We start from the raw sequence: 112,501 nt of genomic DNA, 5'->3' as shown, positions 1-112,501 counted from the left end.
CCTCTTAAGATGTATTAAATATAAGGAAACATGAATTACGTTTTTATACCCGTTACTCGTAGAGTAAAAGGGTATACTAGATTCGTTGAAAAGTATGTAACAGGCAGAAGGAAGCGTTTCCGACCATATAAAGTATATATATTCTTGATCAGGACCAATAGCCGAGTCGATCTGGACATGTCCGTCTGTCCGTCCGTATGAACGCTGAGATCTCAGCAACTACAAAAGCTAGAAAGTTGAGATTAAGCAAACAGACTCCAGAGACATAGAAGCAGCGCAAGTTTGTCGATTCATGTTGCCACGCCCACTCTAATGCCCACAAATCGCCCAAAATTGCCACTGAAAAATGTTTTGATATTTTTTCATTTTTGTATTGGTCTTATAAATTTCTATCAATTTGCCAAAAAACTTTTTGCCACGCCCACTCTAACGCCCACAAACCGCCAAAAACTGTCATCGCACATCCACTAGCTGAGTAGCGGGTATCAGATAGTCGGGGAACTCGACTATAGCGTTCTCTCTTGTTTAGTTACAAAATTTGATTTCCTTTGGTAAATTGTCGGGAGTGAAATTTCGAATTCCTTTCAGGGGACGGTCATTGCCCAGTGTAATGTTCACTACTCAATAATATTTTTGCTTTAAAATTATAGCTTGACAATTGGAAAAAAGTGTCCCTGTAGATCGAATAAATTCTGCCATAAAACTGGCAATAAAACTTATGTTTAAGAAGTTATGCTCTCGGTCGATTCGATAAGCTTCAAAAATGTAATCTGATTTTTATTGTACTGAATGCAACAATGAGCGAGAGCGAAAGAAATATTTCAGAAGAATTTGATTTAAAATGAATGGGAAAATAACTTCAATCTGTTCAGGAAATTGTTTAGGAAGATTGAACGTAAGCCGTTTCAGCTAATCCGAAAAAAATACATTTACAAATGTCCTTCGTGATGCTCAACGCTCTGCACATTTAACAAACAATTTTCAGTCAATTGTGTCGAAACATTCCCTATTTCGATTCAATACTTACTGTAGTTCAGAGTTCCACTTGGTTCTGCTGGGCTCCGCTCATCCTGGTCCTCATCCTCAACCTCAAGCTCATCCTCCTGCATCTTGTTCTTGTTGTGGTTTAATGGATTTGCAGTTTGCAGTTCCTTAACAATTCCATGTTATTTTCGCTTTTTTGCGTTTCCTTTCTCGCGCTTGCCCTTTTCGTGTTGGAGTTGAATTTTCGCCATCGCCCCTTTTTATTTTTTGTATTTGGTTCGGTTTTTTCTGCTCTCATTTTGTAGTTTTTTTTTTTTTTGTATTTTGGTAATTGCTTGCCATTGTTGGTAGTGCTGCAACGATTGCAGGGCGAACTTTCCCCAATGGAGTTCGCAATTGTTGAGCATTGTGCGACTAAAGTAAACTCTTTAAATATCCCCGGTTGATATCCCTTTCCTCATGTCCACGCCCCTCAGTTATCAATCGAAGAGAAATCAAGGAAAAGTTTTTTTGTTCTGGGATGAGGGCAAATCTGTGCCTTCAAATTAACTCGTACCCAACACGTATCTAATTTCATTTTCACTACATGTGTGGCACATAAAAAACTAATTCAAAGCGCTCAATATAATTTATATCCTATCTGGACAACAAACAAACAAAAGGACACCAGGAGCACAAGCAGGAAAGGACGAAACGAAACTCCAGGGAACCTGGGACCTGGGACCTGAGACCAGAACCAACGATGCTCAATCGCACACAGCAATCAGCCCAAAAAGGCGAGCGAATTTTTTTTTGTAATTTTTATGACCCCAAAAGACGCATCAATTCCAAAGGGCAGATCTCCAAACAAAGGACCCCAATACACACCCAATAAGAGAGGGCGGACAAAGCAAACTTATTTAAAGATGTAAACGCAATAAAATAAAATAATAAAAATACAACTTTTCACCCATCCTCAGAGCTCACCCATGCGTCCAAGCGTCCTCGACATTTGTGTAGCCTCCAGAGCGAGGGAAAGTGGGTCTTCGTCTCCGACTATAAACTGTTCCAAGTTATCTAAAGTGTTAAATCACCTGATGCCGTCAGCATGAAATTTACGCACATAAATCTTTCGGGACCAACCCAAGTCTGAAACTGAGAATGGGCCGCAAAAAAACATAAACCAAACATAAGCAGGCCCCTTTAACCAACGAAAAAACACGGCACGAGCAACAACTCAAAAAGCTAGAAAAGCGAGAGTTGATCGGTGGGTTGTAAAAACCGGAGATAGAATGTTTAATAAACCTATGATTCTCGTCTTTGGCTTGTTATTTGTTGATGAATGAACTTGGAACTTCAAAGGAAGGCTTAATTTATGAAACCTGATGCCTATGATATAGTTAATTGAAAACAAGAGAACAGGAGCATTATTTAGAAAGTAACCTTAGGGTCTTTAACGAAATTTAATCTAAAATGATTTCTTATTATATTATTCTTATATAATCTTGAAACTAAAATCTCTCAAACACTTCTCTGTATTCTACTGGCATCAAAAGGTTGCCCAAGCAGGCTGTTGACAGTAGACCATCCCTTCCCACATTTAAGCCCCCAATCGTTGGGGCCATTTTCCCCCTTGGCGAAAAACCATGCATGTGAGAGTGCGTGGAGACCGACCTTTGAGTTAGTTTGTGTATATTGTATGGCTTTATAAAAACGCTCTGACCTGTCGAAGTTGAGCGGGGTCAGCGATGAGATGCACAGGGTCGAAATGTCTGGATTTATTTTTTCGAGACTATCATATGCTGATTGATTGATGCGGGTGATTGGACTTTAACAGGGGATTTCGAATTGCGCTCAGTTAAATCGGAAGTTGTGATCGGAGAGGACGCTGTTCAATTGCCTGTTTTCTGTTCTCGCTAGTGCTAGTGCCTCCGCGATTCTACCCAAAATCTACTTGGCATGTTTTAACAACAAAAGCGTGAAACTTTTGCTCCTTTCACCCGGCCAGGTGGGTGGATTAGCGGGCTCACAAGGGGGTTTGTCGCTTCAGTGGCAGCATCAGCAACTGGAAAATCAACAAACAGCGCAGTAAAACTGCTTCAAAGGCAGCGAAAAATAAAAATAATAGCACTAACTGGCGCAATAATACAAGCAAACAAAAAACCAGGTAAACGATGCGCATTGTGGTGGGTGGTGTAAAAAACAATTGGGAGTTGGGAGTTGGCAAGTTGAAACGGTTAATGTTATGAAAATGGTAGCGGCAATAAAAAAGCGTTCACTGTGTGCACAGGACACAGTTTCTTTTTTCCACAATCGATACAAGTTGTTTTCCGTTCATACCTTTCAAATCTAAAGGCTTGACAGCTCACACAATTGTTATGACATTTGTCGTATAAAGCTTCAGATTGCGCACAGCATACACACCTGCTTACTGTTATCGAAATAACTTACATTTGAGTATATTTTCAAACATAAAAGTCTGACCTCACCAGACCTTACAGTTGCAACGGATTTAAAATATTAAAAAAAAAACAAAATGAGTCAACGGTGTGGCAATAGCTCCAGTTATCAATTGGATAAATGGTCCACAGTTTAACTTTTTATTACAGTTTACTATTTATTTAAAGCTTACAGTTAATTAAAATGTCTCTATAAGAAGGTTAAATATTACGATAAATTAAGGAACAACTTATTTTGAGAGTTTATTTACTCTTTATTATTGTTTGTGCTTATGTAATTATACCCGTTACTCGTAGAGTAAAAGGGTATACTAGATTCGTTGAAAAGTATGTAACAGGCAGAAGGAAGCGTTTCCGACCATATAAAGTATATATATTCTTGATCAGGATCAGTAGCCGTGTCGATCTGGCCATGTCCGTCTGTCCGTCCGTCTGTCTGTCCGTCTGTCCGTCTGTCCGTATGAACGTCGAGATCTCAGGAACTACAAAAGCTAGAAAGTTGAGATCAAGTATACAGACTCCAGGGACATAGACGCAGCGCAAGTTTGTCGATTCAGGTTGCCACGCCCACTCTAACGCCCACAAACCGCCCAAAACTGCCACGCCCACATTTTTGAAAAATGTTTTAATATTTTTTCATTTTTGTATTGGTCTTGTAAATTTCTATCGATTTGCAAAAAAACTTTTTGCCACGCCCACTCCAACGCCCACAAACCGCCCAAAGCTGCCACGCCCACACTTCTGAAAAATGTTTCGATATTTTTTCATATTTGTATTAGTCTTTTAAATTTCTATCTATTTGCTAAAAAACTTTTGGCCACGCCCACTCTAACGCCCACAAACCGCCCAAAGCTGCCACGCCCACACTTTTGAAAAATGTTTTGATATTTTTTCATTTTTGTATTAGTCTTGTAAATTTCTATCTATTTGCCAAAAAACTTTTGGCCACGCCCACTCTAACGCCCACAAACCGCCAAAAACTGTCCTTCGGACTTACACTAGCTGAGTAACGGGTATCAGATAGTCGGGGAACTCGACTATAGCGTTCTCTCTTGTTTTATATATAATGCTTAAGAAATAGTTTCAAAATATATTGAGCGAAATCTGCCGTAGTTTAAACGCATTTATATATCAATAGAAGTGATCGTAACAAGTCTTGTTCTTTACAGCGGAATCAGTGCACATTTTAAGGCCTCAGTTCGGCTGTCTGGTTCAGCTATCTTGCTTGAAATGTTTCCCCAGAGGCCTTCAAACAAACTGAAATTGAACAGAAAGGAAGTGCAGGGGATAAATAAAAGAAGCAGAGCTTAGTTACCTGTAAATTACCTTGGAAAACTTGCCGACAACTTTGTGCACTTGCCCCCTGGAGTCCCCCTGGTGAACCTAATTATCCCCCCGACTGTGTGCAACAAGGTAGAGCCAATAACGAAAAACTAATTCAACATGCAATAAAGCAAAGTGGCAGGTTTTTTGAAAGCAGCATACGAATAATAATGAATTAATTGATTACAGATAAATGGGAGATGGTGGCTACCAGCTAAAGGTTGTTCCGCAAATGGCCCGGGGTTGCAAGTAACCAAATACCTCAGCACATTGAAATCGCTTGCGAGTGCGAAACAAACAGTCGATGAAATCAAATTAAAGTGCACACATCAAGGGTATAATAGCACAAAATCCCCAAAACGAACTTTCTCTAATTAAAGGTATTTTGATATATAACCAGAAACATACATGGCCACTATTCTCGAAAGCTCTTCCCCAAATTCCCCTCTTGGCGCAGATGCGTGGATGGAAATGAAAGAGGCAGGCTAATTAAAATTTAATTGCATATCTAAATGAAATTTACAACAAACAAGTGAGGAAGGTTCACCCATTCAGACAGACCAGCAAGAGCGCTCATTGAGTGAGCGGGGAAAAGATAGACAGTTAAATATCACGCATACGCAACGTTGTCCACAAATAGTCTACTGCGGGAACGGAAACAACAGTAGTTCAAATAAATCTACAAATAAAACTAAGCTGGTTCAGAGAACTCTGTGCTGAATTGGCTAATTACATAACATTTTTTATGATTTTGTGACCTTAGGTTAATACATCTTATATAAGTATGAGAACTATAGTAGTTTAACCATTGGCTTGAGATCAAAAATCAAAAAACGAACCATATTTTCATTTCCTGAAACTTAACAAGAAGAATTAGAAGTATGAGAACTATTTAACCATTGGCTTAAGATCTAAAATAAAAAACGAAACATATTTTCATTTCCTGAAACTTAACAAGAAGAATTAGATCATCCAGAAAAACAATGAAACAGGTGTATAAGCCGATGCAGCTGGCCCAACTACTGAAATCGCTCAACATATTATTAGATTTTAAATTCAATTGCATAATGCAGGAACCGACTGGCTGCCGAATGGCAAACAATTCCGTGCCACGCCCACAAATATGTACACATTGGGCGGACGGACGAGCAAATGAACAAACCATTTGGCTAAAATATTTTTCAAACGCAAAATCTAACCAACAACATACAGACGCAGTCGTAGTTCATAGAAAACTGTAAAACTGTGTGCCAAAAACTATTCTTTACATAATTTATACGAAATTTCGCACTAATTGCAATAGTTAATGCAGATTTCAACCGCATTTGAATTTGTACGTGCCTCGTCGCCCACCCACGCTCCCAGACCGCAAAATATCTCATTTACATACAACGCAGAAGGACATGCAGGAATCGCACTTCATCCCGCTATCCATCCTTTCAAAAGTCCTGACCGAAGGCGAACAGCTGTGGACCGCTCATGTGAATTGCATGAAGTGCCGCCACGTGCTCCTCTCCTCCGGCGACTCTCCTGCGCTCGTCCAACAACACTCCACCTTTTCACACTCCACCCACCGTGACCCATCCACCTATCCACCCACCCTGCTCCATCATCAAAGTGTGGTGACCAGTGAACCAAATAGTTACACGAACAACCGCAATTGATTTTCGAGGGCTGCGGGACCAGGAGCGTGGAGTATCATGTTTGCCGAATAACTGCACTCTTACCACTTTATTCACTTTATTAAATTACATGTTTTGCACCGAAAAACAATGAAATTAAAACTTCGCACAGCGAAAATGGAAGACATGTGTAATAAATTTAGATTCGTATCTGAACGGGTTAAGTGTCATGAAACAACCTTGCAGATATCAGTGACAGTTTAGATTATCTTGCGTTTTCGTTTAGAAATACCTCCATTGTTTAATATTATGTATAAAATTAGAGTTTGCTATTACACTGCATCCATTGTAAAAATGTTTTTTATAACAATCGCTTGACTTTCTTCTCAATACTTACACGTCGGTTACCAAATACAAATAATAAACTGCCGGTTTTTAAAAGCTGTATTGTACTATGCTTCAGAAATGCAAATCTCAATTCATTTATGTAAAAAATACTTGTTTCGCACACCTTTTGATACAGGCAGTAAAATGTAATTTCCCCATGGCTGCCGAATGTGTTCGTTAGAATTTACAACTATGTGTCGAGCCATAAATAAATAATAAATACACTTTTGAACCGAAATCTTTGAGATAATTGGCTGAGAAAGTGAAAAGCACTCTATTATAATTTGGCAATCGATTTGAGTTTAAATATGCCAGACAAATCAGATGCGCTCACGTGGACAGACACACAACCGATAAGTGTATTAAGTGCTTTATTAAATGCATGCGATAATCTTAATTGAAATTGCACACTCGTTTTTGGGCACAGACACTTGGCAGTCAGCTTGGACAGTTGAGCTGCTGCCTCTGTAGCTGTTAAGCAGCCAATTAGTTGGACAACAAAACGGAACCGGAAGTTGGCCAGTGGGAATGGGGATGTGGGGAAGTAAGGAAGCGGCCTGTAACGCTGTCGAAACGGAATACAGGCCGCTACAGCAAAAACTCTTGAGCGGGGCACAGATACTCCGGAACTGGGAGCTGGGAGTGGTGTGGCGGGCATATAGACACTCTTTGGCAGGGAAATGGATTGCGATTGCAAGGGACGGGCAAATCACTTGGCTAAATAGACAGCCAAAAGGACGGCCAACGTTTTTGGTCAGTTACAGTTACATCAATTGGCAAACAGATGCACTGGCACACCAACCTACCAACCTACCAGCCAACCAAACAAACAACCAACCAACCGACCAACAGACAGACAGACAACAATTGTCCGGAGACATGTTGCTCTTGTTGGAATAAACAGCCGGCAGCCAGACAGATATGAGCTTGGAGTATGGAGGGCGGTCCAGAAGGGGCAATCAAGATTATTATTGTTTGGGGGCAGCACCAGAAGCACCAGCAGCAGCACCACCAAGTGCTTGGAACACCAGCTTCGCACACTTTGACTTCAACTCATTCACATTTATGTCACTCCATCCGAACCCTGGCCACTCATGCCCCCAAAAACAAATAGAACGGGCGGGCGGATTTCTGGGCGTGGACCATTGCTTTGAGGACCATTCAAATGCATTGTTGATGCTTGTGCTGATATTCAAATAAAACAAAAAAAATAACAAGCCAAAAGCAGTTTTTCATGTTTGCATTAACAATTAAAAACTGTGTGGTAGGAAAGCAAAAATAGCTTATTCAATTGAAACACCAGCAAATATACCCATTAGCTATTTCATGGCATCATATGCAAATAGGTCGCTCTACAACTCCTGATACGAACAATGAGCATACGCTTCAAAATCACAAATAATGCACTTTCATAGTACGCACCGAAGTTATGGAATATCATTTAAGTTCTATTAATATTGTATTTGTTTCAAATTATATAATTCCGGTTCTCGCACAGCAATTCGCTTTTTTTAAGTGGCATTTATGGCACTTAGATATTTCCCTATCGAAATGCTTACATCCGAACAATTGGTAGAGAGAATACAAATACTTTTAATAATTACTAGCAAACATGACAAAGACCTCGTTTTGGTCTATCATGCCACACAGCATTTTACAATGTTTTCGGGCTTTCCAGCTACGGTTACCAGTGTATTGTGGGTAATTTTAGCTTCTGCATGCAATACTTGTGTTTGGTCACCGCCCACACAAAGTGATGTGACAAGCAACGTCAAACATACATTTTTATCCTCCTTTTCGGCGTATATTGGTGTATGTGCCAGCCTTTGTGTGCAGGACACTCTCGAATAATGCAGTTGAACTGAAAATATGGAGTACATACTTGTGTCCAACATGGTATTCCATTTGAAGCCTTTGAATAATTAATACCACTCAAAATGTTTGTTTCCCCATTGATGTATGTGATCCAGCATAATAGTGGCCCATCTACTCTGTATGCACGAACGTTTGGAAAGTTAAGCCATTGCGGAAAGAAGGCAATTCTGGTAGTTTTTAATAAACAAAATATTAAAAGGTAGACCGAATTTGGTCCCTTTTTTGCTTTCACTTATCTGATTGATATTTTAACAAACTGACTGTAAAAGTGAAAGATTAAATCCTTTTAAAAAATGTATTTTATATGCCTTGGTGTAAGTCAAGTTCGTTATGAGCTGATGACTGTAGCAACCTAATTTTCAAATATATATACACATTATTTTGTCACTTAAAAATATATAAAAACGTCTTTATTACCTTTGATTGGCCATTTGCTTAGTTTATTCAGTCCTTGATCATTGCAATTATCAGCAAGGCAATTCAATTTATGCGAGATACTTACATTTTATGAAGTTGTCGATAGCCGACAATGGATCTCATAAACAGAAAGAAGGCACAAAAAATGTTAGGTAAACTAGCTTGTAATAGCAAAATAAAGAATATGCAGCCGAATCTCTGGTCGTTGTTCTCTCGGTTCCATGACAAATAGTCCTTATCACTGGTCTTATAAGCATACAAAACCAGGGGAGCCATTCACACGCACCAGCAACAAAAGCTGATAAAGATGTTTTTCTGGATGCTTGTTTTTGTAGCCGCTTCTGGTGTTGTCTTTGCTTTTTTATGACTTCAATTAACTCCGACTCGAGCTGTGGATGAGAGGACCTGCGTTCATAATTTTTTATCTGCCCAGCTTAAGTTGTCCGCGTTGTTGTTCTCCACATTGTTGGCCCTTCGTGTGATTGTTGTTCTGAATGTTGCTGTTGTTGTCTTTGGCATGCATCATTAGTTAGCCTAATGTACTGTGTGGATATCGCAGTAGCAGACCACGCCCAATCCGGACCAGGTGCCCACCGGACAGAAGTCCGTGCGAAGTGGATGGTCGAGTCGAGGATGGTGCTGGTGCCTGATGTCGCTGGTGGTGCTGGTTGGTCATCAGCAAGAACAATAACGCCGTTGTAACCATGGATATAGATAGCAATCACGATTTGCACACACTCCCAGCACACTTATATACGGCTATACACAAGAGAGAAATTTCCCGTTGAAGAAGAACGGCAATCAATTGCCAAAATAGAACCGTCTTAACGTTTCGCTGCTTCCGAGCCCGTTATGCACAGTGGGCACTCGCTTTAAATGTCTGTAATATTTAAAAAATACTTTTGATCAGAGGACTTAGATAAATAATATATTTGTATCCCATACCATTCCCGTTTCAATATTATTAGAAAGTTATTCTTAAAATATTTTCAAATTTCTAAAAAAAAAGGATTAAAGTGGTTGCTCAGCTATAACTACATATGTACATCTTCGGTCTAAAATCTATACATTCGGCTAACCCGCTTTAAGGTATTTCCTCTGATTGGTTGTCGTTTCTAACGAGTACGGCCTGTACTTATCCGAGATAGATAATCGCAACTAGAACGGCCATTTAGACGGCAGCTCCCTGCTTACGACTTTTCCAGAGCCTAGTAGTTCCGTGGCTGCACTCCACCTCGCTTACCTATACTCCGCTCCACGCCCTTCCCCACCCCTCACCATATCGCGGATGGCCTTTGTGTGTTTGACGTTTATGTTAACATGTGTGTTGGTGTGTTGTCTGCCGGCGCGTGTCTCTGCGGTGGGTTGTGCCATTGTGTGGGTGCGAGAGGTCGTTGTGTGCGTAAACGGCCATGTGTGTGGGTGGCTGAGCATCTGCGGCGTGCCCGGAACCCAAAGTCTGGGATCTCGAGCCCGGCCCGGAGCCGGGAGCCGGAGCGGAAGAATCTCTAACTCCTCCCACTCGCACCATGGGCTCCACCAGCCATCCGGCTTATGCTGCGACTCTCGCGCGGCTGAATCGCTTTAGTGTGCGTCGAACAGTGGAGCAAATTGCGCGGAAAATCGCGTGATTCAAATGTGTGTGTCTTTCAAAATTTAATCGATATACATGACCTTTATTAAATTAAAAAAATAAGCTTTTAACCATCTTGAATTTTGTGAAACGAAGCAAAAGATACTTTTCAATGCAGATTTGAGAATATTTTTATTTCAATTTAAATAAAAATTATTTATTAAATATTTAATAATATCAGGTTTATATGAACGGTTGCATATATAAATATTTACTAACTCTTTAATCGTCCTTTTTGGTCCAAGTTGATTTGACGAATACCTCTGCTTGGCCTCGTTCACTGTGCCTTTTGGCCGTTGTTTAACTTTGCTCCTTACTGCTGCTTGTTGCTGTCTTTTGTTGTTGTTTTGTTTTGGTTAGCAGTTGGAAAAGCAGAAAGATACCAGTAGGCAGGAGTGAGGGGTGAGGGGTGAGGGGTGGAGACAGACCCTGATATAAGGTTGGACCAGGGGAGGGGAGGTGGCCATAAAAAAGCGCTCGAGGTTGTTAAATTGACAACGTTAAACACTTTGTTTGGCATTTTCTGCATTATTAGGCCAACTGCCGCCGCTTGTCGGTGTAATTGATGCCAGAAAGATCCCTTTCCCTTCGATCCCCATTGAAACAGAGATTTAAATGGCTCAAAAGTTAAGTTTTCGTAATGCGTAAGCGGCTTAGAGAGGTCCTCATATACTCACTCGTATGAACGATTGGGCAAAAGCCTTTCTGACGTTAAAAGGGTGGCTCAGAAAGCTGTGCGAACAAACATTTCAGTGTTCCAGCTTCGTCAGTTGATTTCACTGTCAATTTAAAATGACATTATTATATTGAAAAGTTTTTAATCCCTTTAAGTGGCTGCCACCGAGCGGAAGCAAGGATGAAATGAGATGAGAGTGGTTGAGTGGATCAAAGCAATGAAGCGCGGTGCGGAAAGAGGAATTGCTATTTTATGCATAAAATTCGATTAAATGCCAGAAAGGTTAAGAACAAAAATCTCTGACTCTGACATCCTGCGCATCCTGATGCGCTGCTTTATCCTTAAATTAGGCACGAGCGCACGTAAATCTGTTGAATGTCATGTCAAAAGGGCAAAAGCCAAAGCTCGTAAAGTCAGCCACTTCCTTTTCCCTTCCCCCCTTTCTTTTTTTTTTGGTTTTATGACAGAAGGCAAAAAGGATTATACACCAACCGGTTCCACAAAACGTCTTCCAAGCAAATCGCATAAAATGCAAAAACGTATTAAAATTGACAATAAAGCGAATTTTTTATGTTTACGCGCAGGAGAGACTGACAGCGAATAAACGATGCTGGATAAGAGGAATCATTTAAATTTTTTCAAATGGCGAACCACTTTAAAGCTCGTTATGCATTTTTTATGCGGCCTCAAAGGGCCGAGCAAGCGGAAAAATAAGCGTGAGCACAAGCGCAACCACAGGAATAAGGCAAGTAAGGTTCTGTTTATTTGCCACTTAATTTGCCTCCGTCTGTTTGCAGCTTTGTTCCGCTAACAACCCATCCACACACCAGCCAGCCATCCTGCACCTTCTGCAACTCCACTCGAGTACAAAATATCAGCTCAGCTGCAACTTATGAGGCAACTGCTCCAATCCCCTCGTCCCCACTTTCCATATGCACAAGCACCCCTGCCCCCTTACCACTGCCAGTTCAAGGTTTGCCTTTTCGTTACTCTATTTTCCAGACTTACATTTTCCAAACCACATCTACATAACCTTCTTAATTCATATTTATTTAAACTTTTTTTCAATACTTTCATTAGCTTTCAATCCGACCACATGCCTCAAATGCAAACTTTATAATTCATAAATATTGTGATACATTTTCCTGTAATTGTGAACTCATTATTTTTTCACTACCTGTAATCAAATTAAAACACTAAATTGCATCTGAATGCATACGAAGGGATGATCAAAATGTAAATATACTGCCATTACCATGATAATTTTTTTACATTCCGTATTCACAGGCTGTTTTGAAAAAATTTACATTTTGTAAATACGCCGCGCACTTAAATATGCATTTATAATTTATTCATTGCAACACTTGTTTAAATTTAATTTTTTTGTTTCTCCTCTAGGGCATTTATGCATCGGTGTCGCTTTTGCGGCTTTCTGCAATGCTGTGCGCACTTTTTCTTGTGTTGTAGTTATTACAGAAAGTTTGGAAGCATAAAAATTTCTTACTACTTGTCTGCAACGAACCGTTAAAACTTATGACTTGTCTGTTGGACGCACACAGACATATAGGTGGGTGCAGTGGGTGGTGGTAGTGGGGAATTGGGAGGATGAGGTTGAAGGTGGTCGGAAACTGACCTGGGAGACGCGGTGCGGAGATCTATATCCGCTTTGTCTGCTTGGTTTAGACCTGGATGTTGTTGTTACTACTTCGCTGGCGCTGCCGTTGCCGCTGCACTTTGTTTGTTTGTTTGTGCCGGTAATATTTCCTTAAATCGAGTAAACAAGTGGAGTTCAACAAAGCGGAAACGGAAGCACAATGCGTAGCTTCGCAGCACACACACACACACAAGCACACTCGACTTCGTTTGAGTATGAGTGTTGCTTCCTTCATGTAAGGAGCTTCCCAAATGCGAAGGATATTGTCTCAAAATATGGCGGCAAATATATTTTCGCTCAGCTGCAACAACATCCAACTGGAAAAGGAGCGCTCCTTGCTTAGTCATCTTTTTGTTTTTCTTGGAAATTGCTGTTAAAAATAACAAGAGCTCGACCTGAGTCTCTCCCACTTGCTTGCTTGCCAAGTTACATCCTTCCTTTTCGCTCGTCTGCTGTTTATCTTTAGTTCCACCTACTCCGCCGAGTCCTCCAAGTCCTTCGCCCATCGCCCTCATTTGCCCACTCAATTGAAATCGAGACACAAACGGCCAACGAAGCGGCAATTGTATTTATTTGCACTGCTAAATGGCATAATCGAAGGCAACCCGGGTCAAGGGCTGCCAAATGCTCCTGGAGCCAATTCCCCACGGATTCCGGAAACGACAGGCTTTGTTGTCGTGTTGTCTCAATTGCATTCGATACGGGCCTAAGTTTAGCTTCGCATTTCAGGCATTTCAGTTTGACACGCTCCTGGGCTTGTGTAAGCAAATCAGGGCATCTCAATTAGAATCTTGCACGAAAGGAAGGACAAAGTCACTCTGAAGAGTAGGGACCGAAAAGACAATATAGATTTACTCTTAAAATATTGTCAGATTATCCCAAATACGAATGATATATTCATATCTAGAAAAACTCTTATTTCAAATAAATTTCCTTACAAATAACTTTGACCGTCTAGTTTCAAACACTATTTACTTTCCGTAATGAGTGGTAATCAATGACCGAATGACTGCTTAGATGGGTTTGGCCCTAATTTTGTGGACAGATTTTCCAGCTCACATTTTAGGGTGCTGCTTCTGCTCTTGCTCTTGATGTTGACGAAGTAAACCAAGAAATAACTTCAAAGTAATGTTAAGTAAAGTTAAAAAGGGAACATTTATTAAATTCCACTTACCTTCCTGCCGGTCTATCTAGTCACTCTCCACTATACGCAGTACGGGGGAAAATTCCTGGGAAGAAGGGAAAAGCTTGAAATGCTAACTAAGAAGTTTGAAGCTGCTGTTGATGTTTTCGCAGGAATATTTCCCATGCCTTTTAGTCCCTTTAAAGCTGTCAGCATAGCTGGTCGGCTTCCAAAGTTCAAGAGCTTTCCGGCCATAACTTTAAATAGACGAGACTCAAATGACACCCAAATGGTTTGTCATCAAATTATGTATATTGTTGATTGTTTCTTTTCCGTCTTTTTATTTTGGTTCGAATTTGGTGCGGCCGAAACCACGACGACTGGGTGGAAAACAAGAAACGGGCATCATTAAAATACTGTTACCGGCCCCTGGTCTTTGGACTCTGGACTTTGGGCAATGCCAGGGCTCGACCCCGAAAACTCTTCTGTGTCGACAGAGGGCAACCGCAACCAAGATTGTTCAGGCATATACCCTTTTTTAATTTGCAACATGTCATTGGCAGAAAGACAAGTAAAAAGGATGCAGTAGCGTGGTAGAGGGGGGGCTCCCCACTGCCCGCCACGCCTCCGTCAGCTCACGCTTTGTTGCGCCTTTTGTAGCTGGGCCTTCTCTTGGTTTTTCCCAACGCTCCTTTTTTGCGCTTTGGCCAAATAACGCAAGCAAAAACAGAATTAGCAGCAACGCCGACGACAGCGATGGGAAAAACAGAAGATGAAGCGCAGGCAAAACAGGACACGGCCGAAATTCACAGCGAGGGGCGGCCTAAAAGTTATCAAATGAGAATCAAAAGGCTGCAACAAAACCAATTTGCGTTCATTAAGCCAACTATCTATCAAAAAGCTTAAAAACTCGCTATTTAAGAAGTCTTTACCATTGTAAACTGTAATTAAATATATATTATTTTTAAAGTTTTGAAAACATATTTTCCTTTTATTATACTACTATTACAGAGTTTCATTTTCATAAGCATATTTTTATAAGCAAATGTACATACTTATGTACATATATACAATTCGCTCAAATTCGGTAGTTGCTATACGCAAGGTCGATATGTCGGTTCTTATGATTTATTTTTATGACATTCTAGTTTGCAATCAATTTTTGGAAACAAATACTTTAATCGACCTACGACGGTCACCGCAAAAACATATACAGTGTGATGGACGATGGGAAATGACCAAAAAAAGTGGCAAGAGAAAAAGGTAGCTGGTTTAGGGAAAAAGGGAATCCAAGAGCAGGGAGTGAAGTTGAAGATTTGGGGAGCAAGCGGGATGGCAGATACAATGTCATACAAATGACCCATATTAAATTTATTACGGCACCGGGAACAGCACAATGAAATTCAATAGCCAGGAGAAGGGAAAACCTAATGGCAAGCACAAACAAATCAGCAACGCCTAAGCCGACAGACTTTTGTATGTACTCGTACATATCGGATTGGTTATATATGTATATATGGCTATATATAGGAAGTAAGTGCCGGCGCGAGGCTGAAGAATGAAAACCAGATTTAAGTCAGTTATTTGGGTAAACTTTTTCACTCACTTTTCTTTTTTCGATTATGTTTTGCTTCCGTTACTTTTTTGGTTGCTCCTGTTGGGCTTCCACAAATTGATTTATAATCCTGTCTCGAATTTCCCCTTTCACTTCAGTGTTGCGGCGAATTTTTGAAGAAAGTTTTGTCTTTCAGCGACACGCTCAGGTTTTAATGAAATATTTCAATTATTTTGCGATTAATTGGGAAAACATTTCCACTGCATATTCGAGGTGACGCGTCGCTGCGATTCGTGCTCAGTGGAACCGAATTTTCTTTTTGTTTACCTGCGATATGTGCACGAAGACCATTATCCTGCAGCTAATTAAGAAACGTGAGACAAATGACAAGCGCCGGAAAATTGTGTGGTTCCATATGCGACAACCTCAAAAGAGACATATAAAAGCGAGAGACACCAATTCCTTGCAAAGCATTGTAGAAACGTTGTTGCGCGATTATATATAGCCTTCAGAAACATATTCTCCAGAATCACTAAAAACAATTTCAACTGAAAAAAAAAATATTTTGTATTCCTCGAAATTTGTATGGAATTTTTTTTATGCTGCAATGATAAAAGCTTATGGGTTATTCTAGGACCTTTTATTGTGATTTTTAATATATTGAGGAAAAAATGTTCAGAAAATGTACGAATAAGCGCCTTATCATACGATCAACTCCCTTTGAACTTAAGTGTCCGCAAAATAAAACACATAAGCCCAGAAACACATACGGGCAAAATACATACATACGAGTTTATGTATACATTTGTAAGTACACACTGCCAAGGAGTGCTGGGCTTAAGACCGAAGCAAGAAATTTATTAATTATCAACTGGCCGAGGTCGAGATTGTAGATGTTCTGGCGCTTTGGCCCCACTCCTTCGCCACAAACATTTCCCCCCACACAGACAATCTCGACAAAGTCCTGATTGGCATTTAAAGCTCTTTAGGATAGCTCGCCATGCCATCCATCGCATGGAAGGACCTGCAGAGGGGCGCAAGTCAAGGAGGCTGACAGCAAAAATCGAAGTGGAGTGACTACATTGAGCCTCAGCTGAGCTGCTTAACTCTGTCAGAGTTCTGACATAATCCATGCAATTGTAAATTTAATAAGGCCAGAATAAGGCAGAAAAGGGGCAACAAGCGGGGACTTTGGATTTGTTATTGTGGTGTTCTGGTGTTATAGCTTGAGACAGCGAATAATCAACCCAATTAAAGGATACACAGCTGTGCTCGTGAGCTCTACGAAAGTAGCCAGGAAGACCTTCATGTGCCCAAGTCTACAGGTACTGCAGGCCAAGAGGTTGGAAACCAAAACAAATTCCTTTTGGGGGGATTCCCTTGGTACTGGAACAAGCCAATTCTATCAAAACTGTAGATTAGGTAAAACGAGCCGATTGAAGTTTACGCTTGCAATTATCACATGTGGTTTTGCTATTTCAATTAAAACAAAACATTTATTTGAAATTACAACATTTTTAAGAATTACAACATTTTTTAAGAATTTCTAAGAAAGCCAAAACGATTATGTAAATCGAATTAGCCAAATAGCCTTAGTAGACTACGTAACGTATTTTCGTGACAATAATAAAAAGAATACAAAATCTTTGGAGATCAAATAAATTTAAGGCTTTTAAGCCAATGTGGAATAAAATAAGAAGAATGCTAATTATACCCGTTACTCGTAGAGTAAAAGGGTATACTAGATTCGTTGAAAAGTATGTAACAGGCTGAAAGAAGCGTTTCCGACCATATAAAGTATAATTATACTTAATTAGGACCAATAGCCGAGTCGATCTGGCCATGTCTGTCTGTCCTTCCGTCTGTCCGTCCGTATGAACGTCGAGATCTCAGGAACTACGGCCAGATCGACTCGGCTATTGATCCTGATTAAGAATATAGTATATACTTTATATGGTCGGAAACGCTTCCTTCTGCTTGTTACATACTTTTCAACGAATCTAGTATACCCTTTTACTCTACGAGTAACGGGTATAAAAATGTCAGTGTTGAAGACTCTCCTCCGCACTTCCACTAGCTGAGTAACGGGTATCAGATAGTCGGGAAGCTCGACTATAGCGTTCTCTCTTGTTTTAAATTCAAGAAAAAACAATGAGTGCGGTGTGTTTAAAATTACTGGATTTCAATACGATCGGCAACTCAGAGAAACTGCCTCAAGGAATTTGCAGAAGATTTGCAATATGGAGCTTTTCTGGCGCAGTTAGCTAGTTGATAGTTCTCTGGTATATTTGGAAAGACCCTAATTTTTAGACGATCCTCGTCAGTGTCCAAAGTCTTGAGGATCCTACTAAATACGAGGGTCGTTTGATAAGTCCGTGACTTTTTGTATTTGCCGCGCACCTGCTCTAAATACAACACTGCTCCTGTCAGCAGTTATCGATTAACAGCTGACTGTAAAATTTTGAGAAAGCTGCGTTTTTTGGTTTGCGTTTTATAGGCATTGAAAGCAGACGATCTCGTGAATTTTAACGAAAATGGAAAAAAGTGAATTTCGTGTGCTAATTAAGCATTATTTTTTGCGTAAAAAATCCATCACCGAAACCAAGGAAAGACTTGATAAATATTATGGGGACTCTGCACCATCAATTTCAATGGTTAAGAAATGGTTTACTGAGTTCCGTTGTGGTCGTACCAGTACAAGTGATGCCGAACGTTCAGGTCGCCCAAAAGAGGTCGTCATGCCAGAAATCGTCGACAAAATCCATGGAATGATATTGGATGATCGGAGAATGAAAGTGCGTGAGGTAGCTGAGGCTGTAGGCATCTCAACTGAACGGGTACATCACATTTTACATGAATATTTGGACATGAAAAAGCTTTCCGCGCGATGGGTGCCGCGATTGCTCACACACGACCATAAGCGCAACCGTGTGACCATTTCAAAGGAGTGTTTGGCGATGTTCAACCGCAATCCAAACGAATTTTTGCGCCGTTTCGTTACCGTAGACGAAACATGGATCCACCACACCACACCAGAGACCAAAGAACAATCAAGACAGTGGGTTTCTCCGGGTGAACGTGCACCAAAGAAGGCCAAGGTGGGTCTGTCGGCCAACAAGGTCATGGCCACAGTTTTTTGGGATGCACAAGGTATCATTCACATCGATTACCTTGAAAAGGGTAAAACGATCACCGGCGAATATTATTCAGAGCTTTTGGACAGATTCGATATTGATTTGAAGCAGAAACGACCGCATTTGGCGGAAAAAAAAGTGCTGTTCCATCAGGACAATGCACGGGTGCACACGTGTGTAGTCAGCATGGCAAAATTTCATAAATTGGGCTACGAACTGCTACCCCATCCAGCATATTCTCCAGATTTAGCCCCCTGTGACTATTTTTTGTTTCCAAACATGAAGAAATGGCTCGGCGGTAAGAGATTCGGGTCAAATGAAGAGGTCATCACAGAAACAAACGACTATTTTGAGGGCCTTGAGAAAACCTATTATTTGGAAGGAATAAAAAAATTGGAAAAACGCTGGACTAAATGTATAGAGCTAAAAGGAGATTATGTTGAGAAATAAAACGCTTCTTTGACGAAAAAAATATATTTTATTCAAAAAGTCACGGACTTATCAAACGACCCTCGTATGCAATGTGCTTTCAACAATTCTGGCCATAAGCACGAATAAACTCTATTTTCTGAGTGACATCCTGAAGACCCCAAAAACACGAGAACTTTGTATGCGAATATCATTCGGATTATTTGGTCATGTTACCCACATTGATTAAGTCGTTCTTCATAGACCTCGCAACCCTTTCAAATTCAGTTCTTTGCAAGAGAAGCTTACCTAATTAATTTCGAACTAGCAGATTTCCCTTCAGTCAATTTCCCTTCATTAAAAATGTTTTATTCGTGCTTAAATAAAACCTGACTTTAGGAAAAATATAACGTGACAAATGCATAAGAGATTAAGGGAATTTTATTCTGGTAAAAGACCTTTTGACATAATCTTAAGTGAGGTTAATAAATCAATTAAATTAAAATAATTAAGGCTATAACTAAAGGTGGTGGTTATAGCAGGATAAATACGATAATATTTTAATTATATGGAATATTTGTTCGGCATACAATGTTTTCGATGAAATATTAAATGAATTTATTAAGTTTTTAAAATAAAACCGACGAAGTTTTGTTAAGGTTTTAGAAGCTTTTATTTGTCACATGGCCAACAATAAGCCTCATTAAAAGGTTTACGTACTTTTTGTCAGACATGGCGCATATGTTCAGTTTATTCGAGGTTGGGAAACTATTCAATTATTATTACACACGCTAATTGAATGGCTACCGATCTATGCTAATACATGCATATATTATTTATGCATTTTTCCAAAAATTTGTTTTCCTTCGCATTCTTGTTGGTGTTGGTGCACAGTTGCGACGAGAAAATCATAAAAGTTTCTACTCTGATGCCGCTTTACCATTTCAATTTGTTTGTTGATTTCATTTTTTTATTTTGTGTGTGTGTTACAGCTTTTTTCCGTTGCGGTTGTTCAGCTATGTGTGTGTGTGTGTGTATGGGGTGAATTTACATTTTCGTTTTTGCGCAAAAATGTCACAAACTAATTGTATGTAAATATGTCAAATGTATGTCGTCAACACCTGCATATTTGTGTGCGTGCGGCATTGGGGTGTGTTTGTATTGCATATTGACAATTTCATAAATGCGGTAACATTTTCAATTAAATATGCGCGCAGCTCCGGCAAACACAGTAGCACAAATTGCCATATATACACACTTACTCAGGCAGTCGCACGTGTGTAAATTTTTCTGCCACGCCCACACATAAAACTCCCATGCCATCAATCCTGGGAAAGTCGATTGATATGTACAGTGCACACATACATATGTGCAGGTGTGCAGCATTTTGGTCGGTTACAAATTGCAAATCAATCAATAAATAATTGAAATGAAAATCATTTTGCTGGTTTCAACTTATCTTCTGCAGACTCCCACTCCCCACAGTGCGTTTCGCTTTGGTTCGACTACACTCGCTCGTATGTATGCAAATGGGCAAAATTGTGTACATCTATCACTGGGATCGCATCAGAGCCCAAATCGAAATGGCCCAGACGCCACTGGGCGGAAAGGTGACAGACGACAGACAGACTGGTCTGCCAGTCAGGAAGAGAGAGCCGAGGATGAATTGCGAGTCCTTCGCCAGGTGTGTGCGATTAGTGAACTAAACTGTGGGTATATTTCTTATTTCCACACACGAACCGATCAAAAAAAATACATATTTCCAATTCCAGTTTCGAACGAATCGGATTCTAGATAATGGCAATATTTAAACAATCTTAAGCGCATATACTTGATTGTTTGGGTTAAGAAGGATTTTCTATTTCGATTCACTGTTTTTAGAAATCACAATTTACATTCATAAGAAAGTAATTGTAAAAGGGGAACAAAGTCTAACTGATCATTCTTAAAAATGTAGTTTTTCTTAATTAACAAGGATGGTAACAGGGATGTTAATCCCTAATACGTTTAAAATCCTTTTCAATTCCGATTGCCCCATGTTGCACATTTCTCTGTTTATTGCACAGTAGAAATAGTTATATATTTTGCTTGTGAACCAATTTTATTAAATGAATTTCTTTTATTTTATTGGAAATAATGCTGATAACCGATTTGGCGCCTGCCCCAGCCAAAATGTTTGTCATTTTCAATTTGAAATTCTGTCAAAATTTCGCCACGCGCGTTGTGGAAGAGAAGGGAAGCGGAGGGGATGGGAGGGGTTAAGTGCAGGGGAGGCGCCACCAGGCTCAACTTGTGTGCGCCGGAAAATTCGCTTAGCCAGCCACTCCAGTGAGCTGCAGCATCTACGGGCCAAATTTAATTTCCAAAAAGTTCCACTTCTCCTTCTCCTGCTCCTTCTTGTTTCTATTTTTTATGTGTTTTTTGTTTGCAGCTAGCTGGTTTTTTTGTTATTCGCAGCGCTTCGTTTTTGTCGTTATGCCAAAATCCTGCACAAATCCTTTGAGCCAGAACACGAACAGCTGCTTTTGGCCAGAGTCATACCCGTATTGTTGTTGCCACGCCGCTTTTGTTGTTTTAAGCGTTGCTGCTTTGGTTGCAGATTTACGCACCAACAAATCGTGGAATTTTATTTCCACCACTATAGTAGAAAATGGTTGTAAAACGGGCGCGGCAGCCGAAGGGGCGCGACATTTTCAATTTCGCTGGTGCTAAATCCTACATATGTACAGTCATACATTCATACTATGATGCCAATCGATCCGATCTTGATTGCATTTTGTAAATACAAACAGCAGTAGGCTAGACAAAAAGCACACATACAGGCACGCGTACTACACAATGTCCCCCAGTTGCGGCGACTTTTCAAACAATTTGGACACCTGCCAGTTGAGCTCAGGTGACAATTCTCAGCAGGTATCCTCACCCGTCCATTTGCCTGTAACCAACTTAAATAGATTGCCTCTTAAGCTGGGCTATTCTGCAAGGATGTGTTTGGCCAGTGTCTAATTATTTGCATTATCAACTACTGAGGCTTTGTCCAGCCTTACAATAATGTAAGCAAGATAAAGAGATGAAGTGTTGGCAAATGGATTTTGTCGTAAATATTGACCAACATGACCCTAAAGCATACATGACCGAAAATAAATAGAGCACAGAAATTAAAATAGAATTAATATAGAAATTAACATGTATTTTGCTTTTCGTATCCTTTGATTGTTATCCCCGCCTGAGATATATTTTATTGAGAATAATTTAACTACAAGATTAAACCGATGATTGTTATCAGAAATGTATTTCAAGAAGTAAGTTTAACGTTTCCTATTTATAAAGTAACACTTGCTTTAAGTATTCTGATATTAGTACTTTATTGAATTTGGTAAGTGTGAATACTCTTGTTTATTCAGCTTATTATTCGAATAGCCTTAGTTCATATTTCTCTATTCACACCATATCTGTGTGTAGGTATTTAGCAAGTAATTTATTCTATAGTAACCGCAATTTTAAGGACCTTCCACGAAGGCTCCAAACAATTTTAATTTTTAAATAAACTTTGCGGCTGGGCGAATGAGGCCGTGCTGGCGATGGCGATGGCGCGTCAAGAGCAGGTTTCTGCCACCAGGAGCAGGATCTGCAGGAGGAGCAGGAGCAGGAGGAGGAGCAGCCTCCATCACCCAGTTCCTTGCAATCTAAATAAAGCTGATGCCGAAAAATAACCCCAAAAACCCTTGAAGCGAACTTTTCCCACTTGCAGCGGCGCAAATGAAGTGCCACATGAGCCAATGTGTGTGAATGTGAATGTGAGTGCAAGTGCATTTGAGCGACTGCGAGGGCGAGTGTGATTGTGTAAGTGTTTTTATTAAAACCGAATGACAAAGTTTTCCCTCGAACAGAAGCTGCCGTTTCCACAGCCGGAGAGCCCAAAACCCAACAACGTCAACAACAGCCAAAAGCTAATTTACACTTTTGTTGTTTCGGCTACTTTATAGAAGCCATGCAGCGTACATATATGTGTGTGTGAGTGGTGTGTGTGTGTGTGTGTGTGTGTGTGTAACGCCATAATGGAAAAACTATTTTGCGAGGAACAAATGTTGTCAAAAAATTTGTGAATGCTAAAAAACAGTCAAGTGACTGTGAATAAAGCAGGCGGGTCTGCGCTTCAAGGGGGCAGCGTAAAGCGAATAAAATACAAATATATACAAAAGCAAAAAAAATTAAAAAGAAAAGCAAAACGAAAGCGGCAGCGGAAAAAAAACAAATCAAATGTGTGTGAACTTTAACACTATTTACCGCCCAAAGAGTGTGCAGCGGAAAAAGTTTATTCATTTAGCTCAACGAGCGATGAAGGCAGTCGCATCCAACCACCGATCCAGAGCCACGCCCACATCCATCCGCCCCCTCCACTCGATGAGCAGAGCATTTCGAGCTCATTTTGCACACAAGTGGACTCAATTTGAATTACATGTGCCGTGTGCAAGCTCATTAGACTTGATACTGATACCAGCAACCAGCACAGAATCAGTGGGAATTTTTTCCCATTTTCAGCCGGCTCTTTGGCCCTTTGGCAACTGTCTGGCTCCAAAAACGGATACGTCTCAATTAAAATGTATTTTTACAACCTCCGCTCCATACTGGAATTTATCCCTAATTTGCACGGCAAAGCCTGAATGTTTCTGTGAATCGATATGGGCTTTGTTAGGAGAAACCGAAAAGCATTCCATTAAAGTGTTCCATTTTCTAGCCAACGATTCGATTAAGTTTGTTTAGGAACACGTTTATTTTATAACCTTCAAAATATAAAATGCTATATAAATTATTATTTTCTTACCCAACAGAATTTTCATGCAGGAAATCCGATCAGTTATGATTATATTGATTTATGTTTTCATTCTGGACCCTGATCTACCTTGAAAATATCTAAACTTAGCGACGTAACTGATGCATTCATCACATATCTTCACCTTTTGGCATAAGTACAACTCTGTGACCCTGGTCTTGTTTCTCTCCTGTCAGCGGTAAGATATTTATGTGGATGTGAGTGAGAAAGAAAACTAGCCACCCACCGCGAAACTAAAACAAGGAAAACGCTGCATCGCTGCAAAAAGAGGCTGCTGTCCAGGGAAATGTTTAAAAAAAAGCGTGAAAATCTGTGGCGAGTCAATGTGGGTGACCAACTCTTTGCCGTTTTTTCGCCAGCAGTCTAAATTGGCTAAGGTGTGGGTGTTGGTGGTGTTGCTGGTGGTCGTAGTTATTCTGGTGGTTCTAGTTGTCCTGATTCCTGATTCAACTCGCTTGGGTTAATTGTTTTTATTTCGCTAACTCGCCGCGAGAAGCGTGAAAAACTTCAACGAAACGAAAACCAAGCCACCGCAGAGCTTTGAATAACTTTTAGCTGCCGCAAAATATTGGCTTAACGTGCCGGGCGTTATATTTTCGGTTTGCATGCCAAAAAAAGGAAAAAAAAAGGAAAGAAGGAGGTGTCAAACAAAGGGAATATAAGTAAGGAAGAAAGAGACCCATGGCTAAGCCGGAAAATGCGGTGTGGCCAAAAGAGCAGGTCTGCTAAAAAAAACCTCCTACCACCCTCGGGGCCTAGTTCATTTGCAGTTTTTCTCAGCCTGAGCCCAGTACAACACAAATAAAGTGTTTAGGCTTCTGGGAGACTCGAAAACATGGAGGCGGATCGGTCCAAAGTTAGCAAAAAGTTATGAATATGGGGTGAATGAGCATGTGAATGATGAATGACGTGGGACTCCGACTGATGCAAAGCCAATAGCTTCCGTGAATGATAAATGTAAAAAGTGTGACAAAAAAGTGTCTTTTGGCTATTTTAAAAGCCATGACTTTGGTCGAAAAAAGGCCATGCCAAATTCTAAAAAACGTAAGCCTCAGAATTAAGTTATTTACCTTTATTCAATACATAAAGCTTTCAAAACACCCACAGTTAAAAACAAGAGAGAACGCTATAGTCGAGTTCCCCGACTATCTGATACCCGTTACTCAGCTAGTAGAAGTGCAGGTTTGTGGGCGTTAGAGTGGGCGTGGCAAAAAGTTTTTTGGCAAATCGATAGAAATTTAGACGACTAATACAAAAATGAAAAAATATCTAAACATTTTTCAAAAGTGTGGGCGTGGCAGCTTTGGGCGGTTTGTGGGCGTTAGAGTGGGCGTGGCAAAATTTTTTTTGACAAATCGATAGAAATTTACAACACCAATACAAAAATGAAAAAATATCAAAACATTTTTCAAAAGTGTGGGCGTGGCAGTTTTGGGCGGTTTGTGGGCGTTAGAGTGGGCGTGGCAGCATGATTCGACAAACTTGCGCTGCGTCTATGTCCCTGGAGTCTGTATGCTTAATCTCAACTTTCTAGCTTTTGTAGTTCCTGAGATCTCGACGTTCATACGGACAGACAGACGGACAGACGGACAGACGGACAGACGGACGGACAGACGGACATGGCCAAATCGACTCGGCTATTGATCCTGATCAAGAATATATATACTTTATATGGTCGGAAACGCTTCCTTCTGCCTGTTACATACTTTTCAACGAATCTAGTATACCCTTTTACTCTACGAGTAACGGGTATAACAACGAAAACGGGAAATGTTTCTAATGGCATTCACCGCATCGGCTCAGGTTACTAATTTAATGTTATAGTTGTTTTAAACAAATTCGATGGCTATGAAAGCCGATATCAGTTAAGTGGTCTTTTTAATCTTTTCAACAACTTTGCCCTTTATTGACTCAAATGTATTTATTTTCAGGTATTTTATTTGCCCGACTGTTGTTTTTGGTTGTTGGGCGCAATTACACAGTCGCCTATGTAGTTAAACCCTTTTTTACCATTTTTTGTTTGGTTATTTGGTTTTTGCTTGCATTTCTCGTTTTTCAACTTCTCCATTGCAATGGCAACAATTGCTGTTTGCTCCGCCTGTGGTTGTTGTCCATTTCTTCCCTGGAGCACATGTATTCCCTATAAATTTTTTACGATTTTATGCAATTGTATAGTTTGCGAAAAGTTTGTTGCAGCCCTTTTTCGTTGCCGTCGTCCGCCGTCGTGGCATTGTTTTTAACAAAAACAACAATAGGCTCCACAATGCACCAGTCGACCCAGAGCGCCACGCCCACTGACCGCCCTCCCGTCCTGCCCAGCCACCCCCTTTAACATCCTTTTAACCATGGGCCGCCACAAACGCGCCGAACAAATGAACTCGAATGTCCTTTATATGCGTTCAGTGTTTATTGTGTCATTTTCTATGCTCCTGTGTTTGGCTCTGCGCTAGAAAACTTGCCAACAATTTGTTGTAGCTTCTGCTTGGGCTGTTTTGCAGGCAAAAACAAAAAATAAAAGAAAAGTGCATCTTCAAGGCCCCACTGCGGGCACAGCGAGCAACATCGATCCGTTTCGGGAAAGCTTTTGGATTAAATTCTACATAATTCATGGCTATTTTTGCATTAGAAAACACAATGTATTGGACTTTAATGCGGCGAAGTCCTAAATAAGTTTACCAAGCCTTAAAAGTTGGCGGAAAACTTTTTGACACATTGTATTTCTGCCTGTTTGCTGACAAAAAGAGATGTTCGGACTGTAACAGGTTTTGCTTGATGGTTTTATACCGAGTAGTTTTGGTTAAATAATAATTTACTTTTGAAGAAGTATGCATATATTGTCTTAACATATTTTCATACAACACAGCACCCCAAAATTCCCTCTGGCTTACATTTTTATTAAAGAACACACACCTTTTATTTGGCACTAAAGCATCAAGAATTCCCTCCCATTCATCAATTAAATATTTCGCTTGTTCGGCTATGGCATTCGGCATTTTTTAAAGCTTTATTAAGCAACTGCAATGCACCCGATGTGGAATTATATTGGCACCCACCACCGCCCAACCCCCACCTCCCCGCCTTCCATCCAGCCGCCGCGGCTTCCTTTCATAGACAAATATTGCACTGGCAGATGCCCAGCGGCGGACCTTCTGCACTTTCCTCGTCAACAGGCACGTACTTCTATACGCTTTCCAAGTATATTCTCGACTTTTCCAGATTTTCTGTCATGCATAGGCATTAACACAGCATGTACTTTGCATATTTGACGGCTGCATATATAATTATCGTATGTAGAAGGAAATTTCAGTTGTCAATAACTATTCAAAATAGTATAATAAGCATGCTAATAAGCATTATCTTTTGAAATCAAAAAAATTTGATAGCGCTGAATTGAATGATTGTTGGAGTAATCAGTTAATATATTTAAAGGTTTCAGCCCTGCCCAAATCCCCAGATCAGAAGCTGACAGGTACAACTTTTAAACACAAGGGTATTAAATCTTTGCCTTTTCGAAGTAAGCCTCATTCTCGTTTTTTTTAATGTCGCTTTCAACGATCTGCGGAACCTCACACGCCACCCGGCTCAGTCTCCATTTTCCATTTTCCGGGGACTCACCTCCCTTTTACACAGCATGGAAATGTCGCGGCTTTTGCTTGCCACTGCTTTTATTTCAGCTGATTTTTTTATTACGGCTCTTTTTGTTTGGCCGTGTGTATTGCCCCTGTTGTATTGCCGTTGTGTTGTGTTCCAGGCGGCGGTCAGTTACGGCCACGATGGCCGCGGAGAACGTTCGGTTTATATTGAAAAATTTGAATGCTAGTAAAAAGTTTTAATTGTCGCCGCCACGGCTGTCACATGTTGGCCTGTACGGTGGGGTCATTTAAAAAATGCAGCCGCCCCGATGCCACCAATGCCAACGATGTCGCTGCCACTGCCACCGCTGCTGCCTGTTATTGTTAACAATATTTTTCAATACAATTTTCCCTTGATTAAAATACGCAATGCACTTGTTTTCCGCCGGGGCGTTCGGCCAATCTATGTCGGCTTAAAGTCACTCCCCCACACACTTTTCTTATTTAATAGTTGTTTACTTGGCTGGATCATGAACCGAAAGCGAGCTGCATTTAAATTGCCATATTTATGCACCAGCAAATCGCTTTGGCCCAAAATGTTGTATCATGCCCCAGTTTTCATGTAAAACATAAAACAAAATAAATTCGCGCCCTTTTTGTATACTTTGTGCATTTATAATTTGCACTCTTCCCCTTGCCTTGCTTGTTGTTTATCTCCCGGCTCGAAAAGTTCGAACTGGCTAAAAGTTTTTAATGAGCAACGACGTTGGACGTCATCGTCTTAGCCCCCAAAACCCCTCAGCCAAAACCCCCCTCAGTTTTGTTGTGCATTTTCGTGAAATGTTGAAGTGAAATCGTGACCGAAAGATGGGTGGCTTGAAGGTGGTGATTCGTCCGGACAGGACAAACAATTATCAAAAGCTTTAAGTTTTCCCAGAAATGTTATATTTTAATCAAATCTTATGCAATTACCTTTTAAGCCAGGAACTTGACCAATCTGTTCTCTAATAATGCAACAATCGGCCATAGAAACTAGTCGACTTACGTACAGATTTAACGAATAAACAGCAATTCAGCAGCTTTGTCGTACAGTAATTATCCGGTTTTCCTACAAATTATGCAAGTGAGATTGCCCACAGCTTCGAATAAAAATGTCTCAAATTGCTTTCAAGGATTTACTGAGCGAGGTGGCTGATGAAAATCGATACAAAGCCTATTACAAGGTAATTTTATATTAATGTCTTATGCCTGTAACGCGGTAACCTAATCTCTTTACCGCCCTGGACTCACTTAAGTTTTTACAACCCCTTGGCAACTGATAAACTTGGACAATGCCTAAATACGTTTAAATTTAAACCGACTAAAATACTTTTTGGTGGGTATAATACATAATTTTTGTTGAGATTAACATTAACCTTCGATGCTGATGAGTACGTTCAAGATTATTTCCTGCGTTCATCCTTTTGACTTCACATTTAATCATTCAGCTTTCACGCGGCCACCGCCGCATGTTAATCTCTTAAAGAGTGCGTCCGCATCCTTGATGGCGGTGGGCGAAGTGCATTCGATTCCAAGTGCAGGTCAAGTGGCCGCCAAAGGAAAAGCCGCAACGCTGGCACACGGAGCCCGAACACATCCATCTCTCGTTTGCCGCGCGGCAGGCTGCTCTTTTTAGTCCTTTTTTAGTACGGTGCCAGCTGCGCATGCGCAAGGAGTGGAATATCTGAGTGGGTTGTTGTGCGTTTTTGGCCAATTTTTGTGGGACTACCACTCCAACCGCTCCTGTCTTGGCGGCTTCTCCATCCGCACAACTGAGCCACAGTCTGGGGTCTTCGCTTTGGCGGAAATTTGCGGCATTTGTTCAAGGTGACGGCATCGGTGGGATGCAAATCTGTCAGCAAATTGGCGGCGATTAGGCGCCAACTGTTGGATGGCGATAGAGAGAGATGACTCCCGCAAGTCCAAAGCTCCACAGCTCCACAACTCCCAGTTTGCCGGCCGACAATTTAGACATAATTTAAAAGCGTCGCTTCGTTCCACACGCAATGTCGCTTACGCAATGGCCACACATCAAAATTATGCATAATGACATTGGCAGGGGGCAGTGGGCCAGGTAAGCCGCCAGGTGTGATGGCTGGCGAATCCACCGCAGTGACCTGCTGCCACCCACACCCACACCCACACCCACACCCACGTCTCCACCACCTGCCACCCAAAAATTGGCATTAGTTTCAGGACGCGGTGGGCATTTTTGTGTGCAACGTAGCCGTACGTAGCCGAAGCCATCGGCAGCTTAATAACTTTTATGCGTGTTTGCACATCGCTCATGCATCGAATTTGATGGAAAATACGCCCGAGTATCCCGTTTTGCGAAAATGCACCACTGGGAATCATGAACAATTTGCGAGACAAAAAAAGAATTATTGGTTCAAAGAGATGACGATTGTAGAATTCGATTTAAAATGTAACCAACGAATTTCGATGGAGTTGATTGGGAACCTGAACCAGTTACGTTTTTTTCCAACTCTCGACACTAAAGCTATTTTAAAGCAATGAAAGTCAGCTCAAGAGCCATTCTGAAGTGAGTTTGAAAAATGCGGTGTATTACGTATTATTCAGATTAACATGAGTGTGATATTTATCACCAGCTTGCACCACACTGTCACCAGCTCATGATGAAGTGAACGCCATATGAGCGTTATACATTATACATACATATATATATGTAATGCGGAATATGTTAAACCACTCCAGCTGTTTGACACTTTATGATGGGTACATGTAATGCAGCATATATTAATAGGCACTCAGGTGTTGGTGATAAACTGATAAGCAAACGAGCGTTAATATACGAGTATGTGGGCAATCAACGCGAGTTTTATCATATTGTATTTTGTAGTTGATTTGTTTTCCGGACCTAGCCGAAATCAGGGTTTGTTTGCTGAATATATGGATAGACAGGGTGTCACTCTTATCGCGCGTACAGCAGAATAAATATTGAATACACATCGAATTATATTATCAAATTTGGTTGTTTGTGGTACAAAAACTGGCAAGAACTACTGCTCGGGCACATTGCACTGCTGGCAGCTCTCCATTTGGGCGGTATAGTCCTCGATCTGGATGGTGGTCTCAAAGAAGTTGTAGCGCAAGTGCACCGCCGACGTGGCAGCGTCCAGGATCTTCTTCGGATTGGCATTTTCAGCTGTTCGGAGGAGAGGAGGGAAGAAAAGGCTAACGATTAGACGATTAGGTATCAGAAAGATAACACTAATGGGGGACCACTCCACTGCTCTCGCACTCGCAATCGCACTCGCACTCGCTGGCTCTATCAAAATTGTCCACGCTTAAAAAGCCATTTCAAAAATAATTAAGCTAATTGCTCACTGTCAGCCCATGGACATGGTCATGAAAGTGTGCCAGCGGGGGGCACAGCTTAAAACAACAACAAATCCATTGGGATAATTACCCTCGATGCCCGAAAGCGCGACCCCATCCCCCATCCCCCATACCCCATTGCCCATCGCCAACGAACCGCTCCAAACCACTCCAAGCCCCAACAAACTCCCACCCACTCGGACAAACACATGCATCAGGGCAAAAGACCACCCAACGACCTTTCTGGTCTGATTCGGTTTGGTCTGGTCTGGTCTGTTTTGTGCTGGCTGTTTTGGGCGGTAGAGGCCGACGGCCGGGATCCGGGATCCGGGGGCAGCTACTTACCAATGGCCAAATGTGCAGATAGCGCCACTTTATTAATGCTCAGCGCCCAGATGCGCAAATTGTGCACCCGCTCAACGCCCTCGATGCCTTGGAAAATCTGCAGCACCTCGGCATAGTGCATATAGTTGGGTGTCCCCTCCATGAGCACCTGCGGGAAAGTGGCAACAGGGAGCAGTGTTTACAAGCCATCTGATAAATCCGTTCAAGCCACGGAACATTTATGAGATATTAATATCGTAAAAGGAGTGCAAAAGTCTGTACGACTGTCTTACTCATCTTACGTTTATACGTTACATTACTTAAAATCTTATATCTTCAATTATAAAAACCATTTGAGAAATCAGAGAAGGGAGAAACGCAGTTAAGGCCAGACTCACCAGCAGCGCATCCTTCATGATCGTGAACGTGGTGAAGAGCACAATGATGGAGAACACAAAAGTGCAAATGGGATCAACGATGGAGTACTCGGGCCAGAAGTAAATCACGCCGGCGGCGACAAACACTCCGACGCTCTGGATGACGTCGCCAATCACATGGATGAGGGCTGCCCGGACATTCATGTTGACGGCCTCGCGTCCAACCGGTCCGCCGTGGTGATGTGCTCCGGGTGCCGTTTCGGCCAGAACGGCTGCAATTTCCAAATCCAGTGTGGGATCGACCAACTTGGTGTTTTGGTAGGAGAACGTCGGCAGCCCGCCGCCAGGCAATTCGGCATCCTCCGGCGCGAAGGCCACACCGCCCTCAATGCGTTGGCTGGGTGAATCGGAACAGGGTGTGGATGTGGCCTGCACATGGGACGGGATGGCAGTTGCTGCGGGGCTCTTCTTCTTTGGTTTCTTGGAGCCGCCATGGCTGTGACCATGCCCACCGCCCAGGCCATGGGAATGGCCATGCTGCAGTTGAACGCCCATGCTAACCGAGTTGGAGAGAGAAATTGGAAACGTTATCACAAATATTTAATATGCTTGAAAATGTTGCAAGCTATTCTGTGCCAGTTCTGTGCCCGTTCTGTGCTGGTCCCCACGTTCCTCCGAAAAATCATCTCAGTCGGGGGCCCGTTGGCCAGGCCACAGTATGAAAACAAGAGAGAACGCTATAGTCGAGTTCCCCGACTATCTGATACCCGTTACTCAGCTAGTAGAAGTGCAGGTTTGTGGGCGTTAGAGTGGGCGTGGCAAAAAGTTTTTTGGCAAATCGATAGAAATTTAGACGACTAATACAAAAATGAAAAAATATCTAAACATTTTTCAAAAGTGTGGGCGTGGCAGCTTTGGGCGGTTTGTGGGCGTTAGAGTGGGCGTGGCAAAACGGTTTTTGGCAAATTGATAGAAATTTACAAGACCAATACAAAAATGAAAAAATATCAAAACATTTTTCAAAAGTGTGGGCGTGGCAGTATTGGGCGGTTTGTGGGCGTTAGAGTGGGCGTGGCAACATGAATCGACAAACTTGCGCTGCGTCTATGTCTCTGGAGTCTGTATGCCCAATCTAAACTTTCTAGCTTTTGTAGTTCCTGAGATCTCAGCGTTCATACGGACGGACAGACAGACAGACGGACAGACAGACGGACGGACAGACGGACATGGCCAGATCGACTCGACTATTGATCCTGATCAAGAATATATATACTTTATATGGTCGGAAACGCTTCCTTCTGCCTGTTACATACTTTTCAACGAATCTAGTATACCCTTTTACTCTACGAGTAACGGGTATAACAAAAACGCACCCAAAATGTTCGTTTTTTTTTTGTTTTGGTTGTGTGTGTTTTCTGGCTAACAAAAGGGGGTGGGGCTTAGCAAACGGTATGCGGGAAACGCTTTTGCATTGTTTGGCATTTTATTTCAGCATTTTAATGCACCAACAACAGTCGCACCGCACCGCACCGCACACCCAAACAAACACACTCAGGTCATGGACAGTGGAGCCAAATGGCCGAATTAAACAGCAGGAAGCCAATTCTTTTTTATGAAATTTAAAGCGGGAGTTGTCAGTGGTTGCACAGGAATTTGTGCAGAATTTGACAGCATTTTTCGGTTTCGATTCATAGTATTTTTGATAATCCCTTCAATTTTAAAAGATTCAAATACAAGTACATATAGAGAAGAAGATGCGTAAGTTTAAATTGTGTATTTCGGTGCACTGCAAAGTTATTTAAACACTCTTAACGGCATTAACAAGGAACATAAAGCTAAAATATTTTTAAAAACGCATATTTCTATGTTTCCTCAACCAATTTGCATTGAAATAGTAATTGCTTATGAAAGTACACATAACACTATATGGCACGTCTTTTTAGTTTTTCTATTTTATCGCCCATATATTTTCGAACCCTTTAACTAGACTTTATAGGTTGCGCAGTCATTTCCATAAATCAATTACACTTTTCTTTTCAAAATAAATAATTTTAAGCACTGTACGGTGTGCACTCCAGCGCAGCAGCAGTACCGTGCAGTACGGTGCCCTCTCCCTTTGGCGGATGCATTATCTTGCACTTTGAATCCTGCTTTCAGGGTTCATCGTCCACCGTTCACTGTTGAATGTGGACTGTTTTGCCACTTTGTGTACCGGAAGGTGTGTGCGAGTCCTGTGCGAGGGATCCTCAGAGTCGACCAGCCAAACTAACCGCTCCTGTCCGACGATTCCGACCCCGACCCCCCGACCCCCCAACTCCTCGAACCCCCTACCCCGACCACCAGCCGGGCCCATCTGGGCTGCTCCAGTTCAGTATGTCCGGACACATTGCCGCATGCAAATACAAATGTATTGTCGAAAATGGCAAGCGGCTGACCAGGACACTCCCCAATCCCCAAACTCCACTTTTTTTGCAAACACTCCCCCTTCTGCGCCGCTGAGCTCACGGTACGGATCGGCAGTTAATAGCTCGGCACATTGACTTTTTATTCATTTTAAATGCTCCGACATTGCAGATTTATGGCTTTTCTATTTGGGGAAAAAGGCCATGGTCGACCAACGGACCGGGCTCTTTGGCTCTTTCTGTCCGTCGCCGCCGGCTGCACTTAGCCGGCTTTTTGGGGAAACAATGCAGTGCCGGGCATCAATAAATAAACTGGCATAAATTACGCACAACCATTGGCAGTAGCAAACACAACAAAGCACAAAGTGAGCAGCCACGTAGCGGAACCATCTACCGCCATCTATAGATCTAGCCATTCCTATAGACCAGGCCAAGTACCCATCCCATGGGAAGTTCGGCAGGGAAATCGATTTGCCGCTAATTGACGTACACTCAATTGACGACTCAAAGACATTTTGTTGGCCTTATAAGGACTTTACGACGAGCCATAAAATGTTACTGCCACTGAATGAAAAGGTTATATTTACGTTAAACAATAAATATATTTAATGTAATTTATAGTGACTGTCTTAAAAACACCACCAGTCCAATAAATCATAGGAACTCGCTGTAAAGTGCGATGAGCGAAATAAACGTGTTCCGTTGTCGTTCCATCCTGATCCTGGTTCCTTGGTTCCTTGGTTCCTTAGACCGACAGCTTAACGAGCTGCTCATCCGGGTGACAGACCAGACTGAGATCAGGGTCAGGACAGACTAGGACCAGAGCACACCACATGCCCCGAGACATCCTTAGACATCCTAGTGGCTGCAAAATCCTGGCAACAGTCACATACGCGACCAACGCCAAAGCCCTAGCCGAGCCAAGAGGCGAGCTGAGTCAAGATATGCGCTAATATTTATGTTCCTGTCAATTAAATCAGGACGTGGCATATACGCCACACAGGCGGACCTGCCTCCCCTTGGTCCTTGGGCACACTCTCGGTCGCAGGACCCAGCATCCAGCTTCCAGCTTCCAGCTCCCAGCGCCTGATTCCCAGACTTATCCGAGTCTTGGTGTTGTCATGGCTGCTGCTGTCGTTTGTTGGCCACTAACGAGGCGAGTAAAGATGCCGCAAAATCAAGGGGAAATGCTTCATTGCGCGCTACAAATTACAGCGCCACAGTTGGAACAACAATGCTGGGTTGACGGCGGAGGGGCAATGGCAACCGTGGAGGGAGAACATGGCGCCAGGCGCCTGGTGCCTTTCCTGATGGCCGGGGAATGTCGCTCGCATTGGCATTTTTTGCGCTCGAGGACACACTACGCAGGAGGGGATCGGTGAAGGAGGAGCGAGAGGCGGAGTGGCGTAGTGGCCGGGGTAATGCCTCGGCAATCGGATGTTCAAAGTCGAAAAGCGTATGTGCTCCGCATGGAATCCCTGGCGCCACCGTGGACCGCCATCACTGACCGCGTGGCCACGCTGGCTAGGACCGACATAGTAGGAGTTAGGGTCCTAACAATGTGTGCTTTTTTCGGGGACTACAGAGTGGTGTTCGACTTAACTTTGAAAAAAAGAGCTTTGATACCTTCTGCTTTCCACAAATTCATTTTTTACTTCTTCTAATACTTCCCTTGCACATTTCTAAATAATAATTTCGGGTTTTCTGAGAGGAAAGTTATGCAGGTTATAAATTTTTGCGCAAGCATGGAATTAATTGGATAAATGTTCCACTATTTTAGGCGAACTAAATCTAAGGATTAATAAAATACTGGATTGCATGTAATCATAAAAACTGAATTATTTATAGTATGCCACGAAGTGGCTCACTATGAAATATGGAACATTAAAATATTTATAGCTACTTTTAGGGGTTATGAACTAGGTGTTTCCACCGACTACTCATTTTACTTATCAGGTTACGGAATAAGCTGATTTGCCACCACTGATACCTGAATCTGGAGCTAGCTGTGGTTCTCTGAACAATTTATTTAGTGCCCATCAACGCGACGCCCCACATGAAACAGCAGAGAAAGTGTTTTCTGCTTCTTCATCACCGTTTATATTTATTTTCTCCTTGTGTTTCTTCTGGCGTCTCCTATATTTTTTCCGTTTTTGTTTCTCTGCTGTTTGACAAATTATGGCCACATTTGGCCTGGTAACTTCTTCGAACCGAGCTGGCTGGACCATCTCAGCGTGGTCTTAGGAAATTGAAAATGAAATTGAGTTGTCAGGCTAACAAGCTTTTGGCCAGCTTCGGTCTCAAGTGGCTGCCCGGAATAGGAAAGCGGAGGACCGATGACCAGGCTCAGTGCTCACATAGTGAACACTAAACATAAGCAAGGAGCAAAAGTATATCAAGTGGAAGAAGCGAATTCATAAGAGAAATTATACGGCGAATTGGAGCTGAAACAAAAGCTGAAGCATTTTAAGGTATTTAAAACTATAGAATCCATTGCAAGGTAAAAATTATCAACCATCGCCAATTTATAATAAAATGAAAAATGTACTAAATTGCAGTTTCCACGTTCCTTTGCCCCAAAAACGGACTCTGCTCCGTATCAAATTTATTTGATTGCTTTAAAGAAATTTAGCTGTGCATTCATCCATCTGTCCTAACTGCCATTGCCACAGCTAAACGCCTTCAGCTCCACACGCTGGTTGTAATTGCTTTAGCACCTCGCTGCCCCACAACTTGCCACCTCTTTTCCAGAATTCCACCAGAATAAACCTCTCATATTTCACTGGCATTTGCTCTCGCTAATATCCCACTTGCATTTTGAGGTCGGGCTTTGCGGAGGTACAGTGGAACCTCGTCATAAGGACTTTTCTCAAGGACTCGGTCTCGATTAATGAATTAATCTATTAATGAATTCACTTGCTGGATGCTAAGTCGTCAGTTTTAAGTTTTATTTATGTAGAGGTGTATGCATTTAGGTAACTTGTTTAATTATTGTAATCATTTGTTCCAAAACTAAAAGAATTATCTCAAGTACAAAAGTCGTTTCCGGTTAATCTTGGTCATCCAATGCTATGTTTTCCCAAATACCTGATAATCGCAACTAACACGCTTTTTAAATTACCAACTATCATTTTGTATTACCTCTGAATATGATCATAGCACATTATTGAGGATGGAGCCTGAGTTTCAGTGTATTCTGTCGATTTCACTCTCTCTTCCACCATTTCTCCATTTCCCCGCTTTTGGCCCTAATGGGCGTTTTAACGATGTGAAGTCGACGGACGTCGTTGCCGCCACTCAAAACTTAGCCCAACAACAACACACAAAGCGAATCCGGAAAATTCAGTGCGTATATGTATGTACATATGTAGGTATGTATGTATGTGTACGGATGTGGGTGTGTGTGAGGCGTTTTCCAGCTATTTTCGGCATTGTGCTAATTGAACTAAAAACTGGCAAAAATAAAATCCAGAGAGCTCTCAACAACTAAATGAAACTAAGTAAAAAGCCTTCAATAACAACGAGAGCAAACGGGACTGAAAATAGTTAAAACTTGCAGCTAACTCGTTTGCCCGAACGCATAACGGTAAAAGGCGGCCATTTAATTTCGTTGTTCGAACACAGTTCAAAGGTACACAGAAAGAAATGCGTACCACCTCAAAGAATTTTTAAAACTATTTGGTTCCTTTCCCGGAAAATTCCGTTACTACATATAGAAGTGAAATAAGAAAACTGAAATATTTTTTCGATGTACACGAATAAGAAGTAAGCTTCAGCATTGACTCGACTTAACTTCCTGCTTTTATGGCAGCTTCCAAAGATGGCCTTCGCCACGCCCCTCGCCCCACGAACCTCGCCCACCGCCCATCTCCACAAAGTCCGGCCATCTTCTTCTTCTCTATGGACAAATCCGTAAGCCAGGAGAGTTGCTTCTGCTGCACGTTTTTCACAATCAATTCACGTAATCAAACAATTCAAGTGGCAAACACTGAAAATGCCAACGTCAACTGGAAAATTTTTGCGCTACCGCCCAACTAGCGGCAACAAAAACAAAAGCAACAACAGCTGCAGCAACACTCGTGCCGGAAAATAGGTGAGCGGAGGTGGGCGTGGCATGGGGGGCGCTCAGTGGGCGGTGGGTGGAGAATAGCAAGTGGCAAGGGGGCCACACACACACACACGTTAGTGTGAGCTCGGCATTGAACGTAGCGATTTATGCGCCAAAAACTATGCTTCGACAGCCACATGAATGAGCATCAATGGGGAAAGAAGGTGGCACAGGAAGGGGGCGGGGCAGACAAGGGGAACGGAGGACGCAGAGCCTTGCAGGTTTGCACTCGGCGAAATCAAAACAAGCGGAGCGATTAATTTCCATTAGACGAACCTAGAATGCCCTTCAAGCACCCAATCTTACATTTAATTACACGTTATACCTTTTATATAGTGAATATTGTTAGGCAAAAAATATATATATTTTGAAAGAGATTACAACTAGGATTTTATCTGGCTTTTAAGGATTTACATATATATTCTCTCCTACTTTACAAATATTACATATAATTACTTCTCAAACTCTGTCAAGCCCAATATATTTTTAAAGCTTTCCAAGAACCACAAATCCAATCTTCAATTACTTTGGCTTAAATGATCCTGCGAGCGTTTAGCAAAAAAATCAATTGAAAAATCACAATTAAATTAAGTAAAGCGTTAAACTTTGCGAGCCTCGATTTATTTTTAGCTGGCCAAAGTGAAAAAAACTCCACTGGCCTAGGGCCTCCCCATTGGCCGCCGTTTGGAGCATTATCGAAACCATCTTCGATGGCACGTTACCCCGGCCCGCCTAGAGAATTTTCCACCTTTGAGACTGGCCAACACAAACACAAGCAAACTCCTCGTCGACACCGCCTTTTGGCTTTTGTTGACGCAGAAAGAAAAGTAAAAAAATAAGCGAAAAAAATGCCGTAAAAATAGAACGGGAAGAAATTCTAAACTTGCGGAAAAAGTTGTCGCTAAAATGTGGAGAAAGTTGCCGCAACAACTGCTGGATACGTAAGGGAATGCCATCCAGGAATCGCGCAGTTGGCCTGGGATCGGGAGGCACTTGGAGTGTGCACCATGTTGACCCATTTGATGCCTCATGCCCGGACAAGTTGATTGCGGCAATTGCAATTGGAAAACTGCCCAGGGGAAAACAGGGAAAACTTTGCCGCCGCACGGATGGGCCAAACCGGCGCAGCGGTCGTCCAGCAATCAAAGATCTGCATATCAGGGTGAATCATTCCACGGTAAGTACTTACATGACATTCACCAAAATGGCCAGCCCGGAGGTGATCAGCATGATCTTCGCATTCACCTCGTAGTCGCCGCTGATGAGTCGTCCGATGGCCAGCCAGACGAGGATGCCCGTGATGACCCAGATCATGAAGACGGATGCCATGGCGCCAATAACCTCGGCCCGATACCAGCCGAAGGACATCCTGTCAAAGATAAGAGCGAGTGGAGCTTAATTAATGTGGGGCAGGTGAAGATAATGAGGCTGCGATAGAGACGAGCAAAAAATGTCCACTTGCCACCCGATAAGGATGGCAAAACTTTGTTACTTTGGCCATGGGGACAACTTTGCCAACTAACAAACTATTATATGCAAACAATAATTGCACTTTATATATTCTGAATGGCTTCAATTACTAGTTGTGCCACTTTATAGTATCTTCTTTTAATCAATTTTTTTAGTTTTAAACTTTTAGTTTCACATACACAGTTTCATATTTTTTAGAACCAAGCTAAGTGGCCACTTTTTACCAAAGCACCGCTTAAGTACAGATATTATTCTGAAGAGCTGTTTATATTTAATTTCCATATTAACAACGCCTCAAATGCATTGCTGCAATTGACATGCTCTTAAAATAAAGATTCATGAAATAAACCCCCCTCAGTGAAGTAATATCTTTTCATAAGCCCCAAGGAAGTGGGGGGAAGTAGAAAGACAAACTGTTTGGTCACAAACGAAACATAAATGGCTGATGGCATAGAGAGCGGTCACTGTGGGCAAGTTGAAAATTAACACGAGTTGATAAATATGACCAAAATTCGTCAAATGCCATTTTAATTTCAGTTCGTTTAGGGGCGCGGCTTCTCCCCAAATGATAACATTTCGACGGGCAGGAGTTTGTTCCAGGATTTCCCTAATGTAATGAGCGTTTTGCATGTGCGCCCCTCTGCTTATTTCGCATGTAGTTTTTTACCCATATTTTCCTTTTTTTGGTTGGGTCAAAGTCAACACCTGAACGGCGGCGGCGGCGACGGCGACGGTGACCAAGTCGAGGGTCGTTCAATTAAGGCCCAACCTAGACCAGAAAACAAGCCAAGCCACATCAGAACGAGCCAGGAGCAGGACCAAAGCCAGGACCAACCGGTAACCGACAGGTGGAAGTGGAAAGTGGGAGTGGTGGCAGGAGTGGGAGGTGAAGGTGGAGGTGGAGGAGCCACCACTCTCGTTATAAAATTGAAATAATGGCAAAAGGCAACAATTTTGCCAGCCTGCTAACTAATGCGATGCCAGAAGGCAGCAGGCAGCTACAGCAACGAATGTCTCGCCATAATAATACAATTTAATTTCCAGCAAACATCCGTCGTAGCCCCATCCCACTCCCAGAGCCACCCAAAACCCCCGGCAGTGTCAATGTATGGCGGAGCTCTCTATACGTGTATATACAAATACCACTATATATACAAATATATATACGCAAGTGGGGCCTTGCAGTTGGCGTTGCAAGTGCAGCCATTTGCTTAATGACCGCCTGCTGCTGGCGGCCCACCCCCTCGTCCTTCGGTCCTTCGGTCCCCCGGTCCCTAGGTCCTTAGGTCCTTCATATTCCCGACGGAGGAGCAGCAACATCGCTACCTCAATGGTGGTTCCGGCACACTGGGACCGGGTGCGATAATTAAAAGAAAGTAGCCAAAACACTTAATTGGGATTAGCGATAATGAAATACGGTAGTGTGTTATGCCAAACTAACTTTTTGGCAGCCAACAAAGTCAGATATATAGGGTAAATGAAATTAAAAGGATGGTATATTAAAGACGGAAATTAAATGACTATAACTAACTTGTTAATCACTTCTCATATCTAGAGATAATATCAAAACCTAATGGTACAACATAGCAAAAATTGCAGTTTGAAGTCAGTCGTGCTATTATATAATTCCGGGTTATTGACTCAACTTTATAAGGAAATATTTGCAAAATTAGTAACTAGATTTAGTACCCAATTTAGGCCAATTTATATGCAACGCTTCTACAGCTTTGCGCTAATTAACCACTGCTAATTGATCAACTCAAAGAAACTTGGTGCTTATTAAACTATGTCATTACAGAGATCCAATGCTGCTACAATTTGCAGCATTCATTATTCATTATCAAGGAAAATACCGCAGGTATTAATTGAATTATTCCACTGTACCGTGCTTAGTTTTACCTAGCTTTTGCATTTCGTTTTCTGCGTTTGCCTTTGCAATTGTGCAAATGTGTTTTGTTTTGATAAATTAGGCTTGTCAACTCGGCAACGGCAGCCCAAGCGCCAAAATGGGTGGTGCGGTGGGCGCAGGAGCCCCAAAATATGGAGGAGGGCTGCGAACCGCACTGAAACCAAACCCAGCCAGAGGACCAGGCCCAAGGAGAGAGGCATTCAGCCAGCCTGAGACTGGGACTGCTGCAACATGCAGCAGCAGCAACAGAAACAGCAAAAGCCGCAGCAGCAGCAGCAACAGCAACATGCAGCATGCAGCATGCAGGAGCAACTGGAACAGAAACAGAAACAGAAGCAACATCAACGCACAGGAGACGACGAAGATGGAGGCTCTGAGTCTGGCAGCCTGGGAGTCTGATGGCAGGAGCGAAATTTACAAAATTACCATGCAACACGCTTGAAATTGCAAAAGTTTTTCATTATTCACTTTGTGGCTGCAGTCGAGTCGTCGAGTGAGTGAGATTTTTGCATGAATGAGCAGAACGTGCCGTTTGCCTCCCTCCTTCTAGTTGAGCCCAAGATGGATGCCGTATGGGAAGGGAGCGGGGGCAGGCGGCTGGGGAACAGAGGGGGCGGATGTTGGGGCGGAGACAAAGGAGTGCTCCCAAAAACCAATTGAAAAATGTGAAACGGCCAAATGTACAGTGCGCAGCAGCAACAGCACCAACCAGTGATGTCGAAAGCTTTTTCAAAAACTAAAAGTTATTTAAAATAAAGGGCAAATGCATTTTAAAGTTTCAAGTTTAATTTAAATTACTTGAGAATCAAAAAAAACAATTAAAAAAATATATTTTTAAAGAACTTTCACTCAGATCATAAACAATTCTCCAAAAAACGAGCAACTTGGAAAATTAGTCGCTCAAAATTCATATTTTTCCTTTTGTTTTACTTGCCCAAAAGAGGTATTATATAATATTAGAAATAAAATGTGGACAACACTGTGAGCAGAGGCAGCACAGGGGCCGCAGACAAGAGGAGCAAGAGGAAGGCACTGAAAATTTGGAAACAGGCTTTTCGCCTAATTAGACGATGGCGAATGGGAAATGCAGGCAGCAGCAGCCAAGGATATGGAGGATGGCCAAGCCGAGCGACAGAAATTATGGTTGAGAGCAGCCTTATAAGAGGGGAATATAAATTGCAGGCCAATGCAGATACACTCGTTATAGGGGGAATCTAGTTTAGAAGTGTTTTGCAAAGCAATGTTATATATTCAGGGCTTGAAAATATAACTATTTGTCAGTTTTCTTCCTTTTGTTGTTAAGCTTCAATTGTTACGTTATATGAAAGTTTCTGAAGATCAACTGATTTTGATGTAAGCACGACAAGTTTTAAGAACTTATTTCAATCATAATAAATCTATCTATTGCTCTTATTACATTATTATTATATTCTTAAACTCCTCCCAAAAATGTAGAGCCCCACATTCCGGTTAAAGATATTTAAGGAATAGCTTTACGTTATTTCCCAGAGCAGAGTCCCAAAGCACCTGGTGATAAAGGAGGACGCAGAGGAGCGATGCCACGGTAGTTGGCAGCAGATAGTGAGGGAAGGTAACGCGAAAAAGATTGAAACTTTACGTTTTATTGATTTCCCTTTGCCCGGCAAACGACTTTTGGCAGTGTCTCCATTTCGAAAGGGCAGTACTTACCGCTGCGTAGATGGGCGTCCAGCAATCCAGATGGCAAACAACGAGATCATAAAACTGGCGAAATCGGTTAGCAAATGAGCGGCGTCTGTTGCAATGGCCAGACTGTTCGATAGGACGCCACCTGTTCCAGGTCGGAAGAAAGTAAATAAATGCGCAAAGAATTAACTCGACATTCTGTGGGGCTTGTGGATGCTGATTGGGGGGATTACCCCCAAACGGCTGCCGAGTGACAATACCCCCGGACGGGGGTTTCCTCAGACGGAAAACATTAAAAGGGTGGAGTTGGAGCCCTTTCTCTCTATTTCCCATTATCGCAGCAACAATTTCGATTTGAAAGCGAAAGAAAAAAGAGTGCAAAACGCAAAGCAAGGGGCGCAAAAATGAAATCCTTTCCTGGCAACTGGGAATTGGTGGCCGCCTGCTCCTTCGTCCTTTGTCCTTTCTCCAGCGAACATTGTAGGTAATTGCAAAGCGATTAACGGGAACAGCAGTCAAAGCTCCGACGACATCGTCGCCACTCGAAAATTAAATGTTTATTGTATAACCAACCCCGGTGCCGTCATAAATGGAGGAGGGTTGACGGCAGACAGTAAGCCCTTCCGGTCGCCATATTGTTGCACTTCCGGTCCTCAGTTTTTAATCGTCTCGTCGTCGTCCTCTCTTCGTGTCCTTCTCCCTTTTCTTCTCCTTCGCCCTTGCGCTACCCACATTGTTTGACTTTGCCTTATTTCTTTCGCTTTTCACTTTATACGTTTTGTTTATTTGTTGGCTCAGATTCTCGGAGGTGAGTAAAATTAGTTTGGGAATTGAGAGGCAGAGGGAAAAAAGAAATGGCAAAAAGAAATCGAAGGGAAAAAGAGTCCTTTGTGAAGTCGAACTTCAAGCAGAGACCAAACGGTGGTCCTTTTATGAATATTAACTCCACTCACCCACGATTTCCGCAATCATGAAAACCAAGCACAAAATGCTCGCAATGATCAGTTTTCGTCGCGCCTTCACGTCCACGCCCTCGCTGCGGGCTCGATGGCAATGATCCCGAACTGGAAGAAAAAAAAATAAATTAAAAATGTGTAAGGCAGGTGAATCTAAATCGTTATATCTGGAGAGTATTCCATTTTATATTTGAAGGCAATAAACTAAACCCTAGGCTTAATAGGGATTTCGGGTCAGTAATAGTCATTATATAACTAAAATGCATTCAGAAACACAGTTCCCGAAAGCGTTCTTGAACTGAAATCTGAAGATGATCCAACGATTTATTAAAAATATTTAAATATTTATACTTAATAGCTAGTTTATGCCTAGATGACTATACATTTAACATACATGCATCTGAAGTTTTAAAAAATAAGAACACATATTTTACAGGTTTCTTAATGTAGAGTTAAAACTTTTGAGTAAGCGCTTTGTCCCACTTTCAGCTTTCAAGCTGCTCATTTATTCGTAACTGTTGATAAAAGGTCTTACTTACATGCACCCAATTGATGGCCTTTAAATAAATTTGGGGATATTCTTAAGCCCGGCTAAAGACTGTAACCTCCTTTTTTCGCAAAAGTGGTAAATTAACAATGTGCCAGTGCACACTCGTATCCCCTATGGGGAATAAGTTGGCCGTCGCCCATCTGTTATGCCGCTGAGCATGCAATACATATTTACAAAACAGGCATTTAAATTTATTTAACATGGTACGTGAATAATGACCGCCAGCGCAGTTCCTACTTCTGCTCCTGATCCTGCTCCTGCTCCTGCTCCTGCTCCTTGCCAGCCACGCCCCTCCCATATGGATTCGGTATATGGCCCATTTCCAGGGGTTCTGCGCTTGTTTTTTATGCTATTTTTTGTTCTTTTCCTCGGGGTTTCTTCGTTTTTTCTGGTTTTATTCATTTTGGGTGTCAGTGACAGGCGAAAGTTGGTAGCTGCTAGTTGCTTGGCTTGGTTTGGTTCGCCGGTTGGCTGGTTGGTTGGTGGCTCTCGGTCGGCTAGGAGCAGTCTATTAAATACTTTATTGCATTTGTCGCAGCCGTATTTCATGCTTTGTCATTTCCGCTGCATTTTCCTTGCACTTGCTCTGGTCGCCACCCACTCCTCAACTTTTCCGCGCCAAGCAGCTTTTCATTGTCCGGAGCGGGAAAAGCTACAGGAGCTTCGTACATGTGCATATGCTCCGTTGGCTTGGCTGCTCTGCTGCTCTGCAAGTGGAAGCCATAGAGATGAGCCCGTGCAGATGAGTACTGTCAATTAGGCCTTGTAGTTTCAAAAGCTTTGGCACTTTTATTAGAATCTGTACAATAAGTCGTTGCTATAAGTCAAGAAAACTTCAGTTAAATTGAACTATGTATTTGACGCACATCTCAAATGCTTAGTATAAGCAGCACTTCAAAAAGGCGTAAGTTAGGTAAGCACAGACCATTGATTTAAGTGTAAGTAAATACATATTAAGGATTTCAATTATCCATTTGATTCAAATGTAAGTATATACTTCTAATATGTTTTAATTATTAGGGAATTCAATTATCTAGGTTTTAAGTGTTTTCGACACCTTGCTAGTTAGCTAAACTGAGAATTGTGATACAAATGTAAGTTATTACTTCTAATATGTAATCAATTTAAGTAAAAATAAAATTATTCGCCAACTTTAAATGACACCACTGAACGTAGATATTATTTTATCCATTCATGTGTTAACTTATGCCTTTCCGTGCGTGTCTCCCCACATGTGGAGTGCCTCATCTCTGACACGGTGGCTATGTAGACGCGGTTTCTTCATTTGAATCCAGCACAAGGCCACCGACGCCTGGCCTGCGTCTGCTGGCAACTGCTTCCTGCTCTTGCTGCTGCTCCAGCTCCTTTTTCTGGGCCGGCACCTGCTCCCGCCACCTCCTCTTCCGCCGCATCCCCCACATCCTCCATATCCTTGCCCACACACTCGCTCAATGGCAATAACAATGCCGGCAGCGAAATTAAATTCTTGTGCATAACCAAGGCCCGGCACTCTGTAGGAGCAACTGCTACTGCAACTGCAACTGCTACTGCAACTGCAACTGCGATTGTGGCACGTGAAAATTTCACCTATTAGACCCGCATCCAGTTTCGAGTTCCGAGCTTCGGGTTTTCAGGTTCAGGTTTCACCCCCTCCGGTGGAGCAGCCACTGCAGGCAGCTGATGCATAAGAATCGTCATACTTGCAATTTAAACAACTCCGATCCATCTGCATCTTTAATTGGTCGCCTTGGACCGTTCTGGTTTCGTTCCGTTCGCCCTGTTTGTTTGCGCAATGCGGAAAGTATGTGGGACTCCCGGGAAGCTGAGGTTAATGTCTGCGATTCACGGGGATGGAAGACGGTGGATATGGGCGCCACATTCACTGATGTGCTCGCTCTCCTCGTTCACATCCATATCTGGTTCTGCCATGGCAACAATTGTTCTCCGTACTTGTTCTTATAAATAATTAATGGGGGCAAGGCGAAGTCATCGCCATCAGTTGAGGAATGGGAATGGAAATGGCAAGGTGCAGGCGCACAGGCATTAATTTGATAGAAATAAATATGCGACAAAAGCCATTCCATTATGTGCAAATATCAATAACAACTCGACAGGTGCCCAGAATCTATGCCAACTGAGATCTAAAGATAATCCAATCCGGTGGCTTTGGAAACATTTCTGTCCTTATGTAATTGTTAATTGTCACTTGTTACACAGAAAAATATTAGTCACTGCTGTGCTTAGTTTTAGAGTATTACTCAGCTCAAATTGAAGCTTAAATTTACAGTGCAGTGCTTCGAAATAAAAATATTTCAATTGAATGTTTTTTTTTCAGACATTCCACTGGCATTGCATTCAAGTTATCGAAAGAAATCAATTCCTCATGAAACTAAATCAGACTTTCAGTTAACGAGGAGCTGGCATATTTGATTACGCGCTCATTATGCTCATATATTATATTCATATGTTATGCCATTCCACATCAGATATTCATTACCACGCAACATCATATTTTGTCTAATTAGTGAGTTACCCTTGCTCAGTTCCCCCTCCCTCCGCTTGAGCACATCCATAACTGTAACCAGGAATCCGGAATCCGGAGCACGCGGCGATAACAACGAGGACGTTTACTCGGGGGAACAATGGACACAGACCTATGCGAACTGCTTAGTATTCCAGCATTTGCGAATGGACGCATCTGGAGCGCGTTTTACAAACGACTAACTACGGCCAAAGCAAATCAATGCAGCTGCATCGAGCTGTATGAGCTGCATCGAACTGCACTGGCTGCACTCGACTAGTCGAGCTATCTAATGGGAGTTAGTAACTCAAGCCATGATTGAATGCACCGAGCGCCCCAAGACGATTGCATACTATATATGTATAGTTCGAGAATTATCGCTGTGTGTGCCAGTGTACGACGGAGGCAGAAGCACTTTCAGAAGCGGATCCACCTCGTCTAGACGCCAGTTAATTTCGTTTCGGGCCCAGCTCGTCTGCCAATAAATCGAATCATCCCCAAAAAGTAGAAGTAACTAGGAACTCTCTGTGCGCACTTGCGACTATCGCATACCCATTGACCTGATGTACAGCTCGTGTTTCTGTCACTAAAATAGGACATTTAAAAGCATACAATATTTAACTATATGAGCTGAAGACTCATGGTTTGGTATTCAATGTTTCTGAGGATGCATTCAAGCCTCGCACAAACACGTTCTGTACGGGGTATAGTACTATTTTACAAATCGAAGCAGAGGAAATTAAAATATAAACTTGACACAGCCACGTCGATTTCTCGGTTTCTGACCCTGAACAGGCGATGGCAATGACTGAAAAAATGATCCAAACATTTATTTGGTCCATCGACGTTGTCGTACGTAAATTATGGCTCCTCGGGCGATTTATGACATATGGCCATGGTTGGTCGTGGGATGCGGTCTGCTCCCAGCAGCGGTGTGTCAGCAAAGAGCATACATTTTGATTATGCCGCAGATGCTGATGGGGGGAGTGGATTGCTCTTGGTTGCCGGGCCAGTTCCACCATAATTTGGTTTGCCAACCTCGAGAATCATCAGCTGATTGATGACACTGAGGGGGGCGGATGGGGCAAAAGTGGAGAGTGGCGAGTGGCAGAGTGGGAGTGAAGCTTCGATTCGAGTAAGTGCTAAGTTGTTTGCTCACCATATTCGTGCAGCATTTCCAAGCGGCTTTTATCCAGCGAAGTTGCCGCATTCCCATATAGCCGGGCATCATTCATTTCCGACGATTTCCGTGCCGTCTGCCAATTAGCGAGCATTTACCCGATATTACAGTTTTCGATTTTACCCGATTAAAAAATAAGGAAAGCAAACAATCAACGCTCCACGCTTAGGAACAGTCAAGCATCGGAACCATAAAAAGGGAGAAAAACACGGAAAATAACAATGTGAAAACTAATTTGTTTGATGTTCGTTGTTGTCGAATTTGATTTGTTTGCATTTGACTTTTAGTGCAAAATGCCGCTGCCTGCTGCGTTTTCTTGATAATTTATGAATGACTGCAAATTGCTGCGAGGCAGTCCGCCCTGATTGAAAGCGACACGAAAGTGCCCCGCAGTTTGTCACCGTCACCCTGCCACCCCTTTAAGCCCGCCTCTCAGTCACCTCACCCTTAGCCCCTTGCAACTCTCTTAACCCCTTGTTGCCACTCACCTTCCACGTTGTTGGACCGCCCGTGTAAACAAAAAATTTGTGCAGGTGTCGAAGGCGTTGCCGGGTGATTGTTGTTGCCAATGCCAGCGACTCCGTTCCCACCTGGTTGTCCCTGCTCCATCAGGTGAAAGGAAGGAGCCGTGCCATAGTTGCTCCGCCGCGTCCGTCCCGAGTCGCGTCTGCAGAGGAAGAAGATGGTCAGTCGATGGAACAATGAAGATCATACGGATATCAAAACAAGAACACTATGTTATAGGGTATATACATTACAATTATATATGTACAGGGTTAGGCCTAGCAGCACTGAATTACATATTGCTTAGCTCTAAAAACTTCTCATTTTTCATCTACATATGTACATACGTACTTTAAAATGAAATAATAAAATTCAATTTAAAGAATCACAAACCTGGCTAGTACCTGTAAGGTTTTAATCGGCTTTGCACACCTTGCCAATTGGTTGTATTTTTAAATAAAAGTTGTGGTTGAAGCGAAATGAAGTCTTAAAGAGACAAGTCAAGATGATGTAACTTTAATAAAAATTTTTATTTTTTGCCTCACAAGAACTAACAACAAATCGAGAATGTGGTCTAAACGATATACAGTACTTTCCAACTAATTCTTTAATTAAAATGTGCCATTCGTTAGTTTTATTTCACCCAAGTTGCTGTAGAAATGTACTTGTTTTCCACGGTAAACAAGTGAAAGACGCCCAAAAAGAATGAGTAGTAAGTGCAGCCACAGCAACAGCAAGAAAAGTTTTTCGGGGAAGCTTCGACTGGAAAAACCACGGAATAGAATTAAAACGTAGCCTTGCCGGTGCCAACAAAACACTGCGGCATTTAAGCAGACACAATGTACGGTGGGCCATCGACTCCCATAACCGCCGCCCAACGGCCCCACCGACCGTCCATCAGCAGGCAGTTGCCACTGTAATGAGCTGGAGCTTTGGAAAGCGAGGCGAAATGCTCCGAAAAAGGGTTTTTTTGATAGGTGCTAAAATGAAAAGTGCTGCGAAAAATTCAATTTGAAGTTTTGTTACTTAACGCAAACTACGATGACTACTTAAAGGCCACGCCCACTCCTTCGACGCCGCCTTCGTCACCGGCACGTGTGTGTGCGTGTGATGTGCCCGTTGATAAGTTTCTCATGTTGCAAGTGTGTGGGTGTGCGTGGGAGGGTGTGGGTGTGCCAGACCAAGTGCGCGTAATTTTTACTACGGAAAGTGCAAATGGCGCTAAACTACTTGCTCTGCAACTTTCCAACGCAATTGCACAAAGGAGGAAAAAAATAAAAAAATTAAAAGAGTTGGGGGCTGCGAAAAAAAAAAAACATCAAAATACGTTAGCCGTCGCACTTTAAGCTTTCGATCCAACTTTTGGAGGTTCTGCGCACCTAGAAAATCCCAAGACTCCGGGAACGGGAACCCGACAGTTGTCACTGCTCCCAAGCGGTCCGCTCTTACGCCTATTTAACAAATCAGCAGCTCATTTGGCGCTTTATGTTAATTTGGCCCAAAAGAGATTTTATTTTCGGCCAACTTTTTGCGCTGCGCAAACTTTTGCCCAGGAAGTCAGACGATAAACCGTTTTCCCACCATCCCAAACTTACTTGGCAATCGGTGTATCCTCGTTCCTGGACATTATTTAATGTTAATTTTACCTCACTTTATTTCTCACTTCTAACACTGAAAGACACTAATAACACCAGACGTTACAACACAAGATCCCACCGGCAAGTGTTCCTTATAAGATCCCATATGCTCCACTGCTCCACAGAGGCTGTGAATGATAAGATCCGAGCAAATAGTAGATAATCGTGGTTATCTTAACTTACAACTTTCAGATCGGCGAGAGCCGAGTGCAATGCATGTGTTTGTACTTCGAGGGGCGAGGGGTGGATAGATCAATCTGGAAGGTAAGCAAAGCAGAAACAAAACACTCAGCAAAAATATATATTCCCTAGCAAAGCTAAGCATTAGTCGTCCTAATAAAAATATAAAACATGTATATTTTCCATATGAGTGCTGTTATTAAAAATTATATAATATCCAAGCGGATTGAAAAATAGTGACAAATTTGATGATAATGTAATTAGCTAATGTAGATAAACAAGCCAATTATAATGAAGATACATGAATAACAACATGATTAAATGCTTAAATGCACAATAATCGTGATTGTCATTATTTCCACACTTAAAATTCATTTATATTGCCGCAGAATATATACATACAAATACATGTATACTTTCTTTTCAGTGATAAATAGATCCCAACTTTATGTTCCAGAATTTTTCTGAGTGCAGTCTCGAACGAAAAGAGGAAGAAAGATGCCCGTTCTTATCAGGAGGTACGGCCTGTCAAGTGTGAATATAGCAAACGGACCGTTCAATGATGGTAACGTGCGGTAACAAAATCAACGGGATGAGTTTGCTTTGAGAGCGCGTTTACCCAGCGGGCAGATAAGGAGATGAATGGAGAAAGCACTCGCCGGAAATTTGAATTGGCCGCTTCTCGATGGGCTGCCAGATGGATGAAAAAAGTTTGATTTTGGTATTCGAAAGTAGCCCTAGCCGTAACAATTTTATTATTTAAGGTTCAATAAAACGAAGAGAGTTTGAGAAATGCCATAGCTTTTTCTTCATTTTTAAGAGCATACCAATATAACAAATATCTTACAAATTTATTTGGATAATTTTTTCGTGGGTCATTATTTGAAAGTACAGAGCGGTTTTCAACATGTTGGGCCTAATGAATTATTAGGCCTGTATGATTTTCTAGGATGTTCCGGAAATGCCATCCCCAAGAATAACGGTAACGTTAAGTGCCATCCCTAAGCGATGAATCCGTTACGACTCGCACATCGCTGGCACAAAAGGCGATGTTTTAAAAAATCAATATGAAGGCCACAACGTGCGGTAGTTCGTGAAAGTTTAGCTAGCGTTATTAGTCAATGATGTCGGGGCGTTGTGCACTCGAATTGATAGCCGAAACTTCGCCTGGACTGCCGCCGCGGCAGTGACCAGATGCTGGCCATGGCCAACTGAACGGAAGAAGAGCGCGAGAAAAGAAAAAAGCGAGCCACAAGCACCAACCAGCCACCAAGTGATGGCCTCCTCCACATCTTCTGCGCGTGGGAACAACAAAGCAGCCATCACCAACACCACCACAGCCACAGCCACCGCCACCGCTCCCGTCTCCACCGCCTCGTCTGCTGCCGTTTCCGGTTCCGGTGCCACCTCCGCGGCTGCTCCTGCCTCCGCTCCGCCAGCTGTGACCCTAAGCGAACTGATTGGGCAGCAGCTCAAGCACCTGAACTCCGATGAGCTGCTGCACAAAGACGAGCTGCAGCTGCTCCTGCTCATAACGCCTGTGCAACGCCAGAAATTGAGCCGCAACCTGGAGGATGGCGATCTGGAAGCCAGCACGTCGGCGGCGCCACTTTCGCGTCCCGAAAACGGCGAGGAGGATGACGACCTGATTGGGGCGGTGGGTGGACTGGGTATTTCGTCCCCAACTACGACCAAGGAGCCGCTGCTGGATTTTAGGTGACCTAATCGATGTGGCCATTAGCCGTTACAATCCCAATCCCAATTTCAAACCCTATCTATTCCACTGACTAACAAGATTTGTCAAAATGTTAACTAGTCGTTGGTGTCGTTTCACGATACCAACCTCATTTGTGATCTAATATCCTAAAATAGGAAAATAGTTTATGCTCTGTAAAATTGCAATGTTATGTTTACATCGTACCGTGTATATGCCCGTACTTGTACAGCCAAGGAGTATAGTGGATTCGGGGAGCCGTATGTAACAGGAGAAGGAATCGTTTCGGACTCTTTAAGAACACACAAGAATCTAATAGGGATATGAATTATTAGATTCTTGTGGAAAGACGATCCGGCCATGTCCGTCCAACTAAGTAAGGGATATCTGATAGTCGAGAGTGTCGACTCTAGCGTTCTCTAAGAGTTTTACTTTCTGTTACAATATAATTTAATTGCAATTATTTAAAATTATATTTTCCCCCTTCTTTTACACTACACCCTAAAACAAAATGCAAACCACATTCAAACCGCGCGGTGCCTATTCAACCAGTGGGCTAATTTTGGTTAGGGTCTTTGGCGACCAGGCCATTATGCAAATCCATAATTACCCCATGAAATGAATTTAATTTGTGGGAGGTGATTTTGCACCCTGGCACATTGGGCTTTGTTTTAGATTGAATGACCCGATTTTTAACAAATTAAACCAAAAATTGATATTTAGTTTATCAATCCAAAATAAATGATATAATATGTATGTGAAAATGTGAAGTCACATTTTTGAAGTCCCATTTATATGATTTCATATAGCTACTGCCAAACCACTATTTGATGTTAGCCGTTTTTACCAGTAGTTTTTGTAAACACGGCCCAGTATACTCGGTTGCATGCATTCGTACGTTTAGGTTAAGAAGCATTGTTTGCTGTCGAACTCGGAATTTGGGTCACTTCGCTTTGACATTTGCCGTGAATAATTAACCATCCCACCCTCTTGCCAACCGCACAGGCCACACGTACTCAAATGGTTTCAGCATCTGCGCCACCAAACGGGCCACTTCAAGTCGGAGGAGGAGTCTCGTCGTCTGCGGGAGGCTGGAAACGATTCATACCGCAAGGAGCGGCATCCGCTCAAGGCCAGCGATCTCTTCACGGAAGCCATTTTCCTGGCCCCGGCCCGGAACACGCTCGCAGCCGCCCTGGCCCACGCCAATCGCTCCCTGGTCCTTTTCGATTGCGGTCTATACGCGGTAAGAAATCCATTACTGGAATTCTTTCCCTTATAAGTGCTATACCACCAGACACTAGCCTAGAACAGTCTTGGTTTCACTTGCAATATCCATATATGTATTAAAGAAATTCCTTGTTTTTCTAGGAATCCTACGACGACTGCCTGTGCGCCCTGGATCTGGGCTATCCGGAGGAGTACTTGCCATTGATTAAGCTGCGCCAAGCCGCCTGTGCCTTAAAACTGCGTAACTTTGCGCTCTGCGAGGAGCATCTGCACGAGCTCCTGCATATTGAACTGAACCAGGTGTTCGAAGCGAGGACCCATGAGCTCTGGCACCAGTGCGAGGTGCTCAAGGTGGAGCGCTTCGAGATGGCCGTACAGACGGGCGATGATCTGGATACCAACGATTCGAAAGCCTTTGAAATGTGAGTTCGAATGTTCCGTTGGGGATAAAACCTAATTTGTTTTATATTTTATAGAGCCTGGTTGGACAACTCCTCGTCCCTGCACACAACCAGAGCGGTGGCCAAGAACGCGCTCATTTTCGAATCTGAAGCGGTGGCCATGGTGCCGAGTGGCAATTGCCGGGTCTGCGACTACTGCGGAATCACTCAGTTCATTCCCTTTCCCTGCATTTACTGCTCCAACCGCCTGGTGGTCTATTGTTCCCGACAGTGTCGCTTCAAGCATGCGGCGATACATGCGGTGGAGTGCTTTGGCCACCAGATCGAGCTGTTCGAGTCCTTTGGCGAGGTTTTTGGAATGCCGCGACTCCTTCAGCTGGCCTTCAGGATGCTGATCACAGGACTGCCGGAACTGTTGGGTCATTGCCGAAAGAAACCGACGCTCAGCAAGCTTTGGTCGGCCATTAATGGGGGAATGCAGGAGCGACAGGACATCGCCTACAGTGCGGTGCTGCGATTGGAGCGCTTAAAGGAGGAGCGACCCACGGACACGGTGATCGCATTGGCCCTGACCGCCCACATCCTGTCCATTTACCTGAGCAAGTGCACCACGTTCTTCGACCAGCTGGAGAAGAGTCTGCCCACGGCCTCTCGGATGTCGAGTGCCGAATGGGAGCTGCTGTGTGCCGCTCTACTGATGCGTCACATTGGCCAGCTGCGCCACAGATCGCTCACTGCCTGCCGATCCTTCGTCCTGCCCGCTGATCCGCACGTCTTCTCGCCGCTCAACGAATTCCAACTATGGGCTGCTCCCATGCGCCTCCAGGAGGGCCACCTGCATCTGCTGGCCGGCGAGGTGGCTGTCGTGTCGTACTCTGTCTACCCGGATACTCTGAACTTGTGCCGCCACAGTTGTTCCTCCACGATCTGCGCCAAGTTCTCCGGCCGTAAGGTAACCGCGCTGGCCCTTTTGGATCTGCCGGCGGGCTCCGGCATATACAACTGCTTCGCCGGAGGTAACTTTCAGCAATTACCCCGGGAGGAGCGCACAAAACAGCTCGTGGAGAGCGGCATCCAGTGTCACTGCAACGCCTGCCAGCTTACGCACTCGGATGATCAGTTCGTAAGTTGGCACATTATTATTATGCTCAATACTGTGTTCCCTAGAAATCTTATCCTATTTTTATGTTATTTCTTTTCACATCTAAATTATTATTATAGTTTTTAATTGTTGGCTGGCATATTCTGATTTCCCTTAGCTTAAATTTGTTTATGTATTTCAAATTATTTTTAAAATATTTATCCCCCATAGCATAAGTTTCATCGCTACCGTTGTGATAACCCAAACTGTATGGAGATCTTCACACCCAACGCTCTGCCCCATGCTCCAAGTCTGCGGTGGTGGCTCTCCGAGGAGTACACCCAGCCGGAGTTCAATGGCGCCGACCTGATCATGTGTCCCCATTGCGGCGAGTACCAGAAACTGGAGTGGTTCTGGGCCTTCTCCACGTCGCTTATCGATTGTGAACTAATCGAGGAGAGGTGCAAACTGTACGCAGCCATCGAGCGGGCCGAGAACCAACTGATGGATCTGCACGAGTGCAAGGTGGATCTGGCCAGGCTGCTTCTGGAGCAGTGCCTCATGGTGCACCGCGGTAAGTCCTCAATAGTGGGGAGCTTTGGCTATATATACATATGATTTTTGATCATCACCAGCTCACGTTTCCCTCTTGGTTGCGCACCTTTCTCGCTTCTTGATCCACCATTTTATTAAATTTAAACAGATTATGCAGATATCTCAAGTTATCTATAGGGTGTTTTTTTTAGAGGTATAGAACTTTAAATTGCAATAAAACAACGATGGATTATTCGATTGACATGAATTTTATTGACATGAAAGATAATCTTGTGGCATTACATTTTAAATATGATTTCTGGCATATGACCGCCACGGCTGGCTCGGATGTAGTCCAATCTGGACGTCCAATTTGCAATGACTTTTTCCAATATTTGGCCGTATATCGGCAATAACACGGCGAATGTTGTCTTCCAAATGGTTTAGCGTTTGTGGCTTATCCGCATAGACCAATGACTTTACATAGCCCCACAAAAAGTAGTCTAGCGGTGTTAAATCACAAGATCTTGGAGGCTTATGAAAAATCGGGAACAACAGCAATCTCGTTTTGGGCCCATTCGACGAATCTACGCCTTGCTTGATGATCGTTTGGTTTCAATTCTTGCACGAGTTGGATTTTGTAAGCACGCATGACGAATTGCCAAACCAAACTGAGAATAAATCACTTGACAGCTGTTAAATCGGTCGCCATCTTGAACAGTAATGCCAACTTAAAGTTCTATACCTCTAAAAAAAACACCCGATATTTGGGATTAAAGCTCTAAACCAGGAAAAATATCCATTATAAAAATGATTAAACTGATAGCGTTACGAAAGGTTTCGACCTCTTGATAATTCAAGCTACGAGTATAAAGTGGAAATCTATTCCAAACAAAGACTTACTGATTATTATTAGATATTATTTTATTTTATAATAGCTACACAATTTTATTGCGTTACTAATGAAGCCAAATTCAGGAATCATGTACCCCAAATATTTTCTGCTACTCCCCTTCTCCTGGATCCTGCTAAACTATTTCTTGTGATCTCTATTTCTCTGTCTGCTCCTTCTACCTCTAAAAACTGCGCCAACCAAAAGAGGGGGCAACAGTCCTGGACGACTGGGAGTTCAACAAACTGGGGTCCATCCTGCGATCCGTGCTGCCCAGCGTGATGGCACAGTACGGCGGACAGTCGATCGAGTACGTGAAGTACTTCTCCTACTTTTGGGATGTGATGGCGCTGAGCAACTACAAGTGCAACGATCGGGAGCTGATGCAAATGCTAAATGCTTTGGAGTTCATAGCCGACGAGTTCAAGGATATATTCATCAACTACTACGAGGATTATATTGCGCCCAAATTTGCTGAAGAGTCCTATGGCAGTGTCGTAGATACGCAAGTTTAGAAGAGAGCCCGAAACCAAATGAAGCGAGCAAAGTTAAATAAACCTAGATATATTTTACTCAGTAGCGAAAGGAAAAGGAAAGAAAAACAATAAGAAAAGAAAACACCCACACAAATTCTAGGAAAATTCTATTGTTGACCCATACAAAACATAATTGCATATATACTTTGTGCTATTATTAAAAAAAAATGGTGCTGAGATATTAAATTGTACGAAACGAATGTTACATTCATTTAGGTAATTAAGTCAAGGCAAATAGCGCGCGAGAGAAATCAAAACGATCATATTATTAGAGAGTCATATCATGCACACATTATGTTCATATCACACCTAGGAAATGATTAATTAACTGATTATATATGATTGGTTATATAGCAAATGACTTTTTCATTTTGCATTGCGAGCAATATTTATGAATTAACTCAGCTACAAGGGCAGCCCTTTAGCGATGGTCCACTGTACTGCCATCAACTATTGGACTCCTTAAAATTTAGTTAAATACCATTTGAAACAGAAAAGGAAACAGAAACTTTGTATCTTGGTGAGGTGTACAGTGACCACAGCCAAAGTGGAAAACCTAGCCGGAACCAAGGAAAAAAGGCCGAAGCAAATCTAAGTGTAAGCATTAATTTAGCTTCTGAGAAGCTTCTACCTAAGAGTAGCCACTGATCTCGATTGTTTGCCAGGAACACGACAAATTGTTTTATCCACCACAAAAACCCTTACTTAATCACTTACATACATATGTATTTGCTTGCCATCGGGCAGCCTGACTGTAAGCTTTTAATGCTTAAAAATCAGATAGGAATCAAACGCAATCACTGCAGAAACAGAAAAGCAAAAACCAAAAAACGAAACGGGAAAAACAAAAAACCGAAAACCAAGAAGACAACAAATGAACAATTTAAATTAATGAATATTCGAATTATATGAACAAACAAGTGTTTTTTCAAACCTCGCCTTAATTTTTTAAAGTGTTTTGAAATACGGTAATGGTAACGATTACGATAACGAAGACGAAGATAACGAGTTTTGACCTCGAATCGAAAACGAAAAAAAATGCAAAAACAAAACCAAAAACGCACTGATAAAGCATAGGCCAGGCAAATTCACACCGACACGCCCACACACACAACACACACACGATCAGACACGCGAATCTATATAAATAAATAAATACAAATTACAAACAAGATACTCAAACAACTTCTAGCAGCTATAAACAAATGCAATAAATTCTTTTTAACAACAAACGATGACTTTTAATATGGTGTTTTAAATTGGGTTGATTACAATTTTTTCTGTATATACAATTATCAAATTAAATATATTTTCCAATAATTAAAATCAAAATTTTTTCTATCATTTATAAGTTTATTAAAAACATTAACTGCTTCCATACTTAATCATTAGCCTTATTTTACCAACATCTTGCTGTTATTTACTTCTTAGAAAAAAAGTTCATGATGCCGGCTTGTTTGGTTTTTGGCGCATCTTTTCCAGCTTTGGCGGTTGTAGGAGGTGATTTCTTTTTGTTGACGGGGGATGCAGCCTTTGGGGAAACCATTTTCTTGACTTGCTGGGCTTTTGTCGGTTTTCGTTGCGTGATAACGAAACCATCTTCGTCCAGATAGGTTTCACTGGCCGGTTCCGTATCCATTTTCTCGTCCATCGAGATGACTTCTTCATCGGCGGTCTTCTTGGGTGGCTGCTCCTCGTCCTCAGAGTCGCTGATTCGTCGCCGCTTGGAGGACGAGGGCTTCTCCGGATCGGATTCGTTGTCCGATTCGATAACCTTTCGCCGGAGCTTGTCCAACTTTTCCTCCTCGTCAGAGGATTCAGCGCTCTCCTCGTTAAACAGTTGCATGGAGGTGTTTGCCCTTGAAGGCTTTTTTGTGGGACTGAGGGCCGTCTTCTTTGAGGCTTCCTTAGCCTCCTTCTTGGATTTATCTTCATTTTCCGGTGACGACTTCTTTGCTCCTGCAGGATGCTTCTTAAAGAAGTTGTCCATGGTGCCGGAAGCCGGTTTGCTGGGCGTTTCCTTGACATCCTTTGGTTTGCTAGCCGCCGCTGTGAAGAAGCTATTAATGCTACCCTTTTTAACCAATGCAGGCTTGGCTTTAGAGGCCTGATCCTTGGGCGAGGTCTTCTGGTTCTCCGGAGAGGACTTGCCCTTGGCGCCTGCTGACTTTTCTGCTCCTGGCTTTGATGTCTCTGACTTAAGTGACGATTTTGAAGGTTCTAACTTAACCACAGACTTTGATGGCTCCGATTTAATGGGTTCGGACTTCACTGCATTGCTGAGGGCCACTCCATTTGCACTGGGCACTCTCTTTCCCGCTCCAGGACGCTGCTCCACCTTGGCCAACTTCACCTCCAAATGCTGCATAGGCTTAAAAATCGGGGCCGGCGCTTTAGTGCCACCGGCAATTTTCACACTATAAAGTTGGGACTCCGCATCCTGGACTTTTGCCAGCCAATCCTGCACCTTGCTCTCCAACACTACAGAGTACAGATCTTCCCCGGAATCGGATCCTTGCTTCTTGCGCTTGCCATGGACCAGAAATCTCTTCTCGAATTTAATGTCGTGTTCCTGATCTTTGATGTAGGCTTCCAGCACATCGTTCACCTCCTTGTAGGACAGCTTGTACTCCTCCAGAAGATCGGTGACCAGCACACAGCGGTCGAAATCAATCATACAATCGTCGAGAGCCTTTCTAAGCGACATTTCGACAATTTGTTTAGTAAAATTAGCGCGAAACTATATTGAGGGAGTGCCAACTCATATGGCTAAATAATGTCCTAAAACTTACCAGTATAATAATGAATACTGATTAGGCAAAAATGTGTTGCTTGTGCTAATTGAATTGTTAGAGAACAAAAAGCGCAAACTTCTGTAAGTTAACAAGTATTAAGTGTTGTATATTTGTTTTGTTTAATTTATTAAACGCTTATTACGAGTCCTAGCTTGAATATAGCTAAATGGAAAATACTGCTGTCTATCGATAACAGCTGTTTGCCGCTTTCGCAAACAGAAGAAGAAGCAAGACGTAAACAAACTAGACATCCAACTATATCTAAATTATTTTTTATGCCAAAACAATGCAAATAAATCCAAAAATCCACACAGAAGCGCAAATAAAAAACGAGTAAATGGTGAAAGTACAAGTAAATGCTCTAAATCAAAGACCAACTTACAGGCAGGATGCAAATCAGGCGCGCATCTCACAAATTGAGGAGTTCATCAACGATGTGCTGAAAGAGGACCTCAGACAGCTGGAAAAGTGCATCGGACAGTTCAACGAGGAGATCATGGAATATGTGCAGCTGAAGAACACCCTCCAGACCTTCGACAGCCACCTAACAGATGGCTACAAAACGCAAGTCAATATAGGCAGCAACGTATTCATGCAAGCTCGCGTCCGGAAAATGGACAGCATTCTGGTCAATGTGGGCAAGAATGTGTACCTGGAGATGAGCATTCCGGAGGCAGAACGCTTCAGCGACACCCGCGTCAAGATCTTGACCAAGCAATCCGATGTCCTGCGCGAAGAAAGCGTCAAGAAAAGGGCCCAAATCAAAATGGCACTAATAGCAATCAGCGAAAGAGCCAAACTAATTCAGCAGGATGAGAACAAGTAGCCTAACTGCCTCCACAGAAGCAGATAATGAGTACTCTTTAAGAGCTTTGGCTAGTTAACTTGTGACAACAAGGATTCAAGGAGTTTTCAAGAACTCTTGAGTGATCACTTTTACCAAGATTACACAAGCACTTAGTTTTTATTTTCTACCACAATTTACAAATAATTTACAAGTTACGCGCCTCAAAAGTGTTGTTGGCATACAGATTTTGGGTGAGAACGATGTTCAAATGGAATGGTAGCGACATGCCCCTGGCTGCCCCTACGAATGATACTCAGACGATCCAGAAGGCCGCAATGTGGATTGGGCCACCGGCTGCCCTATTCCAGATGGGCTTTGTGAGATTAAGGGGTTGCAGTACTGATCGTTGAGAGTCCGATTCTGGTTAGAAATTCGCTGGGATGTGCTGGTCAAGTTCTGCAATCGCCTGGCCATCTGTGGAAGTCACCAATAGGTTAGACAATTGGGATTATTTTATTTTAATTCCTGCTGCCCGTTATTGTAGTCCAATGGTTATCCGATTTTGCAAAATTTGAAACAGGCTTATTGAAAATGAAGAAAGAATTCAAGATTTACATGGTATATATATATTTTAATGCTGTTTTTGGCATATAAAGTATGTAAGAGATTTACATAGCTCCAACTTACAGTGTTTACCGCCTCGGCATTGGTCTGACCGCCACTCGTCAGAGGTGGACAACTCATCGCGGAACTGGACGCGTAGTTGACCGCCTGCTTTACTCGTTTCATCTCCTTCTCCAAGAGCTTGTTGTCCCGAAAGAGAATGCGGTAATCCTCGGCCAACGACCGGTTCTCCTCCAGCAGCATGTGGATGTGTTCCTCGGCCCGCTTGGCGCAATGACGCATCGCCTCGTCGGCCCTCACCTGGGCGTCCTTCCACTTTCGGAAGGAGTCGATAATCTGCTCCTGCTGCTGGTTGACTTCGGTCTGTTGCCTAGCGGGAAGAGAGAAGAAGGCAGCTGCTCTTATATGGATGCACTCTATCCTGGAAAATTACCTACTTCAGGCGGATCTGCATCTGTTGGCAATTGTCTGAAATGGTGCGCAACTCCTCCCGCAGACACTCAGTTGTCTCATTCATCCGCTGGACACTTTCGTGGTGCCGGATGTCATCCAACTGCAGATGGTCCTGCATGTTCCGAATATGGTTGCGCATCTTCTCCAACTCCAAGTGGCCAATCTTTTGCTGCTCTTGAAGTGCCCGCTCGCGTCCCGCTGACACAGCCTCCTTCTCCTTCAAAGCGATTACCTCTTCTCGCAGCATTTTGCGCTGAAATTCAAAATCCCTGTGTTTTATTTGTCTTCAAGCGTCAAAGGGACGGATATCACCTCTGTTCTAAGCTCATCCTGCAGCTTCTCCACTTGATCCAGTCGCGATTGCAGGCTCTGCACTTTCCTCTTGGCTCCCTTGAGTTCCTGGCACTGATCCTCGAAGTTGGTCATTAGGTTTTCGTACTTCGAGCACAGCTCCACGCGTTGATCTTCCTGGTTACTCATCAGTGAAGAGAGTTCCCTCAATTGGCGGGAAAGATCACCTGTAGGATATTAAATGTATGTATTACTTACACTGTTAACTAACAGGATTTTATTTAAATAAATTACATAATAATAAGATAGGTTTTATATAAAATGAAGAAGGTTTTCAATAAGGAATTCCTTAGGAACAAAATATTAACAAACAAGTTATTAACTTAGCTCCTAGCATTAGCTTTGTTCAGTGCCAAGTTTTTACTTACAATTCTTCTGCTTGAGGTCATGTATCTCTCCTTTGAGCCGATTGTTTTCGGTTAAATCGGAGTAGCTCTTGATCATGGACTGCAGCTGGTTAATTTGGTTATCTCGATCCTTTAGATTGTCCTGCAGTCCTTGGATTTGGCAGGCAAGGTGTTCGTTCTGGTGGAAAAATAGTGGCAAGAAATCAGAGAAGCAATGTAAGAAATATATGATTTAGTGGGTCCAACTTGTATCTCTAGTTCACAGTTGATCCGTAACGGATCCACAAAGTGGAGCTCGGGTTCTGGGCAGGATTGGCTGGCTTGAGAGCTGTGCTGCAGCTGCTGCTGCTCCACCTGATCGGTCAGCTCCTCGAGATCTCTTTTGAACTCATCGATGATGCTGAGGTAATTGTCCCGGGTGGCTTGGAGTATATCCGCTTCGGTCTGGCAGTGGAGCAGCGTGTGCTCCAACTGCTGGCGATGGGGGCAATCGGAGGGGCTGGGGTCTGTGTTCTACAAATTCAAATGAGATGTGGAACTACTGGCACCGCTGTTCTCCAAGCTTACCATGGCAAGTCAGAAATCGGTAACTAATTGCCTGCAAATCCGCGCACGGAATCACCTGTCAGTTGTCAATTGTCGATTGTTGATACGCGGATGTATCTTTGTGTTTAAATCGTTTTCGGTGTCGAATGCCTGGAAATGGAGCCTTCGTGCCGAGGTCAGAAATATATCTCGCACAGCCCAGACAGCCCAGAATTTCGGCTTCATTACCGTTTCATTTCATTTCAATAATATTGCTATTAAAAGTTTGTCACGAAAATAAAACCAATTCGAAACGTAGGTGGCAAGGTGGCAAGGTGGCAAGGTGGCAAGGTTTCGGGTTTCTGGTTTCTGGTTTCAAAGTTTCCTTTCTTTGGCACTTTGGCAACACACAAGTTTGGTGGGGGGGACTTCCCCCTAGTTTTATAGATATTATTATTTGCGCGGCCCGACTGTTTGACACGATTTGAAAATAAAGTTGCAGCGGGTGGCAGCGAATAATATCGTCTGTCTATTCCTTGGATGGGCCATACGATATAGTTATTTACGAGTGTTATTCATTGGGAGAGTTCATGGGGAAGCGTGGCTCGGCGCACTTAAAACACTTTTAAAGGCATATTATATTGCGGCGGGGGAGTAGAACGAAATTGATAGCTCGGGGAAATGTGAAAATCGATTAGGACGGGGGCAATGAATTCTTATGATTCCTTGTCTGTCATTAAACCTGTTAGGGGTTTTCCCTATAATTCGGTTTTCCACACACTTTCCATCGACAGCAGTTGCACATTTGCTTTGCGCACACTTTTAACTGCACTTTGTCCCTTTTCGAAAACACTCGAAAACAATTTGCACTCTTGGCCAACTTTCTTCTCACGTTTTTAGCGTGCGATTTTCCCGCTAATTGCTCGATTTTCCTTTCGTTTTTCGCGCCGAATGCCAAGAACAAAAAATGTAAAATTTATTGAGCGCGAAGGCGGCTAATTACGGGTCGTAAATTGGCTAAGCGAGGATTTGGCGCGGTATTTCTGGCGCTTCCTTGATTTGCTTCACGCGACCAAACAGCAACCGCCGACGGATGACAGGATTCTGAAGCGAACTGCTCCGGTTCCCAGCGCCGACGACCCCTTGACTGGAGCTTGGGGCTTGGGGCTTCCTGCCGAGTTGTGTTTGATTTTGCGCCCGACAGTTCGCCAAAGAGGTGATGGCGTGAGGGGCGGCGACTTGTTTACTAATCACACCTAAACTAAGTCAGCTAAATATTTGTATTTGCATTAAGCTCAATTTATGTTGACTAGGAACTAGTTGCTTAGGGTACAGGAATTTCTGAATTTCGAAATATCGGAATTTCCGAAATCGATGTAAAGGTACGACCAAGGTCCTCGCAGTCACGAGGATCACGAGCAGTTCTCGTCACTCAAGTCCCAATCCCGGCGGCTCTCATCAATATGCATATCACTGCTCGCCTGCCTCGCCTGCGTCGCGTGTCGATTGTGGGTAAATAAATAACACGAAACCTATTTCCGATTCCGATTCGCCAGTTCCCGGGGTGATGGCTCATCTGGACGGAGGGCAGAAGGTACTCCCCCTTTGGGCAATTGCAGTTGAACATACAGCCGAGTTTCCACAATAAACACATTGGCGAACGATTTGTATTTGTCGTATGTAGACAAATGCCCGGAAAGAGGGGTGAAGTGGATCACAAAATGTCTGGGCCAAATATATATATGGGCAAATAAATCAGGGACTCGAATAGCAACAGTATTTCCTGTCATTCCAGCCAGGATTTGTACATATATACCAAGTGTATGTGAATTGCATTGCGAAGGCGAATGTCGTTTACCACATAAGAAAGTTTTATGTACTGAAACGTGTATGTATTTCAAGCCAGGCGGGAGCTCATAATTGGGTTAAGATATAAAGGAAATTTTATTTAAAGCTAGGTAAAATCAATTAAAACAATTCACGGCAACCTGTGATTTCGGTTTTACCTTATGCACTGCTTTTGACTTATATGTCTGGATTTAGATTAAGCCATATAGATAGATTTGAGTTGATTTTCGTTGGAAACTATCTCGATGATAAATAACTTAGGAACGACAAACTTTAAGCTATACTAAACTACTTAACATGGCTTAGCTAACTGTTTAAGCTAAATGTTTAGGAGGCCCAACAAGTGACATAGTTACTTGGAGGTCCTAGATGTTGTTGTTGTTTTCGTGGTTATAGTTTTAGTTGTCGTTGGCTTGTTTGAAGGTTTAGATGTTGGTTTTGTATTTGTTTTTGCTGTGGCTCCTGGAATTTTGGTGGCTTTGGTGGGCTTCTTTGTTTGGGAAGGTGTTTTCGTATCGCATTCCTGCATTTGATATGACAACCGGGGTTATTGGAATCGGCTACTTGCGATGCAATCAAAGCCGTCAAATACTCACAAGTGCCGTGTGTTTTTGCTCCTGCTGGGATCTCAGTTCAAACAACTCCGCAATAGTCGTACAAAAAGGGTTTTCCCTTGAGGATTCATCGTAGATTTCGTTGTAGGAGAACTCCATTGAACCCTGAAATGGTTCACATATTTAATGATTTTAATATATTTGTTGCATTCCTATTCAGCAGGAAGCGACTCAACTGACCAACTTGCAAATTAGATCGGCGATCTCCCTTAGAACATCGGTATTTCTTTGGTTAATGCCGTTTTCCGATTCAATTCTTGCCTGAAGCTCTGAAATTTTGACTTTTTGTATGGTTATAGCGAAACGCCATCGTATCGAAATTCAGAAATACGCACTTTTCGACTCGGTGTCCAGGCGCTGGTACTTTCCGTGCAGTTCTCGATTAACTTGGTTAAGGGTGAGCAGGCGTCTTCGTAGGGCTTCTAGCATCTGAGCGTCCGCGTCCGCGTCCGCGTCCTGGTCACAGTGCCCTGTTTCGGAACCAATCGAGCTTAGGCAGGATTGGTCAAGGTCAGACTGGAGGATTCTCAGGTGACTGCGAATGGTTTCGAGTTTTTTCACAGTATCGTCGCGTTCGGATGCCTGAAACCAAGAAGAATTATATAGAATAAGATATATGTTCTTATGTTCAGAAATTTGTTGAATCCCTCACCAGCTCTCCGAAGAAACAGGATAGACGTTTTCTCCCACTCTCTATGGCTTGGTGATCCTGTTTCCTGAACAGGTCAAAGAGCTCATTGAGTTCCGCATTCAGCAACCGCAGCTTTTCGCTCTCCTGGTTGTCGTGTATTGAGAGATTCTCGAGCATATCGTTTGTCATCGTATCTGCGGTCAATAAATCGCTGGCCGAATCCTCCAAGTGGTCCTGATCCCGTTTTCTGTCCTGGGTCGCGTGCATCAAGGGTCCTTCACATGGCGTACTTTCCGACATGATCTCAATGCAGTGTGTGATCTCCTGCAGCTGTTTTCGGGGTTTTCGGAATACAAATGGGTTAGTTCTTAGTTAGAAGGTTCCGATGAGCTATTCGGTTGAACACACTGAGAATTTTACCAGAAAAAATTTGACATTTTACTCAAAAGATACTTGTTTGGGTTTCAGATTGTACGGTTACACAGACGATTGAGCGATAAGAAACTAATACAATGAATCTATTTTTAAACTAAGCCTAATAAGTCTAATAATGAGTAACGTCACCTGATGTTTTTTCATATAAAAACGTCTATTAATGTATGTACATATATATAAAATAAATTCCATAGCTTGTTACAATGTCCATTTCTTGTTCGGATCGCAGTACACTGGACAAGGATCGTTCGGTCCTTGTGGGATGTGGGAAATGGGATATCTTACCTGTCGATTGAGCTGCGCTATGCACTGATCCTTCAAAAGTAACTTCTGCGTGGCCGTTTGCACAACTTCATCTAAGTCTTTCATCTGCGACTTTAAGTTACAGATCTCGTCATGCTTGGCGGCTATCTCGCTTGCTAAGGACCTCATGCTCTCGTTCATCTGCAATAGATTGAAACTCCAGTCAAAGCCGAGCTTAGCTATTGGTGAATAAAATATAACGTTTTATTGAGCAGCACAAAATGTTCGTTTTCAGTGGCACAATCTTTTAGAGTTCTCGCTCCTGCGATACTTCGGGTCGCACTTGACCTTGGAATCACCGCCGCCTCTTTCCCTCAAGGATCTATGGCCTACCTTCTCGCTCTCACATTCCGGCCGGGCCTGATCCTTTCCACCGCCCTGCAGTTGGTTCACGGTCACTGTTTCCAGGGAAATGCCGTGGAAGTCAAAGGTTTTACAGTGCGGAGAAGTCTGCACATGACTTAAAATCGCACAAATGTCCTTCCGCAGCTTGCGGTTCTCCTCGAGGGTCTGTTGCTGTTGTCCTTGGACAGACTGAGTGCAGGCAACGATCTTGCTGTATGCCTCCTTCTCCAAATCCGACACGTTGCCCAAGATCATGCTGTTTACGTGCAGCAGGAAATCCACCCACTCCTGGAAAGTGCCGAGACGCAGCTGTAATGTGTCCTGCAAGTAAGCCAACACGATAAGGTAGAGATAATAGCTCTTATTACATATTTAAGCTGAAGAGACATTTTTCAAAATTATTATTGATGAACCACCTTAAACACTATTTTTAATTAACATGTGAATGTTCATGGGAATCTTACGTTAAATAGATGCCCCCTTTAATTTACGGCCACTCTCACCATGTCATCGCATTCATGCCCATCTAGGCAGTCAATCTCGTCCAGCCGCTTCAGAAATATGTTGTTCAACTCAAAGCTCATATCGCCAGCGTCTCCATTGGCATCCCGCAGCTTCTGGAGCAGACAGCGGTAATGGCTGGTGGAGATCGGCTCGGTGCTGGCAGTGCACTGGACATGGGCTGAGGCTTCTACCGACGATTGCTGATGTGGACGGGAGGCACTTGGTTCGGTTGGCTGCACTTGCCGGCACTTTTGGCTGGCAGATGGGGCAGATGTGGCAGGTGGTGGCGATGAAGGTCTCGACGCATTCAGACCCATGGACTTGGCGTCCAAGACGAAACCGACTGGGCGGCTGCCCATGATATCAAACCAAAATCTTCCGTTCCTATAGGTATGGCCGGATAGCATTAAATTTTCGAGCTCTTATGGCCCCGATTTAGAGCTGATTTAGTCTGCCAGGTAAAATAGCTTGTGTAATTAGACATGAGCAAAAGGTTTCCACATCAGAGAACGTTCACTTCGAAAGCGGCAATCTCAAGGCACTGCTGATCGGAAAGATCGGGGCGCGAGGGCCTCGAATGCAGTTCTCCTCCCCTTGAACTGCACGCAAATCACTTTGCGAAAATGCACTCACGAAAGTAAGAAATCACAGCAGTTGTAAAGTTGTAAACTTATAAAAAACAACACAAAAATGGGCGAAAAAAACGGAAAAAAACAAAAAAAAATATATCTGATTCGAACCTTGGCGGCGACGTCAGCGCTGCGTTCATATCTTTTGTTTGCAGTCTTCTGACGTAGCAATGTAGTTTTGTTTATTTATATTTTCTTGTTTTTGAGCTACACACACGCGTATTAAGTATACGGTTTCAGGTTGTTGCTTTTATTTCTTTCCCCAATCCGAATTCCGAATTCCGCGACTTTGGCGAACAGCGCTTCGCCTGGGAACCGTTCTCGATCGCCAACGAAACCGAACTGAGCGCTCCACAGACCCAGAGAACTGGGGAGAGCCCCAGTTGGGAAACTCGACTCTCTGCTTATCAGTGCGTCGGATCGGGATCGGGTTCGGATCGAATTGGATCGCTCCGTGTTTACCCAAGAACTTAGCGGGGCTAAATTTCTGGCCGGGCTCACGATAAACTCGTATCTTACAGCATATGCGCACGCAAGTCACCGCTGTTTGCCCAAGTTGCGGTTTCGGTTCTGCCAATTTCGTATAATTGTTAACCCATCCGGTGGGGTATTTGCCAGCGGATAAGTTTGTTTGGCCGAACTGATAACTCCGAGTCTCTGAGTCGTTCAAGGCGGTTACACAACTGCTGGAAAGTCTTACGAACGAGCGGCAAAAGAACTGAATATAAAGATTGAAACCTAAAAAATGTATAGTAATTCCGATAAGAATGAATATTATAATACTTTAAATCGTTAGTTAATAGAATTCAGTCTTGCCCAGCCCAAATTTTACAGAGCTAGCATAGTATGCTGATAATATATTGGGTACCAATTGAAAACAATATATTTTGGCTGATTTAAATTGTTACCAAGTTCTTTTTATTTTACAGGCGAATAAAAGCATTTCATTGAAAATATTTAAAAATCCTTTAAAAAGATAGACAACAACTGTGTTAACGCTCATTATACGTTTTATTTATATCGATTTTTCATATGTAAGAACAAAATTTATTTACAGTATTTAGATTGCGTTTACGTACTCCGTACTCATGCTTTTGTTTCGGCGTTAAACTGTTTTTCAAAATCAATTCTATGTGTCCTACTTAATTCAAATCCATTACAGAACTGTTGCCTATATACCTGGAATTGATTCCACATATCAACTAATAGATAAAACAACTTTCGTACAGATTATCATAATCACTTCACGTTAAACACATGCTCTGGGAGTACACAAAAATAAAGATAGGAATAGTCATTGCAATCCTTAAGTTCTGTTCACATGAATCTCAAAACGTGAATGTTTTAGCAGAAGGATTTGGATTGGGACAGACGTATAAATGTACATCAAACGCTCTTTAAAATTCATAATTCATTTATAAATTTATTACTTTAGCTATATTTATAGTTATTAATATTTTTCGCTTAGATTTCTGTTGTTGCTTCTTTACCTTTTGCTCAGCTGCTTACAATTAGTGGCTGCATTATGCATTACTTCTCTTATTTTGCTTTGCGTACGTTTCTTGTGGGTGGATGTGGTGTGGTTGTGGCTCTGAATGGGAAGGTGAAAGTGTATGTGGTTTGATTTGGGCTAATTGCTATACACTTGTAATGCGCAAAGAAATGACCATAAACCGTAATTAGAGAATATCAAGAAATATATTAGAGGGATAATAATTATGGTGGTGCCTTATCCAATAGCATTTTTAACTTTTGAATTTTGAATGTCAGGCTTACAAAATGGGTTGCGAAACGAAATTTCACGATTCGGGGCGCACTAATTGATATATTTATGTTTTCGGGTTATTGGCTGGCGGTCATCTATAATCGTGGTCAATATCTTTATCAATGCCGCTCGTGTACTCAGGCGCATGCAGTCCGAGCCGCAGATTTGTTTTTAATGTGCAAGCCCTGGCGATTTGAAGATGAGTGTGATCCGGATTCTGCTCAAGACGCTTCTGCTACTTTAAGGGGGCCGCTTAGGCCAAGTAGTTATAAACTTTGCGATCTTCCGGCGATCGTTGCAGATACTCGCGTTCGATGAGGCCCTCAATGCGCTTTTTGATAAACACGGGCGAGGGCAAGAAGCGCGACTTTAGCTGCGACGTCACATCTGATACTAGCAAGTTGTGCTGAGACATATAAAAAGGAATCATTGTTAAAGGTCAATTTAACAAGATAGTAAACTTATACTTACAGCCATGCGCTTGCGGGCCTTCATTATGCGCACAATAGCCGCTTCGATCTCATGCTTACGATCCTCGTCGACCTTTCCGCGCGTTTCCTTGCGCTCTGGCTCTGATTCTCCCTTGGCGGCTACCGTTTGTATCTTCACCCTAAAATAGTTTAGATATTATTAATAGGCGCCGTTTTATATCTTTTTAAAAATGGTATCTAACCTGTGGAACTTGGAGATGAATGCGTCGTTTACGTAAAACTCATCCGTGGGCTCAATGTCCTTAGTTTTCGTTTTAGAATTGCGTACTAACAAACGCTGAGCGGGTTTGCCCATGGACAACGATTGTAGTGCTCGGACAAGCTCCCGTTCTGGTATGTCTGTCTCTTGATGAATATCATCGTAGGTGAGCACGTCGCGGTTATTAAACAGCAGTAGCACGCACATCTATTTTGGAATGTAAAATACATGATAAATGTTCATTAAAACATTTATTTTCGAATCATTTTCAGATCAACATACGTTATGCTAAATGCACCAAAAACAAGATATTAAGCTTACCTGGTAGGTGGACACCTGCAAAACGTGCTTTCGTGTGGTGGTCGGCACCGCACAGCCGCTTGAACTGGAGCTGGGGGCATCTTTATCTTTTTCACTTTCGGCTGCCTTGCGGCCATAAAACACAGCGTTGATATAGGCGGTTCCTATTTAAATGAGTAGGCATAAATACAGTTACTTAAAAAAAGGTAATCATATAACTAGCTAACCCATTTGTGGCTGTAACGTCAATTGACGTCCTGAGTGCTTATTTAAATAGAAGTTCTTGAAAATGTCAAAGGCTTCACGAGGAGCGGCGGGTATATTGCAGTTCGGAGTTGCTGTCTGTTGCGAAAATTCAATATAAGTAAACATATTTACATACTTATGGAATATTCCAAACCTACCTGTGTGGGCCAAAAGCCAGTGGTTAGTATGCGAACAGTGAGCTCCACACCGCCAAGCGATAAATTGTTATTATTTACAAAGTTCTTAAACTCATCCATGATCGTATTGGAGACTGACATATCTTTAAACATGCCCTCTAGCTTTGAGGTGAATTGACAGCCGCATTCAGTCTGCAATAATTGAGTTAAGAGCGATAAATATTTATCCAAAGATGCCGAGCAACCTAATCTACCTTTAGTTTTGATATCATATTTTTCTCGAAATCATCAGAGACTGATTTGTTCAGCAGCAATCTCTTGGCTAAATGCGTCTTGTAATAGCGCTCAAAGACATCTTTCTCCAATAGGAAACGGAAAAGAACCATTGTCTTATCCAAGATGGACTCGATTTCCTGTTCGCTCATCTATGGAAAAATAATAGAAAGCATTTATACATGTCAGAAAGGAAATTATAAATTCAACTTACTCCTTTGCCGCCCTTTTTCAGTTTGTCATCGATGAATAGCGAAAGATACTCCGGGGATTTGTTATTCAGGTTCAAGAAATGTTCAAAATCGGATGAGATGACATTTTTGAATATGCGATCGTTGGCGAACGAGTGCACCAGAAACTGGTCGAAGCGGTCCTTGAGATCCAGCAAGTTCTGCACGAATGTGATGGGATTCGTGTTGCCGTTTTCTTCCTCCTTAACCAGCATGCGTCCTTGCTCTCGCAGATATGCCGACATGGTGTCCGCTATCACCTTGAGGCCTTCCTCCTTCAGGCGCGAGAAAAGCTTATATGTGCAGGCCAGATCCTCGGTTTTTGAGTTCTTGATCATGTACACCACGCCCGAGTTCTCCATTTCAACAATGGGTCGCATGTGCTTTTTGATCAGTTCTTCTTCGACCACGCGCACGATGCGGGGCTCTGTATCCTTATCTAGATACAGCGCTGCCCGGGAAGATTCCTCCGTGATGCGCGCTTCCACTTTCTTGATGTAAACGCCAGCGTTGTTTTCGGCAAGAAAGTTCTGCGACTCGAATTTGTAAAACGCCGCCGACTGCGCAAGGAAGGGCTTTTCAAAGTCCTCCTCGTAGACAGTGCGCGAATTAATCCCTAGGGTGATCAGCATGCTGCAAGCATTCTTGATCGCTAGATGGTTAATGGCTTCGCCATGACGCTCCTCCATCACCATGCCCAGCAACTTCTCCCGCAGAGCCTTTTGAATCTCAGAATAGCGAACCACCTGGTAATGGAAAAATCGATAAATTAGTAGGTTTGAATACTTAAGTACAGATGCAATGAAGATTTTCCTACCTGATCCCTGAACAAAATTAATCCCAAATTGTACACGTTGTCCACCTCACGCTGCTGCACATAAACTCTATCCATGTACATGAGTATGTCGCGGATCATCACCATAGATGTCTGGTGGTCTGTCCAGGCCTGGTTTAGCTTGGGTAGGAAATTGCTGTGCAGAGCCTCCAGCACGTCCGCCCGCACTTTGTGCTCCAGGTGTTCTGAGACGACCTCCCTCAGGCCGTAATACAGTCTGTTGCCGTGCTTGTGCAGCACCATGTTGTACGCATTCCGGTAGAGCTGTTCGAACGACAGTCCAGAGTTGTTCTTTTTCTGTATCTCCTGGATGGCATTCTTTAAGCTGGCCCAAATGGTTTCCACGTACTTCTCGTCCATGGAGGCCTGGAAATGATGGGATTATTAGCTTGGATAGTTAACAAGTTATTTTTCAGGGATTAAAACTTAAAATGTAAGATTATTATGATATTCTTAAGACTTTCGTTGTTAGTCTAGTACTACAATTTTACTAAAAGTTTAAATCCCTGTTTGGTTCTCATCAGATGGGAGGCTAACATTGAAGGCCCTTCGCTTGTACTCGGGTAGCCAGAGTGGGTACTTCCGTGCTATTTCCCTAAAGCGTTTTTCTGTATTTTCTACGATCACTGAAGCGGATGTTGATGGCGCAGAACTGGTTGCACTAGGCGCAGTCCTAACAACAGCGGGAGCAGCAGGAGCTGGAACTGGCATGGGAACTGTCGTCGGCGTGTGGATATTGTTAGTTCTGTTATCAGCCCGAATTCTGCCGCCGCCGGCGGCGAGGTGATAACTGCGCCGTGGGGCAGAAGTTAATTCCTGCGAGGACAATCGATGCTGGGACTGCTGGTGTTGCTGCATTGAGGAGGCGTTGGGCACATTGATGTTCATGCTTCGCGCCTGTTGATGTCCAAGAACGGTTTGCCTTGCAATCCGACAAGGCACTGCAGAGTCCACATGACCGACAGTTGCGCCATTGAAGTTGTTGGAGCCGGCCACCATGCGACTGGGGTAGCGGCCGTTGGCGTTAAGGTTGTTCAGTGGCTCCGGCTGCTGCTGTCGGGGATCGCGGCCTTGCATCAGATGGCTACGCTGGTCCAGCTCCCACGTCCTGTCCCGGTAGTGGCTCCTCTCTTCCTCGCTGAGTGCCAGAGAGCGAGGGGCTGGATAATGGCCCGCTAATGAAGCCGGTGCCTTGCGGGACCGACTTTGATTTGACGACTTAATGTTGCCGGCTTCAATGTCACATCCGCCGCGCGGTTCTGCTGCTCCTGGTCCGCTGCTCCTCCTCCTCCTCTGTGCTCCGTACTCCGGCCAGAGTTCTACTCGCGTTTCGGGTCTCGCCCTTCACCCTGCTCTCCACATACAGGTGTTCACAGTCTTTTTGTGTGTGTTGTTGGGCAACAATAATTTCTCGAAAACTACGATTGAATTCGTTGTAACTTAAAAACTAAAATGTGTTTGAAAATTCCCCAGGCCCCGGTTGGTGTTTTGATGTTTTTATTTGGTTTCGATTTTTTTTGGTTTGCTTTTCTTGTCGCCTGACATTTTGTTGGGAGAAATGTTTGATGTCGCTTGACCTGTGTATCTGTTATTTGTCTTATATAAATTATCTACCTCTTAATACCTGTAAATGCCATTATAGTATCAGAGAATTTTGCAAGTTCATACTGCGATCAGAAGACTTTTCAGTAAAGCTCGTTATAAAACTGCAAACGAGTAAATGCAATGTTTTCTAATAAGTTTTACGTTTTTTAAATTGGTTCGCAAATTGCAATAAGGTCTGTAGTACGTAACGCAAATAACTATAGAGATTACAAAATATAAGCTAATATTGCTATCAATGACTAAAAATAACCACCGCGCTTAAATATATTCGAACACTTGAACTTAAAAATTACAAGATCAAGGTTTTTTAACAAAATACATGACATAATCTGGGTTATCATGTTATTTAAAATGATATTCTGAATTGGGGCTTAAAAGAAAATGTTTTTTTTAATTTGTATTACTTTCGGACCGTCAGATAAAAGATAGTCTCACAAAATATCGTTCTTATCAATAAAATCCGATTGAAAGTGTTTATCGTGGTTTTTCCGATGCTCCATTATTTGGTCTTACCGGAAAGGCCCGAATGCGCATTTTGCCCTCCTTCTTGGGAGGATTTCCCCGAAGATTCATGCTTTGCAAGCGTCGGCACTGCTCCTCCACTTTATTGGCGGTTCGGACTCCGGAGCAAGGAGCTTCAAGAAGAGCAGGTGTTTCTCCGACTTTTCCGATGACGGAACCTGCTTTCTTCGGAGGCAATCAATGGTTCACACAACAAGAGCACAGTTCTCACAGTCCTTGGGTTATCCTGGAACGGTTAAGGAAAGGTGAATGGATTAGTTTTATCACAGCCATCTCGGCATGTTTACAAGACAATCCGCGTTGGGTGGTGCCGCGATGAGCATTCTGTTTTTGTATATTTGAGCAAACATTCCATGCAAATGTTAGGGTGTCAAGCAGACATATGTACATACACGGGCATACAATTGCCCGTGTGTGTATGTCTATTTGGGGAAGCGGCGGATTTATTCGCGAATAGTTCGCAATTGCGAATATATCCCGGGATTCCGATCCAATCCGCGGTACTGCGCCGTCACTTCCTTTGTCGCAGCCTATATCGCAGATATCGGATATATGTGCGTATACATAGATTCGCTGGCCCATCCGATCTCTCCGCGTAAAAGCAACGGTGAAAAAAAAAACTCACACGGCGACAATATAATTGTTATGTACATGTACATATACGTGCCATTAATACAAGAACCGTTGTTTCGCACGCACTTCCAACCGATGAACGATAAATAAATGTTCCACGAAGGTGCATTCAAATGCCAGACGTTTTCAAGTGAATACTTTTATTTTCAATTTGTTGCTTTCTTTATTTTCTTAACGATTCTTCTATTTCACTTTGTCATGGAAAAGACTGGTTACATATGTGTGTGTGCCTGCCCGTCTTTCAGTTAGCGCTTGTGTGCGTATGTTTTTGTACCTGGCCTTTCCAAGCGGCTTTCCACGGCGTTTCCGCACGATTTTCACTTTTATAAAGTTAATTTCACCGGTGCAAATGCATAAGTAATGCCACTACTATTATTTAGCTTGATTTGTTGCTGTTTTCAACGTTTACTTGCATTGCATATTGATTGTAGGTTGTAATAGGGATGAGCGATAGAAGTAGCCTTGTTGTTGTTTTTAGGGGCGAATGGCGATTACGATCGATAGTTCGCAATCCATTGGTCAATAGTTCCATTACCAGTTGTTTTCAGCTTTATAACATATGCAATAAATTTTGCAAAAAAAATTAATAGGAGAGGAACTAACGTTCTACATAGAAAACTACTTAAGAAGAATTTATTTATTTAAGCACATAACTTTAAATTTTTATGAAGTAGTTTGTATGTATTGTGAAGTGAATACATTTGGAATGTGTTCTATTTGACTGACATAAATAAAATTTTTAGATAAGTTATATTATTTTATTTTTTCCCATCACTAGCGTACAGTGTTGCAAGTTTGCTGTAGTCCGCTGTGAATGTCAGTGTTTCAAAATGACAGCCCTAAAAGTATGCTGCTTGAAAATATGCGCTGACTACTATTTTGTTCAATTTTAAATTTCTTAATGCAGCGAAATATAGTTGGATCTCCAAAATGGGATTATATTAAATACTTGTAAATAAGTTTTTAGGCCGGTTAAAATCTATAGTTTTTCTTATCAGCGAAATTCCCGCTTTGATTGCGAAAAGAGTGAAAGCTCAGATGAAGAACTAATTACCCTGCGACAAGGTCTCGGCATTCGGTTAATAATTTAATTATGACAACTTGCAACAGGCGAAAAACAGATGTAAGCGGATATCCAGCGATGGCTACCGCATGTGGCTTTCTTAATTGCCCATTGAGACCCATCGAGACCCACTGCCTTCCTTGGCCGATAAGCAAATTGGCAAAAATGTACGACAGAATTGCGAGTTTAATTTGGGCATAAACCTTTGAGCCGTGCGTGTAAATTATGCGTACTTTCACCGCTCCGGAGGATCAGAGGATCGGAGGAGCCCTTTGGGGCTTCATTTGTCGTGCGTCGAAATTAATTAGCCGCACTTCAAGTTCCCTTCTGCGTAGGTGTTCCTCAGTTGTCGTCAGCCGCATTTTTTATGAACGACTGTATGTTTGGCTGATGCGCCGCGAATTAATTACACATTAAAGGGGCACAGACACAGGCAACATCACCATGGATGTTGCGCGCTGCATTATCACAAAGATGCTGAAAAATGAATGGTAAGCCAGTGTGGAAGGCAGTTGGGGAAATAGTCGCAGTCGCTGCAATATAATAAACCACCATATAATCGTGCCCCATCGCAACCACTCATATTCACACCAGGCACTCGCTGCAACAAGGACAATAAATCATCTAAAGACAGCCGAGTGCAGACAAATTCACGGAGATTTAAATAAAAATCAAAACAAATGCTAGACAAAACACGAGTCCGGGAGTAGGGAGTAGGAGTTCGTAAAAGGCGAAAAGAGCCTGAAAGGCAGCCGCATCAATATGGAGCATACACTTGAAAGAACTGGGGTGGCAAAAAAAGAACTGGATATTTTCATTCGTGTAACTATAACTGCATACACAGATAATAATTTTATGGCTAAAACTGACGCTTATTTTATGGAAGTGTATGGATAGTGTCCAACAACAGCAACCACAGCTCAAAGTCGGCATTATGAATAACTTTTATATTTGAATGTGAAATAATCGCTTTGTCTGAGCGGCTACCGTTAGCAACATGCTGCTCTCGCAAGTGTTGCTGCAGTGGCTGCTGTTGCTACCATTGATTTATGCAGCAACATTTGATGAAATATAATACAAAAGGCGCACAGCAGCCGCAGCAACAACAAAGATAAATTGCCGCACGCTAAATTGTAAGCTATATAAGGTTTAAATGCAAAGTGTGTTGTCCGTAGCCCGTTGCGCGTTGCATGTTGCATGTTGTTGCTCGCCGCTTGGCTGCTGCATGTTGCAACAAATGTTGCTCGGCATTTATGGCTTCATTTGACAACAGTATTGAAATTACTACATTTTCCAGCGCTTTTCCTACTCTTCTTTATTCATTTGCTCCTACTTTCTCACAATTTACTGGGCATTTGTTGCTATTGCACGGTTTTCGTCTCGACGGATCCCGTCAAGGCGATGCACTCGATCTCCACCAGAGCATCCATTGGTAGCTTGGCCACCTGGAAACAGCTGCGGGCCGGAAAATCCTTGTTAAACACTGGAACGGCAGATAAGAAACATAACCCATATACATATGGGGTTCTTGTTGTTAATATAGTATAGCTGTCATAAAGTTTTTACAGTAAACAATAAATGGGTGATAAGGCGCTAACGATGCCGATTGCCTTATCAGGCGATTGCGATCAAAAGGCTGGTATACAGTAGGTATTGCCATATAAACGAATTTTATAAATGTGGCTAAGTATTTAGAAAAAGCTAACCAAAAGTATATGTTATATGACTATTTGCAACGTACTTAGTACTTACCACGCTTGTAGACCTCGTTGACGGCCCCGAAGTCGTTGAGATCCTTCAGGAACACAGTGTTCTTGACGACTTTGTCCACTCCTGAATCGGCCGCCTTCAGAACAGCCTCCAGATTCTCGAGGGCCTTTTCCGCTTGCTCCGTGGGTCCACCGGGAACCAACTGCATGGTGTCCTTGTCCAGACCCAGACATCCGGACACATACACAGTGCGATCGGCCACCACAGCCTGGCTATGGGATTATGCATGTAAATGACAATGAAATTTAAATAGGAGGTGGTGGCTCTATCAGTTTTCATGTGTTTGCCTTTTCCTCTTCTTACTTGTAGGGAGCCACTGGCTTGGCGGCATTGGCAGTGCTAATAAGTTTCCTCACAATCGTCGACATTTTGATCTCGGAAACGATACTATATACTGGATACTGACAAAAAGTAAAGCCGATTGGAGCTGCTAAAAGTGAACTGATCGAAAGCTTTGACTTGCGTTCTACAACTGGCTGTTGCTATCAGCTTTTGCTTTTCACAAGCTCATTCGTCTTTTTCCGCGCAAGCAGGTGCCGTCGGCTGATTTGTTTAACAGCTGTTTGATGGATCTGTTATTGAGATGTTAAGTGCGGCAAATTAAATGGCTATTCTGTTCAAAATGTAAATCGTTAGGTTTAATTTTTTAGTTATTATTTATATGTTGGTTATAAAACAAAAATTTTGATTTCAATAGAAGATCATTCCACAGCACTGAAATTTGTTTAACAGCTGTTTGATGGATCTGTTATTGAGATGTTAAGTGCGGCAAATTAAATGGCTATTCTGTTCAAAATGTAAATCGTTAGGTTTAATTTTTTAGTTATTATTTATATGTTGGTTATAAAACAAAAATTTTGATTTCAATAGAAGATCATTCCACAGCACTGAAATTTGTTTAACAGCTGTTTGATGGATCTGTTATTGAGATGTTAAGTGCGGCAAATTAAATGGCTTCTCTGTTCAAAATGTTAAACCTTTGGTTTAATTTTTTAGTTATTATTTATATGTTGGTTATAAAACAAAAATTTTGATTGCAATAGAAGATCATTCCACAGCACTCAAATACTTTTGTTTTGTTTAAGCTTTGCGCGAAACCCTACAGTACAATTAACTTGGCTCAGCTTCTTTAATATCTTAATTAACATTTTTCTCCGGAATTTTTAATTCCCGATCTTCGGAAATTTGGGTCGCACCCGCTTTCTCTAGCTGGCAGACTTTGCTTTTGGCCAGCCGATATTTGATTTAACGCCATGAAAAATGCATGCCATGTCACTTAGCCACGCCCATCTGGGCCGCCCTGACTAATTATTTATTATTTGGCAATTGCTGTCTGTCAGTCGCTGTCAGCCGGGCCAAAAAGGTAAAAAGAAAGCCTGACCGAAAGGTTCCCGTTTCAGAATCTTTACGCATGCCAAAAGTACCGATAAAAGAAAACACTCTGTAATTACATACCCGAAGAAGATGGGGAAGATCCTGAAATGTAGCAAAGGGTCTTAATCCCAGATTGAAAGCTGCACCCAACCCCAACATGTAGCATGCAGCGTAGGTGCAACCTCAGAGCAAAGAGAACACGCCCAGCAAAACGCCGCCTCAAGATTGATTGCAGACGGTTTGTTGTTCCTGTAGCTCGAGCACTGAAAAAAAAAAACACTTTCTACGTTTTCAATAAACCAATAATATTATATTCTTAAAATACTGGTAATACGAGAGTTAAACAAAATATATTTTCTGCTGAATTCTATATTTAAAATTAAATGCATATTATACCGTTTGCTTAGAAATGGATCTCTTCTAAATTTAATATTTAGCATGTATCCTTCTTTTGTGGATGAACTCTTAGAAATAAGCCAGATGCTGTGAACTCAAAAAAACATGTTTTTTCAGTGAACTCCCGCTGGTGCAGCTGGTGCATCCCACGAAGTTGCAACTGATCGCTGAAAGAAATTTCTTTCGGCTGCCTCTGCCCGAAGCATTTTGATGTCGCATTATAGTGCATTAATTACTTTATGATCCACTTTATGGGCATAAAATATGCAAGTTCCAAAATCGGAAAAAATTCATATTTCAAAAGAGGCATCTTCGTGGGTGTTGCAGGGGTTTTTGTGTTTCTCTTTGTCGAGAGTCAACAAAATCGACATTGATATTAATTAGCCGCAGCCCGGCATTGATTTATACACACAATTTACTTTGTTTAATGACGGCCTCTGGCCTGGGCAAACAATTTTACATGAAATGCTTTAATAAATAAAGCTCTAAATATGCCAAACGGCAACGAGAAGATGCCATATAATTACCGGCCAAATAACAAATTGCCTCTGCCCTGAGTTGCAGCAATGCAAAGGTGTGCATTAAGAAAGGGCCACACCAGAACCAGATTTCGAGTCCCATCTCAAACCCTCAAGGATCCCAGAACACTGCAGATATCAGATATGGGAGCAAGTTGCTCGATATTTATGGCACTTGTTGGAGGAGTTGCGAGGCCTCCATCCCTTGGAATGCCCCATGTCGATGTTATTGCAGGTGCGGATTTTTGACTAAGGGAGGGTAAATGTTCATTTCAGGGTTCACGAACCTAGCTTAGGATAATTTCAATAAAAACGTAACTAATTATATTGGTTATGCAAGTATCAAGGCAATCATAAAGGCATTGAGTACTGCTTATCTTATTTTATAACCGGTGAAAGCATTTTTTTTAAGACCTTTTTTTTAAGGAAACTCAAAGATCTATAATTGGACTGTTTGATAAAAATACCGCACCTGAAAACAAATGATTCTCCAGTTGCGATCCAATCAACTTTCCCTTTCCACTTGACATACTCCTGCAGATGGCTCCCCATCATTTTGTGGCTGCCATTTTTTATTGGCTCAAATAACTTCATTTGTTTAAGGCTTTATTGGAGCGCCGCTGGCTAAAAACGATGCTGGGACAGGTCTTTCCATGGCGCAAATTACAACGATTTCTCAGACGACCAAGGCGACCAAGGAGCTGCGGCTACCGTCAGTCTGGTTATGGGCCAGTCTGGTTATTGGATACTCTATAATTTGCATGTGATTTTTATGGCTTGCTCGATTTTCATGCTAAGTTATTTGATTTTAATTTGCTGCGTAATTGCCGGGCTTCGACGTCAGCTTGACCAGATGGAGATGCAGGAGGAGCACCGCCAACTGGTAGCCACGTTGTCTAGGTCCACCTTCCTGCCCATTAACCGGCAGATTTATGTTTATGGCACTATTGACGCGACTAATCCAAAACACCATGTTGGGCTACTCAATTTCTCAGAATCGGAGTGGAAGCAGTTTATCCCAAAGGGGGTGGACCGAATCGAGGCTCAAGGACGATCCGCGAAGAAAAAGTAAAGAACCCAGTAATTAGCATGGCAATTGTAAGGAATCCAAATACGAAATATGTGGGCTATATATTAGTCCTACCAAGGGGAGTTGTGGTCTTAATGATGTTTGAATCTGTCGTATTAGAAAATGTATACTACATTTTAGAGCTGAATATATGAGAAAAGATTACAGACAAGTATAACCTTAAAGCTTTTTTAACTTGATAAAATCGCCCATTAAACAAGAGAGAACGCTATAGTCGAGTTCCCCGACTATCTGATACCCGTTACTCAGCTAGTGGAAGTGCGGAGGAGAGTCTTTAACACTGAAAGTTTTTTGGCAAATCGATAGAAATGTACAAGACCAATACAAAAATGAAAAAATATCAAAACATTTTTCAAAAGTGTGGCCGTGGCAGCTTTCGGCGTTTTGTGGGCGTTAGAGTGGGCGTGGCAAAACGTTTTTTGGCAAATCGATAGAAATTTACAAAACCAATACAAAAATGAAAAAAATCAAAACATTTTTCAAAAGTGTGGGCGTGGTGGTTTTGGGCGGCTTTTGGGCGTTAGAGTGGGCGTGGCAACATGAATCGACAAGCCTGCGCTGCGTCTATGTCTCTGGAGTCGGTATGCTTAATCTCAACTTTCTAGCTTTTGTAGTTCCCTAGATTTCGACGTTCATACGGACGGACAGACGGACATGGCCAGATTGACTCGGCTATTGATCCTGATTCTGCCTGTTACATACTTTTCAACGAATCTAGTATACGAGTAACGAGTATAAAAATGTAAGTTCCAGTGCAGTTAGAAACCATATTGCATGGCTTTCTAATATTGCCTTGCACCTTGCCGTTCATTTTGGGCTTTTTTCGTGATATAATATTTTAATGGTGTTCATAGTTAGGTTTACCATTACGTTGAACATAGTGTCATAAGATACACAAATAAACCAAGCCATAAACAATTCCTTATGTGAGTGCTTTTGCTTGTGAATTTCCCATCCCCACTGCTACCTTTCTATTGGCTTTTTACCAAGTTTACCAAGTCATTTCGAACCGCTCATATCCACAACGCCCACGTTGGAAGATCTGTCAGAGGTGCCTCTCTACCGGCTTTAATTACCGTCCCGATTCCGCCTCCCGTTTTGCGCCGATCACTGGCGCTCCAAAGGCCGAAACTCCACAGGATATGGCCAACGGAGTTGACATGCAACTGCCAAAACGCTGCTCAGGAAAATGTTACTTGGTCGCGCAAGTGAAAATTGCACTTTTAGTGTGTGCGCTGCATTTTCGTTAATTTGCAATGCAAAATAGCTGCACGATCCCGATCCCGCTCCAGATCCACATCCACGGGCCGAGGCACACGCCCTAAACGCCACAAATGAAAACTAATGATTTTCACTTTATAACTGCGATGGGAGGGCAAGTGGAGGGCAAGTGGGGTTGGCTCACGCAAAACTCGCCGCACGGAAGCGAATGGGATTGCGGACTACGGGTTGAGTTGCTCTGGGCTTGCATGGAAAATTTGAAATTTAATCGCTGGCAATTAATTTGGTCCAAATGCAGTGAAAAGCGTTTCACAGAAGCGTGCGGGGAGGGGGGCGTAGTGGGTGGGGCTAGGACTGGCGCCCCCACAGTTGCAGCAGCTGCACCGCCCGCTGAGCGTCGAGGTGGGTCAGTCGCATGTCCACCTGTATCGATTGGGAGCAGCCGCCGCCACGGGAGCCGATACACTTAAAATAAAACTACGTGACATGCAAGAATTTATCCCCTATTAAGAAATCAGGGGTAGATTGTAAAGCCAATAAACATTTTTTGATTTATTTATATTTTGTTTAAAGGTCGTGGTTAGTTTCGAAATATTTTTTTTCTAAGACTACCATTGTATTTAATTTTATTTAGTAATTCAATTTTCCCTCGGTGCACCGCAGCTCAGTTGGAGCGGCCTCTGTGTGGTCCACGGGGTCCATCGGATCTCAGGTCTTGAGTCTCTAGTCTACCCAGCTCGATGACAAACGAACGTTCAGCATTCAGCATGCAGCACTCGGCACCGGACATTCAACATTGGGCATCCAGTATACAACATCCAACTTCCAGCATTCGACATTTGGCAAGTGGTCAACCGCTCAACGTCGCAGTCGGTGGGCAGGAAAATTGAAAAATTAACAAGTATGAAATGTGCAATTAAGGTAGGCTAGTCCCGTCCCCCACATTACCAGTGGGTAATTCGAGCCGCTGCCCAATCCCTACATCTCCGCGAATCGCCTCGGAAGTTCAGGAAAGTGAGGATGACAACGACATGGACAACGATGTCTACACCTGAGCTGCTGCTGCTGCTGCTGCTGCTGCTGCTGCTGCTGCTGCTGCTGCTGCACCTCCGACTCGAATCGAACCAGCAGCAGCAGCGAGCAAGAGGCGAATTATTAATCTACTTTTAATTGCAGCCACCCGGAGGAGCTTCTTAGCTTCTTAGCTTTTTAGCTTCGGCACTAGGTACTTGTTGTGGCACTTAGCTCCACCCCGAGATCAGACACCATTGATAAATGTGTGCCAATTGTGAAATAAATGTTTGCCTGCCTGAGTCCTTTGATTCGGCTGCTGGCCCCTCCTGCTCCCTAATTGAATTATTGGCAGGGGCAAATTTGTGGCAGACACATATTCATATTCACATTCTCATTCAGTAAGGTGGGCGTGGCAGCCTGCCTTATTGATTGTTGTTTGCTCAAAGGCGGAGTGGGTTTGAGCCACTAATAATATTGGGGCAGGAGGAGCGTGGAGACGCGTGCGAGATTTAAAATCTGGAAAAAGACTTTAATGGCCGTTACAGTTTTTTGAGATTTAAAAGCGATTCTGTAGCTCTAGAATTCTCAGTGGTGAAATATTCAGAATGATTTATTTGTCGTTATTATTATTGGTTCTTAAATATATTATTTCTTCTAAGAAAAGAGAGATACCTGTTACTTGCTTTTTCTTAACAAACAGATTTCCCAACTGATTCCAGGAATAACTAATTGGTTGCCACATCACGTGTGGCCCACCTGGGTGAAAACCATTAGTCGGTACCACTCGTACCAGCCCAACAGATTGCATCACATGACCCAGTTCGATCATATTTTCGAACACAAATATTGACTTATTTTTGCCATTTTACTGGCTTTTCACCCACTTTGCCTTTGGCCTCGACATGATCTCGTCCGGCAAAATGGCACACTTGGAGTCGGTCGGAGCTGTAGTTTCCAACTGGGAAATGCAATTGCAGCAAATTGGCCAGCAACAGAAGTGCAACATGGCAAAAACAACAAAACAACCACAATAACCAACAAGGTACAACGAGGTCAGACTAGGGCGATGGCGATGGCGATGGCGTCGATGTCGATGGGTCCATGGGATGCGAGTCGCCAGTTGTTGCTCCTCCTGGCCATGTTTACCCTAATGTCAACTCATATAGTCCGCGGTGGGAGGAAGGCGGTGCTGGTTTTGGCCTACTTGGCGGCCAAGAAGCAGGCACACTGAGAAAATATTTTATGGTGCCTAATATTTTAACTAAAATGATGCTTACATAAAATTATAGTTTAGCTATAACCATAGCAGCTACCATATAGCCAAAAGGGACGACTTCAATTGTCAAAAGCATCGAGCACCAAAAACTAAGTTTATATTCGCATTATAGGAGGAGGTGTCACTGAGCAAACGGACACCAACTATTCATTTGGTTCTCTTCTTCTCAATTTGGCAGTCTGGCCAAAATGCTATAAACTTGACCATAAATACAACAATTGAATGGGCCGCAACTGAAGGACAGAACAAATGTATATGGATGCGAGTCGGATGGGTGTGAGTATCGAGGGCGTTGCCGGAGTGGAGCTGTTGTGGAGTTGTGGTCTCATTTCATGGAACCCGTCCCCGCCCAACTCCCCCTCGATGACCAATTGATAACAGCCAAAATAAAGGGAAACTCCGAGCTCTGAAGGCGACATGCATCTGCAGTTGTGCCCAAGTATCTCCTCTCCGCCTTCACCAGCCTCACCAGCCTCTTGTAGCTGTCACTGAGTGCAGAAAAAGAAAACGACGGAAAAAATTCATTAAATTGAAAAAAGGGTACCAAGTGCAAAAGGTTACAGGTAGAGCCAACACACAAAACAAACCAAAAAACAAACGAACCGAGGTAAGGGATAAAAAACACAATAAGCGAATTGAAATTATTGCTTCGATGGCGGAAGATTTCATGCTCTTACCAGGAAAATTAGAAAATGAAATTATTTTTTTTGAGCACAAGAAATTTGTTGTTTCTTATGTTAGAAACTAAAAGCAATACTTAAGCAACTGCGATTTTTGGAATCTATTTGGATGGTAAATCCATATTACCGGAATAGCAAGCCCGATTCAAGTTGACCCAAAACAACAAAGCCAGCAGCAGTGAAACACCAAGAAACACCAACGAAACCGAGAAATAAATCTGACAAAAGTTTTCCAGTCGCAGCTTTGACTTCAGAATGCCCCGATGTCCAATGTCCGATGCCCGATGATGAAGTGATTTCCAGGGGCGGGGGCTCCGGTTTTTTCCCAAGGGGCAGAGCTTCAGAGGGTCTGAAGTTGGGGAGGGCAACTTGCAACTTGCAACTTGAAGACGGTGGAGCGACTTTAATGCGCACGCGCTGCCTGCCACTTAACGAGCGGCGGCCAGAAGGAAAGAAAGCTCCTGCTGCCTTCGAGGGCGTTGTAAGATCTCCTCGATGGCTGTGAAAAAAGGAAAAAAAGTCGAAAAAAAGGGAAAAAGAGGTGACAAAGTCACGAAATTCTTGTCAATTTTCAACTACAGACCAATTTGTTTGTCTTCTCCCAGTTGCAACAAAACAGGACAAAAAAAAAAAAGAAACGAACCGCAAGGAAACTAGGAAAAAAGCATCGTGACAAATCAAGCTACCAAAATTGGAAGCCAACTCCGCGGTTAGAAGACTCTGGAGTTGGGTGCCCCGAGGCAATCGACCCATATTAATAACTTTTTCCCAGCCCAATTCTTAGCAATTCTTCTCTCAGCTGCCTCCGTCTTCCGCACAGTTTTCTCACATGGCCGATTTTGGTCGGCCATAAGGCCAAATGAAATTGTCTTGGCTAAGTGATTTCCCCAGTTCCCGGCCATATATAGGCGATTGATTGCTCCACTAAGCGACGATTCTTGCACAAGGCGGCAAAACACACTTGGATCTTCGATGTGCTTTTGGGATCAATCCTTCGACCATATCAACAAAATAATTTGTGCAACACTTGCGGCACAATAAATTTCAATTACAAACGGTTTAAGACACTTTTACTGCCACCAGAATTTGATTTTGATGTAATGGTTACTGCTCAAGTGAGGGAGGTGTGAATGTATATGGTTTTTTTTTACCAAATATGGCCAAAACCACTGTTGGGCCCAGACTTCACAAACAAATATTTGGAATGTTTCGTACAGAGGAAAATAAACTTAGTTTATGCTATATTGGTTTTTATATACCATACAAATATACTATTTCCTATCGTTAATACTAAATATAAATAAAGTGGACATCGAAAACACAATTTTTGTACTTAGTAACGTTTAGAAGCTCTTTAAAAGAAAATTCATATTTTTTGCAGTGATCATTGCGATTGCTCGAGTGAAATATTTTTTAGAAAGTCCCCAACCGATCTCAAAGAGGCTTCCACTTCGCAGGGAACATGAAAAATCAATCATGTCAGGATGGGAATAAGATGTTGACAACGGTCCAGATCAAAAGCCTGATCGGAAACATTATGGCCACATTGTGTGTGCTGAACTGGCCGGCTTGGCTAGCAAAAATGCGTAACGAATTTATGGACCCAGATGGGGATGACAAATCCACCAAATCCGATCCAATTCTGAACACATATCACAGCGGCGACCACACCCGAGATCCCAATCCAAGTCGGCCCACTTGATCCTGGCTGGAAAACTGCAAGCGCCACATGTTCGTGCCTTGTTTTGATTTACTCTGGCGGTTAGTTTATTTATAGACGCCTCCAACGGGCCTCCTGTTGCGTCATCTGGGGGCGGCGGTGGGTGGCTCGCGGCTCACAACTCTCGATCTCGAAACCACCACCCAGCTGCCCCTCATGGAAAAGCCTTCTTGAGCCCGCCGTCGCTGTTGCTTTTTAATTTGGCAAATTTATACACACACGCGACCACCAGAAGGTTGCCAAGTCGGTTGTTTCCAATCGGCAATTGCTTTATTGTGCCCAGCACGGTGGAAATAATGTACAGTGAAATATACTTACATATGAGGATGCATGTATAATTTAATAAAAAATCCATTAACGTAATAAAAACAATAAAATTCAATTGGTTTTAAAGAACACAATCAACTTATAACACTTATTTATTTCAAACCAAGCATTTGACTTTTCCATTTTTTGGTCATTCTGAACCACTGTACTGGGAGTTGATTCATTCAGCCGAAAAACCGTTTCCAATCCGGACCACCCACTGTCTTAAATTTCAGCAAATCCACTCGGAAACCGAGACAAGACTCTCGACTCGAACTGGGCATATTTACCAAATTGCGCAGAGAAAAAGGAAATCGCAACAGATGCTAAACAAATGTCGGCTTAATTAATAGATTTATTGGTTTTGTCTTGCATATTACAGCGGCGAAAAATTGTTAACGAATTAATCCTTTCAAGGCGTGCAAATTGCGGGGCATTACTCATACGCCCCGATGTGCCCCCCAATCCACTAATGAGCCACTGGCTGCTTCCTCCCTCCCTTGGGTCAATAAAAATGGCTAAAAGCTGCATTGCCCGTTGCCAAATAAGGTGGGTCCAACTCGCATCCAACTCGCATCCAACTCGCATCTAACTCGCATCCAACTGGCGCATCTCTCGCGGATATTTAAAATTTATGTGAGCCACCGAAAGGTTTTGTGCCAGTTCCAGCGAACAGCGGGCGAAAAGATCAGCTATTCAACCATTCAGCCATTCAACCATTCAGCCACTCGTAGACCAGGCCAAAACTGTGGGTCGCGTTCCGCCTGAATCTTCGACAGGCAACACATGCTCGGCCTGCACCTCCTTTGCTGCTCCCTAGCTTGCGTTTATCATCCACAGTCAAAATGATGATGACGATGGCGGCGGATGACTATGGTTTCTGCGCTGCGCCGAAATAAAGCCATCCGTTTGGGTGTTCACTTCATTTGTTTAGACTGGTAGTAAGGGCACCAGGTGTAATTTTTTAACAAATTATGATAATAATTATGATAATAATGATTATAATAATAGTTTCGTTATTCTCATTAGCTAAGAACTAAACTAAGCTTAGCTTAATACCCACTTGCACAATTCTCAAAGTTGTAATCAACCAAACGCGGTTGGATCAAGTAAGCTTATGTGTATAGTTCGTTTGGTATATTACGCAAACATTGAACTGCAATGGAATTTCTCCCAGTTGAGTTGCACTCGGCTTCTGTTCTCAGGTCTAGGGTCTGCACTTCAACTGCAACTGCAACTGCTACTGTTCGCAAAACTGTCAAAAAGCGAGGGAAGCACAACTGATGCTGGTCGCATGGCCTGAACTCCATGTGGGCTTGATTTAGTGCTACGTTCTCTGACTGCTGATGCCGCGGATGAAGATTCGGGATGGGGATGGGGATGGGGATGGGGATCGGGATGAGGACGATCGGAGGGAGAGCTGAGTTATGACATGAACTCTTGACTTCGGGTTATGGACCTTGAACTGGGTGGAATTTCTCGGCCCAGCCGTAGAATTGAAGCTTTCATAACTATCAGCGCAAAAACCTAAGACCTTCTTTGCTTCTTTGCTAGCTGTATTGATTATTATGTGTCGATTGAATAAAGTCTTATCAGTTACGTTGGTTGTTTATTAAGGGGCACTCAAATAGCGAGATTGAGTATTTGAATTAAATATCAATTACAGTAGTTATTATATATATATGGATTTCATTTTTGTAATGGAAGGTCCTTCGTAACAATAAGTTCACTAATTGAATACGTAGAAGGCTTTTAAGTTAGAAATTTATTATATATAAACAGAAATAATGAGTTTTGTAACATTGATTTGTATTGGATTGCCTCTGAATTTAGACCATAGAATGGACTCTTATGTTATATAATAAATAATGAGTTTTGTAACATTGATTTGTATTGGATTGCCTCTGAATTTAGACCATAGAGTGGACTCTTATCGTTTAAAGAGCCTTTCGCAACTCGAAATACTGCTTATCATTTACAAAATAAAAACTCAATTAATATCACATATAAAGGGGGCTGATCGATCTGCAAATAGTCACAAGTCAATCGAAGTCCGTAATGGCTGCATATAAAAAATATTCCTTAGTTTTCCTTATTCCTTAGTCCTGGCTAGACATCCTACTCACGAGGAAGCAGAGGAAAACATGTCCCAGTTCATGAGTGTCCTTCGGCAGGAGCAATTTGTTGCGGGCTCACCTCGATTTAACGATGTTCTGGGCAACGCCAGGGCCATTGTCGAGTATCAGGACAAAGGATTCATTGGAATCCGGAGCATTTTCCAGTGGATGACCAGCCCGAATCCTCGCAACGATGGCGTCGACAACTTTATGCAGTTCTATACTGACGAATCAAGTGGCTATATAGGCATTCAAAACTACGACAAGAGCTCCAAGTTTACGATTCTGTTTTCCGTTTGGGATGCACTCGATGCATTTCCGGGTGATGATTTCGCGTGCGAAACTTTCGGCGGAGAGGGCGTCGGCTACAAGTGCTCCAACAGCACGTTCCCGCTGATCAGCAATGCCATATACTTCCTCGATGTGCAGATCGAGGGCTCTATCTTCAAGGGCTATATCTCGGATCCACAGGAGAATCTCGACAGTGTGACCAGCAACCAGGTGACCCGTCACTTGATAGGCGAAATCATCACTCCGCACGAAAAGCTAAATAACCTCATACCCTTCGGATACTACAACGAGAACTATCGCGATAAGGACACCTGCAGCGAAGCCTTTGAACTGGTCACTGTCCATCAATACACGAAGTATGCCCATGCCAACACAAAGTTCTCCGAGGCCTATCTCTACAACACTGAGTGTAAGGTGGAGAATATTTTGGTGGCTCTAACGGCGGACAAGAAGAGCACCATCTACTTCACCAGACCCACGGTTTTGGGTCTTTATAATTGAGTATCCGTATATACGGTATTGAAAGTATCAACTTATTGGCCTCATTTATAAGCTTTTCTTTATTATTTTGTATACATTTTTTTTATTAGTTTTAAGGAAATATAATGTGATCTAAAAATGTCTTTATTGTTTTTGTTGAATAATCTAAACAGAACCAATGTATTTATTTTATTAAATTGTTGAAATTAAGATGCTTCTTTAACATTTATACTTGCTTTTTGAAACAAATATAGCTTTGCTTTTTTTTTGCTTGTGCCAAGGAGCAAAGAAATAATTATCAAAAATCTTTCCAGCTTTCAAAACTTTTGTAGATCATCGCTTCTTTCTGTAAAATCCAGGCTAACATGTTACTGCATGACATCAGAGTGCCTGGTTGGTTTCAGGAAACTTGTCTAGATTTTTTGCTGCTCCCGTTTCTGCTCATTAAGACCTGCGCATGTCCTACGCAGTGCGGCAGTAACTTTTTATTGTCTGTGCGGGCAGGCGGACAAAAAGTGGCCGAGGAGCGAAAAAAATAAATAAACTGTCCCATTGTCTTCTGGGATGAGGGCTCTTGGAGCTCTCCTATGGCTATGGCTATGGCTATGGCTTCTGGCCCAGTCCGGGAGCTTCTGCGCCGATGGTGGGTGATAAATGTTGGGAAGCGAGCGGCGGCGCTGGCGCAGACTCCATTAAAATTAGTTATTCACGCGGATCGTTTAAGGCAATCCAACACCAGAAGGCAGAAACTTGGTAGCTGCCTGCTGTTCTACGGTTGCATTTGTTTTGGATACCCTTTAATAATGGAGATGAATGGGTTGCAAAGAGTTAAAGTAAATTCATTCATAATAATAAATAAGATGCATGTTCCTGTTTTTTAGTTTATAAGATACAAAACAGGTTGTGTATCATGAAAGTAATGCTCTGTAAATACGTTCACCCTTTTGTTAATGTAATGAAAACAACTACAGTGCCGAAATTGGAATGACAAATAGCTTTGCATACTTTTTGGATATACACTATTTCTTAGTAAATGGAACCGAATCAAGTCAATTGAGTATTCCTTGTGATGACCCGGCTTGTAACCCTTGGAAATACGCTCCGGATTTCAGAACACCAGGTATCCGAAATTCGAAAACCCCATGAGCAGTGCAGCGCTTTTTTGTTGGCCATTGCTCTTGGTCATGGCTTGTCAGTGATGGCTCCTCGGCTACCGCTTTTGTTTTAATGATCGTGCCCGGGATGCTCATTTACCGCTGCAGTTGTCCAACTGCAGGCAGCAGACAGCAAACGGCAAACGGGATGACTCCTTGGCTTTGTGTCTCTTATCAGTGCAACATTTTGCATGTTGGCCAGGAAAGCGCAGAGCCACGGCCACGTCCTCCTGCTGGAGCTTAAGCATTTGTCACAGTCCCTCCCCGCCGCTGAGGTAAAGCCCAGCCAAACCATACACACACTTAACATGTGTCTTTTTATGTATGCTTTTAGCCAGCTTTATCGCCGGCTTTCGGCTACTGCGGCGCTGCAACGTCGCTGGAAATCCCCTCCTCTAATGGCTCATTTCCTCCAGCGGCCAACAACAACGGTAATTAACCTGTGCATGTTAATGAACTTCAAACTGCAGACTCCCACTCCACTGCACTGTGCAAAGAACCAGTAAGGTTAACTAAAGATATTTCAGCAAAAAACTAGTAGGGGATAGGTAAAGATATTTCAGCCTCCTTTAGAATTAAAAAAGTTTGCTAAGAAAACAGAGGAGCAATGCACATCTATAAACTGTAGGATATCTTTATTTAGGACCTAAAAAGTAAGTGTAGATAAATTGTTCAATATATTAGCAAGTGTATAAGCAATATTATAATCTAAAAAATTTGAATTATATTTACTCCAGTATATTCCGGTTTAACTTTGAATTGAATGTGTAAATAGAGTTTTTCCTCAACAGAATCATCCTTTAATATCATTTAATAATACGTCTTTCTGAACAAAGAGATCTAGAATTTATGATCGTCGGCATATTTTTCCCAGTGCACCCCCGACCAACTGTCCTAAGTTTATGTAGATTTTTGTCTTCTCTCCTCACGTTGGCGCTAATGCAAATGTGAAAAGGCATTTTGTGAGCCAAAATGAGGTTGTTGTCGTGCCACTGACAATCTAATTAGAATACAAAATGCTTTTAGAGGAAACTGCAACTTTGGCTTGAGCTCTTGCTCCTTAGCTTCAGGCCCAGTGGGTCTTCAGTGGGTTTCAAGTTCATGGTGTTGACATATGTAGTTGGTGGTTGGGTAACCCCGAATATATGTCCTCACCGTCCCAAACCATCTGGTTGAATAACATTTTGATAGCACCGTTTTACAGATTTGATTTCACCGACTAAGACATTATTGTGATGAGATGGCGAGTCGGGAAAGTCAGTCGGGAAGAGTCCAAATTGTCAACTTGTGTATTCATAATGAGTGGAAAGTTTGGCAGGCTAGTATTGCAGATAGATTAGATACGGCTTAAATGGAAAATTAATTTGGATTAGTAATTCAAGTCAATTGCACATAAGGTTACCATTGTCTTCTGTACTTAACCTTTTGTCTTAGTTTGCTACCTAAGTTTAATTGGTTTGCATTGATTTGGAAAGAAATACTGTTATAATCAAAATAATTCGAATTTGTATTTTTCCAGTATTACCTGGAAAACTTTTTATCAGAAAAATAACCTACTTGAAAGCAATTTCCTTTAACCATAAATGAATCATGCGTCACGTAGCTTACCCCATCTGCTCCACCTTGTACAACAAGTTTCAACTTTGAACTTCAACAATCGATTCGATGTGCCCACTCATGGCTGCCCAAGTGGTTTTTGTACCAGGAACTGACATCGCATTGTATGGTACATTTGGTATACTTGGAGAATGGATGGACGGACGTGGAGCAGGAGGAGATCACAGCACGTGCAGGGAGTCAACAAGGCAGACACACATATTGGGCTAATTAAGCAGATTTCAAATGAAAGCCAACAAAGAAGAGATTCGATCGTGGGCCAAGCGACACCACCTGGAGCTGAATCTTTAGATGGAGTTGGAGATGGAGTCGGAGAGGGCCTGTGGAGCACCCACAGAGATCGGAGCACCCATGGCACGCGATAATCAATCAAAAACCATTAAAGCCAAGCGTTTCAGCCGATACAAAGACAATCAGTGCGGGGTAGAAAGCATTTCGCTGGAAAGAAAAAGCGTAGGAAAGGGGGAAGACGCGGCGGGTGGGTGTGGCAAAATCAAATATGCGTCAAGACAAGTTAAAGATCAAAATCAAGATCAAATAGAGCACGAGATCAACTGCGAGGGGGGAGGCACAACAGTTGCAGCGAGATGATTGACAGAATTAGAATAGGAAATCGTGAGCGGTGCGGGGAAGTCCTCTCCTTACGAGTATTATTAAATGACCCAATTGTGGCTAAACGGCTTTTTGTTTGGGCCAAGAAAAGTGAATGGAGAAGAATGTCGCCTGTCTGGGCTTCGGTTTCAGTACCTCCTGCCTTCCCCTTCCCCTGGCCAAATGTCGCTCAGAGTTGGCAAATGCAAATTAAACCCCTCCGCCACATCGACTTCCCAGTGCAACTTTCTAAATGGAATTCCAATCGCACTAGGCCCAACTTCTCCTGCCCCTTCTATTTTCCTTCACGCTTTTCCGCTCATGTGTGCGCAAAATTAAAGAAATAATTTCGAGTAAAAATATAACAGCTGATTGTCACCTGGCAGGCGAGAAAACCGTGGAGCCTTCGTGGGTCTGAGCTCTGACTAAATCAAAGACTTGACATCCGAGCTCCTTTCTAAAAACGTCTCTGCTAATTTACATGCAACAAATGCAACTGAATGTTTAACTTACCTATGTAGTACCTAAATAAATAAAAAAAACCTTTTTTAGTTCACAACAATTAGTCTACGTTGCTCACCAACTCTTATTTTTGATTATGTCTAATGTCACTGCAAAAGAAAAGTGTTTCTCTCAATTAAGAAATCGTACTTTCCAAATATTTTGCGCTGTGTATAAGCTATCACCCAATTGTCTTCCCAGTGGGCTCAATTAGAGACGCACTCGCAAATTGCATTGCACTTTTATTGTCACCATTCGCGAGAAGTGTCTTGGATTTGAGTTTGAGTGCGGTGGCATTTTGTCGCGACGCCTGCGACGGTGTCTGGATCCCATCATCAGTCACTCCTGGACAGTCCAGGTCCAAGTAATTGCTCTCGACATGCTCCGCCGGTCCCAGCCCCAACCACTTGTAGGCATTTTGTTTGACTTGGATTATCGCTAAGTGCATGGGTTTAAAATTCCGCGGATGTCCAACTAAACGACGGATTAAGCGGGACCACTTGTCGGGTGTTGTTCAGGCCGATGCCGACCTTGCATTGTAAAAAATTAATGAAAATTAAAGTTTTTGTAAATTTAGCTAAATATTTGTGTACAGTTTACACGTTTTACCAATGTAACAAAATGTAAAAGAAAAACGCTTTTGTCACCATTAAACACTTTCTAATATGCGCATATTTTATTCTAGTTTAACCATGGAATTGTTGTTAGCTGGACGAACTAGGTTCTTACATATATAACCTTTTTACTCCACGCTCGAAGTGATGTACTCAGTATTATGGTCTGCTTTCGCGGCTTATTCAAAATAATTCACCCACAGCAACAGCTTAAGGCCAAACCACTCAGCACATTCACGCTACGCTCATGATCCCCGTAAACGGAGTACCCGCATCCCATGCCAAGTGCCCATTAAACCGCATATATAAATCACCATTAATTTGACAGTGGATTTTTACATAACTCAGGCCAACAGGTGAAAGCGAATAGCGCACAGCTGCCGGTGGACACTGGAGAGATCATGGAGTGTCATGGAAAACTCGCCACTTGCACTCGTGAAAATTGACTGCTTTCCCCTGAATCCCTGCTCCTCCTCCTCCTGCTTCTCCACCGGCTGCACTTCCCCCTCCGCGAAGAAGGAGGCTGGCTTGCAAAATCGAATTGTGTGCTAATATTTGGCCAAAATGCAAAGAGCCCGCGGTTATCGCTGCACCACGAACATGACGAAGTGACTCCAGATGGGGAAGTTTGCAGTAATAAAAATCATTACTTTCAAGCCCAAATTGGCAAATGTTGGCAGAGGGAGAATGCTGGATTTTAGCCTGATCGACATGCAATGTCAGGGAAATTGCTGTCAAATGGGTAAAAGTTGCAGGCAACACTAAGGAAAAATTCCGCGATTTTAGTGGTCCATTTTTGTTAGTATGGCTATGCTTATGATGGTAAATTATATAATATAACAATCAATTTTATTTGGGATAGAATATTATTTACGAAAATGAAACTTGTTTTAATATTCCTTGTGGAATAGAAATGGGCTCTTTCCCGCCTAACCCTTTCAGGGGGATGCCAGAGAAGAAAGCTAGCACATTGAAAACGCAATGGAGCATTGGTATAGAAAAATTGTGCCGTAGAAAAACATGGCTTTTGTTTTAGCCCTAACCGCAGACAGATGTCCCAGCTAAAAGCTTTTCCTAAAAAAAATTCCAGACCCCGATCCCCCATCACATGACAGGCACAATTTCTCAATTTTGTTTCGGAGGCAAGCCAAGAGATCTTTTACTTTCACTGACGACGCACATTCTTGGAGCGCCGCTTGGCCTCGACGGAGTTTCTATTGAGAAAGACAGCCGCCTCGAAATCCCGCAACCAATCCTCATCCGAATACTGATGCCGCCAATGGCCCAGGCATCCGCCCAATTGGCAGTTCAGTTCCTTTTGCTGGTTGAGAAACAGAGAGGTGCGTGACTTAGGTACGACTATCATGTTGACCAGGTGCATCTGCATGTCGCAGTACAGCTGCCTCTTGGTATTGCATTCCTCCAGCGACTGCTCATCTCGCAGATACAATTCACTCGAGGAATGGGTGCGTCTCAGGTCACAGCTCGACCTGAAGCCCAGCGATAGAGTGGACTGTGAGCGGTTTAAGAAATGGGGCCCGCCCCCTATGGGCTTTTTATTCCGAACGGAGCTGGTCGGGATTGGCACCAGTTTCCGCAGTTCGTGCACTTCATTCTCCAAGGAGTCCAGGCGTGTCTCCATTTTGGTCAAACTGGGTGTCAGCTTTTCCGAACTTCCTTTATCCGGGTCAAAGGATCGGCGAATCTTTTGAGCCACTCTTTCAGCAGGGGGATCCCTGACCCAGAGCTCAACCAATGATTCCTTGACCCCTTCCTTTTGCTGCTTAACAATCGGTTTCTGCTTATCCTTCTTCGATTTGGATCTGGGGAGGAAGGCAATTGTAACGGGAGGATTCACCACAATGGGTCCATCGGCAAATCCATCAGTGCGTCGCCTCGTATCCGGTGGCAAGAATTGTGGGGAATGGGTTGCCCCAGATCGACTGGCTCCTCTGGTATCACCCACTTGCTTCACCTCTTTATAGCTTCCACTTGGCGTTTGATACTCATTCTTGTGGGTCATGATGTCCCTTAACAAATCCGTTGAAAGTGGCACTATTCGCTTCTTACGGGAATATTCCATTGACTCCATCTTACCAATATATTACTTTAATTTTGAAACAATCTGGGTGACCAAACTATGTCGAAATGTATTTGGGTTTAGAAAGTACGATAATAAAACCCTTCATTTTTGAGTGGAAAACAAATGAATCCTATGCAGTGTTGTATTTCAGTTCAGAAGATTTTGTTTATATTACTTGGTATTTGAAAATTTGCAGAAGGCAGAAGGAGGAGAACACGATTTATTTGATTGCAATACCAAGATTCCTTCCCAACGTCAGCATTTTACAAGTTTTATAGCCACTTACTTTTACTGATTTTTGTAGGGCCCATTAGTTTAAATAAGCACCTTTTAAAATGTTGTCATATATTTTGTCAAATGAAAAACATTTAAATGCACACAAGACACTAAGGAAAGTAAGGAGTTGCGCTTAAATTCAAAGGAGTTCCCTCGAAAATTTTCCAAATGTTGTAGGGTCCTCGGATACCTGGCAACAGAAATGGAGCTCGGAAGAGACATCTTCAAAAGGACGTTAGAATTGTCACGTATGTGTCAAGTTAAGAATAAGACACACTCGCCAAGAAATTGCCTCTAATCTCAGGATGCCATTAATCAAGAAGTTCTGCTATTGTTTTAGTCTAAGAAGTGGCGCCCTAACAATTGCGTATGTAGGTCTCACCATAGATGTATTGGATTCAGTAGCCACTATATATACTGAGTCGCAGTATTGCGGTGATATATTACTCCTCTGGATAATTTCCACCGTTTGGAATATCATATCCGAAATGGTTCTTTTGACTGCACTTCATCGGGTAAGATCAAACTACCAAGAAAATAAAATCTGGGCTTACAATTATTTATTCAGACTTAACAAATGAATAAAACCATTCTATCGAAATACTTGCTTTTTATCTGAGCGTAGTCCTTTGTTCCAGGATAATCCGCACCTGCTTCCGGTCCACCTAGTGACTTGTCTCTGTGGCCTGATCCTCGAAATGACCAACCACATGTGGATTGCCTCCCTCGGTATAACCGATTACATTTTGATGTCCTATGCGTTCTTTTTGATTGCCTGTAAGTGATTCCCTCCATTGATGACCTCCTCTTGACCGCTTCTACCTCCACCCGAATCAATCCCCCACAGATGTAGCTGCGGACGTCGTGGTAGTGCTCAGCTACTACCAATCGGAAATTTAGTGGACCACTCTGATTACCCATTAACCCAGGCAACCGACCGAGCGCAGCATGCAGCATTTTGTGGCGCGCGATTAGGCGCGAAAATTTATTTGGAAAATGTTGCGCAATCGGGCCGTGCATAAATCGTGGCCAATTGTCACCAGCGGATTGGCAACCGAACCTCTGCGACCTGCGTTTAATTATCGCCCCGCCAGCGCCCGCCGAGCTACATGCGTGCTAATTGACCAGGCTGAAGCTCAGCGCTGCTCCAATCCGAATCCGAATCCGACTACAGCTCCAGCTCCGAATCCCAGTCCCAATTCCAGTCGCATTCCCAGTGCAAACGTCCAAATGATAACCGCGACGATGAAAACGCATGCTGAGCCAAATGAAAATTATGTTGCAATCGGGCAGGCGTGCTGCCCGCTGGCTGGTCACTGAACCGCAGTTTGCACCACCATCCATGGGGCTTAATTAATTTCCTTGATTAATTGAAAGTGCGCCTTGCTCGCAGTATTTTCGTTTTCTGTCTCTTTTTTTTGTACTTATTTTTCTGGGCCATGGTATGTTTATGTGTATTTTTGGCAGTGCAAAGTTGAAGGCAATAAGAAAAATCGCTCCGGATTCGATTCGGTAGTATGTGATGGGCGTCGCCCTGGCCAACCCTTGGCCATTACTCTTGGCCCGATCCGATCCGAATTGATCGGATGCGATCCGTTCCTTTCCTTTTTCCCAGCTGGTATTCGATTATGGCCGAAATGATGATCCTTGTTTGGTGGATTCAGTGCAATTGTCTTGGGATGCCCTGTAAAATATATGAGCAGCTTTTTAAGTAGTTTTCAACATATTTCACTTATGAACAGAAAAATTAGTCTCCCAAATAAAATCTTTAAAAACAATGACTCTATACAAAACGATTCAGACCATTCAACATGAGCAATGACCATACATCACCACCAAATCGGAACCATAATCTTTGACCTTGTCAACCCACTGAGACGCAAGTACATCAAGATAAATTAAGACTCAATTGCGGATTCAACATCAGGCCAACTAACATCCATCACTCCAGTTTTATGGCCGGTCAATAGAACCTGGAATACCAAGCAAGTCAATTTTCCAGGGGTAACTGAGCAACTTAGCAACTGAGCAACTACAATTCAACTTGCAACGTTCACCGAAAATTCACTGGTTTCATAAAATATTACGATAAATGTCGCTTTCAACATTTATAAGCCAAAAAGATTTTAATACTTTATTGCTCAAAACCGCAAAGCGACAGTAAACGCTCCTACTTTAAGAAACAAAATGCAATCGCATTGAGGAGAATCGAAAATAAGGAAAACAAGAAAAATGAATTGTCTTCATTTTGTAATTTAATGGTATTTTATTGAATTTCTGATGCGGATGGGCAGGCCCAAGGCGGATTGCCCCATCCTTGGGTTCGGAATGGGTATCTGTATCTGTACATGTATCTGTATCGGAATCGGGATCCCATCCCATTGCATCGCATCCCATCCGATGCGATCTTCTCCAGCCTGTTGACATTTAAAATATGGCCGCGTGTCAATGCGACTGCCCTACGCCCATTTTTAAGTCAGGTTTACATTTCGATTTCGGTTTCGATTTTTAATTCGCCACTCGCCCGCGAAATCCCAGCGTAAATTCAATTTGAAGGTCCGAAGGCCTGCAGAAAAATGTGCTTTCACTTGACCCGCAATTCTGCGTAAATAAATTTTATCGCTTCGCTGACACGTGCGCGTAATATTTCATTAAATTTAAAAACTACAGCAAAGGAAATATACAAAACTAAAAAAAAAACCAAAAGAGTAAATAAATATAATTGCGTTCGGTTCAAAACGGCAGCATAAACAAATCGGCGATTGCATCGTAAGTTCGTTTTCAATTTGGCAAGTTTGACACTTGGCCAGTTTGGGCCAGTTAGTGAGTGTCCCCCGATCCCCGACAGGCATTCCAAGCCAAGTCTCCAGATCTAAAGTCCGATGTGTGTGCCACCTACGTTGGCTTACACTTTGTCCAGCTCTTACTCCAGCGTGGAGTCAACCTGGAGTCAACCTGTCGTGGCTACTGCCGGCTGCCATTCACTTGCCGGCAGTGCGTGCTGCAGTTGCTCCTCTGGCTGGCTGTCCAGTTGCTCCAGTTGCTCCGGCTGCTCTGATTGCGAATGCCAATTGTAGCCGTAGCAATGCCAATGTTTATGATGGCTCATAATTTGTTTGCCCATGGCCAGATCGTAAATGCAGCTCAGGACTTGTGCACAGGCTCCCCTAATTACTAAAGGAAACAGTGAATGGTATTTACATTTGAATATTTCAAGGTAATTAACTTTTATACCTTCAGTTGAATTCCTAATAAATGCCGTGAGGCTTGAAATGTTTTTTCTGCGTCTTACAGCCAAGAAAGATTTATCCTCTACAGAAATGTGCAGAATTCAGTCTTTAATATTATTAAAATAATTTATTTCTTTAATTTTTAAGCTGCCGGCTTAAGTTTAATATAGCATGAAAGATATTCCATATGGGGATAGAGCAACTGAAAGTTTGGTCCATACACTTTGTGCTGTAACTATAAAAAACTTGACAAAATGAACGCCCACAGAGACGGACTAAGTCAAAAGAGTGATGTACGCCTATTATGAATAATTTTGAAAGGCTGGCAAGAACCTCATAAACATATGGCCATTATGCTGAGCGCTTTGGCTAATGGCCCGCTTGCCACTAAGCAAAGGAGAGGTGAGGAATATGTATGTACATATGCTCTTTACGGCTCTTCACGTGCTAGCCAGAGCAGCAGTTCCAATGAGCTCGTAAAACTCGCCAGGCTGTGGGACGACTGCTTCCAGCTCCCAGATCCCAGATCCCAGAGCTTCTTTCGGTGCTTACTGATGTCTTAGATGGAAGTACAAGTGCTGCTCCCGCTGGTCATTAGCCGAGATGGCGGCACGCACCCGGAGCAGCTTGAAGTTGGGTCATTTGTGCCGACGAATGGGGCGTCTCTTAAGCCGATGCTAATTTCCATAATGCACGCCTTGATGGCGGCCAACAGGTCCCGGATCCCGATCCCTATCCCGATCCCCAGTGCGGTTTACACACTTGCACAGTCGCACACTCTGCCAATAAACCATGGGGGTTATGGGTGTAGGTTTTATAATCTTTACATATGTAAGCATACAATTTCATTAGTAATTCCATGAAAAACGATTAATATTTTCAGTTTTCAGTGTGCTATCACCTTGAAATGAGTGTATGGCTAAGTAATCTAGAAAACTTAGCTCGGAGGAATAGTCATGTCATACGTCAAGTGCGGAAGGAAATAACTCTGAAGTACAAAAAATGAGCACTTTGCAATCAAACGAAAGCCAAAATCCAATTCAGGATCGCCTCCAGTTGACACCTCCGTGGCCTAGAGACTCCACTTGCCTTGTCTGTGGCCCTGGCCCTGGTCATGGCGATATAATGCCTTCGCAATTGGCCTGACCCAACTCTGGGCCAAGTGCCAAGTGCCAAGTGCCAGGTGATCGTGGCCAGTATGACTGCGAGTCGTGGCAGTGACTGCGGAGCAGGCAGCTTTTGTCGCTGTCCCCGGCAACATGAGTATGATTTATTGTGCTTTATGTGGCCGGAGCAGCTTCTGCCCGCAGTTCGTGATGGCTTTGCTTGGCTTCGTTAGTTGCGGTCCTGGGATCTGGATGCATTGCTATACTCTCTGAAGGGGTAATTCAAATCTATTCTTGGTTGTGTTTAGTGGATAAATGGTAACTTGGGATCGTATTGGGGAATGTCCACTTACATAGGTATATGTATAAGCATAAAAGCTCTCATAGTTTTGAAAGGGTATTGCAAATTGCGGTCCTAAAACTTCTTAAACGCATTTGTTTTTTGATCTGGACACTCTGCACTTGGCCGTTCGGCGATTGTGTGTGTGTGTATCATTTTTCATTGCCAGCGGCTGGCAGTCTACGTTATTGTATTTTATATTATTTGTGCTTAATTTGGGGAGCATAGCTAAGGAGCAGGGGGAGCCGTGCACCTGATTCCAAGAGTGTTGTGACTTTCCTGGCCGCTGGACAAGTTCGTTGATTTGCGGCAGGCAAATGACCATGCGCTCCTCAGCATTTTGTGGGCAGGAGCACTCGGACTATTAGCCAAGATATTTTCCCTTAGCCTTCTTACGATTACCACTGCTCCTCCCCTCTTTTGGCGTCCAAAGATCGAGATTTATGTTAGCATGGTGTCAGTTTAAGTTAATGGGCTATACTCCCCGCCGGTTTTTATTTTATTCTTATTTTCATGCACAATTTTAATCTTTTTTCTCCGGCAGCTGCGCAGGTGAATTTTCTTAAATTTATGACCATAACTTTTAAATTGCTTTGTGGCCATACCCGTGGCACCCACACAATGCGAGATGTTAATTTAATAGTAAATCCAATATTTCAGGATGGTTTTCAATTGCACTTTATTGCTGAATAACGATTACGTATTTCTGCCTACTATATAATCGTATAAGTTACAGCTTTTTTCACCTATTAATGATTTGTTTAAATACATTTTTATTTAAAAATGTAAAACATGTTCTACGCTGTTTTTAGACCGTTCAAATCTAATAACACAAAACTAAGTAAATTATTGCATATTATATCGAACTGTATATATCGAACTACTACTACCACGGATATATATATATATATATATCTACTAACTTTATATCGAAGTTTCTATCGGTAGCCAGTGTTGACTAGCGCTCTTTCAAATGTCATTTTGGCGAGCTCAAGTAAAGCAGTCTGTGTCTCGAGTATTTTTGCTCGAAATTCCTGTAAATTACAGAATAAGCTGTGAATCCTATAGAAATCCTGATTGCGTTATGAAACGTCATTATTCCAAGACAGTGGATGACCAGCAGGAGAGGGAGAATTCCCCCAGTCCGCCGCCTCCTCCGCCCTACCAATCGCCACTATCATCGCCCGAGTCCTTGCAGACCCCGAACGGATATTCCGTCTTGTACGTCGACGTTGTGAAAAACAAGCCCAAGCAGGAGTTGCTGCCTTCCCCCTCTCCGCCCCAACCACCTGTGCCCGAGTTCAGCATCTTCCGCGAGGACTTTCCGGCTTTGCCAGTAGCAGCCGCCACTGCATTACCATCGACTACGAGTTCTGGGGTTCCCGACGACTGGATCGCCATGTTGAGCGAAAGCGAGCAGGCTGAATTGGCCGAATATCGAGATACAGTCGTGTCCAGCAATCCGCACTTCAACTTAAGCGGCAACGAGGTGTTCCTTCAGCCAAACCACGTTCCGCAGAAGCCCCAGGAGATGGAGTTCCTGCCACATTTGTACGGGTATCCTAGCAATCCGGTTCGTTTTTTGAGTGTGAGCCTGATATTTGACAAGCAATTCCTGCTCGAAGGCGTCGTGCAGAGGGCCGTGAATGCGGCCCACAAGAGGGCCACCCAAACATATACCACAATCCATCCCCCACCCGGCTTCGAGAATTCCAAATTGTTTGCACGCCTAGTAACCAACAACACTGGTATGCCCCTGGGTGGAGTCAACTTCGAGCTGGGTTCACCCCTTTATGAAAGGTTTTGGAATATGGAGACGCAGTCTCCTGGCTCCGCTGTTGAGGGATCCTTCGGGATGTTGGGGCTGGCCAAGAAACTGGGATCGATCCACCGGAATCCGCTTCTATTCGGAAACAATGTTTTCCACAATATGAATGGGACCACGGACACGATCTTTTCCGGGCCACTTCAAGTAGCCCGCTTGGGTTCCCACGAGATGAGCTACAACTTGCCATTGAACTTCCACGTCACTGAAAAGTGGAACCTACAGCAGCCCAAAACCGAGGAAATGCAGGCGGAGCTTCTATTTTTCTTCTTCTACACATACACTGGCGACATGATGCAGATGCTCGCGGCTGCGGAACTGGCGGAACGTGGCTGGCGCTATCACAAGTTTGAGCGCATCTGGGTCATACGGCAGGCGGACAATCCCAACTACTTGTACAGCGGATTCCATGAGTCCGGGGAGTACAATTACTTCAACATGTGGCAGTGGAAGATCCTGCCCCGGCACTTTCATCTGGAGCCCGGGCACATGGAGCGCACTCTATCCAAGGAAGAGCTCTACGAGCTCTACGGATACCATCCCCAGATGTCGGGCGCATAGAAGAAAATTATCCGGTTTTTAAAATTGGTTTCGACGCTGTCTCATCATTTTATAAAAACCCCCAGTTGTAAAGGCGTTTTCGAACAAATGACAATTTTTTTTAAATATTCTTAGGCGTTTTATTGAAATGGGTGTATGCAGATATAATTAATATATAAGTAACTATAGTTATTATCTGTTAATGGCTATGCACAATATGCAATATTTATTTGTTGTGTATATAGTTGCCTGTTTCGTAATTTGTATTTATTTTGAATGTTTTTGTGAATACCTAATGCTTATATTCTTACACTCTTATATTAAAATTTATCCATTTAACCAGAAGATCGCGAGCCACGTGGATAACCAATACATGCCACCACCAACATAGTCACCTTGCAGCTGTGGACCCACCGCCGAAAACTAAGCAACCACACCCTGCAAATGCCATCGCACCACAATCCACACAAGACCCATGAGTAGTAAGCACCACCACCTAGCCACCATAGCCAAGCCCCAAAGATACGAGAAAAATCGCAGCACTCATTAGCAAAATGGAGCAGACGGACAGTTGCACATTTAGAGTCGCAGCTCTCCGCCCAGACACGATCTCTTGGCCAAGTGTCGCCGTCATTTAGCCCGCTAATTGCCACGTAAATTTGCAACCATTTTTGGCAGCTCATTAAATTTATTATTAAAACAAAGCCGGAGCGAAGCCAAGTTAATTGCCATCAAATTGACATGCGACCCGCTTGGAGACGGACGACAACACCCGCCTCGAATGGCAGTTTGGGATTTGCGGCTGGGATTCGGAGCTCGAGCTGGAGCTCGCAACTCTGCGCATGCGTATTAATTGCCATGGAAACTTCATAATTTCATGTGGAAAAATGTGAGCGTTAGGCGTGCTCGGCCTATACATAGTACATATATACAACCCACCGCTAGTACAATGTGTAATTTAAGCGAGGGAGACTTAAAAGACTGGAGTGGAACCAGGTTTTGGATCTGTCCACTTGGCGGCTTATTTATGGCATGGCGAAGTTTGATTGAAATGTGTTGTCTGGAAAATTGACAACTTGGGTGAGATTTGCACGGCTTACGGCTGAATTGGTCTCGGACCTGGATATGCGATTTGGTCTACCTCGCGGGTTGGAGCACTTCGATAATTTCTTGTAAATGCTAAAAGTTTACCTAATTGTATGGATTTACTTTACTACATATTTAAAATACCCCTATACTTACCTGTACTGAAGCTTTGACGCAAAGGTAAGGTGTTTTTTCAATTCAATTTAAGTAGTTGCCAACATGCATTTTTGAAAGCTTACTAATAAATAGATGTTATACATAGAACATAATATGTTAAAAATTAATTATGTATTTTTGGAGTTGATGTACACTAATTTCAATTTGATAAGTATAATATCCAACATACTTCTAATTTCTCTATATGCATAACTATTTCACAATTTTAATTGGCACTCTTTTTTGCAGTGTGGCTATCTGGAGCCAATTAAGCATGAATCATGGTCGAAAGACTCGTGGCAGGAGCGTTGTGCAACGAACGCTCTGATTAATAAGCCGCCCCCACATGGCCCACTCCTGGCCGGGAATTAACCTCGAAGTTCCGACTGCGATCCCGAACCCGATCCCGATCCCGGAGTGCACTTATAATCGCGAGGCATAACCCCGGCGCACGCATGCGCAACTGCAATTACCGTTAACCGGGAAGGAGGAGCGAAGCAGGTAGGGTGTCAACACGGTCGTAACTTGCAATCAACTTAAGATGACAGGGGAAATGAAGCATTGACGCCTCGCACGTACCACATAAAGCCGGGAAGGAAGCGGCCAAGGAAAGTGCCTACAGAGCCGGGCACATCACATGCCATGGTCCACTGGTCCACTGGTCCACTGGTGGGCAGGAGGAATAAAAGATATAAAGCGGCGCTGCTGCAATCAGGTTTCTGCGTCTTCTCTTGTCCACGCCGAGTGGGTACCAAATTAGACACATTTTATTAATAAAATCCACTTGTGTTGAAATAAAACACGACTTTCTGTGTCGCACATAATGAAAATATATGGCAAGTTAATGCCAGAAAATATTTATCAGCACGAATGCACTGTGGCCCGATGGGCCCCATGGTGCAAACAATTGTGCTATTGAAGTGCAATTCATAAACAAAAAAAAAACGATTTTTTTTTATTTATATATCTTGCTCGGTTGCCTTTAAATAGTAAAGACTTTAAAGATATGATTTTAATGTAGGATATATTACATCTCCTTTTAACAGCACCTCCAAACCACTGTTTCTTGCCACATTTGCCTTAAGAGACTGCTAGAATCTCAAAGTCCGTTCTTTAGAAGATCTTCTTTTTGTTAGCTGCAATTTTGGAACTTCGACTTGGCAACAGCCTCCGGAGATCAATGAACGCAATGATCAAGGATTTTGTCATCGGTGGAGCGTTTTCATTCAAGTCACGTAGCCGTCGTTATGCATATATCAATCCGGCAAAGAACCTAGCCCAGCGATGCTAATTGCCGGAGCCAGAAGAGGCGTCTTCCTTTTGCCCAATGCTGGGCGAGGTCGAATTTGTAATTTTAATTAGTGGCCGTTGAGGGGGAGAACTCCACCATCTCCATCTCCATTTGCATGCGAAGATCGCGTCAGGTATATTTTGATTTTGGCTGGTATTTGCTTATTTATTGATTTATCTCTCGGCTTTTTCGGTGTTCGGCGGCTGATGCCAGCGGCCGGCGGGTTCGTTGCCTCATTCATCAGAGACGTCTGACTGTCTGGCGACTTCGCTGGGCATTATGCCATAGCCAGACCCATGGATAGAGATATAGCCACAGCCCTGGCAGGGAGTTCAAAGACACAACGGGACATTCAACCTGGATGGGGGAAGCGACAAGGCCACGGCAACGACACCACGCTCCACACCCACGTGTGCCCAGCGGCTAGAGAGTCGTTGACCAGGAGGGTTGACTGAACTGGAGCTCCAACATCCACTGTGAAAAATATATGACGTCCAAGTGGGGTCAATACAAATCATAAGTCGAATTTTCAAAGTAGAATTTTGAAATATAGTCAATCGAAAACCCTTTGCCATGTATAGACTTGCTTATTATAAGCCTCCTGTCGGTGAAGATGTTGGTTTGTTTGAACATCTAGCCGGATACATAGAGCATATTAAATAACTTTCACTTTTGCTTCCTTACAGACTCCCAACTCAGGAAAGAGATCGTGCTCCACTCTATGCTCCCGTACAATTTTCTCCCAGTGTGGAAAACGGAAAATCATCCCGGGAAGAACGGTTGCTGTTGCCTGCCCCAACAAACGTCAAATTGCAGCAGTGAGAACTATGGGCCTGATTTGCAATTCAGCAGTAGAACAATGGTCCCAGCATCCGCATCGATCGCGGAACGGTGATCTGTGATCGCAGATCGTCTTCCCGTAACAATTTCCTTTCTGCTTTATGCAGCATGCACGGAATTAACGGATTTCGATCCGATACGATTTAATCTGAGCCGATGCGATCCAATCCGGCGATCCCTCATATTGATCTCTCATACCTGGCCAGTGAACTGCAGTGGAGAAATCGCGTATCCGATCGGAGCGAGAAAAGCGAGCAACACAAATGTAGGTGGTGTGCATATTAATAAAGCGAAAGTGCAAGAACCACAAAACAGCCGTTCATTGTGCTACAATGGAGTGCACCACCCCCACGGAAGCACCCCTCACCACTAACCCCACACCCCGCACCCTTCACCCGGCTCGCATTTTCCCCAACATCTTGGCTGCATAATAGAGTTGCTACATTTCCACGCGTTATATCTATATCGCCATCGATATGCGGCCGGCTTATCTAAGCATTTTACATCTTTCCCCACACACCAAATTTGTCAAAACAAAATTTGAATTGAATTTGTCAAGACATACGGTCCATGTACCCCAACGGCAACGATATTATGTAAGTTTAATTAGCATAAATGTGATTGATCCCCCAGTCCTGGCAAGTTTTCTCGTATTATTTGATTTTTATTGATTTTTTTCAACCGAATGAAATGCAAAAAAATGCAATTGCATTTTTCCGTTTTGGCTCTTTTCCCTATGCTTTTTGTTGTTAAGAATGCTGAACGTAACTATACTTGGAAAACTGATCTCTAGAGACCAGATACTTACCCTACTGATGGCTACTAAACGGAAACCATCGAGCTTAGCCAAGAAAATGGGTTCAGCTGAGCGCATTATGTATAAACTTGTTAATTATTAACCAAATTAGTGGCATTTTTGTGTAATTAAACTGTTTGAAGTAGGGACATTATGTAAGCCACAAATAAAGAATGTGTTCTTATATTTAACATTTAAATTCAATTGCGTTTTTTTAAGCGTTTGATAAACCTCTAAATGTATTCAGCATTTATAAAACTTCCATTCAAAAGCTTGCCATTCAAACGGGAACAACGAACTTCCATTGATCATTGAAACCGCACCATTCTGATAGGTACTGCAAATGTCCATAACTCTCCAAAGACATCCATCTATTGTTGAAATTTCCATACCATGTCATGCACATATTTAATAGCCATTCTGCATATGACAAAATATGCAATACCCAGAGGTAGGCCCCAAACCCAATCTTTGGTGCAGGTGAAATTTGCATGGTCATATCTATGCCTTTATACGAGGTCGTGGGCAAGTTGAACTTGTGGCCAGATATGAGGAAAGAACGGCAACTTGATATTCTACAGGCATAGTATATTATGCTAAATTGAATTCAAGCCGAGAGTAACAAATCATTTGATAGTTAAATTTCGATCTCTGATCCGATTTCATAATGAGCAGGAGGCATTTCTTCGGTGTTGCATACGTTTGGGGTAATCAGCAAAAGGAATTTTAGCATTTAAGTAACAAGCCACTGTATGCGCATACAGATAAAACCGAAATTAAATTTAGCATTGATCAGGTATAATCAATTGTCGAGTTGTAGCTGTTTTAAGTATTCTATTCTTCGGCGACTTGAGAATCCTATTCTCTTTATTTTATGAGAGTGCACATGCCCTCTACTAAACTATGCGTAATCCAAACGCGGGGACGAAGCGTCTTCGCAACAAACCTGTTTGCTCTTACGGCCCCATTAAAATCCTCATTAGAATCAATGTCAGCCTGGGGGCCAGATTCCCAAGTGCATATAAAAATTAATCAGGCAAAAGGCTCCCCGCCGCAGAGAGCGACAAATTAACGAAACGAGCCCAAAAACGGCAGCAAAACAAGCAATAAAAGCAAACTAAAACTCCTGTCGAGCTTAAAGGAACCTCAACAATGCCACAAGTTGCAAATGCGAGTGGGGCAGCAAACAAATCTCCTCAGCGACAAAGCAAATGAGACCCACTGCGCATTGCAGTTAAAAAAATGGAAAATTTGCTTTGCTAATTATAAAATGTTGTTTTTAAGATATCCAATGACCTAAGTTGAAGTTGGTATAGAGAGATTCAAACTATTAAAAAGTTAAAGCTGTAAGTACGTTTATTATGTATATAGATCGTTTAAGATAAGAAGTAAACTATTTTGAAGACGTGTTTTTCTCTGTGTATAGAGAAGGCAATGGAGTTGGAGTTGGAGTTGGGTTCGAGGTAGGAGTTGGTGCTGGAGCTGGAGCAGCAGGCCAGTGGGACAGTTGGCCAAAACCGGCCGTGGTCGTTGTGAAGTCGGGGCTCTCGCACAGGCTAGCGCTGTTGCAACATGTCAAAATAAATCAATTGATTGATCTTGTTTTATTTATGTCCAATTCAATTTCGATCAATGAGCAGCGCACACGAAGGCAGCATGTTAAGCGGACCGACCAAGATGGCCCGATCCCTGCCAGGTGAGGAAGATTGGGGCCAGGGAGTTGAAGAGTTGTGGAGTTGCTGAGCTGCGGAGCTGCGGAATGGGGGCCTGTTAGCCCGGCCCAAAGTGGACCCAACTGGCGCTAAACTGGGACCGCAACTTGGCCCGCGGGGCGCGTGCGTAAAATTATGTGGCGAGCGGAAAGTGGCCCGAACTTCGATTTGGCCAGGAGCAGATAAGGCTCGGAAGGCGTATACGATTGTATGGGGCGATAAGCCAACTTGGTGTTTGCACCGATCGCGAAATGCGAGCTGTACTTACGTGTTGATTATACTTAACGTAGTAAATTAATTAGCGGAGTGGTATAAGAAAAAGCGATTTTAAATTAACGTTAGGATAAGAGTGTTAATTTAAAGGTTTTTCTTAAGCAATTTTGCTTTAAAAAATCACCTATGTTATACCGTTTTAATTGCAACAGAAAATTGAGCAGTAACCAAAATTCCATTTCATTAAAGCTCGATTCCCATAGCGCTGAGCTCTGCCCGTTATTTCCAGTCCATGCATTATGCATGACACCTTCTCCAGCAGTTTATCCCATGACAAAGATGGAGAAAGACGACCTTAATTGCCTCACATGTTCTGCCACCCACATATGAACAATTGGCGTTTGGAAATAGTTTTCTCCGATCCGAGATCCGAGATCCAAAGCCCCATCCCGAGCCCAGATCGAGGCCCTACCTTTTCGCTGGTGCAATCGAAAGTGCGGCGTGGATCTGTTCAGATTAATTGTCAGCTTTCTATGCGCGCACAACTGTTTAGGCAGTTTCCCGTTTGCCCGTTTTCCCATTTCCATTTTCCATTTCCCCACTCCGGCGCTGCCGCATCACGTGTCACAATTAAAGGCTAGGAAAATGGATTGTGTGGAAGGTGAAGGGATGCAATTTTTACGTATTTTCCCACTTCCGTCGAGCACTTAGCGAAAATTTAACCGTATTTATTTATTACGAAGGGTTGTCGCCTAATAAAAGTTAGTAAAAAAGTAAAATAATTGTAAAAAAATAGGACAATTGTTACTATTTCATTCCATAAAATTATTAACTAATCATCAAATGTAAAGTAACACTTTTATTCGTATACAATTAAATTGTAATAATTTGTTTAAAACATACATACAAATCATTTTAAACGTACCTTTCTGTGCATTACAGAACTGCATTTTCAGTGCTGAATGGCGGAGAAAGTGCATCTATTTCGGCTTTCCTCTTCCAGAAAAATGATAAATTAGCTTAGAAAAATCACGAGTGTCAGGGCGTGAGTGCGCGATAGAATTGGAGTTCGGGTTCGGATTCGGAATAGAGTGGGTTACCCGTTACTGCGCGTGTGTGGGGACTTGATTAATGCACTTGCGCTCAGGCCCGACTCCAAACCTCTGACTATACTATACTATATACTCGTATGAATATCCGTGCAGCTACATATATGGCACGCCTTGCACGGCCCACGGGTTGAGTCTAATAAAGTAATTTACTCCGCTAAATAGTTGCCGGCAGCCAATTTTAAACCCTCCTTGATTTTTTCGGGGGCCTTTTAACAAGCTGCTGTCCCTCTTTGCGTTGCATTGCAAAATTAGCATTTTAATTGAAATGTCACGCCGAATGCTGACTGCCAAGTGCCTTTGAACACAAGTATTTCCATTTTGTTTCCCAGACACGACACGCACTTTTTCATATGGCCATTTACAAATTTTCGAACTGATGTTTTCATTAGCTTTTCGTCTGATGAATGGCATTTCGGTAAATTTGCCAAGTAACCTGTTCGGTTTGCAAAACGGCAGCCAGAGATTTAGATTTGCCTATTCACGCAGTTTTA

The 112,501-nt window shown here is 42.8% G+C and overlaps 11 protein-coding genes across 20 annotated transcripts; 5 read left to right on the top strand and 6 right to left on the bottom strand.

The window, feature by feature from the left end:
* Window positions 1–30,507: 30,507 nt before the first annotated feature.
* On the bottom strand, window positions 30,508–50,744 carry LOC120455098 (zinc transporter 2). 2 transcript variants are annotated; one of them, XM_039640977.2, is made up of 8 exons: window positions 50,575–50,744; window positions 48,964–49,142; window positions 44,222–44,332; window positions 43,293–43,413; window positions 39,414–39,593; window positions 31,736–32,270; window positions 31,359–31,506; window positions 30,508–30,840 (listed from the first exon to the last, which is right to left on the bottom strand). In XM_039640977.2, exons 1-8 carry the CDS (start codon window positions 50,604–50,606, stop codon window positions 30,695–30,697), a joined length of 1,452 nt encoding a protein of 483 aa, XP_039496911.1. In that variant the 5' UTR covers window positions 50,607–50,744; the 3' UTR covers window positions 30,508–30,694. The 2 variants fall into 2 exon arrangements, with proteins under 2 accessions (XP_039496911.1, XP_039496921.1); XM_039640987.1 differs by lacking the exons at window positions 48,964–49,142; window positions 50,575–50,744 and adding an exon at window positions 48,455–48,735.
* A 1,131-nt stretch (window positions 50,745–51,875) lies between these two features.
* LOC120456853 lies at window positions 51,876–58,410 on the top strand. Its single transcript, XM_039643920.1, has 6 exons — window positions 51,876–52,512; window positions 53,516–53,756; window positions 53,882–54,162; window positions 54,217–55,264; window positions 55,454–55,796; window positions 56,856–58,410. The coding sequence occupies exons 1-6, from the start codon at window positions 52,073–52,075 to the stop codon at window positions 57,161–57,163; spliced, it is 2,661 nt and encodes an 886-aa protein (XP_039499854.1). The 5' UTR covers window positions 51,876–52,072; the 3' UTR covers window positions 57,164–58,410.
* Window positions 58,411–58,437: 27 nt separating this feature from the next.
* On the bottom strand, window positions 58,438–59,934 carry LOC120456856 (DNA polymerase delta subunit 3). The gene has a single exon (XM_039643934.1). The coding sequence runs from the start codon at window positions 59,889–59,891 to the stop codon at window positions 58,605–58,607; it is 1,287 nt and encodes a 428-aa protein (XP_039499868.1). The 5' UTR covers window positions 59,892–59,934; the 3' UTR covers window positions 58,438–58,604.
* Window positions 59,935–60,183: 249 nt separating this feature from the next.
* LOC120452375 (protein UXT) lies at window positions 60,184–60,993 on the top strand. The gene is made up of 2 exons (XM_039636570.1): window positions 60,184–60,312; window positions 60,364–60,993. The coding sequence occupies exons 1-2, from the start codon at window positions 60,266–60,268 to the stop codon at window positions 60,803–60,805; spliced, it is 489 nt and encodes a 162-aa protein (XP_039492504.1). The 5' UTR covers window positions 60,184–60,265; the 3' UTR covers window positions 60,806–60,993.
* On the bottom strand, window positions 60,925–68,691 carry LOC120452349 (myosin-11). Of its 5 annotated transcripts, none has more exons than XM_039636532.1 (12): window positions 67,746–68,685; window positions 67,231–67,563; window positions 66,880–67,038; window positions 66,181–66,489; window positions 65,864–66,110; window positions 65,709–65,797; window positions 65,511–65,633; window positions 62,563–62,719; window positions 62,156–62,361; window positions 61,828–62,096; window positions 61,454–61,760; window positions 60,925–61,240 (listed from the first exon to the last, which is right to left on the bottom strand). In XM_039636532.1, the coding sequence occupies exons 1-12, from the start codon at window positions 68,151–68,153 to the stop codon at window positions 61,067–61,069; spliced, it is 2,781 nt and encodes a 926-aa protein (XP_039492466.1). In that variant the 5' UTR covers window positions 68,154–68,685; the 3' UTR covers window positions 60,925–61,066. The 5 variants fall into 5 exon arrangements, with proteins under 5 accessions (XP_039492466.1, XP_039492459.1, XP_039492475.1 ...); XM_039636525.1 differs by having other exon boundaries at window positions 65,709–65,809; window positions 67,746–68,683; XM_039636541.1 differs by having other exon boundaries at window positions 61,206–61,347; window positions 65,709–65,809.
* A 672-nt stretch (window positions 68,692–69,363) lies between these two features.
* On the bottom strand, window positions 69,364–76,061 carry LOC120448049 (cullin-3-A). 2 transcript variants are annotated; one of them, XM_039629806.2, is made up of 11 exons: window positions 75,886–76,061; window positions 74,970–75,204; window positions 72,834–73,217; window positions 72,001–72,762; window positions 71,768–71,938; window positions 71,535–71,705; window positions 71,358–71,472; window positions 71,152–71,294; window positions 70,814–71,037; window positions 70,612–70,750; window positions 69,364–70,546 (listed from the first exon to the last, which is right to left on the bottom strand). In XM_039629806.2, exons 2-11 carry the CDS (start codon window positions 75,027–75,029, stop codon window positions 70,394–70,396), a joined length of 2,322 nt encoding a protein of 773 aa, XP_039485740.1. In that variant the 5' UTR covers window positions 75,030–75,204; window positions 75,886–76,061; the 3' UTR covers window positions 69,364–70,393. The 2 variants fall into 2 exon arrangements, with proteins under 2 accessions (XP_039485740.1, XP_039485732.1); XM_039629798.2 differs by lacking the exons at window positions 74,970–75,204; window positions 75,886–76,061 and adding an exon at window positions 73,389–74,332.
* Window positions 76,062–77,963: 1,902 nt separating this feature from the next.
* On the bottom strand, window positions 77,964–78,924 carry LOC120458808 (rutC family protein UK114). The gene is made up of 3 exons (XM_039646604.2): window positions 78,748–78,924; window positions 78,427–78,656; window positions 77,964–78,157 (listed from the first exon to the last, which is right to left on the bottom strand). Exons 1-3 carry the CDS (start codon window positions 78,810–78,812, stop codon window positions 78,036–78,038), a joined length of 417 nt encoding a protein of 138 aa, XP_039502538.1. The 5' UTR covers window positions 78,813–78,924; the 3' UTR covers window positions 77,964–78,035.
* An 11,173-nt stretch (window positions 78,925–90,097) lies between these two features.
* LOC120443743 lies at window positions 90,098–90,948 on the top strand. The gene is given in 2 exon segments (XM_039623000.1): window positions 90,098–90,134; window positions 90,137–90,948. Coding segments are annotated over 2 exon segments (849 nt in total).
* A 5,585-nt stretch (window positions 90,949–96,533) lies between these two features.
* LOC120458529 lies at window positions 96,534–97,592 on the bottom strand. The gene has a single exon (XM_039646203.1). It carries the CDS (start codon window positions 97,494–97,496, stop codon window positions 96,570–96,572), a length of 927 nt encoding a protein of 308 aa, XP_039502137.1. The 5' UTR covers window positions 97,497–97,592; the 3' UTR covers window positions 96,534–96,569.
* A 204-nt stretch (window positions 97,593–97,796) lies between these two features.
* LOC120458530 lies at window positions 97,797–99,173 on the top strand. 4 transcript variants are annotated; one of them, XM_039646205.1, is made up of 5 exons: window positions 97,797–97,882; window positions 97,941–98,011; window positions 98,104–98,278; window positions 98,402–98,544; window positions 98,611–99,173. In XM_039646205.1, exons 1-5 carry the CDS (start codon window positions 97,823–97,825, stop codon window positions 98,783–98,785), a joined length of 624 nt encoding a protein of 207 aa, XP_039502139.1. In that variant the 5' UTR covers window positions 97,797–97,822; the 3' UTR covers window positions 98,786–99,173. The 4 variants fall into 4 exon arrangements, 3 of the variants coding, with proteins under 3 accessions (XP_039502139.1, XP_039502141.1, XP_039502140.1); XM_039646207.2 differs by having other exon boundaries at window positions 97,820–98,011; window positions 98,068–98,278; XR_005617202.2 differs by having other exon boundaries at window positions 97,808–98,278; window positions 98,389–98,544.
* A 4,257-nt stretch (window positions 99,174–103,430) lies between these two features.
* LOC120451357 (probable NOT transcription complex subunit VIP2) lies at window positions 103,431–104,932 on the top strand. The gene has a single exon (XM_039634996.1). It carries the CDS (start codon window positions 103,524–103,526, stop codon window positions 104,823–104,825), a length of 1,302 nt encoding a protein of 433 aa, XP_039490930.1. The 5' UTR covers window positions 103,431–103,523; the 3' UTR covers window positions 104,826–104,932.
* Window positions 104,933–112,501: the final 7,569 nt, after the last annotated feature.

The sequence above is a fragment of the Drosophila santomea genome, chromosome 2L, assembly GCF_016746245.2.
Source record: "Drosophila santomea strain STO CAGO 1482 chromosome 2L, Prin_Dsan_1.1, whole genome shotgun sequence".
Lineage (NCBI taxonomy): Eukaryota > Metazoa > Arthropoda > Insecta > Diptera > Drosophilidae > Drosophila > Drosophila santomea.
Note: the sequence above shows the minus strand (reverse complement) of the source record. Positions and strands in the feature narration are given on the sequence as shown.

What these genes read in the sequence shown, in the direction of transcription:
- LOC120458530 (XM_039646205.1), top strand. Translation starts at nt 97,823, where the DNA reads ATGTTGTCATATATTTTGTCAAATGAAAAACATTTAAATGCACACAAG. An exon ending in CACACAAGACACTAAGGAAA is followed by an intron (nt 97,883 to 97,940) that starts GTAAGGAGTTGC and finishes CAAATGTTGTAG; the next exon opens with GGTCCTCGGATACCTGGCAA. An exon ending in TTTTGACTGCACTTCATCGG is followed by an intron (nt 98,279 to 98,401) that starts GTAAGATCAAAC and finishes CCTTTGTTCCAG; the next exon opens with GATAATCCGCACCTGCTTCC.
- LOC120456853 (XM_039643920.1), top strand. Translation starts at nt 52,073, where the DNA reads ATGGCCTCCTCCACATCTTCTGCGCGTGGGAACAACAAAGCAGCCATC. An exon ending in GAGCCGCTGCTGGATTTTAG is followed by an intron (nt 52,513 to 53,515) that starts GTGACCTAATCG and finishes CCAACCGCACAG; the next exon opens with GCCACACGTACTCAAATGGT. An exon ending in GATTCGAAAGCCTTTGAAAT is followed by an intron (nt 54,163 to 54,216) that starts GTGAGTTCGAAT and finishes TATATTTTATAG; the next exon opens with AGCCTGGTTGGACAACTCCT.
- LOC120452349 (XM_039636525.1), bottom strand. Translation starts at nt 68,153, where the DNA reads ATGCTATCCGGCCATACCTATAGGAACGGAAGATTTTGGTTTGATATC. An exon ending in CCGATCTAATTTGCAAGTTG is followed by an intron (nt 65,634 to 65,708) that starts GTCAGTTGAGTC and finishes GAACCATTTCAG; the next exon opens with GGTTCAATGGAGTTCTCCTA. An exon ending in AGGATGAGCTTAGAACAGAG is followed by an intron (nt 62,097 to 62,155) that starts GTGATATCCGTC and finishes TTTGAATTTCAG; the next exon opens with CGCAAAATGCTGCGAGAAGA.
- LOC120452375 (XM_039636570.1), top strand. Translation starts at nt 60,266, where the DNA reads ATGCAAATAAATCCAAAAATCCACACAGAAGCGCAAATAAAAAACGA. An exon ending in GAAGCGCAAATAAAAAACGA is followed by an intron (nt 60,313 to 60,363) that starts GTAAATGGTGAA and finishes ACCAACTTACAG; the next exon opens with GCAGGATGCAAATCAGGCGC.
- LOC120456856 (XM_039643934.1), bottom strand. Translation starts at nt 59,891, where the DNA reads ATGTCGCTTAGAAAGGCTCTCGACGATTGTATGATTGATTTCGACCGC.
- LOC120458808 (XM_039646604.2), bottom strand. Translation starts at nt 78,812, where the DNA reads ATGTCGACGATTGTGAGGAAACTTATTAGCACTGCCAATGCCGCCAAG. An exon ending in AAGCCAGTGGCTCCCTACAA is followed by an intron (nt 78,657 to 78,747) that starts GTAAGAAGAGGA and finishes ATAATCCCATAG; the next exon opens with CCAGGCTGTGGTGGCCGATC. An exon ending in CAACGAGGTCTACAAGCGTG is followed by an intron (nt 78,158 to 78,426) that starts GTAAGTACTAAG and finishes CTGCCGTTCCAG; the next exon opens with TGTTTAACAAGGATTTTCCG.
- LOC120451357 (XM_039634996.1), top strand. Translation starts at nt 103,524, where the DNA reads ATGAAACGTCATTATTCCAAGACAGTGGATGACCAGCAGGAGAGGGAG.
- LOC120455098 (XM_039640977.2), bottom strand. Translation starts at nt 50,606, where the DNA reads ATGTCCAGGAACGAGGATACACCGATTGCCAA. An exon ending in GAGGATACACCGATTGCCAA is followed by an intron (nt 49,143 to 50,574) that starts GTAAGTTTGGGA and finishes CTTCCTCTGCAG; the next exon opens with ACGCGACTCGGGACGGACGC. An exon ending in CATGATTGCGGAAATCGTGG is followed by an intron (nt 43,414 to 44,221) that starts GTGAGTGGAGTT and finishes GACCTGGAACAG; the next exon opens with GTGGCGTCCTATCGAACAGT.
- LOC120448049 (XM_039629798.2), bottom strand. Translation starts at nt 73,928, where the DNA reads ATGCAAGGCCGCGATCCCCGACAGCAGCAGCCGGAGCCACTGAACAAC. An exon ending in TGCAGGTGTCCACCTACCAG is followed by an intron (nt 71,038 to 71,151) that starts GTAAGCTTAATA and finishes ATTCCAAAATAG; the next exon opens with ATGTGCGTGCTACTGCTGTT. An exon ending in TTCATCTCCAAGTTCCACAG is followed by an intron (nt 70,751 to 70,813) that starts GTTAGATACCAT and finishes AAACTATTTTAG; the next exon opens with GGTGAAGATACAAACGGTAG.
- LOC120458529 (XM_039646203.1), bottom strand. Translation starts at nt 97,496, where the DNA reads ATGGAGTCAATGGAATATTCCCGTAAGAAGCGAATAGTGCCACTTTCA.